The sequence below is a fragment of the Melanotaenia boesemani genome, chromosome 19, assembly GCF_017639745.1.
Source record: "Melanotaenia boesemani isolate fMelBoe1 chromosome 19, fMelBoe1.pri, whole genome shotgun sequence".
Classification (NCBI taxonomy): Eukaryota; Metazoa; Chordata; class Actinopteri; order Atheriniformes; family Melanotaeniidae; genus Melanotaenia; species Melanotaenia boesemani.
Window position 1 is genome coordinate 18925336 of NC_055700.1, and position 144179 is coordinate 19069514.

Below are 144179 nucleotides of genomic sequence, written 5' to 3' on the forward strand. Positions count from 1 at the left end.
CTTTCAAGTATCCTGGGAGGACAGCGGCCCTTCCAACGGAGCCAGCAGTTAACAGCCGGCTCATAAGAAAGTGTGATGGGAGGAAGGGTCAAGCAGGAGAACTGGCAATGTTTAAAGTTTACAACTCATCTATTTTATCTCTGCAAGGCTGAAGGAATGTTTTACTGTTTTATGCAAGAATGAATTATGTATAAGGAGACATCAAAGAAATAAAAAGCTAAGTTTTGGTTGTGGTTTTAGCCAACATGCAGCAGAAATGACCATGTTACATATTTGTTTGTGCCATCTCTCTTTTCACTGTTTCCTGTAAGTTTTTCACATATATAGAAGCTGTCTAAGTTGCACTTGAGAGGAAAATCAAAGCACAGTGTAGTTAAAAGTATAGACCCAGAGATGTTTTTTTTAAAGATAAGACATAGTGTTCTGTACTGTCAAATCCTCCATACGAATACAGCATTCCCTTAATTTCAGAACATTTTTTGAAGGTGCAAGCGAGTGGCTTGCTGCCTCTAGAAGAGCATTCTACTCTACTAAAGACTTGTTGAAACATTTCTCCTCTGCTTAAATCAACCTCAGGCTTGAAGATGGAATTTGCTCTGTTTCTGCCTGTGGCATGTGTCACCCCTGCAACTATGCAACAACATCTGCCTCTACTGCTCATTTTCCACCAGGAAGGGGAGAAGTTCATTACCAGTTTGAATGAATTACTGTCATTGATTTTGCTTGAGAGTTTAAGCACTATGAGATACCATTAAGCTGCGGGATACTATTAGTGGCAATTCTTCTGCACAACATTTGTTTTGCTTGCTCTAATGCATCAGCTTAGCTGCAGTAAAAATATCTTACAGGAAGTGTTGTGGTTTCAGCACACAAGTCTTAAAGCTGCAGCTGGCAGATACAGTGCATGGTGGTAGCTCACCGATGTGGCTGTGCATTTAGCTTACCACCTGGATACAGCTAAACTTTAAGTGTGTTATGCAAATTATAAGGTGCTCCAGTGAAAGATATTTGATTTCCAGGGAAAAGACTTAGTATGTTTGCATGAGTGGGAGGGTTAAACTCGGAAATGGTCCAGTACTCTGCGACTATGCCACAGGAATCTGATAACGGATCTGATTTGAAATGATAATTTATCTAAGCATGATGATAAATGGGCTGAATGAATCGGGAAGCTGTACCGTAATATTTAAAGAAGGAGGTTCCAAATCTAGGATAAGGTGACAGGCAGGTTAGGTAAAATAAAAGTTAAAGTTCTTGAAAACTCAGAAACTGACAAAAATAGCTGGTAATATAAACAAAAATAATACTAATAATAAAAAGATAAAATAAATAAATAAAAAACTGTCAGGGATTAACAGATGGACATATCTAATTTGTTTTTAACTTTATATACCCTTGACCCCTCCCCTTAACTCTTCTCTTTATGTTTTAGCCCCTCCCATCAGGGAAGTGAGCAAAATACATTAGAAGACAGGGGTCAAGATAACAAGCACCTATCCAATAATATGAATACAACTGAATTTGATCATTTTGTAAGATGAAGTAGAAAAATGATTTTTTTTACTCCAGTTTACAAAATAGGATTATTGTATCGTGCTCCCTTTAGACATAATTGATTCTAAAAAGGATTCTGTAATAGTTCATTTAGCAAGCCTCTTTTTTCCTGCTATTGCCTCTAGAATCTTTCTAAATACTGAATTAAGCTTGAGTTCTGGGTCATAGACAGAAGGCTGGAGTAGAAAATGGAATAAATCAAAACCAAACATGATGACCTGCATGTGAAGAACTTTAATCCTTCTATTAGCAAAGAAACGTAACACACAGTGATGATTTTCAGCACTGCACTCTGATTCAAAGAAAACCCCAAATGTTTAGAATCGGTGATGCTTCAGTGTAACTGATATTTGCCATCACTGCCACCTGCTGGATCATTTTAAAACATCAAAATGCTGTGACATAATAACCCATTTTAGAGGAAAACAACTCTTTTCGTATCCAATTTGTTCTGGTAATCAAAAATCCACATGCAATATGGCCATCCCTGAACTGTATTTTATATAGAAGTATAATAGAAAATGAGGTTAGATACATTATGGACTGCCACTTTATCCAAGGTGCACCTTGCATCATGTCCAATGGCAGCCGGGACAGGCTCCTGCTACCCACCAGGATCTCTGCAGTCAGTATTTAATCTTGGAGTTTAAAAGTATTCTACTCACATACAAAGCTCTTCATGATGAAACTAGTGTTTCTAAAAGTACAATAGGAGGCAGAACCTTCAGTTGTCAGACCCAAGTAGTGGCCAGAGATGTTTGACAGCGTTTGACAAGGACATTCCAATAAATACATACATAAAGGGAACATAAAATAAGCTTTACTGTTTTTTTTTTTTGTATATCAGATCAAAGAGAATATTCAGTGCAATCTGTTGGTGGCCTTGACTACACAATCCATTCATATTCTTAACTTATATGAACACAGTTGTCATAAATTAGACTAATGGATTTGTTTTAATTGGATTATAATAGCACTACAGGTAATTGCATTCATCTGAATTAATGCCTTGAAATGACTTTTTTGTAAGTTGACACTATGCAAATAAAGCTGAATTGAACTGAATTTTATATTTCTTAGTACTTTTAAAAATAATATGCAAACAGAATACACTACTTGCATAATTCTCTGGCTTGCAGAGTACATTTTCTTATACAAATAGGATACAATTGCTTTATTTTATCTAATATGATGAAGCAAAGTACTTCCTTTTAAGCTACTAAATGACATTTGATGTGGTTTTCTAGTGGAGTTAAATGACATTAGGATTGCTTTAATGCTACTTCTGAACCAGTCAGAAAGATAAAAGCATCAGTTTCTGCTAAATTTCATGCTCATTCCTTGAATCTTTGGCCAGAGACACATTCAGGTGTGCAAGGACTGAAGACTTCCTGTGATGGTGTTGTTCTGTTTGCATTACACTGAATTTAAAATGGTTGTTTTCATGATGTAAAGTTATGACTAATGAAACTTTTAAATTCAAGGGAAAGAGATTGTAATTAAGGGGAACAGCAGGTCATCCACTTGTAATTAGAAAATTGCCACTAATTATGGGAAATTAAAGGGGATTTGAAGAAAAGCATTGAGAAATATTAATGATATTATGAAAAACTATACCAGGAAGAAAGTGATAGCCGAGGGGAAAGAAGAGAGAGAGAGAGAGAGAGAGAGAGAGAGAGAGAGAGAGAGAGAGAGAGAGAGAGAGAGAGAGAGAGAGAGAGAGAGAGAGAGAAAATCCTTGTTGGAGTCTGCACAGACAGCCATAGATAAAAATAAAAAGGAAACTGAAAGGGAGATATTATGTAAAACAATCACTCATAAAACTGGATCAAAATATATATAAACAAAACAAAATACTGGAGTTAGTAAAATTATTTACTATTAATAAATGCAACTTTTTGATAGTTCAAAATTTGAACTCCCCTCAACCTTCTGAGCCAAAATAAGACACAGGGGGCAAAACTTTGGATCAAAAGCCCTCAGAAAGTCTTAGTAAGAAGCCAAAAGAAACCAGAGATAAAACCCTGCAGCTATCTGCAGTGCTCCACCTGGCTTAGAGGGAATCAGGAGTCCAGTGAAAGACTGGACAGGATTAAAGCCAGACAAATTGTGGACGAAAACCCTGATGCTGAATGCTGTATTCACTAGAGAAACAGTTTCATGTTTGATCTTGTAGTAGGTAGAAACACAAGATGATCTGAGTCTGTGCGCTTTTATTTATATTTATTTCACCAGCAGGGGGCAGCACAGCACAAACAGTGTGTTGAGAGACACGTTTGTTGTAGGTTTTACTTGCTTCATATTCATGTGAAGCCCTTCTTGCCAAATATTTATATGGAATATTTAGTTTTAAAACTTCCAGAAAGCTGTTGCACTTATTTATGTTACATTTCAAACTCATTCCCAGAATCTTTGGCCAGAGAGACAGCATTCACGGCATGTACAAGGACTGAAGATTTTCTTCTCAGTCTCAGTCATTGTCATTAATTGTATATTATTAAAATGTAAGTAAACCCATCCTGAACCAAAATGGGTTTACTTAAGAATCAAGAGGTTTTATATATATATATATATATATGTGTGTGTCTGTGTGTGTGGTTATATACATACATACATATACATTAACAGACCACACAGCACTTCTAGGTTTTGCAGGAATTTTCTCCACCAGTGAATATTTCAGCAACTATTTGGTCCACTTCAGACTGATCGATTGGCTCTGCCCACCCCACAGGAACTCTGTCAGGGAAAATAGGAGCAAAGGCCTTCGGGTGTCATTTCCAATTAAGCAAAAGGCTCCACAGACCGCCAGCTGTGCTCCACATATTTAAATATGTTTACATACTTACTATGCATTTAATTTATCAAAGGGTGTGAGAGAGTTAGATGTTAAGATTTCTAACTCATAAATATTTCATTTTAATTTATACCTGGATTAGATATGCTGAAAGTTAAAACCAGTTTGGATTCATCCTTCTACCCCACAACCCCATTACCTCACTCTGTCTGCAGTTACTCACATGTTGCCCTTTCTCAGGTGTTCACTGTGTTTTGTATTCCACACCTGCACCAGATCAGGGGTCCTGCTTCAAGCTTGTTGATGTGTGTGTATGTGCGTGAGTACACAAGGAAAGCTGAATGGACACTTACAACAATAGCTCCCATGATCAACACATGAAGGGAGGTTTCAAAACAGCCCAAATGGTTGATACACGCACACATATGTATATATATATATTTATATATATATATATATATATATATATATATATATATATATATATATCACAGTTGGGAAACAAATTTCTATTTAGGAAACTAGCAGGCCTCTCAGGCTCTTTTAATAGCAAATTTACTAGATTCGTAGCACCTGAAATCTTATATTATAGAAAAAAAGGCCACCATTAAATTGTTCTGCATAAAAACATACTGGAATATAGTATACTGTGCCCTCAAAAATCAGTAGTTAGCACGTAATTTAATTGGTGATTACCACAGTTGCTCAGAACCTACAACAGTAAGTTAAGGGATGCATGTATTGTGTATAATTGCTTTTTTAGCAATGACTTTCCTTAACTCTAACAACCCCTTTTTTTACAGTAGCAAGATATCATTATCTCTATGTAACTATGCTAGAAAAAATAAATTAATAAAAAATAGCCTGGCTGCTCTTAGCTTTCGTATAAGTCAACTCTGCACAGAGAACAATAATTGGAGGAATCAAGATGGTAAATAGAAGGGGTTCCTTTTTATTCTGATCCAAAATTGATTGCTTGTAGCAATTATATTATAAGACCATTTAATTTTCTCCTTTCCAAAGTCTGAAAACTGCCACAAAGCAACAACAGTTTGTGTAGAGAAAATTAAGATATATCAAACCATTGTATACTGGGATGGGAGAACCATCTTGTACGAGTTGTTCACCCATTTCACCCAATTTACAACCTTTGTTACCTGGTTAGATTTTATTTTGCTTGGCTAAAGAAAATGAAATCTGGTGGTGAAGAGGTGAGATGGAGTAAGAAAAAAAGAAAATAAAGAGATGGACCCTACCCAGAGTAACGAAGACGTCTGAATTCAAGACGTAATTAACAAACAGGTACTGTGTAGAAATCTGATCACTCACAAACCCGACCACATATTTTGAGTCATGCGTAGTGTGTTGACAAAAAAAAAAATGTTTTTTAACATATTGAAACTAATTAAAAAGTGATATTTTTAAAACATGCACTTTACAGATATGCTTTATATTTGGTAATGAGGATTGGAAATGGACTGAGATATGATTTTAGAGGTTTATCCTACAGTTTGAACATAGAAACACTATCCTGCAGTTAGAATTTGACGTCTTTGTGTACCAAAGACAGCCTTTTGGCTGATGCAAAGTTTGCATTCTCTATCAATTGTAGAACTTCACTGTTCTTCGAACTTTTCATCCGCCTCAGCTCAACAGCTCAGTGATGTGCAACCATTAAGCTAATGTTGCGTGCATTAGCTAACACTAGCAAATTGGTTCAAATTGGATTTGAGTAACAGTGCAATCCAAATTTTAGTTTATTTAGTTTATCTGGATACAGTGAGCCAAACAGGTTCATTAAAGATGCTAGCTTATGTTTTTCTTCTTTTCGCAGTTAAACTAAATGTTTGACTCCTGTTTAGCCAAAGTACTTGACCAGGAGTTGGGCCAAACATACTCAAAGGGTATATGACATTTTTTTCTGATTTGTTTGTGCCAATTACTGAGAATAATTGAGGAATTATTGATGCTAGATGTGAAAATACAATTTCCTGACTCTAAAGACTACACTATAGTAAATTTTCTTTGCAAACAGACTACAAAAAAACACAAATTTGCTCATTGAAACTGAGTAACAGGAATGCATTGCTCCAATTACTTCATTTCCTGATCACCCGTGCTGCTGAGCACTAAATTGTGTAGTTTGACGTAAGAAGACACCCTCACACACACATTTAATTTGAAGTCATACAGAAAGATGATGGATTTCACACTGCCCTTTTCTGCTTGACATAGGTCTAACATCTGGCATTTGCTGGAACAAAATAGCGTATGGGTTTACCACCACTCTTTAGGGTTTAGTTTAGAAACTGACATTTAAAGCATTATTGCATTATTTTGAACTTGGGTCTTATTTTCAATTATGGCAATGTCATTTTTTCTAATATCAAGGAAGGTAGCAGCATCACTCAGACAATGCTGGATACTCAAATTTACCATCTACATATTTTCTGGCTTTGATTTGATTTGGCTTGTAGAGTAATGAGTGATTATTACTGGAATTACTGGATTATTACTGTCATTTGAGGTTTCGTCTTCAAATCATTTGACTAATTTTCCTGTTTAAAGCCTGCGTGACTGTAAGAATGTTAGTCCAAGTTGTAATAAACAACTCTTCTTTCACAAACTGAGGGGACATAGTGTGGAAACTGTGCCTCATATACCTTATGGATTATATTACTCTTCATCTAAATTGTTTTCTTATCTTTGCCACCGTCTCTCCAGAGATGATGTTTCATTGCTTTCTTTTCCTACAGCATTATATATATTTTTTTTATTTTGTTCTGTGGATGCCAATTTTTAATGTTGCTGTTGTGTCAGAGTCTCTGGATCACAGAAACTTGTCATTTTCTCTCTTATCTATTTACTTATTTTCTACCATTTGCAATGCACTCCCTGGACCTTCCTGTAAGCTATTCCGTTCCAAATTTTCAGCTTTGCCAGCAGTTTCATCTAGTTTGGAATATTTTAGTTACAGAGTGATTGATTAGTTCTGCCTGGCTCATCTGAGCACTCAAGAAGTCATAGTGCCACGCATCCACCCTAGATTCTGCATTGATAAAAACTTTTGTTTAACATGATGTTTTATATTAATATTTTAGTAATAATAAATTAAACACGTGTAACTGGGCTGTTAATTGTTACCTTATTAGACACTACACCCACGTATGGAGCCTAATCGACCCTTGCTGCATTTGCCTGTGTGTGCAGGTGCTGTCCTGGTAGCTGCTGAGACACAGCAGTTAATTAATACCAATGGTGAATTTGGGGGAGGGGAGGGAAACATGCTGCTGTTGGCAGAAGAAGTGAATGAGTGGCTTGCTAATCTTTTACCTTGGAAGTTATGGGTCAGCTTTCTGTAGGTGAGGCTGCATCCGTAGCTCTAGGGTGAAATACAACAAACAGCCACAGAAACACAAACACAATCCAAGGCGTGGAAATTTTGTTTGTGCCTGTGCATGATCAAGACTTTAGAGAAATGTGTGATATAGAAGAAGGGGTGTTACTAACCACCTTCTGGTGCTCAATCTGTGACTTCTGTTTGAGTCTACCAAGACTAGACAGCCCCGACATCTTATTGACTTTGATCTCTAAGTTAGAAGTATCTAAGCGGGTGAATATTTTTGGATTAGGTGACATTTTGTCTCTGATACTCATAAAGAAAGATGAGCGGACTGTATAATCCTCTGCCAGCAGATTTTTTTTCTTCCACATAGCCACTCTGAGTAAGTGTGTGATGTGACTGACGATTTGCATTCCTGATAAGCAGCAGTAACCATTACAAGACAAAAACATGCCTAAGAACAGCAGAAAGATGGCGAGTAGCTCCCATTTGGTGTCTGCAAGCTGTCATGTTATTTTCATCTGCCTTAAAGCCTCGGCTCCCATTCAGAAACACAACATAATTACACACTCAGCCCACACAGCTGTAGGAGTAAGGAAACAACATAACTTTGTTGAAACAAACACATGTAATTAGCCAATGGAGTCACTTTTTAAAATGTTTTTATTTATTTTATTTTTCTACAAAAATATTTTACATAAAAAAACACAGCTTAAAATATACACGGTTCACTTGGTAATGCAATAATTGCAGAACTTTCAACTCAAATATATCAGTTTATAAGTAAATATATCTTTACATCAAGAATAAATCCAGGGCCCATGAGGATGGAGCTGGAGGTGATACCGGAAAATGCCCGTCATGAAAACAACTCCATGACCTGATCGAAGCAAAGCAGAATAAAACACTAACAGAACCTGCATTTGACAGCGAGGAGCATGAGCAGTTCTTCACTTTGGAGTCAACAGATTGGAAAGAAGGTAGCTGGTCCATTCACATACTCATCTGTTCAAGAGCAGGAATTCCATTCAAACGTTCATGCTCATTGCAAGCACTGAAGAGCACGCAGGTGGTTACACGTTTGTACATCCAAATAAAATAAATCAATTTATGTCTGGTGTTATCCTAATGCAGATGGTTTCCCTTTATTTTGAAGACAACAAAAGGTGTATGGAACTTGGTTGCAATGGTACAGACAGCATGGATTTGTTACTCTGAATTCAAATTCAGTTGTAGAGTCCCTGCTAATTTGGATTATTTCCAGGCCCTTTTTTTTGTAAACTATTATCATTACAAATACATATAAAAGAGAAACTCATCCCTAAGAGTTCTGATATGCATCTACTAGATATGCATCCAGTAGACCCTGATGTTATTTCTTAAATGAAATTGTCCAACAAAAACCTAACCACCTACATGGCTTAAAACTACATGTGTTACGTGTATAAATGTGAGTTTTGGTCATTTATCTTAGAAATTTTGAGCTAGTTTCTGTGAGCCAGTGTGTGTTGGCACATAGTTCACATTAACACCTGCCCCTCATCTTAGAGTGAACTTTACTCGTGTGTTTGTGAAGATTTGCTGCTGCAAACCTGCTGCATGTGGATACAAAGAAATCCCACTTCCTGTTCTTGGGATCATGAAAAAAAGGTCATGTTAAATAAATAACTGCAGAATCAGCAAAAAAGATACAAAATTGTATAATAATATCACCATTTTACAGTTGTTGGTTTGTCCACCGTACAGAACTAAGTCCCATGCTTTAGCATCATAGCAGTTCAGAACGGAGAGTCAGTAAGAGTGTCCAGAGAGGTGGCAAGAGCCAGATGGCAGGTGGGGAGGGGCGGGCCCCTAAAGGCGAGGCGGTGTCAGAGGTGCAGGAGCACACCTCATATCCGTTCTCTGCATGGTCTGGGTGGCGGTGCACGTTGACTCTCGTCTCAGTGCTTTTGGTCTCCGTGTCTGGAGAGTCCGACTGCATCTCGGTGCAGAGCAGCCAGTCCTTCGCAATGAGCTGGGGGTATCCAACCTCCACCTCCATGTCACCTCCCAGCACCCGCCAGTATTCCTTCCCCTTGAAGAAATAGGACGAACCTTTAGAGGCAGAGGGTAGAGGGTTAGGACTAGATCAGTGTTTCTCAATCCAGATCAGGACCTACTGCCCTGCATGTTTTAGAGGTAATCCTATTTTAACAAACTGAATTAAATAAATGGCTCGTTAACAGTCTTGTAAATAAAGTGATGAGGGAATTCATTCATCTAAATCAGGTGAGTTGGAGAAGGAACACATCTAAAACATGCAGGGAAGCTGGCCCTGAGGACCTGGACTGAGAAATACTGGACCAGATGATAAACTGTATTATCCACAACAAACAGGAAACTCTTTCCTCAAATCTGGAGTTCACAAGCAAAGAACACACACAGCATCAAGGGCCTTAATTTCATGAATCATTGGTCCAAAGTGTTTATGTAGAGTATTTTCATACTGTTACCCCACAAGACACCTGTCTGAGACGCAGTGGGAATAATTGGAGACAGAGTGAGATTACAGTGCAGAGATGCATGTCAGTGTGCAAAGACTTTTATCCATCATAAAATATATAATGTTTTCATATAAAATAACTGCTGCATCACCAATTTCCAGAGTTTAGAAAGTAGCCTCCACATCAGTTCACAGTCATGCATCCTAACACCCAAGGAACTGCATGTTTCCTTGAACTTAAATTTAATGCATGATTAACCTCTACTTCACGAGGTGTATTTTTCTCTGCCTCAAGTCTGAAATGACACACCCAAAATAAATGGGGTATATCTTCACAACGCTGCTACATGTGAGATTACTACAAAAGTGAGAGAATCAAGATGTGTTACAGTGTCAGAGGAAATTTACCTGGAACACAGTAGAAAATATAAATGGCCACATTAAACAATGCCCCATGACTCTTAATGAAAACCAGAAGATAGCAGCACAATTCAGCTAGGAATTAATAAAGTAATATCTGATGAGGAGCTATGCAAAGGTTGAAGGTAAAAAAATTAACAGATATTTTAAGGCAGGTGTTCTACAGGAATCCATCAACCAATGTTGATAATCAACACCTTTATCAATTGCAGTATCAAATTGAGAAATAGCCCTTAAATTCATCTTAAAAACACCATAGGATCCTAAAAGAAGTGAATATTTTACTATAAAACCCCTTCATCATGTAAACTAACATCACTTTCATGATCAGTAATGGGAATAATCAAGGAAAAATAAATGGAGTTAAAATAAATAGCGTTACTAACAGTGTTAGTTTTTTCAATACTTGGAGATCTAACCAACCATCCTTACAACGCTGTAATGTTACTGATGATAAAATGTGGTGTGTCTTCATTGGACCGGGGCTTAGGAGGAGGAACAACAGCCTAAGTGATAATGATTGACTGAGGAAGTGTTAGATGTCATGGTGGACTTGGATGAGTGTACGCAGCCGAGCACACACAAATGACCAAGACACGCACGCAGCAATGGTGAGTCCAGAGAAAACAAAGGAAGACTTTTTAAACTGAAATCACAGACATAACTTTTCCCTCACAGAGCTAAAAGACAAGAATGTTACGAGGAATGACCAGAAACAAAGAGTTTCTGCATGAGGACTCTATGCAGTTATAATTACTTGAAGCTCCTCTTCTAAGAAGGAGACGGAGCCTCCAAGCAGCGAAATATTAAAGTCCATGATTTTCTTTTAGTTTATTGTTAATTTTTCAGATCTAATATTCAGTGTTATTATGAAACATGAACATGCAAATGAATTTTCTGTCCCTTTAATAGGGAACATATTTCCCATAAAAAAGTAATAATTACTTTGCTGAATAATTAGTTACTTTTATAATGCTGTAACTCTGTTACTACCACAAATTATTTTTGGGGAGAAATAACTAGAAACTATAATTAATTCATTTTTAAAACATTGTTTATGATCGTTTCAAACAAAAGCACAGGAGTCACAGGGGAACCCAGTAGCAGATTTTTTTGAGCTGGAATAAAACTTTTGACCACAAAACAGCAAAAGTAAGACATGCTTTATGATTAGGTGTGTTTTTTTTTTTTTATTTTTGCTACTCTGGCTTCTAGCTTTCAGAGTTTTTGTCCCACAGTGATGAGATAGAATGTGTGGTTTGCTTGAAGTGGGAAAAATTAGCAGAAGCTTGAAAATGGACAATAACTGCTCAGGGTTTGAATTGAGTTTCATTAGGATGCCAACACTTCTTAGAGTTTTTAGCAGATTTTTTCCCATCGTTGTTGCTTGATGCATGTTACAATTGCTGCTTCCTAGTGTGCAGAAAGATCTCCTGTGCAGGGGGCATTGTGTGTTAAAGAAGTTATATATTAACATGCTTGTAAATTTGCAAATATTGCATGTCAATACTAAATGTATCAACAAGGTGTTCGCTGTGGTAAGGGAAATTTTTTATGAAAAACAGACACACTGTGTTTATTCACCCTTTCCTACCTCCTCGGGTTAACATCATCCAGACAGCGATTACATTTGTCAGTCACAGAATGGGAGGAACAATTTAGCAAACATGTGAATTTAGTAATATGTGCAGAGACAGGGCTGCACACTGCTGACACACAATCAATTATGGCTAAGCTGGCAAACCGGTGTTACACACAGTGTGTTGTCACAATCTTTTATTTCAGTATTGTTAGGTGGTGCTGTAGCTGGAGCATGGATAAATACTCAAATGTTAGGTTCTGAGCCTCTTTTTATTCTTGGATGTGGTGCAAAAGAGTTGAGGCAGCCAGTAACTTTGCTAGTAATAGCTGCAAGATTGAGCACCCAGAGTGTAAGACAGTGGATAATTGAGCACCAGTTTGGATGTGTACAAACAATCCTTAATTAGAAAGTGTAAGAAAAGCACACATGCATAACAAAATGTGAAAATATCCTAGCAGTTGTCCTGTTGTAGCATTAAAATACCATTTTCATGTATGTAGATCCTATTTGGAGAACAGCATTGCAGCATTACTTATAGAGAATGGATTTGAAAAGTATTTTCTGTGTCTACTAAGACAGAACAAAGCAAAGCCTTTTGGGAGTTTTTGCCCTCATAACTGCCCTGTGTCACTTGACCACTACTGATACATCTGTCAATCTGCCAGCCCTTTCACTACAGAGCATTTAAGTTAATTAAAGTCTCCGAAATACCAAACAGGCGTAGACCCTTTGTACCTCTGATGTAAATGCCACCTTGCTGTGTGCCAATATCACAAGTGATGATGTGAATATTGAAAGCAATCTTTGTAACATACGCTCTTTGCTCTTGTAGCAAGTCAAACATGAATTCTAACATAAAATATTTCACTCAAAGAAACAAATCCACAGAATTAAGCCACACAGTTGACAGTGAATGATGAATCCACTGAACTCTACATTAACTGAGTTTTGATGGTTTATGAGTTCATTCATTTTACTGCAGCTCTGAGATGGAATTTAAGTGGAAGGCAGCCTCGTTGTTCAAGGCCATCCAGCTGATTCCTTTTCATTTTCTTCATTAACTGCTGACAGAGACAAACAGGCGGAGAGAGAAGTAAACATGTGATAAAATTGTGGCTCATTAATAACAAGTAAGAGGTAAGAGATAAACAACAGAGCGCAACGTGAAGAATGCCCTCTCACTGATAATGGCTTGAGAGTCACATAGAAGTGCGTCAAGGCCCATAACTCTGCAGCTCTTGAATAAATAGTTTTTTCAGAGAGTAAGAGCTGATGTCCTTGATTTATATTTCTATGCTTTTTTTCTTGAAACTTACTGGAAAACACGTCAAACACAATTTCTGTCACAGTGAGAGCCAACATATAATTTAAAGGCATTTTTAAAAGCATTCAAGCTGCAGCTGAAACTTCTGCTCTTTGCATGGTTACATACTGTACATATATACCCTTTTTTCTACTATACTCACCCACTGCAGCGTTATTTAACAAATGCAGTGTACTCGTTCAACTCGGTCTGACAGCAAATTGTGAAATAGTCATAATTTAATCAACTGATTCATGTCAACAAGCCCGATTTTTGGTGTTTTCTTATGCAACTGCAAGGATAACAACATAATGTCCAAATATTATGTTGAAATAGTCACATACTGACTGCATCACATTGAACCCTTTAAGCCTTGAAGCTTGAAGACTGCACACCCGTAATGAAATGAGTATATCTCTACAACTACAAGATCTATTTGAGCCATATTAAAAGAGAATAGTTATATTTGTTAAGACATTAATGATCAGTATATGTTACTAGTTAAAATAAATAAAAATGGCACATAGCATAACTGAAAAAGATTTCAGACTAAAAGAATATGAATATTCCTTTGGAATCTTCTAAACTTCTGTCAAATAATAAAGTAATATGTGAACATGATCTCTGCAAAGGCCAAGTGCAAACATTTCAGATGAAGACTCCAAAATGGCCCTTGTGGTCATCTGTTCTCAACGTCCTCCAACTGAGGGACATCAGGCAAAGAGGTCAAGCTAAGTGGGAGGGAAGCATCAGTATGAGAACTAATGCATTCAAGAAATGACTTTTAAACATAATTTCTGCATTTCCTAACTACACATTATGTAGCACAACTACTTGGTTAGGATTAGGTATTTAAAATTAAATGAGTAATGTAAAGAAAACATCATGGGTTGCATGACTTTTTATGGCAAAAACAACATGAAGAAAATATTTTTAGCACATATAAGATTAAATAAATAAGTCCACTGACTGGCTGTCTGATGAAGGATGAAATCTAAGCTGCAGTCCACTATTAGCTGTAGTTACAAAAATGAGGAAAATAGCTCCTTCCTACAAGGTTGTTCACAGGTGTGGGTGTTTTTAATATGCATTTTGACCAAAAGCACCCAGAGTTTAAACAGTTTGGGGCTTTTTTTCTCCCTAAGAAGTCAAAGATTATTCAAGCTATTGGTCTGATGTGTTTTACTAAGGTCTAAGGTTCATGTTCGATAAGGCAAATGAAGTCCCTTAATAAAATGAACATGAAAATGTCAATGAGTGTGAATGTTGCTTCGATATTATAAAAACTGTTCTGTGGTACAACTAAGGAGTTAACTGATTTATGCTATGGTGGAGAGTATATATGGCCTTACTGAGAAAGAAGTGGAGCACAAGACCAGTCAAACTCTCTGTCAAAAATACTACTCAAAAATAGCACCTCTTTACGGGGGCTGTCTGGGGTGGTTAAATCTCTCCAATACTTTCTTAAGCTCCTGGTTCTTGCAATGGAACTTGGGGTCAAGAAAATGACCCTATTAAAATCCCTGCTCTCTGGGGAAAGCTCCAAAAGTTAAAAATGCATTGACTGTAATAAGATATATCATTTTATTCACTTCACCTCTTAATGGTGTGGTTTATTGCTCATACTCAAGCTGGGCTGCAGCATGTTGGAATAAAAATAAGGGCTTGGTGGAGCTCTAACACACATCTTTCTATATTTTCATTTCATTAATGTCATTCTCTAAGTCAAACTGATTTTTAAAACACTCGAGCAAACTCAGAAGAAATGAGGACTAAATATACAATAAACATGTTCATACTTTTTAATCTAAAACTAATTTCAGACCTAAAAACAATGAGTACTCTCACAAGGTCAACCTATTTAACCACCTGTCACCACTGTTTGAAATGCAGAAAGATAGGATTGAGTGACACTTTTATTTGTTCCCTTCAACCCATCGTTTTTCTTTTTTTAGAAAGCAAAAGTCCTCGAGCTGTCAAAGCCAGAGAACACATTCCAGACCATGCAAGTCTGCCTAAAATCTACACAGACACTTCTGAAAAAGTTGTGTCCTTCATGTTTGTGTTACAATTTGAATTATACGTTTCATAAGCTTTCACATTTAATAACACTCTGAAAGTAATTTCCAATCTTGTTCACATAATTTACTTATGCTAATTACACTATGTGCTAATGTCAGTTGCCAAAACAGACAGTAAGGTTCTCATTATGCTCATTAGAGTCTGTTTTTACAACTGATGTTGAAGGAATTTTTTTTCTCTCAGTAAATTTAGAACAAAAAGTAAGTAAATTTGAGTTTGGTCAGTTATTTAGCCCCTTTAATAATACCAATATGTGTTTCATCATACATGGTAGAAAGGCCTGATTAGTCATTTCTACAACAAGGTATAACCTGAAAGACTTGTGCTTCTGTGGAAGCTAAATGTGTTGGTGGTGCCCCCAAAATCTGCTGCAATATTCTACTATTGGTATTCACTCATGTTTTCAGTTGCTTGGTGGATTGGATGATTGCACTCTCCCACAGTAATAAGAAAAAAACTACACATACATGTTTACACGTCATTCATTTTACATTGTCAGAGACCTCGGTAGTGTGTGGAAAATCCATACACAGTTAGGACCCAGTTTCTTTAAATACAGGATCACCGTTGGCTCCAGAATATCATTTCAATATGTCTGTCAATCAAGTGTCAGTCATGCATCTGTGACTGACACACACCTGTCTACACTTGAAACTCAAAACAAGAGTAAATAACAGGTGAACATTGCAGGAGGAGGCACATATTTTGGGCGGTGCTGCTCGCACATTTGGTTAAGTTGCTCATTCCACAGAAGCATGATAATAATAAAAGTTGTACCTTATCAAGGTGATTAATCAGGCTTTTCAACACCTCACTTGGCATTATTAAACTCAATTTTAATTCATTTTTGTGCTAAGATTAAAAAAATGTGCTCTACAAAGGATGAGAATGGTGTAACCACAAACCAACAATGCATTATTCTTATCACTGAGTGACTCTTTAGTCTCCAAGCCTATTAATTCTTACACTAACAAATATACTGTGTAACACTGCTTTAAACTAAACAAGAGGTAGTAATGCATTATTTGGGACTGTTTTATTGCAGCTGATTAATGCATGAGTAACTCTCTCATGTATTGTGTCCTACATAACTAGTTTTCTCCTTTTTATTTCTATACATTATACTCTGTATACTGGTTGTTGACTTTATAATACACACATTTTGACTTTAAGACCTGAAAATATGGATGTCAAATATTATGGATATCTGCTAAATTAAATCTTTCCCTCTTTTAACTTTCCCCCCAGCTCAACTAACATACCTGATCTCGCAGGACTCTGAAATACATGACACAAGCAGAACCTTTTTAACACAACCTTACATGATGGATGCACTTAATGTGTTGAAACTGTGGCTCCACAGAAACAGTGTTAACACTGAAAATCAATTAGCAACATTGATGTGGTGGACGCAGAAACTCTTTTAGGCAACAGAGGTAGGATACTCATATTCAAAAAAGATGGGAAAGGTTGTCGAGCAGCACCTTTGTAAGACGTGCATTTTAGGCTGATGATACTTTCATTTACACTTGCTGTTTGGTTAGGTGCACAAAAACTAATTAGGTTAGGCTAAGCGCTCATTTATTAGTCAACATTAAATGCATACGTGCAGAGCCTTTGTCCATCCTCTGTGTTCACTTTTATGTGTGTTTTAGTACGTTTTCAGAGAGCTTGAGGATGCATTGCAAAATGGAACAAATGAAGCAGTACAACTGGAAATATTGGAGGCAGTGTTGAGCACTATAGCACATGTGCGACCAGCAAAAGGAACAAAGAAGAAACTGCAACTAATTTAAAAACTTATTTTAATAACACCACCAGCATTTACTTCAATGTCTCTTTCTGAGAAGGTGCATCATTGTGAACTCCTCCATCGTCACCATATTGCTGTAGATGAATCTGGCAGCTGTTTTGTGTGTTGTTCCATCTTGTGGCATCACCATTACTGCAGGTAGTTGACACATTTTGTTATCCCTTGTCTTTAGACTGCAGGACACTTGATTTGGTTGTGTTACTGACCAAATTATTTTCTATTCAGTGTTGTACATAAAAGAAACTACATAACAATTGACAATATATCCCAAATTAGTCATTTACTCCCAGTAACACAGCAGCCCCTTGTCTCTTTGTCCTTTAAGATTAACTAGTGTAACAAAAGTATGTTTCGCCATGTAAAACTTGACAGCAACATGGAATTTAGTGTTGGATTGACAACCGCTAACCTAAATTCACTGTGCTGATTTTGGGAATAAAATACAATGTTTCCTTTACTATTATTTTACCATTATTAATGGCAGAGGGTCTACTTCCTGTTTTTGCCCGGATTCGTCTATTGAACCTGATGTCCGAACACTAAACTCTGTACTGCTCTCTAGTGGATGTATTGCCCAACTACCATGCTGCTGTAAAACCTGCATGGGAGTATGTGGGCAGAAATGTTTGACAATGTTTGACTTTGACATTCTTATTTACACATGTAAAAGGAGCATAAATGAGCCCAAATGAGTAAATAGAGTTTAAGAATAGGTTAGGGTTTGGGGCTTAGTGATAGAAGTTAGATAAATATCAAATATGTGACTTTTTCCTAGGGGTGTGGGTCTAATTGCCTCTGCCTGGAGCAGGATTCATCAGCCTGATAACCACATCAATAGTAACATGGTGTTTTAACATGGTATTTGTTATTGAAATCAGGCTCAGTTCATATAATTCTGTGACACCAGATAAGGATAAACTATTCTAGGGCACCACTGCATTGTCAGCAGTTATAATTATTATCCTTATTACAGCTACATTAGTAGACCTTTTACCTTTATAATAACAGAATATGTTTAATTGCTTTTGCCTGTCTCTATCCTCAGAGTCAGCTCATCTCTCCTTGCATCTCTTCCTTTTTACCCATTGTGTTTTATTGTGTATTCATGCTCTTACTTATTTCTTGTCTGGATTTCCTTCTTCTTCCACGTTTCACACGTGCACCTCCGTCTTTATTCATCTTCATAACAAACTGTCATGGTAAATCACCTCTTTCTTTCCAGCTGCTGTAACGCTCTCTTCTGTCCCCTTGTCAGTCTCTATGTCTTTTATGTCTCTTTTCATTCCAGGCCAGTGAAACAAACATAGAATAGGCTTTGATGTGGCTCCAGTTTCCAGGCCCCATGGTCTGTCTATGTGCATTTGTGGTTGGTTTAACCTTTCAGGCTCTGCGGTGATAATGGCTGGGAGTGAGAACCGTGTGATTGACTGGTAAGTACACCCCCCCCCCCCCCCCACACACACACACTTTTCCACTAATCAAATAGCTTAGAGACCTTAGAGTCTAAGAACTTAGTACATAGAACAAAGACCACAAGGCACTGGGCAGGAAAAGAGTGTCCTTGTATGTATGCATATGCCCTACAAAGTGGGCTAGGGACAGCCTGGCTCCTAGTGAGCATTACCTAAAATTTTTGTACCAAGTGGCTGGTGTTTGAGGGGAGTCGGGGTGTTTAAGGTCCTCCTTGGGCAACATCCACATCCTTACATACTAACCTACAAGATTAGTTAAAAAAAACAAACAAAAAAAAAAAAAAGTATCCTTCCTTAATCAAAGAGTGTTAAGCCATTTAACTCTCATTTTCAGAAGTTAAATGGATGGAGGTGTCCACTGTCACCTTAAAACTCAGCTGGTGCAATGGGCCTCTACAGTATGACTACACTGGATGAGCTCCAAGGTTTAAATGTGTTTGACTCTGTAGATGTGAAGTAGAGTGCTGGCAATATGCTACATCCAAATAATGCATAAAGGTACAAAAAACAACTATATTGTCACACACACGCCACATATAACACTACAATGTCTCTAAAACAGAGAAAAAAACTGTAAATGTAACAAAAGTGAATAACAACCATATCTTAGATGCTAAGTTTTCAAAGTGTAATAAAAACTTTACTGGCTATTTAAAAGAAGCCAACTCTATTCTGAGTTGTCTTGTGCATAGTCAAATAGGAGCTATGCACAATCAGGAGCTGGCAGAACTAGAACGCATAAGAGGGAATACACCCTCCAACGTTACTCACCATCAGACCACCTCATGGCATCATCTAGTTGGGATGGAAGTCCTTTCCAGATGGTACTGTCTTTGGGGTATCCCAGGTCCATACGCCTTAGGTGGTCATCATATCGCCAGTAATGGTTGTCCTTGAAGAAGTATGTTTTCTCATTGTGTAGCCAAACAAAGGCTGCATCCACACCCTCCATGGGTAGGCCAAAGTCACTGATTGGACGGGGGTAACCCTCCTCCACGATATTGTCTTTGAATACCCAGTATTTCAAACCTAAAACAGGCAAATACAGAGATGAACACAAGCTTCATAAATGTCACACAGCAGAAAATTTGGTAAATAAAGTGGATTTGAGAAGAGATAGCAGCGAGCTGTGCAAAGAAACACAAATTTTGCATCCTATGTAAAACTTTCAAATCTTTTTTCTTTGCTTTTTGTTTATGCTACTGAAAAATGAACAGTTTTCACATAGGAACCACAAAACAAACTACAAAAAAGTTTATTTAGGGATCAACAAATATTGAACAGAAATTAACAATATTTAAAGAGGTAGTGCACCCTAAAATATGTTTTTTAGGTAGTAAAAAACCTTAGGTGACGTTCTGAAAACCAGCTACACTGTTGGAAAAAAGGCACTATGTAACTTTTTTTATAAGACTTGTTTGTTGGCATAGTGATATCCATCATGAGCATTTCTGGAGCTGACGCTGCCCAGCACCGTCTCGAGTCTAAGAAACCAAACCATACAACTTTTTCATCCTTGACACTGTAATGTTGTAATTTAAGGTCATAACACTGTAAGTCTGCAATATTATGTAGCCTGTATTTTATGAATGCTAATATTACAGTGCACTGGTTTATTGTCCTTAGATTTCTTTAGCTGTTCAGAGTATATACATTGACATTTAACATGTATTTGATATGAGCTAATTTTGCTCTCAGTACTAATTTTCAGACTGCAATATGAATTTACTTCACCGAATACAGAATATATGCAATATAGAATTTTGGAGGCAGCCTGTAAGTGCCTTTTGAATCTGTATCGCTCAGAACCCATTTGAAGAGTTAGTGGGGTATTGAAATAGACCGTACCTTTAAAAAACACTATTTTATGGTCTCCGGGCCTCTCGTACACCGCATCCACGCTGTCCAGATTAGTCGGGAGGCCCCTCCAGAAGCGATGAATCTGAGCAGGACGCAGAGACACCAGGTGCTTCTCTCTTGTGAGTCGCCAGAAGTACTTCCCTGAGGAACAAAACACAAGTATTGTGAAAGTGGCTCTATACTGGTACACAAATAGTAATGTAGCTGCATGTGTAATAATAAAACAGCTTGTGTTGTCATTGGTGCCTTTAGGAAGAAATAAGTTTAAATCTAACAGCACAAATCCTCTCTTCTCCAGTTTGTCTTTTGCCACCCATATTACCATCAGCAGAAATTACTCATGTGGCTCCAGAAGAGGTTGTGGGGTTAAATTTAAATTAGGGTTCACCTTCTTTGGAGAAATGTGGATTCTAGATAATGCCTGAAACTTCTCAGACGTGTCAGAAGGAGCAGTTCTGAGGTTGGAAGTGTGTGGCAAGAAGACACGACTGCTTATGTGATGAGCTAGTCTTGATCAGCATGTAGAACTTTATTTTCTGACATTACACATCACAAAAAAGAGCATTAAAACACAAAGTCAGTGTAGGAATGGTTCATAAAGTTTTAATGTCCTGTAAGTTAAATTAAATATTCAAAAGGTTTTAAAAGGTCAGTGTATAGAAATGTCAGCAAAAGTTCAGAACACTTCAAGAATAAGTCTGTTTCTTCTCTCTGTTGTCAGTAGGAAGTTTTGAGGTCATTCCTCCAGAGAACATGAAAGCCTGACGTAATTTTTTGGACTACAGTCTTTCAGCAGCTCATTTGTCTCATGCAGGTGTCTACAACTACCACCCACTTTCTCATTTTCAACATCTTTCCTTCATGCTTTCCTTTAATTTAGCTTTTTCTCCTCCCCTGCTTATTTAGTTTAGTCCTCGTTATTTTTTCCCTGGAACGGCTCTGCAGTTTTGCATCTGCCCGTCTCCCTTTGTGCTATAGTACCTTTGAAAAAGAAGGCTTCTCCTCGTATCTGGGCCACCGCATCAAAGTGACTGCTGCATCTGTCTGGGGCATCTCGTGCCAGCCTGAGGGAGATGAGAAGAAAGTAGGAGGAGGTAAAGTTATAAAAAGGGAGGGATTCATTGCCTCTTAAGTTAAACTGGACATTTATAAAGCATAAAATCTTTAGCCACCACTGATTGTGTTATTCCAGGGCTTTATCTGACATTGATGCTGATCCTTTTGAACATCGTTTCATACAGACAGAATTTGTTGAAGCATTTCCTGTCAAACATGGATGATGTATGCCTGTGAAAAAAATTAGCAACACCGGTTTAAACAAAAGAGGAGACCCTTATCAGACAGACATGGTGAGATCCCTGTTCACTTATTCCCGAGGATTTTAAGTGATTTAAAGCACTGACGTGGCCTGCCTGCCAATGATGAAGCTATTAGCGCCACAGGCCTGAGAGTGGGAGCCCGCCAGGCCTTATATTACCAACAAAGCTCTCTATTCAGAGCTCTATTAAAACTACATCACTGTCTAGTGGTTGGGTTGATGCTGCTGTCAGGACTAATCTAGTTTTCTTCTTCTTCGTGGGTTGAAAAAGTTAGCTGGAAATAATTAATGAAGCCACTGATGGTCTGAATCTGAGAAGCAAAAGTGCTTAAGTATTTAAGCAACTGTGTTTGTAGCTACTACTCAATGCTAGCTTGTTGTTGATGTTTCTAAATGAGATTGCATGTTTGGTTGCCTTGTGAGGCCAGTGGGCACTGCAAAACTTCAGAATAGGAAACAATATAGATTTTCTTTGTTGGATCTCTTGGGGGCAACGTTAAGGTTAGAGCATTGTGGTTTGGGTGTATGGTTGTGTGTATGGGCATCCAAAATGCATAAATGGGCAAAATTAAGTCTAATTATACTTGAAAAACACAAAAATTTACAGGCTGATAGCTGCCCAGCTGCCTTTAGGGACTTATTTAATTAGATGGGCAGGCTCCCAAGCTCATTCTTTTTCTCTTTGCTAATTTGCTTCGTTGGCACAACAGGACTTCATATCAAGCTCCAAAAGCTCCATTTTTTAGAATGAATCTTTGGTCTCCCTGTTATACTGTGCTGCTGCTAGAATAAAAGTAATGGCAATAAAAATAACACAACAATTACATTTGTCATGCTCCATGAACAGGAAACGATCAGAAAACACAACTCTTCTTGTAATGCCCTCCAGTAGAGTGCATTAAGTGAAATACAAATACCACCTGACTCGGCTAATGGGTTTCGCTTTTTGTATTAGGCTTGAGACACAGAGGCATAGTGAGCAATTAAAAAGCTTTGTAGGAATTTTCCATTTCACTTTTGCAAACTCAAATCAAAAGACAAACCAAACAATGGCAATTGTGATAATATATCACGTCCCTAACTGGCTGCAATGCTTGATGCCAAACTTGTACTGGGCCAACTGGCTTTTACTGACACTCCTCTTTGCTTCATTTCTCAGCCAGTGTCATGCCGAATATGGTTTGCTGACTGAATGATTTAAGGTTGAGAAACATTTGCTACAACCAACAAGACTAGTGATTCAGGTTCTTTGCATTTGATTAAAGAAGAGCTTTGACGATAAGGACTAAGGGATTTTTGAAGAGGCTCAAGTGGGTCTTCAAGGAGTAGAGTGCTGATTTATTTTTCTTGTATGGAGCATATCTCTTCTACTTACAGGACAGTGGATCTGTTTTCAGGAAGGTCCAGCAGGACAGGAGGCTCCGCTGTCTGAGAGGGGTTACCTGGTTGATTTGTGTGCGACACTGAGTCTCTGACACCTACAGGGTGAGACATATACACAGTTGGAAAAAAAAAAACTTTTGATGCGACATTCTGGTGGTTCTTATTTATTCTTTTCCTCATTTCTTAGTTTGCTCACATATTTAACTTCACTCCACTTTATGGAGATTCGGCCTGCATCTTATAAGCCTGCAGTACACCTGGAGTTTCTCTCAAACTGCCACTTCCCATACGCAATAAGATCACATGTCATAATACGGTCCAATTAACTCCATCCATGTTTTCATTAAATCAATATGAAACCTCTACAGAGCTCATAAGCTGCTGCTTCCTGCACAAGAAGGACTCTGTACCGATAAACTTGGGTTTTCACTACAACACTAAAAGAATATATAATGACATCTGGGGCTCATGAGTCGGCCAGATGAGGAGGATTCTACAAACATAAGGGTCGGAGAATAGCTAATTTAGTCAATATATACTCCAGCAGACATGTTCGCGCTCATGAGATAATATGAAGTTTATGACCAGTGGTTATAACAGAGGCTTACTGATGTGCAGAGAGGTGAGGAACTCCTAAATGAAATCAAGTCTTCCTTTAAACTGTACAGTGTTAAGGTACCCTTAACACTGTACAGCATTTTATTTTCTCCTATACTGAATGAAAAACAGAAATACTATTTTTCATGCGTGGGTGCTGTTTGTAACTCTGTGCCAGATTCAGTAATGGAAATATGATGGAAATGCAGCTTTTCCCTTTTCTCTCTTTCACACACACATACACACACACGCAGATGTAGTCAGTTGCCCATTAATTTTTCTTACCGTAAAGCTGCCAAACACGGACTTTGTCCTCGTAAGGTAGATCATATTTCAGAGGATCTCCGACAGGACCCTGGTAGTACGGTCTCATGATGGACTCCATGGCTGAGGTGTGGACCAGACCGATGGCATGACCGAACTCATGGACTGCAACCGCAAAGAGATCCATCCCGTGAGAGTCTGAAAGAGACACAGATAAATGAAATATAAGTTAAACATGGGAAAGGGGAAGGACGCCATTGTAGAATTAAAAACAAATAAACATCAAACATTTTATAAATCCTCTTAATGAGAATGAAATTTTTACTACTCAAAAATAACATCAATGCAAAAACAGCTTTTTCGAGTATTTCTTTAATTTACTGAAAACCAAGATGCAGAATAATCCAATTAAGCAAGTAGTGAAACCTTGTTATGACATTCAATTGAGATCTGGTCCATTTAACTTGTACCACTGGATTTTGAGAGAAGTAAATCATTGTTGGAGCTAATTAAGTCAACAATTTAATGAATCTAATTAAGTAAACAGAGCTGTCTATATGAGCTCTCACAACTGACTGTAACAGGGAAAGCATTGGGGAGGATTGGAAATACTACAGAACATACAGCAAATGCTACTACAGGTACAGTTAGGAACCACTAGACTTCCTGTATGTGCATGTAGAGCCAAACCAAGCTATCAGAGATTAAGTGCCTTGATCAGTACAGGTTAACCAATCAGGTCTTTTCTAGAAACTGTCCAGACAGGAACCACTCTAAAACACAAGGTAAATGACAACCCACTGGGAATTTGCCACAAAGAACCAAAAAAAATTCTTCAACAGATTAAACCATTCAGTAAGGCCAGTTCTGTACACAAAGCAATTCAAAATGCTTTTATAACAAATTAAAGAAAAATATCAAAAGTTCCTGCCTGGAAATGACATACTCATGATGAGTATATCTCTGCAACTGCAAGATCTATTAAAATACTTTTAGAGTTATAATACAGGAAATATTTGTGAGATTTGTTAAAATGTGTAAATATCAGTATATATGTTACTGAAGAAGAATAAATAAAGATGGCACACAGCACACTTTGGTAACATAAAAACACTTTTAGGACATGAATGGAATGATACAACTGTAGTTCTAAACCTCTGTCTAATCATAGTACAATATGTGAACATTACCTCTGTAGTACAGATGGTTCAGATGAGGTCACCTAAAACTGAAGACTAACATCTGGACAGGCACTGAGCTTAAATGTTTCAGCCAAAAAGAATGGAAAAAAAAAAAAACTTCCAAAGGAAAGTCTGTAAATCTTTCAAAGAAATTATTCCAGGAGACCTTTGAAATGTTTAAATACTCATATATATTGTACATTTGGTTGTCAGTAACTTTCCTGCTTCCACACTTGCAGGAATCGTTGCTTATCTTTATCTTAAAACTCTCTAAACAAACTTAACTGTTGTACTTTGTTCATTTATGCGATCAAATAATAGATGGATTATTCAAGAAGAAAGAAACAATGCTAAGATTCTGTTTGAAATTAACATTAATGTTTAAGAATGATATTTAAGAATAACAGCACGCTATGACTAACCTCATGACTTGAAGTTATATATATGAAAATGGTTGCAGGACTGAAAATCCGAACCATATCTAGTTATTTGTAAACTGTTGCTACAACCAATGGCCAGTTTTTTTATGTTAATCATTTGTATGTCTATTTCAATCATAGACTATGTTTGTATGTGATCATTCACTGAAACGCTTCTCAATAAACCCTTATGGGAAGATCCACAATAACAGTGACCTTTCTGGTATTACTGTTTTCTAAATTAACCCTGTTCAGGTACTTTCAATCCACCTGCTTATGGTGCAAATTAAGAGGCATGACAGGAAGCTCAGGAAGCTTTGAGTGCTGTTCAGTGTGTGGTGTAGTGAGATAACCACAGTAATGCTACCTGAGTCCCTGAGCCGCCAATGAAAATCTGAGTGCAGAAAGACACTTAAAGAGGCTGCAGGCTATTAAAGCCCCTTCCCTCCATGTTCACCCAAACCCTGACAAGAAAAAAAAAGTCTCCTAAATGCCTTGTCTGATTCTCTGAAGCAGGACAAAATCCTTAGCTGGGAGATTTAAGTTTGCAAATAAATGGAGAACGTGTCACACCAAGCTGGCTTGGAGTTCCTTGGTGGCTCAGCTCAAGTCAGCATTCAGTTAACCTTGAGTTAGCCTCAGCTTGGGACAAGCACTCGTGCTTAAAGTATTCACCTGGGGTATCCAGGAGACAAATGCCAAGCCTTATCTACAGGAGCACATGGTGCAGGTGAACAAAGGGAGAACAGAGAAAAAGAACAGAGGCTCAGAGCAGAGGATCTACCATGTCATCGTATTTATGGTCTATGTGAAGCTGACAGTAATCTGACTGTGGACAGATTCAGAGCAAAAATAATTGTGTGAATGAACCACTTTCATTTTGGAGGGCAGGGAAATATACACACAAAGTAGAGTTTTGTGTAGCTCTGGAGTTGAATTCTCAGGGGTTCAATCTTTGTTCTTCCAGATTCACCAGTGACCCTCTAGGCAGCTTTGTATAAACCCAAATGCTTCCACTGCACTGTGTGAAGAATAGAAAAATAGCTTCATTCACACAGCTACACCTTTCCTGGCTGCTACTCCTGCAGTCCTCAATGCACAATGCTTTGGTCTTAGTCAGGAGGACATATAAAAGAGTTATATCTGAAAAAGCATGGACAGCACAGACAAAAGTAAAAAGGAACTAGAAAAACCCCATATTTCCATTTATTGCCCTCTTCTCTTTATTTTAATGAATTTTGTTTTAATCCAAATTGTGAAAGTATTTTTTTTTTTCCATTTTTTCTGTTGGGATGACAGAAAATAAGAAGGTCTGAGCTGCAGAATCCCAGGCATTGTGTGAGGGGGGGATTGTGGATTTATTCCAGTTGATTGTATAGTTTTATAGTTTCTCAGATATTTTTGAGATGTTATTAATGACATAAAATGTTTCCTATACTAATCTTTTGGATTCTATAAATGTAATTAAATATCATCAGCATATAAACTAACTTTGTGTTGTGTATTATTAACAGATTCTCCATTGATTGTGCTATGTCTTATTGTTTATGCAGTGTAAGTGTAAATGTGTTTGAGGTGATTCCATTAATTGTGATGGTGGCTCTGGGAGTAGTGTAGTGTTTTATCCAATAAATAAACAACTCCCCAAAGCCTAACTTTTAATGAGTATGAAATAATAAAGTCCAGTTAACCTTCATCAAATGTTTTTTGGTGTCAATCATTTGATGACTGTGTCAATTTGTGATTGCTGAGAGGGACTGACGAGCAGACGAGGGTCTGCTGCGTTTCTTTTATTAATGAAGCCTGTATGATTGGGGTGGATGAGATGATGAAATGGGGGTCACTGTTTCTATTCTTGAGGCTGATTTTTAGATCTGTATTTATTAATGGAAGGGGTCTGTACTTGCTGGGATGAGATGAATCTTATTCTGGTTGTTAAACAGTAAATAAAGCTGTATTCATACGAGATGATATTTGGGATTGACCTGCGCACAAGTCTGATGAATAATGGTGAAAGTATATTCCAAAAATGTTTATAAAATTAATCAGGGAAAGCATCAGGTCCAGGTCATTTACTGTGATTTTTTTTTCTTATGAATATTGTTTTTTTGTTACCTTGCTTTTGAGTGCCCAGTAGTTTTTCCACAAGGTTTAATCACCTGATCTTACAGCAGCATGTTTTGTCTCATCTTGGTGGATCAAACAAGTTATAAATTTGTCATCCAGCCATTGGGTAAATGATCTTTTAACACTAAATTTCTTTATAGGTGCATGTTAATCAGCTACCTTTTGTACCGAATCCGTAAACTAATTCAATACAACGTTGGTGTCATTTATAGCATAAATTAAATCATCATCAATACATTTATTTTCGCTGAAATATTATCTAGGATCTATGCATTACAACCTCAGGCCCAGTCATATATATATATATATATATATATATATATATATATATATATATATCCTGGCATTGTAGGTACATTAATCATATGAGTTAGATTTCATATACTCGTTGTTAGAGGTAATCTTTCATTTAATGAGCAGTTTATATTAAACACTCCCAGTAAATATATTTCATTGTCTATGTCGGTTATTTTTTAGAGGCATAGTACAAATATAATTTGTATACTGTGTGGAAGAACTAGGAGGTCAATAGCAACACCCCACAATTATGGGTAATAAATGAATTTGGAGCCAGAGTATTTCTACAGAAGAGCTCATCAAGTCATTTCAGACTCTAACTGGGATGTGATTCTCTACATAAACTCCCACGTGGTTGTTTCTGTCATGTCTGTGACCAGGTATTCCCACCTCAGAATCCAGTTGTCTAAATGAGTTTCACATATTGCCATAATATTAAATTTATTATCATTTACAAAATGCTCTTGTATAACTTTTGCAAAGATCTTATGGTTTGTGTTACAATAAGCCGACTGAAAAAGTGATCCAAATGTTAAATACACACATTTCTTTGTTAAACAAGTCTTTTCTCTATTTCTGTGGGGCAGCAAAGAAAGTGACAAAAGACCTCAACAATACACCACTTTTCTCACAAATCCAACAGGTGCCCCTGTCAATGTCTAAAAGCTCTAATGCTACTAAATGTTAAAGTCATTTTCTTTTATTTTTTAATTATTATTATTTTCCTTTAGTCTTCAACAAATGGCATTTTCTTTTAACACAGTGAATATCTAAATTACTGCATATTTTTCTGTCCATATAACTCTTTTGCACGTTGATTTCTTGTTTATTTAAACATTATCAAACAATTTTATGTCAAACGTTATTACGCTAATACATTTTCTATGTATATTTTGCCTGCGATCAGTTTTCTATAAAGAAGGCATTATTTCATTTGCATTATTCCTAAAGAATTGTAATATACAAATATTTCTACTCTTATTTTAAGTCGAGCATTTGCTCTTGCAATGTTTTCTGTTATCAGTCTATGAATGTACAGTTTGCAACAAAACTTTTCACACACCTTGGAAAGTAAGAATTAAATGCATTGTTGTGGTGTAAAAACTAACAGGATGCAATAACAGGATAATCCCCTCTTAATCCTGTTTGCACTTAATCAGCTGTGACGGACCTCCCTGCAAACAGTTACTCAAATTAAGACAGCCACAACCAACCAAATGACTGTGTTGTGCTTTAGGCTACATTAACAAGTTGGCTGTTTTGTCATTAATGTGTTTAATCCTATTTTTCAGCAATACCTAATATTATATTAATAAGTAGTTGTGTATATTTCAACAAATAAACAGCTGCTTGGGCTTACATTTTAGAAGAAGCTATTCATTTCTGTTAATGTTTTACAGTATCTGCATGGTTTTGTCTATCAATCCACACATTTGCTACACTACCTTATTCTAATGCAGGGAGGCTTCCAGCAGCTATCAGGCCAGAGGCAGGGTACACCCCAGAGGGGTTGCCAGTGTAACTGGATTTAGAAAAAGTTCAGTAGATAAAGTTTCTTGAAAAACTCTTTCGTTCTTCTTTTTTTATATACAGCTTTAATAACTTTGGAGGTTTTTTTATTGTCTATGGATTCTGATCCAGTTGCTATTTTCTGAATCTGAATTGTTCTGCACTCAGTCTTTTTTTTTTCTATGCTTTCTTCCCTTTATTGAATAATTCTACTCCTCTACAGATGGCATCGGTCTGTAAAGACACATTGCAATACATAGATTGAGTTAAAGGTTTAAACCCATTTAAACAATACTGAATTACCCCTAAAAGCATGATGTAAGCTAATCAGACTGAAGCCTACCATTTCTCACATACAGTATATCAATGATTCTGCAATAATTCTTGTAATTTTCTGAAGCAAAACCAACATTTCCATTCAAAAATTCATCTAAACACCAGAAAAGGACTAAAGATGATCAGGTTAGACAAAGATGATCTTAAATATTCCCCAGCAAGACATTTAAAAAACATAATCTTTATAGATGCAATCTGAAAAAAAAACAACAAAAAAACAAAAACAAAAACAAACAAACACACAAACAAACAAAAAAGAAAGAAACTACATAACATCAATCCCTTGAACTCAGCAGAGATATTATGTTGCACATTTTAGAGATGGAAGCAAAACATGGAGCTTGTACAAAGTAAAAACTTTTGGGTCAACAAAGGTCTAATCTCATAAGATTTGTAAAGTTTCCAAAATGTCCTCACAGCCAAATGATTATTTATCTGTTTTATTGCCATGGCAGTTAACATTTAACAGGATATCCTGGACATAGTTTATCAATGTATCTGAATTTCTCTCAGTATCATGTTGGATATCAACAATATTGAATTCAGTACATGAATTAAATGAACATCAATGAGTCAAAGAAACCCAACATGAAGTGTGCATGCTTAAAAAAATCAGACGACTATTCTAGCCATTAAACTGGATCACTAAGAGACATGTGCAACATCCTATTTAAAAGTCAGGATTAATAAATTCAACCTGAGTGGGAGAATGAGAGTAAAAACAAGGAAACTCTGACCCATGCATAAGAACATTTTGTTAATGGGAAAGTGGCAATGCAGGCATTGAATATTAATGTAAAAGTTATGTTGCTAACAGATCCATTCTATCATAGACACTCAGTGTCATTTTTACTTGTTCCATAAACACATTTTACTTAAAAATGACTGAGACTAAAATCACAAGTTAATTTCCATAAATATCGAACCACCAAACTGCCATTTCAACTGAGAGAGGAGAGCTGGTCTGAAGCTGCTGACCCTTGTAGTCAGCTTTAAAGTGCTGTTGTAAGTTGTTGAATTACTAGTATGGTCACACACTGTGGCAAGATTCAAGGAAATCTGTCTTGTCTTTCCCGGATATTAAGCATTAGGCCTTTTCACCCCAGCTGTGTTACCTTTACTATCAAATAATAATATAATTATCATCTGATAAAATTCAACATAAAATGAAATGGCACCAATAGATGGAAGAACAGCGTGTCACCATTTTAATAAAATCTTGTAATACTTTACATATATCACAGGTACAGTTTACATGCAGCTTTTGAAAATTACAGCAATCAATCATTGTTATAGCTTCCTGGTAGCTGTTTTGCACTTTGCTCTCACCTTTACACAAAATGCAAGGACACATGCTTGTGTGCAGACCTTCACGCAGCCAACAGTTCGTTGACCCCGACTGATAATTCGCATAGGTCAAATGCTAATAGGTTGTATTAAATCCCTCTTCACTCAGCAGTTGTGCTATATCAGCAAAACATACAGTGGTTGAACACATTTCCATCTCCAACTCATCCCATTCTGACTTTGCATCAGTTTTCAGTACATTAAGCGCCTCTTTACCTTCATGTTATGATGCACAGGGAACTCCTCTACAGCTGTTACTATGTATGTGACAAAATGCCATTGTTTAGCACTGGCTTCTTAACATGGATGACACAGATCACATGTGGAGGTCAGAGGGGAAGAGGAAAAACACCTCACTTGGAGGCATGGGAATCATGTTTAAATTCAACATTGACACTATTTCCATTTATTTTTGCTTCTGGTTTTTATTGTTAATTCCTTATTTCTACTGTAAGGTTAGTACCTTACCACCTCTGCCAACCCTGCATGTCCAAAAGTGATGCTTTCAGGGTATTTTTTCATCCCCGTTTTTTGGTACATCAAGGATTGGGAGTGTGACGTCCTTTAACTGCTCCTGTGATTGTGATTTTTAAATCAGTTTGCTGTGAAATGCTGGATATGTGGAGAATTCTAAGGAAACCAGTGTTCATGTACCAAGAAAATGTGTGTCCTACAAACACCTTAATTTGTGAAACAGGAAGAAAAGAAATATATATTTGCAAAAACGGGTGTTTTTATTCCCTATAAAGAAAACAATATGAGCAGGTTTAATTCTGTTCATCATGATCTAGTGTGCATTGAAGAAATAAACATGGGTCTGTAAGGGTGGGATACTAAGCACACTTTACAACTCTAACGTGATGTATAAAGGGATCATAGCCTGAAGATGTGCATGCAAATGGTTTCATAAATCTGAATTCCTTTTGCTAGAAGCCTCTCTGCTCATGTTTGTTGACTTTTAGTTTATATGCACTATTTTACAAATGAGGGTTGAGATTTTTCTGCACCTAAACGTGTGTTTTCACCCCATCAACACACTCAGAAAAAATGTAATGAAAAAAAAAAAACAAAAACTCAAACACCTGCTTAATGATGCTTTTGTTTTAGTCAGGGTAATCATTTTGCAGAACAGATTGCAGGCTGAGTGATAATTAATAGCAGCAATCTGCTGCCTGTCAAAGCAAAACAACACTTCCAGACCTCGATCTCACTGAGATTCCACCTCACATGACTTCTAATGGATGCAAGAGCCATCAATCTACACAGCAGGGGTGAACTGTTCTACCAAATGTGGTGCTTAATTTCTACTATTCAGCATCATCGTACACATTAGGGGATGGCCTTAGCGGACCTGGATTTAGAGTCCCACTGAGAACAATGCACTAGGAAATGGGGGGAATGGAATTAGCAAAGGCAATTACTCAGCTATGGTTTTGTCTGATAAGTTTTTTTTTTCTAAGGATGATTAAATAGCCCCACAATCTGCTGAGGCTTTAACACTCAACTTTTACCTTCAGGGCTGACCTAACAAGGTTGCATTCTTTCAAGAGATTATCATACTTCTGAATAAGTTGCTAAGAACAACAATCTAGGAATCTGCGGTCGGAGAGCTTGTTGTACAAGTTCATGGATATGTAGAAGGAGTGATAATGCGTCAGCTAAGGAACGCCTCACAGAGAAGCGTATGACAAGGGAGGAGGATGCAAGATAGCAGCAAGGTGAGACTGGCAGAGTGTGACGTGAAGAAATTAGGAACTGTTTAATTAACTTTTTTTCCATGAGCCTCAAAGCATTAGTCTGGCAGTCTCAGAGTGGCAGAGAAAGCAAATTCAACATCTGAACAAAGCATTAAAATCTGGAGGCGAGTTTAACTTCACTCAAACAAACCTTACAGAACTCTGAAAGTCTCTGACTCCCACTAAATATGCAGTTAGAGACATTTAATCAAACTTTTCTCTTTTAAAGATTTAACATTAAAAAAATAGCCATTTTCTTGTTTTTACAGATAAAATACAATAAAAGGTTTGATTAAGTAGATAAGATGGGGGTGGTTAGGGGATTAATCACTGGAGAATTGTCCTCGAAAATTTACAATGGAATCCAAATTTCTCTTTTTTCCCCCACAGTGACAGTTCTAACATAACCATCCCTCAGTCGCTCTCAATTATTCATGGTGGTAAATTCTAAATCTTCTTCCAAATCTGCACTTGAAAATACATCAAAGGACAATTATTTTGCAGTAAATAAAGTTATCAGTGTAACTTAGTGGTTGTTAGAGCCTAAATACCCATTTCAGACACAACTATAATGTGCAAGAGTCTGATTATTGTAACAGAAGAAAAAAAAAAGACAGTCATGCAGTTGAGCTCACACCTTTGACCTTCTCTTCCTTCAATCTTCCCATCAATCAAACCTCCATCTACACAGCTGTTGCAGGCCCTGCCATCACTTCACACCCACACTCAGCCGTGCGCTAATGCTGCATACATTGCCTACTTGTCCTGCCTCTGCTGCAGCCTAGTAGGAGGTCTAATTGGAGCAGATTGAGCGGCTGTCCTGCAACATATGGTTCACAGCCCTGACAGTGAAAAAAAGAGGGAGATCAACACAGGTCCCAGCCCCATCACAGACTCACCAGCTGGGTCACGCTGTAAATGCACTTCTCAATCCCTCATGCTGGGGTCAAAATGCACCACGGGTTGCTGAATACTTTCTTTGTTGAGGATAGCAGTGAGTAGAATGGAAATATGTTAGCCAGGCATTGGGTTTCTATTAAACAAAGGAGTAACATATTAACATATTAACTAACATATTAAGGGTAATACTAAAGAAACCCAGTTATGACCAAAATGGCAAACTTTATGGGACTTTATATAGCCATCAAGAACTAATCTTAAAAATAATCTCTTCAGCATCCCCAACATTTTTTCATTAAAAAAGATTAGAGAATACAGTATGTTCTCTGGATCTGACCTTAACACACACTATGCAGTTTTTAAAATGTTTATCGGTATCATATATTATGCTACTGATCTACAAAAGATACCGTGCATGTAGCTTAGCTACATGCACGGTATCTTTTGTAGATCTTTTGTAAACTTCTTTTTACTTATTGAGTCCATGAATTAAAATTTTTAGTCAGTTATATTCAGATACAATTAAATAAACCATGAAACTGCAAAATCCAGTTCTTTGATGTTTAAATACCAGATAAATTTTAAATTAAAAGATGGAGTTACCAGTAATAGCTAGCCTTTCTAAAATTAAGCTAAAAGTTAGGTGTATAGTTTAAAAAAGCACAAATAAAACCAAATTTCCATACATAGGCATTTATATTTATAAAACAAAGCAAAAAAGAAGACCTCAGAAAAATATCTTTTTTTAGGATGAAGCAAGAAAAGTGCATAATGTATTGATGCATCATGCACATGCAGTGCATCTAAATTGATCTATACTGTTCCCTGCGCAAGATGAATGCAATCTTAAAACTAAACAGTATGCTGTCTTTGCTGCAAAATCACTCATGTTGTCAATGCAACTGCTTCATAAAATGCTGCTTGCTTACTGATTTATCAGTTTTGCCTCCAGCTTGAGAACAGAAAACTGTTGTCATGAAACCATCTTTAATCCAGAAAATGCTGTATTTCAGATGGCTGACGGTGCAAAAGTGTTACATTTCAAAGTTGTGTGGTTCTGTTTCTTATAAAAAGTATTAAAAAGAAGAAAGAAGTTCACTTAAATTAGAGGAATACTGGCCTCATCACAGATCACTTTTTTAACTCCCTCATGTACTGACATCAGGGCTTTTTAGCAGATGTATTTTTACAGGATGATGGTAACAATTATCCCCTCTCTGCTTGGGTACTATTATAATTTTAATGTAAGTAAAACTAAAAGACATATATCAATTAACCATAAGCAGTAGGTGTAATTATTCCAAATAAAAGTCAAATTTTCTTTATTTTCTTACATTTTAGAGATTAAAAATAAATCTAATTACTATTCGACAGCTTTGCTACTTGATCTGTTTATTCTGAAAACATCTACAGATCAGTGTTTTAGATGTCATGTTACCACAAGTGCTTACTGTAAAACTCATAGCGCCCGTGTGGATCAAACTTCCTGGAAATAAAAATGCTGGAACTTTTTCCTGTTGGAAATAAGGAAGCTTTGCCAAAAACAAGGGAAATTAGACAGGATCTCACTTTCTTAATCAATAGATCTTCTCTTCTTCTTCCCACAGCTACTTCTGTGTAATATTTGGTATTTCGGACCTGGAGAGCTGCAGTCCTGTAAGTTTCGGATGTTTCCCTGTTCCAACACACCAGGTTCAAATGAACGAGTCACTGAGCAGAACTTGATAAGCTGTTGGATCCATTTAATTTGAATCAGGTGTGTTAGAGCAGGGAAACGTCTAAAATCTGCAGGACTGCAGCACTCTAGGGCCGATCCTGCCTACCCTTGTCCCAGGGTATGCACCTTCTTTTCTATTTATTCTTATTATTCATGGTATAAAATTAAAATGGTTCATGAATGCATCCTTTGGGTGCCATGAAACAGCACATATGCTTGTGTATTGTAAATTTGTTTCTGTCACTGTGGAGGGCTTTGCATACAATCAGTTGCAAGTACTTTGTAGAAAAGTTGTAAGTTGTAACCACAGTGTCTCTCATCCAAAGACAAGTGAAATTTTAATTTGGGACTCTTTTGTTGAATTATGGTTTCTGATGTTAACAGTGATCATTAACTACAAACTTTTTTCAGGGCTTTTTTCTAACTGATTCATCAGATATTATCATATTTTAGCCCTATATTCATTCTATCATTTGTATCTCTCTGAAAACCATCAGTCCAATTATCTACTGTCCATCCACTGTTAAAAAAGAAGTAAGACATGGAGGCAGCGAACAGAGGAAAGACAAGGATCAGTGTAAGTTCAGTCATGTAGATAAAAGGAAGAATAAAGGAAGCTAGTCAGAGAAAAGAGGAGCTAATGATTAATGCTGTCAGTCGTGTGACCGTGTTGAGACAGTCTCTGCCTGGTGATGCATTCAGGACAATAGATCACCCCAGCCGTTTTTATTCATCCGGATGAGTGGACCCATGAAGCTCCCCCACCTTTTCCCACTTGCCTGCTTCTTTCAACTTGAATAAAAAAAAAACAACAAATAAAGTAAATAAAAAAAGAAAATGACAAAAATGTTTGGAGACAAGAAGATGATCCTGTTGTGCCATCAAATTTTCTTTTGCACCAGAGAACACACACAGAAGATGCTTGTGTAATTTATGCATAATAATAAGATATTAAGGTCACTTAGTGTTAATTAGAAGTGTAAAAAAAAGTGAGTCTGTAATGTGGATATATTGTCTATTGTATTGTTGAGTGAACATTAAATGATAAACATTAATGAACAAATGAATTATGAGTCTGTGCTTATATACGGCTCTAAGACCACAGCAATGCTGTTTCTCAGGGTTGTTTGTATGGGAATGACAGATCTTTCTAAAACAAGCTCATCTATTTTTGATTGGCAAATTTTGATTGAGTTCCATTTAGAGACGCTGTCACTGCATCCTCATTTCAGATCTGCATGTCTCCCTCGGCAGGTAATCAAGCTCTCTGAAAACTGGTTGATGAGTGAAATCTGGCCAGATCATTGAGGAGAATATTGCACAAACCAGTTTATTAGCCTGCATGGCCCAAAACAAAAACATGCTGAATAAATGTCTTTCACCGGCTCATCACTGTCTTTGTGCTCACGACTGTATCAACATAATTGAAAGACAATGCTACTTTATGGTAATCATAATCAATTGTAAGTTGTTTATGATCCATTTTCATGATGAGGAGGAGCTGTTCAAATTACTTAATAAAACATAAGATGTACCTGACAGTAAAATGTGAAAATAACCCACCAAATATTTTTATGTTTGTAAAGATTACTCTTTCTTTCGCCCAAATCCATTTGCATTATTAAATGATCAAAAACAGATGATGGCGTTGTAACAGGTCCGGCCCATATGTTCATAAACCCTCTCAGCTGCCTAATTTTCTTAATAGTGTACAATAATTGACTTTACAAATAACAGGAAGTTTATTCTTATCATATATGCCAAACTGAGCATCTTAAATTGCACATCGCAGGTTCTCTGCATTGTATGCAATAGGTTTTCATTGTACTATTACTGAACATGTAAGCAATTTCACCATTTGGCCAGCTACCTCATACCACTAAAGTTTCTCTATCTTACAGAAACTCTTTCGTTCAGTCAATATCTGCCAGTCAGAATTAGTGTCTTGACATTATCACCAAGTGTCAAAATGTCATTTTGTAATGTGATAAAGCATTCATTCCCATTCAGTTTGTGATTGTATATGGTAGAGGAAGCATGGGCTGCATTTATATGGGCTCTTATATGGCAAATTTATATCAAGAACCTAACAGCAAGTAAAGGGACCCCTGCTTGGTCTCTGTGCATCATTAGCATCTAGGTAAAAGAAAACAAAAAGAAAGAAAGCACTTGAACACACCAGAAGGACCACATGCCACACAAAGAGCACACTACAAAGACCACAGTATGCTCTATGCAAGGCACAAGACAAAAGGGGGTATTAGTCTGTTAATTTAAGTAAACTAGCAGACTCACTCATTCTCTGCACTGCTTAGTCCATTACAGGTAAGCTGGAGCCTATCCCAGCATTAACAGGTGAGAGGCAGGGTCCATTGCAGGGGCAACACAAATAGGGACAAACGACCATTCACACTCGCACTCACTCCTAGGGAGAATTTAGAGTAATCAATTAACCTCACATGCATGTCTTTGGACGGTGGGAGAAAGCAAGAGAACCCACGCATACACGAGGAGAACATGCAAACTCCACACAGAATGGCCCTCAAGGTTCAAACCTCCCCCCAGCCCAGCCAAAATTCGAACCAGTGACCTTCATGCTGTGAGGCTTCGGTGCTAACCACCACACCACCGTGCAACCCAACTAGCAGACTAATAAAACTAAAACTTTTGATCAACCCTGGGAGTTTGATGATATGGTAAGTAGATACTTGTAAATACAAAGCATGACATGACATGTTGAGGAAAGCAGAGACAAAAAATAATATGGAAAGACTGTGCTGGGGGTGCCATGGATTCTCTGGCTATGCTGAAAAACCAATCAAACTCATTTCTCTCAGTGAGAGAACTGAGGCCAGTTCAACCTGCTGAATCAGTTGACGATACTATTGATGGGGCCTGACAGTGCAATAAACTCAGAGAGAGAGACATTCATTCATCTTTAGACATTACTGATGGCTGATTGTTAGCTTGGTAATTGGCTTGGTAAAAAAATGCATATACTGACCGTTCCATCTATGTCAGTAGCCAAGGAGAGAATAAAATTATTTGAGATTGTTTTTACCTTAAAAAAAAAAAAAAAAAAAACAACTTTACAAAACTTTAGCTTCTCTTCTTCCTGCAAAAACAGCTTGGACAGAGACGTCTGATGGTCTCCTGGCACCAGAACTCTGGTCCCGTTGGTGTCGGGCTTGGCCTGGTACATCCTACCAATGCTATTATCTATAATTGGATTGTGATCAGGGGAGTTTGGAGGCTGGGTCAATACCTTGCACTCTTTGTTGTGTTTCTCAAGTGGTTTGTGAGTGGTTTAGGCTGTGTGCTGTGAAACATTGTGCTGCTGTGCTTTGTAGAGTGCTGTTGCCACGGGAAATCAGGTCCTTGGTCTGCAACAATGTTTAAGTGGGTGGTACATGTTAAAGTAACATGCACATGAACGTTAAGACCCAAAATCTCTGAGTAGTACACTGCATTATAACATGATGATCAATTTAATTCACTTTACCTTTTGTCGTTTAACAGTTTATGAATGATAAAGGCAATAAAAATTATTAGAAAGAATCTGACCAAGATAATCAACTTCAAATGAAGCTTTAAACTCATTCAATAACAGTGAACCAAATTCTCTTTTTGATCATACACTACCGTTCAAAAGTTTGGGGTCACTTTGCCATGGGATTTAATAGGGAAGTGACCCCAAACTTTTGAACGGTAGTGTATACACATTAGAAATTCTGTATTTCTTGCACCACATGCTTTAAAATACTTGAAAATTCTCCCAGAGACTCCACATAACTACAAAAGATTAAAGCCTAACTCACCTGGTGATCTGAAGGTCCAGGCTTCATCATCATCAAAGTGTGTATCCCCAGCTGTGAACCTCTCACCGGGGAAAAATGCATGAGCTACTGTTCCCCCAGGCCCGTCAAAGGGGTATCCATCATTGTGATCAGCCTTGGTGAAGTCGATTTGAATATCTGCATCGCTGCCGGCCACCTCGTGAAAGTTCAGAGGTGCGATGTCGCTCCAGACCTTCAATGCGTAGTACATGAGGGCTCGGACGGTGTCTCTGCCCAGTAGGGCCGAATCTTTGGGGAAGGTTCTCACCCTGAGAAAAGGAAGGAAGGGGAGAATATATTACATAGAAAATGAGGATACAACAGGATAAAATGCACAAATAGAAGGAAACTGGGGAATTTAGAAGAAAAAAAAGGAAGATGATCCGGCTGATGAGGATGAAGTGGATGGGAAACTTGACAGATGAATGAGGTAGCAGTGGAGAGAAGAGAGGGCAATAGTTGGAGTGCATGAGTTTGACACATCTGAAATTACCGTGAAGGATATTATTTTTGTGAAGGCGAGTGTGTCAAGACGGTGAAAGGTTCAGTCAGATGAAGCAGCAAAAATCAAGTTTAGTGGTATTCTGGCATAAAAATGTGTCTCCGGTTTTGCACTGAGAGCCACGTCTGTCTTTCTGGCATAACATCAGGCTGCAACTGTGGGAGTCTTACCTACAACAGCAATATAAATACTTAGAGAAAATGTGAAGCAGACACAGAATGATGCTGAAAATGTGAAATAAAGCTATTTAACTAATCACTCCCCAGCCACTAGATACATCTCAGTTTAGATAAAAGTAGAGTTTATTATGTTTTAAGCAGGAACAATTGCTGAGAGTATACAAGGATCTAATATTAAATATATAGTATATATTTCTTACAGAATCTGTTGTGTGTTGGTTTCTTTGTAGTTTCAGTCTACTGTAGCTCTGCAGCCGTCTGAAGACAGCAGGATCAAAAGGGTCCAAAGATGATGCTGTTTAATGTTTATTATGTAGCACATTGTTCTGTCACATGTAGAAGAAATTAAACCCAGATAGCCTGGATTAGATACAATCAGCTTTATCTGTGTGGTTTAATCAGCACTGTATGAGCTGAAAACCATCAAACCATCTGCCTTGAAGTAGAGCCCACAAATAGAGAAAGGACTATACAGTTTAGGAGAGAGGGTACAGAAAAAGTAGAAAAAGAAAGATGGAAGGAGTTGAAGCAGGGTTGGATTAGCTCTGAATTTAAAAAAGCACAAAGGCATAAAGGTCAACTACATGTCTGTCACTGGGAGAGACCTGCACAAAACATTCTGTTTGCATATTTTCTGTCTTTTCTTTGGTTTTTGTATTTCATGCTCAGGTGCTCTTGCTGCTTATACATGATATGACAAAAACAGAATGTGCCTTTGAAGAGATTATGGCAACAACTCATGAGTTTTTCAGTTTTTTTTTTTCCCAATTCTTTAAGTTTTCATCCCTCTTTCCATCATCTCTCAAGCCATCTCTTGCTGACAGCGACAGCGAAAATTGGACGTGAACACACTGAAAACCACTCGCACACTATGCTAAATCTATCTATATCTCCTTCTCCATTCTGTTACAGTCTTCCCCATCCCCGGTATTTTCTTTCCATCTGTCAGGCTTTGCATCCTCCTGCTTATTTGCATTCTGCATGATGCACTCACCTTCTTTCTGCTCACCAGTTCAGTATAAAAACAAGACACAATGTGGCTGTCGCAGGTCACTCTGGAAATGTAATCAGAGCGTGTATCAGAGGAGTGAACACCCCTTTAGTTAGCTTGTAGCCAGCTAGGAAACACTCAAAGTGAGAAAAGTGGTGAACTGGGAGATGCCCTTAAATGTAAAAATTGTACAAAGAAGAATTAGGCAACACAAAATGTTCCAGGTCAATGTATGCATGAAGCTTTTGCATAATAGAAAAGTTCTTTTCCCTCAAGTCGGCTTTAATTCCTTGGTATTTTGGATTTTTTATGCTTCATCACTTTTGTTGCTCCATGCTGTCTGTCATTGCTACTCTGGTCCAGCGGTCTTCTTGCTTTCTACTTTTCCAGCCCATCAAACTGATCCCTGTTCTTTAAACGCTCCTCTGTTCTGTCATGCTTCCTTAAGGCTGACTTTTCTATAACCTGTGTCCTCCCGATCTCCATATCTTCTTGATTCCTGAGAAGCCTCATTAGGAGTCTCTGCCACATCCTTACTCTGCTCATATACCGCAGCGTCTAAACTCCGGTGGGTTGTATTTATGCCACTGCCGTCATGTCACCAAGATGATTCATCACAGTCTAATCGCCAAAAAGATCTGCTTTGAATGTCTCTTTTGTACATCAATTTTCTTGACCATATAAAGGGATCATTTTGTGAACTGGAGAAGGGCACTTGTATAAAAACTACTGCATAATTTTTAAGTTTGGATCAAATATTATATTCAAAACTAGAAGCACTCAGAGAGCACAGACCACCTAGCCAAAGGGTCACTCATCTGATAAAAACCCCCAAAAGGCCAAAATTGATCTGGGTCAAACAATGTTGGATTATAAGACCTACCATGATGTCATCTTGAGGGTTTTTTTTCTTGCCAGTGTTTCTGGGGATTATCTGATGAGTTAGAGGCTTTAATGGCAAAATTAATAGTAAAGAATCCTTTAAAAAACATTCCTCGATCCAGTCGCAATAATATGCAATCACTGGTTCCTTTATTGCATTTCTGACAATTCCTGAAAATTTAATCAGAATCTATCTTTTTTGTGTTATGTCACTAGCAGACAAACAAATATGGTGAAAACATAATAAAAATAATTAATGTCTAAATCTCAGTTAACAGAAAAAAAAAATTATGTTCACACATGTTGACAAATGACACAACACTGAATTCGAGAAATGCCACCTTCAGCATAAAAGTGGCAATACCAATTGATAGTTTAAGCTCTTTGGGTGAATAATTGCACAGAAATGCAGGTCTGCTTGTGTCATCGATACCAGGAGAACTTTGCTGAACTAAGAAAAAGTAAGATAAATAACTATTTTTTCAGACTATTGTGTTTGTAGCATCATGAAAGGGTTTATTTTAAACCCAAACCATGCTCTTTGTTTGAACTTAACCAACCTGTAATAATTAAACAAAACAGCTGAAAGTAATGCTTCTACAAGGATTAAGACTCACACTATCCAGGAAAAAAAATTAGAGTCATAAAACCTGTAACACATAGGCTGTAGTTTACATTTCTCCAAGCTCACTTTAGCTCTGTGAAGTGTAAACTACATCACCTCTCATTTCATATCCCATTGTTGTTTTCCATTAAAACCATTCAACTGGCATATCATAGCAGTGGTTCATACTGTGAAGCAGTTACTGGAAATATAATGCATTATATTTCCAGAACCATAAGCTCTGACAGAAATCATAAAAATAAGACATGATCATATTGAACAGCATGTGTCCTAGGCAGCAGGTCAGTTTTTAAAATATTACTGGACATGGATTTTCCTAAGCCATATGCAGCACAGGTTATATGCAATCTTTTGGACGAGGAAGGAACAGAACTGTTGCATGTATGTCTTATGGGAAATACCAGTTTCTTAATACTCTTAATTAAATAACTAAACTTTAATTAAATTAAAGGAATATACCTAAAGTTTCCAACCTTTAAACTCAATGAGTCTGACTGGTTTTGACTGCACACTGACATTCATTATGTCCATTCCTGGCGCTGTCATTGCCCTGTAGCATCCAAAGGCTGAGAAACCACAGCTACAACCTGGAACATCACCTCACAGCTGCCTTTAGTTTAGGGCACCATGTCACATACACTACCAGTCAAAAGTATTGGATTTAATAGGAAAGCGTGTCCAAACTTTGGACTGGTACTGTACCAGGTACTGAATATCCATGTCCTGGTCATTTTGGATGTGTATTATGGCTGATTCTGCAAACAAACAAACAAACAAAATAACAACAACACAAACAAACAAAAAAATCATGAAATAATTGGAGGAAAGGAAGAAAAGAAAGAAAGAACATGGCAGAGCAAGAGATAAGATAAAAATCAGCGTTAGACTGACTTTTACTGTCCGGGTGAAACCTCAGAGAAGAGACAGATGCAAGACAAACACAGAATTAATTTTTGTTAGCGGCCACCAAGTTCAAGTTTTTTTTTTCCTTTTTGGTCTTTATTATTATATTTCCCACAAGATACAAACAGTTTAAAGTAGAGAGGAAACAAGCCTAGGATGTATGTCTTAGTATCTCAAGTAAAAATCAGTCAAGATTGGACATGTTAATACCGACAGCTTCTGTAATCACAAAAACAACTAGTACTAAAATTTATAATTCTCCTTTCCATGTAACTTTATATTGGTGCAAATACAAATGTGGTTCCACAACAAAAACCTCATTATTTTTGATCCTTCTAGACAAGCTGATCCAGTTATCAGACTGTCAAACTCTCACTGAAAAGTATGGTAAAATTGAGGTCACAAATAGGCTCAGAGACTTAAGTTCTGTCACTACAAACAATCTTTATAGAAGTTTTGTCTTTTTTTTTTTTTTACTTCTTTCACTGAATCTGACATCTAAAAGCAGAGTTTCTGTCAAACAAATCATCTCTTTGGCATTTGTTTGGTGTATAGTTGAATTCTTTATGATTAAGGACTTTATAATGAACAGTGCTGACACATATCTGACTGAAACTTCTTCCTCTTATTTTTTGTTTTTCTTGTTTTGCCATTTTACCAGACGAGGTTCCCTGGTTCAAACATGGGTTAATAGCAATATTTTCAAGAGTTCATTCATTATTTGTTTTTTCTTATATCTTGTTTAGTCTTTGTTGTGGTTGGAAAAACCTTGTTTGGGCAGTTCATCGCCCTATATCACTTGACTTTAAAATGATGCACTTTCCAGTGTAGACAATTTCCGTTATGATTCCTATTATTTATTCATCTATTTTTTACTGTTTAAATAACTATTAAAGCAAACTTAAAGTCTAAAGTGGCCTCAGCTTGGTGAACTATAAGACAGCAGGACAGGAGGAATTGCCTGTTCAGTATTTTCTGCCAGCTCCCAAAAAGGGTTTGATGGTTAGTGCTTACACTCTACAAACAACTTAAATTATTATTCAGCTGAGTGAAGCAGGATAGCAGTGTGTTTGTTAATGCGGTATAGGTGTCAGAAACAGACAATGCTGATGCCAGTTGCTATATGTGCCTCAAAACAAGAATCAGTTTTTCCTAAACGGCCTAAAAGTTCACATTTAATCCTTGTTTTCTAAATATGTTTTACCAGGTGATACAGGATGGATGTCTAATCTATAGACTAGAGGAGACATGATGAACCAGTGTTGTAGAAATGATGAAACAAACAAGACAATTGGAGTTAAAATGAATTAGAACATGCATAATCTGTTGGAGTAAGCGAAAGAGAAAGTAAGAAGCTGTGATTGCAAAGGTATTTCTGACAGCTCCCCCATGGTTTCATCTTCCATGCTTCTAGCTCGAGTCAGAATCTCTTCGCAGAGAGAAAAACGAGTTCCTTGTTTAAGCGTTTCTGTTTTTTCTCAGGCTACCACACTCAGAGGGATCAGTGATCACAGACACATTTCCATCTACGATAGGGTCTCCTTTTCCTAAGCTACTAAAAATGTTCTCTGTTAAACAAGCTTTTTATAAAGTGCTTCTATCACAGACAAGTTGGTACAAGGTGCATGAGAGAAACGGAGCAGGACAGATTTATGATTTAATACATGACACTTGTGCATGAAGAGAGAGGTGGGAAATTTGAAGCATGGAAATCTGAACTGAAAATTTAGCGATATTCATTTTCTTCAGTAGTCCACAGAGCCAGTTACAAAGCTGTGCAATACTCAGCCATCACTAATTTACCCCGAACAGGAAAGAAGTGCAGTGATTTATGAAATGTGCACAGATAAACTGTATATGAAGCAAAAACAGAGTTTGTACAGTTCTAACAAACTTGAAAGTCAATATTTGTTACGCCCACCTTTTTTCTTCAACGTGGCTTTAACTCTTTGTGACAACCCCAGAGCAGGCTGTATTTTGTTTGTTTCTGGGGGCTTTAACTTTTGCTTCCAGCTCTGCCTCCTCCTCTCTCCGCCTCTGTCCTCCCGTGCTACCTGGCGGGGGCGTGGCCTGCTTGGGATTAAATACCAGGCCTTTCACACCTGCGTTCGCTCTGCTCGTGCCAGCCCACTCACCTGCAGCACTCCTTTTCCTTTGTTTGTGCACTCATTTGTTTGTCCACTTTAGCTTTCACACACAACACCTTCCCACAACCAACACTCCCATACACTACTGATGCTACAGATTATACACATAGGATACACTGTTAATCTCCGTTCATTTAATTTGGTCACTTTCTTTAAATAAATTATACTTTAATTGGCATCCTTTGTTGTCTCGCTTCCTTCTTGTCAAACCCTCACGAGCCGGGCTTGACATCTTAGACAATCTATCCTGTAATTTCTTCACATATTCTTCAGGAATAGTTCTCCAGGCTACTTGAAAGACTTTACAAAGTTCTTCTTTGGATGGTTTCTGTTTTGTGTTTAGTTCTGGGTCAAGATGATCCCACACTGCTTCAATAATATTGAGGTCCAGGCTCTGGGAAGGAATCATTAAGATTTTACAAATTCTTGTTTTATTTGGCATATCTTGGCCTTTTCTCCCTGTTTTTGTTACTTAAGAATGGCTTCTTGACAGCCACCGTTCAGTGGTGACCATTTCTCATGCGGCTTTAGTGACCAGTAGATGGATCAACCAAAGGCCCGCTTTCTTCTTTCGGTCCTGTATCAAGTCTAAAGCAAAATCTGTTTCAGATAATGTCCACTTGCTTTAAATACTGTTATTTGTCCTGGATACGATGCTAAGATACACCAAGTTTTGGCTAATACTTCTTTTCAATCTATTCAGTTTTTGTTATGTTAAGCCTTGTTCACACAAGGAGATTTTAAACGTTGGTTTTCTATCACAAGTGAAGGCTATAGATCTTCAGGTGGTTCATTCAGCGGTTATCAGTAATTATCAGTTTGAAGGACATGATTTAAGAAGCTTGTGAAAATGTTCCGGACTCCAACTGAATAGCTAGCAAAGAAACCATGGTCTGTTCAGGAAACAAATATTAGCTAAATGTTCATAGGAGCAACAATGCTTTCCCAATTTCCCAGCAATGTACTGAAATAATCACTCTTGTATTAATTCTTTTGTTTGGTTACTGTTCAGTTGTGTCTATTTATTAAGAAACTTTGCCCTAATTCTATCCTGGATTTGAACTAATGAATAATCTGAAGGATTCATTCAGATTTAGCAATTTGAAGATGCAACCCACATAAATGATCAGCATATGTATTGGTATTTGATATACTGGCTCTATATTTATTTAACTACTATAAGCTCCAGCTGCACATCATGCAACCTGCTATGGCTTTAAAGGTCCTGAACACAGGAATATTGTCTTACAAAAAGTGAACGATGCAACACAAAAGCAAGCTTTTGAAAACCTTATAGTCTGACTCTGAAATTGGCTATAAGCCCTTTTCACATCTAGCTTAAGAAATAGGAACAAATCATGTGTCTTTAAAACAGACTGCTAATATAGTGAAGAGATAATCGGACTCCTTCGAAGTAAAATGTAAAGAAATGAGGAATACCATAAGACATTAGAACAGTACTGTATATCTGCTTGCAGCATGATGATGATACAGTGTTTTTAATTATAAAAGGTAGAGCAAACAAGACATTAGTAGTGCTATGGCTTTTTTTAATTAATGTCTTCGCCCAACCAAAAAGTAAATTAACACTGAGAACTGGAGCTGAAAGGTGTGCTCCCAAAATTATGCCAGAGGAGGACAAATTACCAGTATAGCCCAAACAAGCTCCAGTGATAACAAGGGCAGTCTGTGCTGAACATAAGTGCAGAAATGATAACCAGACAATGGATATTTTCATAAGAAAAACCAGTTATATTTTCATTAATGTGCCGCTTCAAATGTTGGTGAGCTGATTTATTACAATCAAACAAAAACACTAAACCACACCTGTCATTTCCACATAGTCTGATTACATGAGAATGCTTATAAAGTATATATTTGGCACAAGGGCTTCGTCAGTTTTCAAACCATTTCAGCATCATAGCGTCCCAACATAATTTTGATAATGTTTGACAGAAATTTAGAAAGTTTAGAAAATTTAGAAAGTTACTTCAAAAAATTTCTAGTAAAAAGTATAAAGCATGGTGGTGGGAGTATGGCGAGATGGGGCTGCAAGCACAAGCACAATAAGTGTTGCGTTAACTACGTTTACAGATGACCTTGAATGCACATGTATATACCAAAACTCTACTAGTCTCCAGACCTTTGGCATAGGTGAACTCTTCAAAACCGTTAACTGCCCCAAAAAAAAAAAAAAAAAAAAAAAAAAAGAAAATTTCAAGTCTGACAGTGGATTCCACCCCAGTAGAAAATAAATAAATAAATAAAAAAAAACTGTAAGAACATGGAGGATTGAGGCCTCGTAGAAGACCACAACATGATAGCAGAACGGACCAACTTTGGCTTACATGTTCTAATAATGTCAAGCTATGGGAAGTTTTACATTCTGGGTCATTAGGTTCCCATTGTGGAGAAACAGCTACTGAATGTTGGGTGAGGGGGCCAGATAAAAAACCATCTTGCTTACCCCAACACATACCAGGAAAAACTGATTAAAGAGACCTTAAAATTAGCTGGACAGGCAGAAGGCTGATTAAGCTTGACTTCATTTTCCTGACCTACTTAATTCCAAGACACGATTTCCACCTTCATTTGACAAATGAGTCAGAGCCAACTAGGCTTCGGTGGAGGTGAATGTGAAACTGCATGCATTCTCAATGTGTGTTAACTTTAGATGATGCAGAAAAGACACGGGCTTCCACATGCACGTACAGACACAATTTCCTATTACATTTCACCTGTTTGACTTTTAATTTCCCTGTACTTCCTCTAAACCTTTCCACATTCGTATGCAGTGATTACTCAGATGGAAAGAGGCATAGAAGATAGAATAGAGTGATGGCAGGAAACACAGAAAGGGAGAGAAAAACACGAAGAAACCTCTAAGACTCTTTTGCCGTCCCTTGCCTTCATCCCCTCAGCAGGCTCTTACCTCCTGTGGTTTCACTGCTCCACAGAGGCATGTTCTGACATCAAAAGCGATGCTAAAAAGAACATGCAAACACACCTAATATTCACTTCCTGTCCTTTGCTACCCTCCATGGACATTTGCTGATTTCCTTGCAAATTGAAAGCTCATATGACGATGGTGATTCATATGCTCATATGCATTTCTACATTCACACATGTAGTGAAACAAATAATGAAACACACACATACATAAAACTATGGCAGAAACTCATGCTGTTGAATTACCATAAATTGCTCATACTAGACTTGGAAACACACAGGCCATGTCAATCAGGCTGAAGATGAAAGACTCTAAATTAAAAGGCTGTGCATGAGTCTGTCCTCCCTCCAAAAAATCCTCCTGCCACTCTCTGTAGTTTCCGGCTGCATTTCTTCACTGTCTGTCTATCCAGTCTGTTGCTTAGCTTTGTGATGATGGTTTGAAATATGGTTAAAAAGTCCCTAATAAGATGACAGTATTATAGCATTTTTAAAGAATCTATCAAGCAATTTCCAAGATAAGGGGCTTGAAATGGTAACAGGCAGATGAATAATCATAAATTAAGGGGGAATAGGAGTAAAATCAACAAACTTCTAATGGGTTTTGGATCATGATAATACAGATCAATCACTGAAAAAGATTAAATAAATTGAAATTTGAGTCATAAGTGTGTAAAAGAAGGCTTTTGGCTTTTCATTACCAGCTCAGAAAATTACTACCAGACAATTAACTAAAATAATTCAAAATCCTATATTGTTATGTATAAAGATTTGATTATTTTTTAATATTAGATGCAGAATTCTAATATTTGAAGAGAGTTTTTATGTGTTCATTGTTTGAGATAAATCTGTTAATTTGCACAGCGGTATTTGATTATTTTATTCCTGTGTGATGTAAATGCCTCTAACATGGCTTATTACTTATTACATTTTCCTAATTAGATTGTAATCTCAGTTATTCATTTGGAGTCTTCTTTAATATAGCCTCACATTGATTTTGAGCAGCATGGTCCCATTTGGAGAAAACAAGCTTCATGAAAAAGAAAGCTATGCTTTATTGCATGGCTGCATCATGATTGATAACTCATGATAATATGACAGATTCTCAGTATTTCAGTAAAACGAGATAGTAATGATCAACATACTGAGCTAGAAGCTACAAACTAGTCAGCAACAAACTAATGGTTTATGTTACGTGGCTCTGTCATTTATATACAATCTAAGGCTCTATCAAAAATTGCTTTACTATTCAGTTCAGGCGGCTTTATTTATCCCCAGATAGTGATTTGGTTTGACTGTCTTTAAGAGCCACCATTAACAACATCATTACACAAATGGACAAGCAAACAAACTCTTAGTGAAGCAAAGCTGTGTGTGATACTTTAAACCTCACTCATGTTTCCTATTTATACACAAATGGTACATCTCTTTCAAATGTGATTAGTTACTGCCCACACACTTCCTTGCATGCTTCAGGTTGGCATCTTTGTAGGGCAAAACATCCACCAGATGGCAGTACAGAGTTCAGTGATCGCTTCTGAACTCTGTTCCAACAGCAATATAGCAAACATGGCTTTTATTTTATTTATTTATTTATTTTTGATGTCAGAGAGACATAAAAAGAGACAGTGCAGTAGATAGCAGAGGTTGGTGTGGATATTAAAGACAGTCTTCTTCTTCTTCTTCTTCTTTGTTCTTTTTGCTGGCTGCACATGAGCTAAACTGAGCAACACCACTCCCACAATTTCCACCAATAACGGATAATGGACACCAATAATCTTGGAACACATTTTAACAATGATGTTCAGGCTGTTTTTGTCTCTGACAGAAGAACCCTGAAACCAACGTTTCAGAATAATGAAAAGTACAAGTTTCTTCAGAAACATTAAAAGAATTCAGCATTTGAGTGGATTCTCTTGTCGCCATTCTTAATAATTACCTCTGTGTTTCTGTCAGACTTCAGGTATATATATATATATATATATATATATATATATATATATATCATTATGATCTCATGGACCTTGGCTCGAAAAGTTTTTCTCTAACTGGACCTCTTTAAATTTTAGTTGCATACCCCTGGTGTAGGGTGTAGGGCCGTTGCTGTGGAATTTTTAAAATAACACAGTAAAACAGCAACTTCTAAAGCACAATTTATTGCACTTGAACCATTTGAAACTTTGAGGATATGCAAGTGGTTCTAGTGATCCTGTGATTTGGGTTAGCAGCACTGAAGCTTTAACCCAATGCAGAGCATTGCACAACATGCAAAACATGAATCTACTCATTGTCTTTTTCCCCCTTCATTATTAACATGAGATTGTGAATGTGTAATTAGCATTTGTGGTTTCAAATTTTTGTAACTGTGAAGTATATCACTGGATACGGGATCCGGTGACCCTGTGGAATGATCCAGATTATAAAATTTACATTACACAACCTATGAATATATTTAGATCTTGTCATGTAGGTCAGATTGTCATGTTTTGTTTGTTGTCTGCGAACTGCAAACAGATTGAACCAAGTTTTATCACTTTATAGTCAACAGCAGATACTTATGATGCTATAGGAACAAAATGTAAAACCTGCTATCATGTCATGATATACCTGAACATTACATCTAGCAGCTTTGTATATTTACTGTTTAGACTTTTAAGGCTGAAACAGGGCCTTCGGTTACAGATGTTGTACGACTAAATGTTCATCGTGATTTAAGGGCGTTTTTCTGGTACTCTGATGAATTCCTGCTGCTGAGTTACGACTACGACTTAATGCTTCCATTACAGACCACCTTGAACTTTAAAATGTCTCTCGTGGTTTTTAAATGTCCCTCACTGGCTTTGCAGTGATGGTTTCCCAAAAAACAGGGAAAGTGAACACAATAACGAAACACTGCAAATAGTAGTGCTGTGGACCTACACCTGAGGATTTCCAAGGCTACTACACTCTGTTTATTTACGTGATTAAAAAGATAACAGTCCAAGTCTGTGGAGATGGATGAGTACACTTAAGTGTGCAATCCAGCATTTAGTAAGTAAAACTTTCATTAGTTTTTATAGACTTCAAAAGAAAAGATTCATGTTTGCTTCATTCTTTCTTTTTTAAATTCTCATCATTCTTCCAGTCTTTGTTCCCCCATGCTCAGCTTGCCTCACCTGTCTGTACGAGTTATCATTTGGGTTGCTAATGACTGCCAGGCTGTCTGCTGTGATAATGGACTAACAATATGAGGTAATGGGCTAACAGTGAGCCATTACACAACCAGGCTGTTAAAGTCTGGGACATACTTGGGCAAATGCAGAGTGCTGTATCACTGTTTGTGCAGGAGGAAAAAGGGAAAAGGCAAGCTGGAGTTAAATTGGGATTAAGGGCTCAGCCTTGGCCAAGACGATCATAGACAACATCACAAAAAAGAAGAAGAAAATAAAGAATGCTACTGAGGAAACAGACATTGCTTGAATCCAAGTCCCTACAATGAATAGCTACTCAGCCTAGCCACTTATTCTTTCTTCCTTTCTGTGGAATAACTGACACTCACCACTCAGCAAATAGTCAGAACATAATGATGTAAATGACATGTGTGAACAAGAAGGGCAAAGCATAAAGTGCCAGTCAGCCTCTTGTCAGTCATACAGTAGTGAGCTAAATCAGGAAGGACTGGTTGAATCTTTGCGTCTTACTGTAAGTAAATGTGATATTTCAATTATGCAGTCATAGATAATGGTTAAGACCTTAGCCTGATTAGGGATTCCCATAACGAATCCTATTTTACGGTAAGCGATAAGGATCATGGAAGCTCCTGTCTCTGTGGGAAACTAAATGAAAGTTATAGTTCTGTTTAAGTACTGAAAACGTCTAGAGATTGATCTGGAGTCCTCAACTGGAAGGACAAGCATAATGGTAGCCCGTGGAAACACAAGTTCTTTGTGTTCAATTACTCTACAGTAATTACTTTTTAGAGCTACTAACGCTGTTTGTGCTCTCTTACAGACCTGAATCTAACACATATTCTTTCAAAATTCCACTCTGACCAAAATTACCAGAAAGTACAATTTAAAAAAAGCAAGATTGATTAGTATTTGAGCTCTGTTATACTTGGCAATGCAGTCCAAACAAGATTTATAATTAATCTTATTAGTGTCAGTTGTCTATTCATTCTGTCAGTACTGATCACACTAAGGTTGTAGGTCATCAGCTATACTGTTGTATTATTAACCAAAAAGAAAGTTTAATAACGTGTTAAATAAATGTACAAACTGTGATGGTACATATTCAGTGCAGATTTTCTGCCTTTCAGTCTGTTCAGATGATAACACAAAGACGACCAAGTCAAATGTCATTAAATTTAGAAACACATGCTTTCTTTGAAATCAGGAATTAAGGTACTGAACTCCAGCCAAATAGCCCTACACACCAAGAACAAGCAGTATAATGATGATGATGTGAGAATCCATGCTGCTATGTGATGTATTTTTGCAAGCCAAGACTGTAAAAAAGCGCTGCATGCTCCAGCTGTGCCCAACATTAGATATCCTTGCAATTGTTGAAAGGACATAAGTAAAGCCGAGACTTTAGAGACCCCCATCAGTGCCATGGGCAGCTTGGCAGCATATTGCAGGTAATTTGAATTTGATTTTTTAAACTAATATTATGTTCACTGAATGTTTAATAATGGGGAGTTTACAGAGAAAAGGTGGTGGTTTTTTAAAAGATTAGTACTTTCTACACTATCAATAAGTTCACATAAAATAGATAGAAACAGCAACATAAAGTCAAAGAACATGATTTAACTTTACGTTCAATAAAAAATATTAATGATAAAGAAAACATTATGAGGCACAGCCAGCTGTCCATCTCTGTGGACCATAAAGGAAAAACATGTGACCCCATCTGTATTTAACTGGCTGTGAATTCTCCATCATTCATCATATTGCTCCAAAAGTGAACCCAATTACGTCATTTGCTGCCATCATTGTCGTTATAGCGGTGTTATGAAAGCCATCATTCACATAAATTGGTGCAACATCTATAAGCATCTTTGTGTACATTTTTATGAGTGTGCAGAAGTCTTGGACCAGCCCTCATTTATTCATATTTAGAATCTTGTAATCTTCTAAAGCTGTCTTGAGCAATACTTCTCTAGGCTATTCTAAAGGTCTTTCAAAAGTTTCTTTGGACAATTTATTCTTTTTTAATGAGACACAAAACACATGATGAACCAGTGCTATGTGCACATATAAACAGATTAGCAAAGAACCAATTTAGTATCTTTTTGCATTACTAGCAGCCTTTAACAAATACCCACGATTTGCTTCTATCGTTTTCATGCACATCTTTAAAAATGCCAAAGATAGAAATGTTTTATATAATTTAATACGTATAAATAACAAGGTGATTCTCAAAGAGGTATTAACCCTAAAGACTTGCAGCATATTCAAGAAACACCTCATCAGAAAAGGTCTCCATGGAGAGATGGCTGTCAAGTAGCCGTTCTTAAGGAAAAGAAACAGGGAGAAAAGGCTGAGGTATGCACAAAGACACGAGAACAGGACTGAAAATCAGTGGTACCAGGACTTATGGAGTGATGACTTCCCTACAGAGCTTTGACCTCAGCATTACTGAAGCAGCATGGGATCAACTTAACATAGAACTGAACAAAAGGCAGAAAAAATCCAAAGAAGAGTCCTTCAAGGAGTCTGTGAAACTATTCCTGAAGACCATGTAAAAAAATGGCAATAAAGTTATATAGTTATTGGTACAGATATTGTTATTGGCTTGGTCCTTAATAACATTAATGCATAAAATTAGGGTTTATCCTAATTTATTCTGCAATGTGTGCAGGGCTGATGACTGTTCTGCTCTATATGTGTGATTAATAAAACATTAATAATCTATTTTTTATGTAGAGTGGCTTTCCACGTGTCGATTAAAATTCATATTCTGCTACAATGTGTATGTTACAGTGTCATGAATAGTTATATTTTGTGTGATCTTGCTGATGTTGAATAGGCTTATCAGGTTACACCTGACTCATTAACATTGCTCCACTTTAATTTCTTTTCAGTCCGTTCTGTCAGCCTTGTTATATTCTGTTGAGGCAGAACACTGTTTAATATTACATTATAAAACTAAGTATTGAGAGGGTGACTGCGTAAGGGCTACAAAATCCACTGAAAACAGAAGAAAACCATCTGGAAAGAATGAAAATGAAGGCCAATCTAGGCAGAATATCAGAGCTTTGTCATGGTGATTTACTTAAAAATCTCTATGGATTTTAACCCAGTTCTTAAACCAAACCAGTTTGCACATTTGTACAAATCTGGGTGCTGTGAATACAAAAAGCATTTCACCGGACTGAAGACACAGCTGTCTTATTTTAGCCCAGAGTGAGCTGACAGGAGTGGAGTGTGACTGGCAGCAGCACAAAGAAGAAAATGAAAGTTAAAGCCCACCAGGAGGACAGCAGCTCATACGCATAGCTGAAAGAATACCTTCTTTTTGTGTGTGATGGTTTTGATTATTTCCCTATTCACATGTGTATTTCATAGTGTGTACGCACACATATTGGCCCACACAAGAGCCTAAGGCTGCTCAGTGTTATCAACCCTGATAATATGTTTAACCATCAAAAAATCAACCACATGTTTCATTTACCTTCTCCGCTTCTTCTCTCACCGTCTAATACTACCTTTGGTTCCCTAGATAGTCATCAGATTACCATTTTATCTGTCAAAGGCAATCTTTTTGATGAATGCTAATATAAATCTAGTTTCATGCAGTTACTAGCTATTGATTAGTTGTCAAACACCAAGTTTAATTTGAGCTGGTCAGAAGGCAGACATGGCAAATTAACGAGTAGGAGCAGAAGGAAAGACAGAAGAAGCTCCTTTGTGAGACTGCCTGGAAGGTCAACGATAACTCTTATCCCAGAAGGATACTGAAGCATTTTTTTTGTTTACCAATCAACACTTTCTAAACCCTGCTCCCTGCAGCTGCTCAAGTGAAGCTACACAATAATAGACAACCAGGCCTTGGCTACAGCTTAGCTCGGCCCACTGGGTTCAAGTTGTAGCTGGTTGTGAGGCTTCGTACTAAACAAATAATCTCTCAAATAATACATGTGTTTCTTTGGGTGCGGTGGCTTCCTCTCACAGTCCAAGGACATCCATGTTAGGTAAATTAGTTTTTATAAAATGGATGTAAGTGTGAATAAGAGAGTACATGGTGGTTAGTCTTTATGTTAGCGCTGTGATGTACTGCCAACCTGTCCAACAAGTAACCACTTCTTGCCCAGTTGTAGTCGCAACTAAACAACAAGAGGAAGCAAATGGATGCAGCTTTGCTAAGGCTGGATTCAAAGTGTTTCAAAACATCATTAGATATCTTTTAAATTACTCCCTGCAGTCACTATAAAAAAAAAGAGAAAGCATACACACTGCTTTTGGTCAACATGGTCTTTATGCATCTAACAGTTTTTCCCTTTAAATTTTACAAATGAACAGCTACAATAACTTCTTATGACTGGACTCTTTGACTTAGCTGTAAAGCATTTGGTTTGCAACCAAGTACTGTGATGACAACAGAGAACGGTTGTGCTGCAGTTTTAACTACAACTCTGGGTCATCCTTTGAATCCATAATAATTAAGAAATCAGTTTGAGATAAACCAGTATTAGATCCACACAAGTGTAGAATTCCTTTAGTTAAAGTAGATGTATGCTAAAGTCATTTAATTTTCTATCAATTAGTTTAATGAATGCATCTTAAATCTTTTCAAGGAACACTTCTTTTTAAAAATATTATGATGAATCCTGTGGGGAGATATCCGTACATCTAAGAAAAAGGCTTGCTTGCTGTTTACCACAGGTCTCTGTGGTCTGCCACAGATACAAAATGTATTTCCTCTGAGCCAGCACTGATGAAGAGAACGGAAGAGTTCTCTAATCAATCAAAAGATGAACCAATGAGGGGAAAATCTTCAGTTTTAACTTCTTATTGATGATGCATCATGCTGATGTGACACGCTGGACTGAATCTGGAAAAGGCTGGAGATGAAATTGTGTATATAACTCTAATTTTTAATTCTAATTCTTATGAACATATTACAGTTCATACAGTACATAGTACAGTTTTCTACCTCCAGGACAGATGTCTTTTATTCCATTTGCTCTGAGGAGTCAGGCTCCGTTTCCTGCGCCCCGCTGTCCCCTCCGCCTGAGTCACATCTGGCAGTGAACATCTGGGTGTTTTCATTAGGCCTAGAGTGGCTTGATCTAGAGAAAAGAAGAGATTTGATAAAAAAAAGAAGCATTTAGTAACCTTTTTAATGCATAACATCTTGTAATACCATTGATTACAGTCCAAAGAGACTACAAAGACTTTATCTTCCCCCAGTGCATATAGTAATCCTTGTGTGGCCCTAGTGGAAATGAAAATGTCCAGCTTGTCCATCATCTTCAACCTTGAAACATAATCTTTATATAAACACAACCAACAGATTCTGAATAACTTTTGTTAAACAGATGGAAAGTTCTGTAGAGGTTTATGAACATGCTTCTTTCTGACTGAATACTCAGGTCAAACACAAACAAGGTGAAAGAAAACCCCTCCCCTAGCCTGAGACACCAATCTGTTAATATGTCAAACATCCTTTCTAAGTTTGGACGCTGCACAACTACTAAATGTGGAAGAGTTTCAGATAGCTCACTAAAGAAACTATTTCCTGGCTGATTTAAATTAATGTGCTTTGTATTTGTTTATAGCTATGACACTGTGTATAATCCGTCACTGGAGGTCAGCTGCCTGTTTCTCAGTAGGTGGCTTGTACAAGGGTCACCAACATCTTCTCAGCCTGAGCCAAAAACCCTGTCTGATGCCTTTGAATCCTTAAAAAACAAGAACAAAAACAACAACAACAATAACAACAACAAAAAAAACAAAAACTGTTGGAGCAACAGGTGAGGTGTCCCAGCTTTATACAGTCTATTCCCCTCAAGTTAGATTTGTTGGAAACTAATAATAGGACACAGGAAAAGAGGTTCTTCAAATATCCACAGACCTGGAGTTACAATACGCTCTCTGTCAGTCTTCAGAATCTGTCAGGCTGCAAGGACAGAGGTATAAAATGCTGAAAGACCAGTCAAATCTTCCCCTTTCTGCTTTAACAGGCAGGCCTGTGCGAGAGAATCTTTGCTGTATCAAATCACCTCACACCATAATGATAAAAGATCCTCTGGACATCATTCTGGACAAATTGTCTTTTGCTACCAGTAAAATGAGTACAGATTTATGTATCTACTGTTTTCTGCTTCAGAAAAAGTCCAAGAAGTTATGTCTATGGATATTTCTGAGGTTATTGTCAGTGTTATTTTTCTTATTTTTTCTGGATTGTTTTTTATAATGATTTTTTTTAAACATATTTTCCCTCCATCTGTTAAGAAACAAACACAGTCACATACCTAAGACTCCAGTCTCCTTCAGCCCTCCAAACTTCTGCATGGCTTTGATGGCCTTGGTCAGAGCCTCCTTGGTCTGAAGCTGACCAGTCACCGGGTCAGGGGGCGGGAGGTAGCCAAACTTAGTCAGCCAGTCCTGGAGGAGAATCAGTAGACACAGAGTTCAACATGGTTCATTTCAGACATTTAACGGAGTCCAAATTTTCTAAAGCTGCAAAGAAGGTCTGACAGCTGTTCCTGTTTGCTCTCTATGGACACTGTGTCTCCATGTGCATGTACATTCATGTTGTTCCTTTTACTATGTATCTACGGTCACATATATTTTGCTGCAGAAAAAGTTATGGAATGGTTGGAGGGTCATGGAAATGGCCCTCTCTTTCCTTCTGTTTACTGTCCTTGCCATTTTCTTCTACTGCCGTTGCAGTTATATAAGAGCTGTACTTGTTCTAGGATGTTCTGACTGCAGGGTGATGATAGTGACTGAGTTTTATAACTAGAACTTGATAACAAATGTAACTGCCATGTCTAAAAGACATGTTTTTATTATATAACAACACGATCTGTATTGACATCATTGAAGTTCCTGCCAATCAAAGCTGACTGCATCAACTGGTTTTGTAATTTATATGATTAGACTGACTAAAGCATTCGAGCTACCCATCCCTTTTTGTCTGTCTCCCTTTCTTCTTTCAACTCGACTCGATCGCTTTGCTTTGTTTCCGTTTTCATTTTACTTCACTCTCCTACAGCCTCCTCCTCCTCCTTCCTAATTTGACGGCTAATAAGTGAAGGCAGATTTTAGATAGGTTTTTGATTAGCACTCATCAGAGGTGAGTGACGCAGATCGATAGCAAGGCAACCCTTCTGTACTGACAATGCCAGGAGAATCTCATTTACTGAATGACTTGAGCTTTAGTAAAGCACTATGCTGCCTGATTATTTGCCTCCCTTATGCTTAGCTTTCCTTCACCATCCATCTAGTGGGCTTATGAAAAAGTTACATAGGGACAAAACTGACCCTCAAGAACATCAGGGATGATGAGAAACAACAATTTTCTGAGAGATTGTGGTGCTAAGGGTAAGTAGGAGAGCTCAAACAATTTAAGAGTTTAAATTACTCTATAAATCATATGATAAGACATATGATAACAGAACTTGCTCCTTATTATAAAAAAACAACAGAAGAAGAAAAGCAACCCTGTTATTGTGGAAGCAGGTTATTATGGCTCATAGTGACCCAGGCATTTAAAAGGTAATCACAAACTTAGCTAATGTTGCAGGCTCTATAAAAGGTGCTCTACCATCTAAGCCAGGCAGAAATAAGACAAATAAGACAACTAAAGACATCTACTCCTTTCAATTAATCTGACAGTAACTAAGCTAAACTGTAGTTTAACACCAGCCACAAATGGTACTAAAGTAAAAGAGCATTAACACCTTACTACAGATTTAACCTCTTTGGCACCTGAGTTTTTAAAAGAAAATGTTTTGTAATGTTAAGGCATGCTGTATATGGTCGCTTTTCTGACCACATGCTGCTTCCACCACCTGCTTCAGCGCTATCTTTTCCACTCTTGCTCCTCGACTACATAAAGAAACTTTCAGAAATATTCCCTGAATTCTGCCACCCCAACCTCAGTTAGGTAACGACTGCTTCAGGTACATTATTGTTGTGGACAGAAGCACTGTGATTACTAACAGAAGCATCACTTTTTCTGTCACTAGATGACCAGTTGTCAAACCGAATAGGCAAATATTCCCAAAGTACTTATCAACAGTGAAAAACATTTCAATGTCTTACATGCTTTCGCTGTAAAGTGCTCTATATCACAGACAATGAGCATTTCCCTTCTCCGTGTCCTTGAGCTGGATCAACTCATTTTATACTATTTATGAAAAGTTGAGGTAACTTAGGTTATAAGTTGACTCAGCTTAGTTGTGCTCCAAAATCTGAAAAGTAGTCTCAAGTTTGTTCAACTTAACAATTCAATTTTGATTTATACTCCTATTGTAGGCTGACCCAACACAGTATTTTTGTTGTTGTTGTTGTTGAGCTTACTCAAAAAGTGCTTTGCAGCTGATTGCCTTAACTTTTTTAAGTCCATAAAACTTTTTTAACAACCTTTTTTTACAGTGTGGAGTCCTATTAAAATAATTTGAATGGAGTTATTAATAAACTTGCCTGTTATGGGCTCCAAATCCACACCCAATTTAAATAACTAACTAAATAAATAAATAAACACTGAGTCTTACTGTATTCAAAAATAACATGGTAAAATGAAGGACACACATATTTACTATGTAATGTGGACAGCATTCATAAAATAAATAAGGGACCTTGTTACAGCTGAAAAAAAAAAAAAAAAAAAAAAAAAAAACTCAACTACAACCTAAAACAACATTTCTGGTTCTAAATATCATGTCCAATTTAGTATTTTCTCACTGTTTTTCCAACATTTTTCCACCAGCACAGTGATTGGCTGCAGTTCTGAATGTGTCCTAAACTTTTAAGGTTCTCTAATAAGTATTAAAAAAAGATCTACCAGTATAAAGACTTCTAGCCGGTTTGGTAACAACAGGCTAAAGATCTATACATTACATTTATATGCAGACCAGTGTGCACCATTCTTTTGTTTTTTGTTTTTTTCAAGGCTGCAAACAAATATAAGTTCAAACAGAGAAACAAACACAAGAAATATAAGACAAGGGGATAACAAGATCTACACTCGTATTCCCATTAATAACAATTCAATGATAAAAACTACAACACAGCTGATAAAAAAAAAAAAAAAAAGAATGGAGGCATTTAAATTATTTAAACCCAACTCAAACCTAATAAACCAAAAACACTGAAGCTTCTTTAACCAAAAAGAGAAGAAAAACAAGAGCAATGAGGTAGATAAACAGAGAACTTGTCTAGAAATTCAGCTTCTTCAAAAGGACATACAGCTGGTTCTTTTATAAATCTCTAATTAAGAGACACAAACATGTACACATACAGAAAGAAAAAAAAAAACTGTCCAACTTCTTGTGTTATTGTATTGCATTCTAAAGGCTGTCATACTACTTGCCTCAACAAATACAGTGATGTTTTGTTTTGCTGTTACTTTTCTTATGTCAGGCTGTAAAATAGAAATAAAAAATATTGAGTTCAAGCCATTGTTCTAAAGAACAAAAACAGTAACTGTCATTGTAGTAATTTATTCAGGAAAATTTGAGTTTGCAGGTTGACAGAGCTGAAGAAACAAAGCAATTTGTGACTTTAAGGTCATTCTTAGAAAAACCTGCGTGGTAAAATTCTTTGTAAATTCAATGTGCACTTAGTGACACTTTTAACAAGACTTGTTCTTGAGTAATTTTTATGTGCCTAAAATCTAAAAAAAACTTTTAGATAGTTTAGTTTGCAGTTAAAGCCTGATTGGTGTCTGACTGAATAAGGACAACTTTAATGAATTAAATAAATATGAATTAAACACACAAACTCGCAATATGAAGCAATAGAAGGCTAAAATGTTGGCACAGGGAGCAAACAAGAGAAAACAATGACAATCTGACAGAGAACAAGAGAAACTTTATTTTATATACAAAGATTAAGACAAACGCAAGAAAAGGAACGGTCAAAAAATTAACCAAATTGCATAAAAAGAAAAAACGTCAGTCCCTTTACAGAGGCCACAACACAACTAAAACACAGAAACAAAGGACATAAAAGCCACAAACCATGACACACACACACACACACACACACACACACAGTAGCAATGACATGCTGTGTCTGTGACTGACAGCTAAGCAATTATTTTACTCATTTAATTAAAAGACAGACATCTCACCACTTCCACACAAGCTGCTTTTCTCTAACAAAAAAAATTGGCTGCTAATGTGATTGCATCATGTGACGAGTGGGTTGCTCGCAGGGTTGGTGATGTATGCAGCAAACTGCTGGAGATGTTCTTCTAGTCTGTGGGAGCCAGTGCCATCATGTATGCTGTGGTGTGTTGGGGGAGTTGCATCAGCTACAGGGATTTAACAAGGATTAATAAACTGATCACTCGACTGTCTGTCTGTCTGTCTGTCTGTCTATCTACCTATCTATCTATCTATCTATCTATCTATCTATCTATCTATCTATCTATCTATCTATCTATCTATCTATCTATCTATCTATCTATCTATCTGCTAGCTAACTATTTACTACTAGCTTAAGTAGCAACTAACTAGCAAGATGTCTATCTTCTAGTTGCAATTAGCTAGCTAGCTATCTAAACTTAACTGATGGGAATGCTTTCTTCCATTTGTGATGTTACTGAGAGCACAAAGTCCCAAACCCACAAACTTGCAGGAAAGCAGCACTGTCCTCGCTGTGCTGAAGAAGATATTCTGTGAATTCAGCAGGACAGATGCTTGACCCCATCTCATACCTCTGGCTCAAATGCTACTCAAATGACAATAAACTATGTTGCCTATTTTTATTCACATGAGATTTTTTTCCATCCTCATCTCTGTTTTACAATTGTAAAGCTGCAATAATTTTAGCACAAAGATTAAATATAGCTTTGCATAAAAGTAACAAAATGAACCTAAATCTAATTTACATGGTGTATCTCATTAATTCATGTGTACCAGCAGCCACCTCCACCATCTGCAGAATGTGTGAAGTTTACTGTTTGTGGAAAGCAGATTTTTCTCAGGCACATAACATTACTGACAACAAGCTCAGTTGACTTCACAGCACTATGCAACCTACATACACTAAGGTCTTGGAAAAATAACTGTCAGCTTCTCTTTGTGAGCTGTGGGGTCCTTCAGCTGTGACTGTTGTATTCTTAGTTGCTTTAACTTTTATGCTGCAGACATTTAATTAAAATTTAATGGTTTCAGTCTATACTCCGCACTACTGTTACAGTGATCTTCTGTAAAATATTCCACATTTAAAGCTATGTTTTGGAAAGTAATCGGATCAATTTCCTTTCCTCCTATAGAATACACTTTTAGTATCAGTAGTAGCACAAAGCAAAAAGTCTAAACTTCACCTCATTACTCCCAAAGATTACTAATTTTAAGTTGTTGTATGCTACTACAGCTGCAGTTTTTCTCTTTGCAGAAATACAATTAGCCCATATAATAAGCTAATTTAACTCATAATATTCCTCCTGTTAAAGAACTGTCAATCTCAGCATGAAACCAGACTGATTTGACTTTATCTTGATATATTATTTAAATGGTCATATTAGTCTCATCTACAGGTGTTAAATGTTAATTTGGTAGGTCGACAAGAAAAAGAAACAGGTCCTCATCCTTTCATGTTGAAGTTCCTATTGTTATTCTTTAAGTTTTACACTGCTAAAGCCCAATCCTGTCACTTTCTTTCTGAATTGCTCAGTTTTTTCTTTTTCTGTTTTATTAAAGTGTCCCTAATAAAAGGCCCTGGTGAAAACTGCTCAGTCACCAGCATTTCTCTAATTTGTGTGTCCCTGTCTCTTTCCACCAGAGAGGAGATGACTTTGACCTGGATATATATCCTAGCAAAATATATTAGAGCCTGTCTCTATTCCTAGAGTGCACCCTGAGGAGCGTGGAAAGATGAGGCTTGCTGGAAGTGCTACTGTACAAGTAAGGACATAATTGGTGTGTCTTTAGCTGAAGTGTTTTTGACATCTGCAAGCTCTAAAGGAGGCAAATCCTACAATACAAATTGAATTGAAAATAAATGTGTTTTCACAAACACTTTAAATGTTAATCTGGCAGAAATGACAAAAAAAAAAAGAAAGACAACAAGACGAAAAGGAGAAAACAAGTTTGAAAATACAGTTGTGTAACACCTAAAATTTAATTGCCGTTGCTTAACAATGACATTTCCAAAGCAATAAAATCTCAGTTTGTGAAATGTCACCTCGACTGTTTCTCTTCTTCTCTGGCATCACATTCTCGGCTCATGGGAGGGACAATGATGCGAGGGGATGAAATGGCAATGAGCAACTTAGGGCTTAATTTGAGATGTGCCAAACTAGGCACATCTGTTATACAGTGATGCAAATAAGTAAATGAGTTGAAATCCTTTTAAGCACTAATGAGCTTTTTCATATTACAGATGGCTTCAAGTCCAATGGATGGACCGGTGGTTCTTAACCTGGGGTCCAAAATCCCCCAAGGAAGTCCCCCAATGAGCACAGGGGTTCCCCGAGGCTTTGAACATTCAGAATCATTGTGACTAATTGTCCCTATTTCTAGAAAAAAAAATGAAGCTGTATGTTGTTAACTTTGACTTTATTAAAGGACGGGACTCAGCCAGAATACATTATTTATGGTGAGTATCTCACTTTTGAAAGCAAAAAACCCAGAATGGTTACAGCACAGGGTGGTACAGGGGATCCATAGCTTTTTGCATGAAAGATAATGGGTTGGAAACCACTGGGTTGGACAATATGATGCCTAAAATTCCCCTAAATGGAAATGTTACTGTACATATCAAGGCAGTCTTATATTATAATGGTATGCCCTTCCCTGATATTGCTAGTTTAAATAAGCAAATGGGCAGTTGAGTGGTTTACACATTTTCAAATATTGGATTATTTTCTTTCCCATTCATTTATTAAGGTTGGATTGTAACAAACAATACTTTTCAGCCATGCATGAGAACTTGTGAGAAACCTGTAGGGCACATGGCTTTATCTACAATTTTCAAACAGCAATTATTTGTAAAAATGTGGCAATGCTGTCATTTGCAATCAATGTTAGATTTCACATTTGAGAAACAGGCTCCAGGTAATGTTGAGATGGATTTTTGCAGTAATGTGATACAAAGTACTTTAACCTTGGGTATTCATTTTACCAGATTAACCAAAAAAGTAATTTACAATTCATATTTAACAACTTCTTAATTGACTTTCCAGGATATCTGCTGTATCACAGTATCAGTCTTCTCAAACTCAAATAATTTGGGGGACATTTAAACATTTTGGCAAAAGACTCATTAAACCAATCTTACTCATTTAAATGATTCCTTCAAGCACATTTCCCAGTGGGTGTTTCCACAGTCACGTCGCTGCACTTCTTGGCATGTCATGCAGTGTCAGTGGAAAACTGATAGTGTGACTAAACCGCCGCTTAAATTAGCAAAAATGCCAAAAACAAGATAAATTAATGACACATTTAATAATATTGTAACTTGCCGCTAATGAAAAAAGGGTGAAAAGCCTACAAAAATCTAAATCTTGGTAATATTCCCTAAGCATTTACTTCAGTGTGACAGGATGGAGTTCAGAGGGGCACACAAAAGCAGTCATGGGGTGCAGAGAGGTTAGAAAACAAAGGGCAAATCAAAGTTGTTTAAACAGTAGGTCTAAACTGCCAAAAACAAAGCAGGAAAAATCAAAACTGGGCAGAAACAAAGGAAATAAGGAATATATATGTCCACAGAATAACATGTAAAAACATGTGGGAAGCAATGAAAGAAACAGTACAGGCACAAAGCAACAAACACGGTGCAACAAATGGTGTAAAACATGAAGGAAGCTAACAAAGGTATGAGAGGACACAACTTATAAAATAAAAACACAAAAGACAGAGTTCATACAAACAATAAAATAACTATCAGTCAGATGACCATAAACCCAGCGAGAGCATCCAGGGCTAAAAATAAAGCAAAAACAAAAGTGCCATTGTCATTCTTTGCAGGCAGCAGGAAGTTGTTTCCATCTCAACTAAAAGTTAATATGCCCGATTTCCTCTCAGAAATACATTAATTTACAGCCTGGTAAAAAGAATTAGTTCTCCATTTGGCTAATTTGACTTTAAGTGTATGGATGAGAACTCTCTATAATTGATCTTATTAAACTGAATGAAGCACAGATATATTGCTGCAAAATTAACAAACAATGAAGCAAATGTAATATATGATCGAAATTAATATTATTTGTTTGGACAAAGGCAAAAATGCATTTCCAGTTTTGACGACATCCTTATGAAGCTGTCTTGTGGCCACTACAGTCCTATTATTTATTAAATTTTGTTAACTTATTATGTTACTCTAAATTATCCTGCCATATCTATACCCTGCACACCCATTCTGCGTGTCACTGCCTCACAACTGTGGACATGATAGAAGTTTGGAGTGGGTATTACAGTTTCTGACATCTGTGTAACAGGCTGTGTATGTAAGGGATAATTTGGTTCTGTAATCCTAAAACCTTGTGCTTGCAGTCTTTAAGAAACAGTGAGGTCTGGAGAGGAAAACGCAACAAATTTAAACATCCCAATACAAACCAAATGTACCCAGACAGAAACAGTCTATATACATTTATTTTATATTTAGAACAAGTGGATCTTCCTTCATGTCAATAAAGTACATGTATTTTATAGGAGGACCTGGTACTAAAAAGATATTATGGTATGGTGCATTTATAGTATTCGAATAGAGCTTGTTGCAGATGGGAGGTACTACTGTCTGGCACAGACATACCCTAATTAAATGGCTGCGAACAGTGAAACAAAGTAAGACAACTGCTCATTGTCTCCCTGCAACAGAGATGCTTGCTCATGTTGAGAATAAGATGGTGCTGAAATAGAAAATCAAGCCTGATGTGTGTGAGACGTTGATTAATGCAGGCACAGGAGTGAAGCTTTGCTGAACTGCTGATGCATCAGCTATGAGTGTGGTGTTTGAAACAGGAGGTGGTTGAGGCACAAAAGCAGTGGGTGGGCACGAGGAAAGAAAGGAAAACGAAAAGTTTGTAATTTAGGAGGGGGCTGTTTTTAATACCCTTGTCTATTTGGGTTAAATATGTCTCACGCTTGTAGGAATGAGGAGTCTGACAGCTCTGAAAATGTCATACTGTTTTAGACTTATTTCTTAAAAAGTGGATGGAGAACCTTTTCTACAGAAACCCCAAAACACAATGGTTTACATATGAGAGTGTTTGTAAAATCGCCCAGCTTGGTGTGGACATGGGGGTAGCTCCAAGGCATTTCACACAATCACCAGCCTCCACTAGCATTCACTCATTTCTCATTCACTGTAACTGAAACCCCAAGCAACTGCCTCCTGCTGCTGCTGGATCAAATAGACTAAAAATTCCTTTTTTCTAAACTTTGAGCTACTAAAAGAAGCTACATGCCATGCTAGTAAATCTCATCCAGTTTTTACCACTGTATATCAATCTAAAACTATACTAATCATGCCATTTTTTACCCTGTATCCACACATCCTTCTTTTAGAGTCTACATTGAAAAGCTGTCAGCTGACAAAGATGGACATAATAAGCTCTGTACCCATGGTATCACCACAACATCGCCTTTTCAAGCAGAGTCAGTTTTGCATCATCGTCTGATCTCTACTGTCTCACAATACCTCCCTGTTTAGCTCTAATGAACAGCTGTTTCTTACTTCTTTGCCATGCTGACAGGAAATGAGTCACTGGGAGACATTTAACCCTGTAACCCTGCTGACTCTCCAAGGGTCACAAAGTAGCACACTCCATTATAGTGTTTAAATTGTTGGTTAATACCTTGAGGATGAGATCAGATCTGTGGCCCACTTCTTGAACTTTGAAAAGGTTACAAAGCTATAAGTAGAAGAAAAGTTTGCTTTTCTTTTAAAAGTCAGTGTCATTAGTAAAAGTTTGAAGATAGCCCCTTTGTTAGTCCATTAATTAATGGCAATTAGGTACTTGGAATGACATCAAAATCTTAGAAGTGCTCCACTTCTTGCACAGAGGTCGTAGTAGCAGCCAGCTGAACTGACAGGAGAGATTTTCAACATAGACCGGCACAGTCTCTTGTGGATAGAAGTGCAAGTTATGATGTCTGGAACAACTCTGTGTTTTAAAGAAGAATACCCAAAAGAAAGCAAGAGAAATACATCAAAGCCAGAAAAAGCTCCAGGCAGGCTAAAAAAAAAAAAAGCCTGAATAGAAATGGAAACAAAACAGCTTAATTCACTTAATGGAAACAAGCTAACACTAATTTTTGTGCGTGCATCTGTTGTGACATTGGGTTACATAATCTACATAATCTGCCTGGAGACATAAAGTTAAAGATAAAAGTTTCTTTAATATTCCTGCTGAGACATTTTTACTCCATCCTCTGCAGTATCACTGCTAGTAAACAATTTTTGAGCCAGTTAAAAGACTGGTGTTGTGAGAGTCCTGGCCTTTCCTTTATGTACTGCTCTTTTAAAAACAATTAATCAAGCTTTGATAAAAGGTCTGGAGACTTTGATGGGAAAACCTCCTCCTTGCAGTCAGCAAGAGATTTTGAGGTGCATTTAAGACAATTATCCTGGTGTAGAAACATTTCAGCTGCAGCTTTTGTATAGACATTTTGTTTTTTCTTCAGTATTTGCTGATAATTAATTTAAGCTAATTTTCCCTCCTCTGCCAACTGCAACTCAAGTCCAACTTTTGATTGAGTCACACTTTGAATTGAGTTTCTCATGCTTTACCACTGATGGGGTGTTCACATTTAAATTTGCTTAGATACCTAGGCCATGTCCGCACAGTAGTGAGTTTAGGTGTATTTGCTTTTTTTGTAAGTTTTTTTTTTAGTGTTTAGACATTTTGCCCACGTGGAACAGGCATTCTGGGAACCTGATAACACTCATTTCTGGAAGTGAATCCCACAGTGAATAAACAGTTTACCTTCACTGTGTATAGCTCATTTGTATCCTTCCTGAACCGATGATGCCATAGTCCGTCCTTTTCCTTAACATGCCTCTGGAAACCCAGCCAGCAGCTACAACAATGGCAGATCATAGTGGTGCATTTGTGCTGCAGGAGCTACTGAGCATGATGACTTTTACAGCAAAATAAGTGGGGAAAAAAAAACAAAAAACAAAATCCACACAAATACCTAATTTTTTAGCTCAATTTCCACCTTCTTCTTTTTCGGTTTGTTTAAATCACACAACTTTATTCCCGTGCTCCATGTTATATTCTGTTTTTGGTGTGTTTCTGGGGCAGCGTTACAGCATTTTCATTTGTTTTGGTGGGCACATTTCTTGAAATGATTTTCTTTACGGGGGGAAAAAAAAGTTCCATGGACGTAGCCTTATTTCTGAGTTAATGGTGAATAGTTGTTGTTTTGTTCTAATGATTGTCAATGAGTAATAGTTATTTTCGTTCTTTGAAAACCACACAAAGAAAGTAAAAATCTGCAAGTCTTTGGAGATCATTTTATCTTATGCCCTTCCTTTTGCATGCCAATGTGAGTAGCTTTATTTGAACTGCTTGGCTAATAATCCGCAAATGACTACAATTACATCTAACTCATGCTCATTTGTCAACATGAGAGATGATCGATGTAAAATGCCTGGCAAAGAAGTACACTTTTGTATTTACAGGTGTATTTTTAGTATTTTTGTTTCCAGTCTCTGCAGTGCTGCAAAACATTACCTAACAGTTTCCACATACCAGAATAATATTCTGGTGTCCATATTGTCATTCCAAACATCATTACTGACCTGGCGAATCTAGTAAGAACCCCAACCTGACAGTTAAGATCTATAATGCAGATTAAAGTCAAAGTCACGTAATAAGAAATCAAAACCACCCTTGAATGATTTTAATTAAATACTGCTTTGGCCACACAGAGATCTCAATCTTTTCATTTATTTAAAAAAAAAAAAAACAACAACAGAAAATTCTACTAAAGACATACTGTATAAACCAATGAACACATCAGACAGATGTAAATGTGTTACATCAAGCAGTCATCTGCTTCTAAAATCGCTCTCAAATCTCCCAACAGAACATCCATGGGTTTTGCATCACACGCAGAGATGCTATCATCATTCAAAGCAGTTAAAAAAAGCTTCCTGTTTTATATCACCAACTTATCCCATGAGATGGTTTACTTAAAGTATTACACCGGGAAGATGTGGTATCCATTGAATGAACACACAAGTGTGTTTGATTGAGAAGCTCCCAGAACCATTCCAAACGCATGAGTGTAAACACAATTTACTGAAGAAGAGGAGGATTTAGGCTTATTTGGCAAACAGATAAGATCAAAGAAGAAGCGTATAGAAGCGAAAGAGAGCAAAATTGGGAGCGACATGCAAGCCTGAATGACACATTTAATTGAAGAGAAAATTGAGGTCGTATTACTAGGCAGTGAAAGAGTAAGAATCAATCCAAGCCTCGCCCTTTCAATATGTTTCCATGAATGTGAGTATGGGGTTAAAAGTTTGATTGAAGTCCTCTAAAAAGAGCATGAGTTTTTTAAAAAGCTATGAAGAAAAACTTCAAAAAGAATCAATTATCCTCTGTTTTCATGTGAAGAATAATAATCTAAAATGGATTTGCTATCATTTTATTAGTTTAAGTTGTATTGTTCAGTGTGTGAATTACTAACTGGATTTCAATAGTGCTAAAAATGAATGCCTAACCTGTTTATCAGTGGAAGAGAAAGAAAGAAGCTGCATTCGGGTCAACACGCAGACCACTGATACTGAATTAGTGAGTCAGGCATGAGATGAGCTTTGATGTGACGCAAGTGTCCGTTCATTTGGTGACCAGATTTTACTTTCAAAAGAAAAGTCAAATCTGCTTAAAAATTAAAGAAATAGGCTGGGCTCAGTATTTATCATCTCCAAAGTAACAAAACACCTTTACATTTTATGTAATTATCACAGAAGAACTTCTTTATCTGAACAAAAATTTAGGGAGAATATTGTTTAGGCCGAAAGAGGCAGTCTGTATGACCTTCAGTAGAATAAAAACTCACAGCAAATTTTTGAGTTTTTAAATCTGTCACGTTGGGCTGATTCTGACTTTGTTCCGTAGTTGACTTTTATGTTCTTTTGGGTTTTGGGTCTTGTCATGTTTTTGGTTTATGTATTTTGGTATTTAAGGTTATGTTCAGTTTCAGTGTTGCTCTTGGTTTCTGCTTGTTAGTGCACTTGATCTGATTATTCATTTAAGTCACCTGTGGAAACTGTCCCCGATGTCAATGCGATGCTGCAGAGGCATGTCAACCAAGACAGCCCTAAAGCATCCAAAGCCTTTAGGAACTCTTGTCAGACCACATTAACAAGCAGGGCCCTACCGCCGAGGAGCCTTTTAACCACCTCAGCGACTTTAGCCCCAGCAATAGGAGAACTAATGCCAGGGTCCCTCAATTCCTCTTTCTCATCGGAAGACGTGTTGGTGGGATTGAGGAGCTCTTCGAAGTATTCCCTCCACCGACTCACAACGTCGAGGTCTGCAGCCCCCCCATCCACCCTATACTCAGTATTAATCGAGCACTGCAGTGTTGATGGAGAACGTACAGGCGCCAAGTTGGGGGGCAATGAGTATGCCCACACCTGTTTTGTGGCTCTCACCAGGAGCAATTCCAGAATGGAAGGCGGTCCAGCACCTCTTGAGGACAGTGGTTCCAGAGCCTAAGCTGTGCATTGTGGTGAATCCAACTATATTTAGCCAGAACAGTTAACCTTGTGCACCAGCTCAGGCTCCTTCCCAGCCAGAAAGGTGACGTTCCACATCCCTAGAGCTAGCTTCTGCAGCTGAGGATCAGAGCGCCAGGGTCCCCGCCTTCGCCTGCCGCCCTGCTCACACTGCACCTGTACCCTTTGGCCCCTCCTGCAGGTGGTGAGCCCACGAGAGTGGGGGCCCATGTCACCCTTTCGAGCGGAGCCTGACCGGGCCCCATGGGCAAAGGCCCGGCCACCAGGCACTCGCCTCCATGCCCCACCTCCAGGCCTGGCTCCAGAGAGGGGCCCCGGTGACCCACATCTTGGCAAGGGAAATCTGGGTCCATAGTCCTTTGTTATCATAGAAGTCTATTAAGCCGCGCTTTGTCTGGTCCCTCCCCTAGAGACATGTTTGCCTACCAGGGGCATAAAGCCATGACAACATAGCTCCTAAGACAGGGGTGCCCAATACGTCTGCACCACAATGTTTGTCTTTTGATTGACATACAGGTTAGCTAATCTGACGTCTGATCACCTTCCTGTTGCCACCCTACGCATGCGCATTTAGCCGTGCTAATTTTAGCAAGCTACCGTGTTGCATAGCTAGCTTCAAGTTTATCTAAACAAAATTTAAGAAAAAGTATAAAAATAAGTGCTGTAGCCAGTCCAAATAAGAAACCCAAGACATACCACTTCCATACGGAATGGAAGGAGGATTGTTTTTTTTCATGATGTCATATTTGAAGTGCGTTTGCCTCATCTGTCAGTGTGCCATTGCTATTCCAAAGAAGGGAAATGTAGAGCAGCATTTTCGGACTGTCCACAAAAACTATGACATTGACTTTCCTCCGAAAAAGAGAGCTGAGAGAGAGAAAGGTGAAAGAACTAAAATCCCAGTTGTCTGGACAGCAGTCATTTTTCTCACATCTGACCTCAAAAGCGAAGGCAGCCATCGAAGCATCATTTCTGGTGAGCCACTTGATTTTTAAGCACAAGAAGTCCTTCCAGGATGGAGCTGATTCGTTGTTCCAAGATTTCAAAAACAAACAGGAAATATTATCTTCAATTAACTCTCCAGCTATCGAGGAATACAGTAACACGGCGCTCTGAAGCCATGGCCGAGGATTTAAGCCAGCAACTATGGAAGGATACTGCAGACTGTAAGTGTTTCTCAATGCAATTAGATGAGTCAACAGATGTGAGTGATACAGCCCAGTTATGCATTTTTATTTGGATGGTTTTTACCAACATGAATGCAAAAGAGGAGCTATTGACAGTACTGCCTATAAAAGAACACACGCAAGGAGAGGACATTTTCCAGTCTTTCAAAAACTTTATTGAGAAAACCCAGTTCCCTGTGTGCAAACTTGTGTCCATCACCACAGATGGAGCACCCGCGATGGTTGGCCGTTCGAATGGATTTATTGCCAAGTGTAAGGAGGATGATGCTTTCCTGGACGTGACATGGCTTAGTTGAGGAAAATTCCTGCAAAGATTTCAAGAGCTGTGTCCAGAAATTAGGGAGTTTTCACTCGTAGCTAAGCATGCAGAATACAGCCAACTAAATGATGACCAGTGGCTTCTAGATTTAGCTTCTTTAACCGATCTGATCAACATGTTGAAAAAGCTTATTGTAGAGCTGCAAGGAAAAGACAAAACTGTTATTGATATGATCAGCTCAGTTAACGCTTTCAAAAGAAAGATGCAACATCTGTCCTCAAAGTTGCAGCGCCATGATTTGGCGAACTTTCAGAATGTTGCGTCAGAGCTGGAGATGCAGGAGAAGACACATGAACAACTTGACAGTGCACGGTACACAGAGCACATTGAAAACTGCTTGTCAGAGTTTGACAGACGCTTTCAAGACTTTGCTTTACTGGAGCCAGTTGCTACATTCATGCCCTACCCTTTTCAGGAAGATGCTGATGTTGATTCACTTGCATCAAAAATTGCAACGTTGTTTCATCTGAACTTGCCTGGTGTGGAGGATGAGATTTTGACTCTACAAGCTGACATTGAGCTGAAGTCTAGGGCTCATGGACAGTTCTGTAATTTACTTGCAGAGAAAAGGTACCCCAACATGAGGAAATGTGCTATCTTTATTTGGTTCCACTTATTTATGCAAATCATCGTTTTCCCACATGAAGATTATTAAGTCCAAATACCGTTCTACCATGACTGATGATCATCTGACAATGTGCTTGAGGCTGGCTATTAGCAGCTACTGTCCGGACTATGCAGCCTTGGCTGATGCCATTCAATGCAAGTCATCAGAGTAAGGTAAGGAAAAAGAATGTACAGAGTTGAATTGCGCAATGTGAGTTAATGCAGTTATTCAAGAAACACCAATATGCTTTTATAGATGAAATTCAAATTCAATTAAAGAATTCTTTATCCTAAAAACACAAAAAGAATATGCAATTATAATAATTCAATTAAATACAATATAGAATAGATAAATATATGTTTGCATTTTTATTGTAGGTAGGTCATTTTGACTTGGTCATCTTATAAGTAGCTCGCAAGCTGAAAAAGTGTGGGCACCCCTGTCCTAGAATCATCAGGATGCGCAAACTCCTCCACCGCGGTAAGGTAGCGGCTCAGGAAGGAGATAATATATAATCATAATAATATATAATCACACACACACACACACATATATATGTATATATATATATATATATATAATCAATGCCACTGTGCCAAAAAAGGAGTCAGGAATGTGGAATTTTATGTTTTTGAAATTTACATAGTGCATCTTACAAACTGCTGTGTTCACTGACATAAACAAGAAAACATTAAAATCTTCTATCTTTTGGTTAATGAACCATTTGTGTATCAGTAGGAACATTTTTTTTAACTTAGAATGAAATCTAATTTAACCATATTCCACAGACTGAATGCAGCAAACAGGAATGACAGAAAATGGGGGTAAGAATGTCATACAATGGAAAGCAGATGGGACTTTTCTGCAGACATGATGTGCATTTAATGGGACAAAAGTCTGACTTGTTAGAATAATGTGGTACATTGTGATGGATGTGCTTATTCTGACACCCAGTTTCCATTCAGTTGCATGTGTGCATGCCGTTTCCTAGACACTTGGGAAGGAAATATGTCCTAATTTGCATGTTTGTATGTGTGAGAAAGTGACAGCAAGGATTAAAACTGTGTCTGTAAGTGGATCATTTCATTCTTGGCTTAGAAACAGCTGGTTTTACATAAAGGTGAGAGTTGGCTCCTGTCTGCTCCCAGAGGAAGCAACAAGGGAGGTGAAGAGAGAGAGTTGTCAAGGGAAAGAGGCAAAGAACAGGAGGATAGACAGCCTATTAGGGGCTAGACAACAAGGGGCCAGAGAAATAAGAGGCTGGGAGACCAAAAACCAGAGGAGAAACTTATGGAAGAAGCAAACCACAGAATGAAAGAGATCGAGAAGAGGAAAAACTTACTGCAAGAATTTAAAAAACTGAAATTTCACACTTGAGCCTCAGAGAATTCTGGAAACTACAACAATGTTAACTGATTCTCAGAGCTTGAATAAAGGGAACTAGACTTCTCTCATCCTCAAGAACCAAGGTTCTTCAGTAATTAGAACAGAAAAAACCTTCTAGAGGAGAGAAAAAAAACACATTCAAGAACCAAGAAAAAGGAAAAGAAAAAAAGAATAAAGTTGCCTTTATTCAAGCACTTAGAATTACCATGACCTGGATGACTTTGAAGCTACACCAACATAATGTTTGGCTAAACTGATCATTTTACATTTTAAAATCCAAGAAGTATGTCAACCTCTTTCCTGAGGCTGTTTGGTGTTGGCTTGACAAAGGATCTTGTTTGCAAAGAGAAAAATATACTTAATCCATGCCAGGAACCACACAATTCTTACAAGATGGAAGTATGCAGCATTACATTAATGGGCATTATCAACTCATATAAACTTTGCATTAAGAGCCCACTTCAAAGATAAACTGAATATTAATTTTACTGCATAATTATTGCAGTAAAAATGAAATTTTAACTTGCACCTCATACCAGGAGATACCAGTATGACCAGTAAGATGGTCGATGCATAGTAAATCCAACCAGCCAGGGAGAGAAGTTACATTTAGCCATGTTTTCAGTAGGGGTGGCAATCTCCAGGCAACCATAAAATGTAATTTAATCATGATTTAGGCTAAATACACATTAACACAACTATATCTGAGAAGGTTCAGTCTACCACTGTATCTTAGCTCCAAAAATCAAACTTAAGTTATTTTGAACATAAGGTTTTTACAATGACTGGATAAGGATGCAAATCCTTAACAATAAAGGTTGCAATAGAGTATATGATTTGCTTTCCCCTTTAGGATGAGACTTTGACCTCTCATGTTTAATAATGTCCTGATTAGCACTCATTCCAATGCTGGGAAGCCAATAGGGGATGGAGCCTATCCCAGCAGCTACTAGGTAAGGCAGAGTACACCTGACAAGGTCACCAGTCCACTGCAGGACCCATTGTATAATCATTGCTTCATTAAATGGTTTACAAAAAATCCATTTTTGATGTGTGTGTATAAGTTTTGGAACCTTTACATCTGCATCTCAGTACATCTAAGATTTGACTTTCCCGCAGCTCTGGTATTAAATGGTGTCTTCACAATGCTTTCATCCCACTTCCAAAAGTAGATCTACATGTATCACAGTTTCAGTGATATAAAACCGTTGCCAAACATTAATACTGTATGTCATAAGTGGGCATAGATCATGTGTTAATGATATATGGGTTGTGATCTCTGACAAAGCTCACTGATGGGAGACAAAGACACAGAAATGAACCCAAATAAAAAAAAAAAATAGCTGAAGTTTAAGATAAACACACTGATGGAGTCAATTAGAACAACCCACAGTAACTGGAGTTAATTTAACAGATTTAAAGTTTCAGTGGCTCCACTGAGGGGAAGAAGCCCCCAACCTTCTTTGAAGTTCTTCCATTTGTGGGTTGTAAAACAGCATGGCACTGAGAAAAAGCCCAGCAGACAAAAGGACTGATTAAAACTTGGCTAGTGTCCCTTGATGATGAGGATAAAAGAGAGATCTGTGAAATTAAAGAGATAAACAAATTAAATGAAATCTTAACTATCACACTGCCAAACCTGAACTTATTTGTTGTGGTTTGTGATCCCATACCTATCACTATCCAACTGTTGAGTTCATTTTCATATTTTAGATCAGAGGGCTTTCTCAGTTGTGCAATACAGGGTGTGCAGAATAATTAGGCAGGTTGTATTTTTTAGGATTAATTTTATTATTGAACAACAACTATGTTCACAATGAACACAAAAGACTCATAAATATCAAAGCTGAATATTTTTGGAAGTTGGAGTGGGGCTGTTTTAGTTTTAGTATCTTAGGAGGATATCTGTGTGTGCAGGTGACTATTACTGTGCATAATTATTAGGCAACTTAACAAAAACCAAATATATACCCATTTCACTTATTTATTTTCACCAGGGAAACCAATATTACAACTCAAAATTTACAAATATACATTTCTGGCATTCAAAAACAAAACAAAAAACAAATCAGTGACCAATATAACCACCTTTCTTAGCGAGGACACTCAAAAGCCTGCCATCCATAGATTCTGTCAGTGTCTTGATCTGTTCACGATCAACATTGCGTGCAGCAGCAACCACAGCCTCCCAGACACTGTTCAGAGAGGTGTACTGTTTTCCCTCCCTGTAGTTCTCACATTTGATGAGGGACCACAGGTTCTCTATGGGGTTAAGATCAGGTCAACAAGGAGGCCATGTCATTATTTTTTCTTCTTTTAGACCTTTTCTGGCCAGCCACGCAGCGCAGTACTTGGATGCGTGTGATGGAGCATTGTCCTGCATGAAAATCATGTTTTTCTTGAACGATGCTGACTTCTTCCTGTACCACAGCTTGAAGAAGGTGTCTTCCAGAAACTGGCAGTAGGACTGGGAGTTGAGCTTGACTCCATCCTCAACCCGAAAAGGTCCCACAAGCTCATCTTTGATGATACCAGCCCATACCAGTATCCCACCTCCACCTTGTTGGCGTCTGAGTCGGAGTGGAGCTCTCTGCCCTGTACTGATCCAGCCACGGGCCCATCCATCTGGCCCATCAAGACTCACTCTCATTTCATCAGTCCATAAAACCTTAGAAAAATCAGTCTTATGATATTTCTTGGCCCAGTCTTGACGTTTTATCTTGTGTGTCTTGTTCAGTGGTGGTCGTTTTTCAGCCTTCCTTACCTTGGCCATGTCCCTGAGTACTGCACACCTTGTGCTTCTTGGCACTCCAGTGATGTTGCAGCTCTGAAATATGGCAAAACTGGTGGCCAATGGCATCTTGGCAGCTTCACGCTTGATTTTCCTCAGTTCATGGGCAGTTATTTTGCGCCTTGTTTTTTCAACACACTTCTTGTGACCCTGTTGACTATTTTGAATGAAACTCTTGATTGTTCGATGATCACGCCTCAAAAGCTTGGCAATTGTAAGAGTGCTGCATCCCTCTGCAAGACATCTCACTATTTTTGACTTTTCAGAGTCCGTCAAATCTCTCTTCTGACCTATTTTGCCAAAGGAATGGAAGTCGCCTAATAATTATGCACACCTGATATAGGGTGTTGATGTCATTAGACCACACCCCTTCTCATTACAGAGATGCACATCACCTGATATGCTTAATTGGTAGTAGGCTTTCAAGCCTGTACCGGTTGGAGTAGAACAACATGCATAAAGAGGATGATGTGATCAAAATACTCATTTGCCTAATAATTCTGCACACACTGTAGTGATAATGTGAGTTTAAAATCTGATGGCAATGTTTTTTTTTTTTTTATTTATTTCATCGTGTCAGTCTTGAGAAATCTCACCCTCCATCCTTATTTTTTTCTCTTGTTTGTCAAAACTTTTAGGAAATCAGTCTCATGTGTAGATTACATTAGTTCGCCGTGATCTTTAAGAAATTATGAAATGGAAACCAGGATTGATAAAGAGCCTTTATCTGTATAAAAAGCATTTAATAGTAACAGATTACAACTTCTAAAGTTATGCCACCATGTTTTGATTTGACAAATGATCTATTGAACATTAGTTTGTCTCATTTTAGTTTATAAAAGTTTATTCATTGCCTGTTTTTAATATACAATGAAATAGAGAAAATGGATATTTTGATGCAGATCTCTGTGTCTCCTTTGATTAAGATATGGCAACAACTAAATAAAGGCTAATCCACAGTACACACATAGTTTTACTAATGCTAATAACGAAATATCGACTGATATGGAAACACAAAGAACAACTAAAACAATGCAAACTATGTTCACATGAAAGGAAAATAGGTTGAGTTACTTTGCTTGTCTGACTAAGACTTTCAAAGTACATACAATTATGTTAGTTTGACTATAACTGAACTGTTTCAGATTTTTCAAAGTGCAGCATATAATGAGGTAAAACTAGTCTTTTTGCTGCTTAACATTTTGTTTTCTTTTTTTGCTATGCTAACAGGCAAAAATAGCAAAACAAGCAAACCAATTCTAAAGCGTCCATAAAAAGTCTGTCAAAACAAGTTGTCACTCCATTATGGGTGAATGATAAGCAAGGTGGCTGATACCGGAATGAAGTTGTCTGAATGAATTAATCTTGTCTAGCAAAAGAAGCTAGTCCGCAGAATACACAGAAGAAGACAAAGATTAACTCCTTTGCCTTGTGTGTTAAAAAGTAAAGCATGCAGAGACTTTTAATATAAACACCTGTAAAGTTAAATTCACTGCTGAACTGGTACTAATTTGCTACCAGCTAGTCAACTGTCTTGGTCTGAGACATGACGAGTCAACTGGATAAAATGCCAACAAGCTGAAAGAAGACATATTGCTTTCTGTTGTTATGCAGTCATAATGTGTTCCCCTTCCTTGCTTTTTTACTTGGACAAAAATGGTAGTCCAATTGAATAGTCAAGTTGAACCTACTGTTCAGCTTGCATGTGAATGTACTGTTCCTAAAATCCTTGTCCGTCACACATGATCTTCCCCCCTGAGAACATAGAGCAAAAGCACAGACATTTGAAATAAAGTCCAGATGGTAAAAAAAAGAGAGACTTGCACAAGTTGTAAAAAATCTGAACATGAGTGTTTACACCTGGGACGTCACTGGTGATGATGACCTAATAAGACACTCCAAGGAGCATTTATCCTCACTTACAGACTTAGTTTTTTCTAGTACCTCCCCTCACAGCTGCCATTCCTTAATAAAGTCAGGAAGTAGCTGTACATTTATGTGCAAACATGTACTAAGTTCAGTTCCCAAATTACTACTGGACTAAGTTGGTCTGTATGTGCTGCTACACAAACCGGGGTGATAATGGTGCATGATATTAAACTAATTAGGTAATTGTACTCAATTTGGCTGGAGTTTCCACCATCCACGCCTCAATTCTGCAAACAAAGTTGAATGAGATTTCCAAAGTATTTGTTTTGTGTCACCAAAAACCGTTGATGTGTAAGCAATAGAATGAAACACATGGACAAGAAAAATTACTTCTCTTTGTGTAGGCATGCAAAGCCCACACATTGAAGAATACACAATATACTAGTTTATCATACTATTGTTAGCTGTAAAGATGTTATACCAGCAGTATAGTTTCAATCTTTGATGTAACATAATGTGATGTTAGTAACCTCAGACATTTAAAAGTAAAGTGATCCCACCCCATTCCCTAATATGTTTGTTCAGTGTGAAGAGATTAGAGAAGGAATCCATCTTTATAGTCGCCTTTCAAAGTTCACAGCGGTAACAGGGAATGCATACGGGATGTTATATTTACAGGCTTTCCTTATACACTTTTCATGCAGTCTTAAAAATAGCTGCTATGTGTTACTATAGTCATCCTTACAATGTCTCTCTGGCTTTAGCTAAGGAATGCTAGCAACTGGCAAGGCTATACAGTGAGTGTGCACATACAAAAATACACACCAGATATGTACACAGTTGCACAAGTGTGTCCATTTCTATGTGTGGTTGGCTCTATTTTAAACTAGAACCTAAAAGAACATAGAGCTATTCTTAAAATGAATCTACATTTAACATTAAGCTTAGTCCAGATAGTTAAATAAACACCACTCATGAGTGCCTCTTGCATTTCTGCAGACTGTTGGTGGCTTATTAAAATCACTTGAAGTTGACTATCGACCCTAGAATGGAGAAAGTAAGTCTAATTGCCAGTGATAGCTGGATGGAAACATAGCTTATCTCTGCCACCCACTCAATCTTTTTTGGTTTTCCTCCTGTAATTCTCTTCATTTCACTTGGACCATCAGAGAAATGGGATTGTGAGCATATAACTTAACCACGACTTGAAGTGGACTCCAAAGAAGATAAGCAATAATCCTCGTCCTTTCCCTTTTCCCTCTTTTCAATCATCTGCTCGACTTGCTGAAAGACTCATATTTAGAGACAAACTATGAGATCACAAGTGTGGCAGTGACCATCACTTACACACAAACGGGCAATCATGCGTACAGAAACACACAATCATGAAGAAACAACATGCAAACAAATAAAACCACACTTATTATAGCCCTGCCAATTTCTGCAAGTAATTTCAGAGTATCTTTGTTGTTGCTTTCGGGTTTTCTTGATCCAGCTATTAAAGTGGTCTATTGGCAGTTTGGTTGGCAGAGCTTTAGATTATTTCAGGCTTTAGCACATGAGCCAGCGCAGTGCAAGAAACCACTGTAATTACCAGACCTAGTCAGTCTTTTGAATAGCAATGGCAACCAGAGCCTTGATGTGGTCAAAGACAAGAAGGAAGGCGAGGCTCCCAAGTTAAAATAGAACTGTCCACATGGAGTTGATTTGAGGTTTTCTATATGGGGAGCCCTGAAGTAATGAAGTCAGTTCAAGCCGATGGAAAAAGACCATCCTGTGCAGCTCTTTTGCAGAAAACCGCCCACACTTGGCCAAAATATTAAATAAATCACTGCTATAAAGTCAAACAGAAATAGATGGGACAGAACTGCTGTTAAGACTACAGATAAAAGTTTAAGATATCTGCACATTTACATGAAAAGCAAATAAACAGATAGCATACAGTCTAGTCTTTTTCAGTCACAGCTGTCAGTTTTGTGCCACAAAGCATTTGCATCATTTTACTGTTACACACTGCAGAGAAGGAGTGAAATTTGCATTCAACCATAAAATGTGCATGCGACACATGAAAACCTTTTCCTGGAGCACAAGAGGCTGTTGTTGCAAAGATATTTCAAAATGCTCAGTACTATTGGGAAGTCAACATTGAACTTAAAGCAAAGACTTATTTATATAAATGCCTATTTTCTTGGATAAAAACAGCATAGGATCTGTTTCTGTTCAGATTTTTCCTATAAAATGCTCTTGTAAAAGTTATATTCGACCACTTTCCGCTCATGTAAACAGAGCTAAGTATTTTGATGTGGTGCACGGTCAACTGTTGTTTGAAGTTTGGAAATTCTTTTTTTTTTTTTTACAATGTTTCCTATTAACTGTTCCCAACAGAAATATCAACTATTGCTATTTTTGTAAAGCCTGTGTCTCAAAGATATTTATTTTTAGCTTTGATAGCAGATATGTCGGGCAGTATCTGACACTGCCACTATGTAATCTGGAACATTTATTTATGGACAAATGAGAAGCAACTTGGAGGGTTGGACGGTTGTTTTGCATATTACAGTTGTTTATTGTTGTCTAATTATTGATTTTGTAAAGGCAGCTAATTTAAGGTAAAGAGTGTTGTATTGTATTGTATCATTTGACATATTGTATTGTAACTTGTTAGGATGCTGCAGGCAGAAAGTGTAGAATCAGTGTTTCAAGACCAGTTGGGGACATGAATCTTCTTGCTTCCTTGTTTTCCACCTTCTTTTCCCTTGCCATTTATCTTTAATCCCTTTTTCAGTCACTGGTTTAGGCACAAACACTGCTTGAAAATACCCCTTTCGCTATGTTTACGTGTAGTCGACACTCCAAGCTTTCCTATGTGTTGACTGGTGGCAATAGAGCTCTGAACAAAATGACAATATTAAATCAATGTCAGTGTGAAAACGGGCTCCTCACACACTGAGACTTTTTCTATAAGGCAACCAATTCACATATTTAGTTTCTAAAATTGTAATACTTTCCTCTGTTGTAGAGCTACACATAGAGAATTGATCTTTCCTGTCTTTCCTGCTAACAACCCCAGCTTTTGTAACCTTTATTTAACCAGGTAAAAAATGTTTGAGAACCAGTTCTCATTTGCAAACATGACCTGGCCAAGAGGCCCCAGCAGGAATAAATAACGTACATACATACAAACATACAACGCTTTTCCTCACTGCGGACACACAACTTTACAAAAAAGGTCAGAATGAAATTATTTTACACTTAAATATAACTAAAAGCTTATTGCTAAGCCCTGAGTTGTAAATCTAAAAAGTATTACCTTGTATGAGCCATGTTAAAGTCTGTCTTTGTGAAATATTAGTCAGCCAGATTCAGGACCTCAAGGACAGGCAGGAATCTACCACTTTGAAAAGGTAAGACTAAAAATCTATGACCTGTTATTTAACAATTTCTCAGACTCATAATATTAATCATGAACAAAGAATACTTCTAAACATACCCAAATGAAATTGCAGACTGAAAACATGCAAAAGTGTTGGATCTGGCACCTTTTACTCCCACGCCGCCATGTAACATTGGCAGCCAATAAAGTGTCAGGACTCTTTAGAGCCTTATTCATTTGGCTTCTAAGGTTATTAAGAAATCTCACTTTCTCCTCAGAAACTAGTTAGTCTCAAGAGAAAATTCACACAAAGACAGACTGGGTATAAGTTTGAAGGAATGGTTGATTTCCACACCATCTAACTCTCCCTGAGAAGCTGAGAATGTTCTGCATATGAGATGCTGAACTACTATTATATTCAGTCATTATACTAGGATGTCTTCTAGCCTGATGTTGCGCAATCTCCAACTTCATGTACATAAAAATGAGCACCTTTGGACTGCAGGTGAGTCATTTGTAAATCTTCTTTCTTTTCTTAATTCTTCCTGGTTGGTCACTTGTTTCTTTAGCAGTCCTTTCGTAATATGTCACTTGACTGCCTCTCCAACTAAGTTTTCTCTTTGAGCCCCCCTCTGTCTATTCCTAGGCCTCCAGGTGTAATCAGAGGAGCCACGGTGTGCTGGTGAAAAGAACGTCACCAATCTGGTTTGTCAGGGGAAAACTAAGGAGACTGATGGGCTGAAAGGAATAGAGTATGATACTGATGATATTCATACTGTACATAGGCAAAGAAAGAGCTAACGAGGAGTGGTGGCAGTGGAGCTGAGCAGGCTAGTTGCATTAGAGTTCAGCATTATGAGGTCTAGTGGGAAGGGAAAAGATGAGGGAGTGGAGGTATAAGTGGGTGGAGGAGGGTGGTTTGGAATAGGCTTTACTTTTTTTTCCCCCCTTTTTTCCTGTTCAATGGACACAAGACCAGATGGTATTCTCATTGAGGAAATATGATGCAAAATGGGAATTAGAAGCAGCCTGGCAGGGAATGGCTGTCCCCTTAGGCATACAGCACCCAGACATTGTTTTTTTTTTTTTTTTTGTAGCACATGGGGTGTAAAAATCTAATCTTTTTCATAGAAATACATTTGATCCTACAAAGGCCTTTTTCAAGTTTCTACTACATCAAATATTTAAAGGTAACTGATCACCTTTTTCTCTTTTGAGACAGCTCTTTATATTTTTAGTTAGACATTGGGGAAGACTGGGGGAAAGGGTAAAAGGAGGCTAAATGAATCAAAAGATAAAGTCTTTTGATTTAGAAATCTGCCTTAATAACTAAATGCACATATAAAATATACACCTTGAGTTTGCAACCAACCAAATGACTTAAAAATTAGCTGATAATTCATGAAATTATAATGATTGGAGATATAGATAGGCCTCCTCCCTCCATGGACTTACATGTAATAGGAGGCGCAGCTGCTCCTTAGCTAATGAGCTAATGAAGTGAACAAAAAGAAGTCTGGTTGAACAATGGAGATAAAGAAAAATGTTTTATCCTTTGTATTTCTTGACCTGACTGTTCACCTTTTTGAATGTTTGTTTTCATGGGTTGAGTTTTAATTTGGGGGTTTAGATCCTTTTGTTTACCACTAAGCGAAGGGCAACTTTTTTTTGTCATAAAATATGACATCTTTAAACCTTTTATTTACTTTTTTCCTTTTCCATAAAGTGCCTTGCAACAATCTAACAACCTTCTGGATGAATTGTCTGTGTCAGTGAGGTCTCCTCTCCAGCCCAGGCATGCTTCCCTCTTTTTCTGATTTATTCACTTGGCATCAAAGGGCAGTGAGCTGCAGCCTCCATGAATGAGCTGTTGTTCTTGTAGTCTTTTACTCATATAAAGGATTCTGTTTGGGTCACTTTCTCCGAGTGACCATTTTACAAGCAGATACAAGTGACAGAACACCTTATGTCTATAACTTTATAATTTTATCAGATGGCAACAGTGTTGTGATTAAATCCTTCTCTCTCATCTGATTATGACTAATTATCCAGAGTAGCAAAAAGACATTTTGCTTTAACCTCTCTGGTTAATAAGAGCTACGTGACCTTTGTAATTTGCTTTACACCACTGTTTAGGAGAACAGAATGCAGTCATCATGGGTAAAATGGCACAATGAGTGGAACACACATGGTGCTGACAACATTGTAGCGGTTGTGTAGTAGTTCCCTCAAATGCTGAAATTGCAAATTGGTGCACAGCAGTGATGCACTGAGCTAGATAACAGCAAAAGCTGGAAACTGCATGCCCCAGAGCTGCGCTTGAGTTTGAAACACAGTTAATTACGGTCACTGTGTACAGTCGTTACAAAGACAGACAGATAAATTCAGCACTCAAGCTCGACTAAAAGCCTTGTCATGGCTTTGAAGTGAGATGGGACTGTGGAGCAGCAGAGCTGGATATCAGGACACGCTTCTTCAGATAGATGACTGTTTTTGCAGGCCGAGTCCCAAATGTATGGCAGTTATGAACACAAATGGGCTTAGATGCAAGAGGCCACTGAAACCCTCGACAACCAATTATCCACCTGTTCTCAACAGCTGAGAGCAATTTCATCGATGCGGGAGAAAGTCTTATTTAAAAGTCAATCAGCCAGTCACAGGGGAGAAGGGGCGCACATCTGTCAGTCTGCCCGTCCAGCTACCATCATCATAAACTCGCTAAACAAACAACTGGAGGGAAATCTGTCTCTGTCTTTGATGAGATAAACAGTGAACACAATCATACTATATGTTGTAACAGCTAGGTTTTAGTAGCATATCCATGAAGCTCCATTAATAATAAAGTAAATTAATTAATGTGGGGAAAAGTTTAACTGATAAAGGTTAATATAAAAAAACAAATCCATTGAGCTATATTGTTTATTTTTTACAGATTTATGTAATTGTAAATTACTGGGTGTCTGAGGAACAAAAGCATGAAAACTGAAGATATATATATATATATATATATATACATATATATATATATATAACATGTATAGAATACATGCAGGCATTGAATCCCACTGGATTCAATGGGAAAATTGTGTCCAAACTTTTGACTGGAGAATCTCATTCTGAAGTCTAAATTAACTGTGAATAAACACACACACAATTTAAAAATCAGTCATCTTTGAGGCTTCAATTACATTCAGATCTGCACAGAAAAATAATTAACCTAATTAATAATTAACTAATTAACCTTAAACCATTTTTCTAAAAAAAAAAAAAAAAAAAAAATTTAAAAATTTGCTTCAGCTGATATGGTTACAGTAAGGATTCAGCTCTCCACAGCTTTAAGCTGCTTTAAGCTCCCTGTTTTGGTTCATAGGTTTCTAAAAAAAAAAAAAAGTGCAGCTGTTCCCTGTACAGGGGCTCATATAAACCAGTTGCACAGCATTAAATGGTGGCGAGCCAATGTCAACACATCTGAAGAAAGGAGTTTAACATGAGGTAGGTAATGAGTCCAGATAGTTTTCTCAACCAAGCTGCACTGAATATCGGGCATACCGTAAGCAATGAGCACATAGATCTGTTCCTGCTTGACGTTAAGGAGGGCATATGTTTGCTTACACACTCAAACAACCAAACAATATGCAAACCAGCCTAAAATCAACCTTTTTTATGAGAAATGTAATGTGCACATCATAACCACTACCTTGGTAACATGATTAAATGCTTCTCTCTGCAACACCAGAAGAATGTATTCCTCAAACCCATGAAACTGAGGTCATGTCTGAAGGTTTGTAAATCTGAAGAAGACGAATGGCCGTCTTAATGCAGCACTTCCACTGGGAATATGCCAGGATCGCTGTCAGAAATACCCCTAGAAAATTTCTGAAACAGAACTCATTGTGCACCCACTCTAAAAAAAGCAAGACAAACACAGCAGCTGATGACAGACTCATGCGAGAAGAGGCAGGATGAGCAGCAGAAAACATGGATCCATCAGAGCTTGGAGGAGAAAATGTGTACTGGAAGACTAATTATAGCACTATATAGGCTCCAATAATGTCAAAGTTTTCTGCAGAGTTCTCATTAATGTAAACAATTAATGAGGTGTTGTCTCAAGAGTTGGTAATGGACATTTACTTGTTTTATCTGCAAGTCTTTAGCTCATTAAATTCCAAATAACTCCAAATAAAGAGTAGAGGGATGATAGGTCTAATCTACTGGAGAAAGTAGTTAATAGCCATCATTTGCTCACATACAGTTCAATGAGGGTTCTATTAAGGATTCAACTCGGGATCAATTAGATTTCAAAATCTAATATTTATATGATTTGATACAAATTTTGCCTGCAGTTACCATTAATCACAAAACTAATAGTTAATCCCAGCTTACACGACGTTAAAATTAAAAAACAATACTCTTTGTAGACTAAATTAATCACTTAGCCTAATTGATGCAGCAGTGAAGCTGCTCTCCACCACATATCTTAAACAGTCTTATTTGAACTGTTCAGAGGGAAGACGTGTTTTTAGAGGCAAGACAGAGAAAATGAAAAGAAAAAAAAAAAAAACGCCTTTCTTTCACCTAGGTTGTAGTGCTGGAAGTGAGCCCCGTTTTTCAACTCATCAGTTCTGGATATACACTGTCAGCATGCTGTGGAGGAGGTCGATATTCCACCAAGGCAAATATATTTACATTTATTTATTGCAAGCCATTGCAAGAGCCCTGATTTCAGGTTTAGAGAAGTGTACTTGTTTTTTTATTTATTTATTTATTTCTCATCACAACCAGTCTGCAAGGCAAATCGTCCCCGAGGCATTGGATTGCGAGGTGTTAGATCAAATAGAGAGAACGGGACAAGACGAACAGCCTCACATAAAGTAAGGTAAACTACCGCCACAAGATGCACACTGGTGGCAACCAAACTTCTCCCCACAATACTAAAAGCGGTCACGTAGTAAAACTTTCTACCCCTGTGTGGTAGAAAAAAAAGAAATAAATAAAAAAAAATAAAAAAGACGAAAAACTTACCACCCCCATGTCTAGCTGTTCGGTGGTCTGAGAGGGAGCCCCTCCAGTCAGGGGGAGAAGCCACAATATCGGCAACAACAGCAGCATCTCAGGGGGAATATTCCTCATCCACTTGTGGAAAACCAGAGAAATCATGATGCCCTATGACAGGCTGATCCTGCAGGGCTCAAACATCGACTCCGACGGCCGCATCCACGGGATGAATCGCACGCCAACACTGTCAGATGTAGTAGGTTCTACCTCACTGTTGAGCGCAACCACATAAAACACATGAAAACCGGTGGCGGTAGGAACGGTCAGGATTTACAAGTTGGATCTAAACAAGACGGTACTTGTAATGATCAACTATGATTTCATGATCAGTGGAAAGAAACTGCACTCTTGGCTTATATAAAGTCCATTTGAGGTAAATTTCCCAGCAGCAAGACGCGCGCGCTCCGCTCCGGACCGTTTCAGTATCGAGCACTGAGAAAGCGAAGCAGCCGCGTGCAGTTTTGTCCCGAGCAGAGACTGTTCGTCACAGCACACAGTCAGGAGCCGTTGGCCCAAAAGATCCAAGGAGAGTGAGGAAGGGAGGAGGGGAGTTCGTCGCCTTTCTCAGCCCCCGTGCAGACTGGTGAATTCATGACGTGCGCCCTGCGTAACTTGAGTCTTTAGGTGAGGGGGTGGGGGCGATGGGTTATGGTTAAAACTTGAGCCACCGTTTGTCAGTGCTACTCTGTCACGTTATGTGTGAAATTGTCAGTGTTAAGTGGGCAAAACATGCTTTGAAGGGAAATCCTTTTCAAAGCAGAAGACTGCTGAAGTTTCATTTTGAACTTTTTTCTAAAAAGCTACACAAACATGATCTAAATTCATAATGTTTTCCCAACACAAGATGAGGGCTTGTTACTGTTTCCACACGTTTTGTGTGGTTATGTCTCTCTGACTTGGGCAAAGGAGCTTAAATCTAGCACAGTCTTGTGCATGAGGAGTTGCTTGGCAGTGGAGCTATTTGAAGATGTGAGTCAACCAGGCATTGCCATCTTCAGGGACTCCTGGAGTAAAAACCACTTGTGGGTGGGCCCATTTAATACCCTGCATAAATCAACACATCATCCTCATCTGTGCGCTGTATAAGACAAGCATATAGTCAGGAATATGCACCATGTGCTCAGTAAGCATGAAATAAATTAGGAATATTTTTTACAGGGTTGTTATTGGTTTTGCCCACAAAAATTCATATAAACTACAGAGCATTTCTGTTCTGATCTCAGTTTCTAGAAGACAAAAAAATGATTTCAAATATTCCAGGACAATCCTACACTATAAAAAAAGAAAAAAACAAATATGTGAAGGAAAGGCAAGTTTATTTGCGGGTGCAGTAGATGCATTAATAAGTATATAAGAGAACATAAAGAGATATAAAATCATATGCAAGGTTCGAGTGACAGGGGAGCTAAGGGGAGCTTGACTTCTCTGAAAGGCAGACAAGCTCCGCTAAAGACGTTCAGCTACTTTAAGGGGGAGCCCTAAAGATAGTCAACTTTCAGGTTACATTTAGCCTATTTTTAATGAGGTTCCTGTTGTTTCTTGAAAAGAATAGCATTAACTTGTCAGTGTTTTGTGTTTATTTATTTATTTAATTAATTAAATCTTCCAAACGACGCTGATGATGCGTCGTTTCCTTCAGCACCGTGGACAGCAGCATTGTTTGTTTGCTCACATGCTTCCTTTTGTGGTTGTTAAAAGAACTTTCTGTCCCTGTTTCTGATTAAACAAGCTGCTACAGTAATAGCAGAGGGTTTGTTCTTTTTTTTTTTTTTTTTTGGCTAGTAACCATATTTTTTACCATGTTACAAGCACCAATACATATGCACATGCAATTGACTTTCAAAGTCGCAGTGCATGAGCAAAAATAAGGTTCCTTCGAAAGTTCTCATGTAATCAAGCCCTGATCATATGAATGCATAATTAAAACGGTCCAAACTGTTTACTTGGGACGTTCTGTTGGTTTAGTTCTGTTGCATTTAGGACCTGTGTGAATTCAAATCTTAAGGCAAATTTACACTTCGTGTGGCACCTGTGTCACCGCCATAGTCGCTGTGTAGCTCTGCAGAAGCCCGACACGTACCTCTTCCAGACCTGATGTGGACACATGCTATGCAGACAGTTATGAGGAAGTACTCCCTTATGATTGGTCAGTTTGGGATTATGAGTTTCCAGATTTCTTGATCTTCTCGCTGAATTTGTGTAGTAACTGCCATTTTTTAAAAAAAAAAAACACCCAATAGATCAAGCTGACGAGAGGCTGATTGAATTGTTTATTTGTTTTCTCAATAAAGACATTGAACCATACTGGACGCCATTGTTGTTTAAGAACAGAAAATACGTACCAGAATTGAAGTGAACCATCAAAAGAATTCTGACCTGGTGAGTTTACTGGCCGATACCACCCCTGCTGCCACCTTCAGATTAGGAGGAGAACTGCAACACAATACCAAAATTAGGCACACCCCTTACGCTCGAGTGCAAGAGCAAACTCAACAGCATCAGCTACGCCGTAACTGACCGCATGCAGACGCCGCGCAAGTATAAATCTGCCTTTGGTCCATTTGGTTGGAAAGTCCGCTTCATTTAGGGTACTGTGAGTGGGCAAATGAATTCTGATTTGATTCAAAGAAGCATAGGCTTTGCAGCAGCCTGCCTATAAATGCAGGAAGCAGACTACAAAACCAAGTGCATTACTGGTTCAGCACACGGCATTGTTGGTAAACACAACCATAACATAAGCAGTGTGGGAAGATAGGCAGCTCTGGGCTGGAGAAATAGCTCTTGGTCAGAGATGGAAGTCCTTGGGAAAGTTGTGATATAAATCTAATCAAGTAAAAACATTATTTAAAAGGTCTGATTAGTTTGAGCAGTGCAGCATGAATGCAATCTCAGTCTAGAAAAATATTGCACCCCCCCAACTGAACCGAATCCCCAATCGGACCAAGTCTAGTGGACGAGCCTGGTGTGAATGCACCCTTAAAGTTGCTGATGGTTTTAAGGCTTAATAGTTGAGAACAGTTTAGATTTACCTACTGGGAACCATGACTGAGAGTTCTGTGAGAGATTATCACAGCCCATCTATGTGTGTGTGTGTGTGTGTGTGTGAGTGTGAAAGCAGGGAGAGGAAATGAGAGGGGACATAGCAATTTTTCTAATTTATGATTTGCTTTAAAGGTTTGAAATAAATTGATGCAGGGTTGCAGCATGTGACAGACTGCTGTCAGTCATCTGTTTAAGTTACTTCTGTATTAACATCTTTATCAACAGAACTTGAAAAAAGTAGCATATGTAGCATATATTTATTTCCCTTTTACAAGCGACTAGGTTTTATATAATGAAAATAATATTATGATCACTTGATATTGACAGAAAGCTTGATATTTGTAGCCATTTTAAACTATATCTGTGGGGAGTTTTATTTTAACGTGAACAAACATTCTTCATCAAGTACTGAATTAAAAAAAAAACAAAAAGAAAAAAACAATGGTCGTTAATAAAATTAAAGTTTATAACCATCTTTGCATTTGATGATTTTTTTTTTCTATTTTCTCTTATTCCATTGTATTTTTCTGGCACCTCATCAACTGGAACAAACAAGTTTTCATGCTATAGAAACTGTGCAGGGTTTGGTATGATCTGTAAAACTTTGATGATTCTCTTAATTTTTCTATAAGATGAGTTAAAGAGTCAAGAAAGGACTCACTGATCTTCGATGATGTTCCATGTCATCAAATCTCTCAGAGATTTACATCACAAAGATCCTGATGTCAGAGGTTCTTTGTTCTGTGAAATTTCAAGGTTTCTTCTGTGCATCCTCAGCATTTTCAAAGCAGCCTTGATCCATATTCATACTGACAGAAGATGGATCAGCACTCCATTTTCATTTAAAATGCTTTGGTTTTCTGTTACCACAAGTTGTTCACATAACATGTTCCATCAAAGAACAGTGAAGCAAAAACTGCCAGAATAAATGGCTGTTAGGTAGTCAACACCTAGCTTCTGGTTCAGCCTATATATCAATATGTCTTTCAACCATCCATTGTAGAGTGTGATAAAAGGTGAGACCATTGCTGTGCCGTATCTGCACCTGATAGCTTCGTTTCAGTATATGTTTTTCAGATGCAAGGACTCTTACCTAGCCTAATGCCCAGTTTACACCACAACACAGAGACAGTAAAAAGCTAATGTTTGGTTGTGTTCTAGCTTCTTGTTTACATGGTAACAGAAATTTTGGTGCATAAAACCACAAAGGTTTCACACTGGCCTCCAGAGTGAAATTTGGCATACTGAAATCTTTTGGTGACAATGACGCCTTCTTTTACTTGTGCACTCAGACCCTACTTAATCCACGAAAAGCATAAAAACAGCAATGGCCGACCTCTGTGTCTATTTGTGCCACTACATCTTAATTTGTTTAGTCTGTTGAAGCAAAACCTGTTTCTGGTATGGCATCAGAGAAGATGCAGAGGTTCCACATGCCAGATAGCATGCAAGGTTCAACACTTCTTTTGTAGTGTTGTGTTTTTGCTGTCTAATGAGGATGCAGCGCACACCTGGGTGTGTTGTCGCAAAGTTTTACTGCCCACTAGAGACCTGGCATGCACACTACATTGTTTCTGGTCCTCTTTGCACGTCCCCTGCACAGAGATACTTCTCATTCCACTGTTGTGTAAATGCATCTTTATTCAAATATGCAAATGATGAAGTTTTGTGTTTTCCCTGGAAATGTTGTGGTGTAGACAAGGCCTAAGAAGGATGCAACTTAGACCCATCCTACCATGAAATTGACAAGTTTCAGGTAAAGTTTCAGTTTTCCAATTATTCTGCCATTTTACTTTTTGTTTGCCACATTGGACTTTATAAGATAGATTTTTTGGCACACAAGCTAAGCTGTGAAAGATATCAGCTAGTTATGTTAACAGTTAATGAATGCAACCATCATACTGTATTCTACTAAAGAGTTAAACTGACTTTTTTTTTACAGGATACTTGTTTTCCTTCACTCTTTAAAAAGAATGGTGTCTCCCTTATCCAAGTTTAATTTGAACACTATGCCTATCTAAAAATATTTGCTTTGTTTTCTATCAGTGCCCAGAGCTGTGCTTTTAACTTAATTAGATCCTGTCGCTAGGGCAACCCCTGAACTAATAGCCCCTTTGTCTCTGATGCACTTAGATTTTAAATTTTCCATTACCTTTGCTATTTTCTACACATAAATATAAAACGGAGGCATTCTAAAGTGAGAAAGTGCATCCTTAATGCTTGAATAGTTAGCTTTAATATATCCTGGTCCAATTTCAGATGAGGTTTTAAGCATAAAATCCAAACGTGAAATCAATGAACAGCTATGAAAACAGAGGAATTTGGTAAGTTTTTATGATGAACAAAACTTTTAATGCAGCTTCAAGTCGACTGATTGCTTTGATTGCTCTTCCATGCCTTCATCAGGGAGAAGATTCAGATTAGATCACTGCCAAAGGTCAGCCAGTTTTTATTTTCACACCTCAGTTAATCAGCACTATGCATATAGCCTGTTGGCTGTCATCCTTGTGGCCTTTAAATACACACAAAGACGTCAGATGAATCAATTTTTAAAAAAAGTTAGGACAAACACCACGACTAATGATACAGCACCATGTAAAAATATGTTTTATGTAAATGTGGGCTTTTTCAAAGACTTAAACTACACAAATAAATACACATAACAGTGGAAGCTAGGTCAGTGAAGTAGAAAACTGCAAATGTCTCTGAAATGCAAAGATGTTTTATTTTGTATCCCTCATTACTCCTCTATTTTCACCATATTTGAGTAAACATCAGAGGAAAAAGAAAACAATTTGCTGAGCTGCAGAGATAATTACTACAAGAAAAAGTGGTATCCGGCAGCTTCTTTCTTCTTACCAGAAAATGCAAATAGACTTTTTTTATTTCTTTTTTTGTTGTATGATGGCACCACCAGGTAATGAAGACACGTACTATAACAATTAGCAATGACTAAGAGCTACACGCCTCTCTAGTATATTTTAGCTATTAAGTAGGCAGAGTGATCAGTTGATGTAATAAAAATAAAGGAAAGAATTAGAATTAAATAGAAACCTGAGTGGAGAGAGTTATTATTGTTTTAAATATTGACACACAGGAACAGAAACACATGCAAACAGTTATTTGGATCCTTAGCAAAAGTCTTTTGTCACCTGATGAAGAAGTCTTAAAAGAACACATTTTTCCAGTCACATTAAGCTTTTCATGTTTCTGTGTTGCTCCCAGTCTCAGTTTGACTGGTCATGCAGCCTTAACATCACAATTATTGTTGCATCTGAATATTGAGTCTCACAGCATGCCTGCTGGCACAAAGAAGCTTCAGTCATTTTCTTTTACATTAAGAGAAGGTTAAAACACGCATTTGCTCATCTCATCCTGCTGTGCACATTTTACCTGAAGTGTTTCACCATCTTCATACTATTTCCCTTGAAAATGTCACCCATTTTCTTGGTCAGATTATATAATTATAGGAAAACCCTTTAGCTAGTGTGGACGTGGGCTGCATTAAGAACGCTGGATGCTATTGTAACTCTTTGAATTCTTATATTTGTTGCAGCAGCTTATGCCAAGCTGATGACAGGCATCCTGAGTTATATTGCAAATGACAAATGAATGTTGTCATTTATTCTTTGCTATTGCATCATGTCGCGTTATATCATCAAGAATTTACATAAATTCCTCTTTATGGCTTTGTTTGATCATGGGGTGGAAATTTGATCATTCTAAGTTACATATTTAATTCATAAAGCAGTAATTATTGCACAGCATTAATCATTTATTTGCCTTTTAATCTTTGTCTTTGAATGTATGTGTGTATGTGGGGGGTGGGTGGGGGTAGCTAGTGTGCAGAATTATTGTGGAATTTCTTTTGACAGTCAAAAAGTGTTTCCAACAAGTATCCACAGGCGATACTTGATACACACTTGCAGGCTATTTCTGTGGTGTTGGAGAGCTTACTTAACCATAACCAAAACATTTATGCAAGCAGAAACCTTTGTCATGTACATACATTTTTAATAAGTGAAAAAAAATCTTCATTCAATACCAAAATCCACCATACTGGCTTGGATCTTTGAACAAGCAAAAGCACTTCAGGGCAGAAAAATGAGGTGAATACAGAATTTAACACTTCCCCAAATGGCCACTGAAGGCTAGGTATAAAGGAACTTTTCTTTTCTTTCATCTTCTTTTTCTTCATTGTGAGTTCAGATTGGGATTGAATCCTGCAGGACACAACACAATATTTGTGGGCTGCTTTCAAAATCACTGCATTGATCAGAAAATAAGCCGCAGGCCTCAGAGTGACAGCAGCTAGCAGCTAGGTGTTGTTCTAGCTTGAACCACTCTGATAGAATTAACAAATGGTGTGCTTTTTAAATGTAAAATTACATGTAGAACTTCAGCTCTGAAATTATACAAAATGAATGTATCAATAGAAAATAACAGCATAAAGTCCAACCAAAGAAAAAAAAAAAAAAAACCCTCCAGAATCTTTATCTAACAGTACCAAGCCCTTTCTCATCTCCATGTCATTCTTTCAGGTTTTGACTTTTGGGAGAAGAAAAAAATATTGGCATTGAAACATTCAAACACTCTTTACATATTTACACTTCTTCCTCCAGGTGTTTTCTGCTATTTACCTACAATCCTCACAGAACCAACTCTAAATTAAGCAAATTTTTGCCACCACCATGTGTAAAAAAAACCATTTTCTTCACTTTATTCCAGCCATAGATTATATTATTACATTTACATTATCTTTGTTCTTTTTAGACAAACATAACTTTGTTGTTGCTTGTTGATTTTCCCTGGTCCTGATTGGACATCATTGTCAAAGGTTTGACAGGAAGTGGTTTCAATTTCTTGGTTAAAATAGAGATCTCTGAGGAACAATGGAGTGATAGTGATCTTTTATTGTTACAGAAACATGATCAATTGTTAATTGTTATTACTGATCACTCATTGTGGATTTACTATATAGAGTCTCTGAATAAACACTAGTTTGTGGCTGGATTGTGAACCTTGTGACAGACAGAACAACAGCTAATTGTATGTTTTCGCTCATTTAGCTATTTGTTACAAATCTGCTTTTTTAGTATTCATACATCTGGGTTTTTTATGTCCTTGTGTGCCTGTGAAACGTCATTAGTTACTGTCCAAGTATTCCAATCAGGATGAAATGGTTCAAAAATGTACTTGCTTCACTTAATTTACCAGCCATGCACCAGGGCTGCGCAGTTTTTCCAGAATGCATTTAACAAAAAACAGTGGCAGTGAGTGGAATTCAGAACTGTCAGCTGCAATATTTTCAACTATTGTTAGACCTCAAATTATAATCTTTCATTTTTTAGGTGAGAAAATCTCACATTTATTATAATGAAGTCTATTTGAAAATTAGTTTTTTTTTTGTTTATTAGTGTGGACGGACAACAAGCTGATACTGAAGTTGCTTTACCTTTTAGATTGGAGTGTCTCACATTTACAGAACTTAATAATTTGTCTTGTGCTGATATGAATTCATATGTCTCATGTTAGGTGTTTTTTTTCCGGCATGTTTTTTTACTGACTGCTGTTTATTGCATGTAATTCAGAAAGCTAAAAAATAGCTTTGTAATGCTGTAAAAAATGGATTCAATAAGAATCAGGTCTGTTGCACCTGCTATAAAGCTTGATTTGTATTCAATAGCAAAAAAAAATCCCCCATTCTAAGAAAATGGTTTTTATTTATGTAGCACTTCACTGTACCTGGAATGATACCCAAAGCGCTTTACATCATACATTACATTCACACAGTGATGGCTGAAGCTGCCATGCAAGGTGCTAACTACAACCCATCAGGAGCAATTAGGGGTTCAGTGTCTTGCCCAAGGACACCTCGACATAAAATCAACTTGGGTGAGGTTCAAACTGGCAACCCTCAGGCTACAAGAGAACCGCCCTTCCGTGCTGAGCCACGCCGCCCCTTATAGCTATTAGCTTAGCTCACCTATCAGAAGAACTCCATGTTTTTAAACATAAAGCATGCTGGCAGGTGAGCTAATGCAGGTTTGTTTGGGAAAAATTATTTAAAGTGACTTGGTCACAAAAAAAATTAACCAATATTTTTATAGCAAAATAATTGTTAAAAGCAAAATCAGCTTTATAAATTAGCAACAAAGTCTGCATCAGGAGGCAGGAGGAATAATTTAGGTTTTAAGTCTCAGTACATTTGTTGCACAGCAAGACTTTTATGCACTGGTAGAGAAAGCAGACTCAAATTTTTATAAGTCACAAGTTCAAACCGTATTACAGTTTGTGAACTTGAATAGTTCAATTACTGGTTTAGTTCTCTAACACTGTTGGTTCTGTGCTGCTCTGTCATCCTCTCCAAGCCAATAAAAATAATGCAAGTTGTGTCCTTTTGTGACTTTTAAAACTTTTTTATGTGGTAAATAACAGTTTTTTTCCCTCCATGGGTTTACTGCACTGCATAAACAGTATACAAACTTCAATGCAAATACTCACCCCTGGGAAGGTTGAATTTTGTAAACCTCATTAAGCAGTTTTTACCAGTGTGCATAAAAGTTTTACAGTAAATAATGTTTCTGGTGGCATTTTTATAGCTAGAGGGGCTCATCAATATCAAAAAGATATGTCAATTATTGTTAATGATTGCTGAAAAAATGTATTAATTTCCCACAATGGATGAGTGACTACTTCTAAAACATCTTTACTTGTTTACATCTCAGTCGCCTCATTACTCCACCTCATATTCTCTCTTGCATGAACTTGCTGTTACATATTCACAGATTTAAAAGTACATTTGTCACGTCTATAAGTGCTCAGGGCTTTTCACCATTAAACCTAGAGTGAAAAATACACAAGAGCTCTACACAATTGTTCTCGGCCCTTTACTGAGCAGATTTTGCTTCAGGAGATAATCCATACTTCACATGATTGTTTTTTAAAATGAGGATAGAAGAAGATGCAGAGAAGGGTCTAAAATGAAAACATAAATACAAAACATATAAAGTTCTGGCTTAAACACAGATTAACTGTGGACACAGCCCAGTCCAGTTGCTTGTGGTTTGCTGTTTTGCCTACTGAAAATGTTTTCCTCACTATGACAGTGGTCCAGCCATCAAACACTGGCATGAAATTTTTCACAGATGTCCACTGACTTTGGTTAAAGCCCTGTTGTTTTGGGACTTGACTCATAGGATTGATCTCAAAGTCAGAACAAGTCATGTGACTGTAGACCTTTTTTTTTTTTTTTTAAATGATTCAGTGAATATAATTCTTTGTAAACAAATCAACAACCCTTGAAAACTAATTATAACATGTGAGATATTCAGATGATAGTCAGATGTGATGGCAAATGCTGACTCCTTGTCTGTTAGCTAACCTGAGTGGGAGCCAACTGTTGACTGCACATGCAGTGACATCATGTGTGTATACTCACTATACTGATGTTTTGGCTCAAGGCTATTTCAACAGAATAACACCAACACCTTATGAACAACAAGGGTGGTGAATACGCTGTCATGTGTGGAATGAGTGCCCAGGCTGCAGTCGTGGCTTACAGTGCTACATATAAATTAATTTCATTTTAAGTAATGAAAACACTGAGGGCATCAAACACAAGCCCAAATCTCAAAGTGGCTGCCTTGGTGTCAGAAAAAAAGTTTGTGAAATTAAAACATAGCTGATTTTCATTTATTCATTACTTCTGGCAGCAAGGTACTTTCTTTCTGGAGTACATTTACCTCCAGTTTGGAAGTGGAATAATAAGGAAACCAGCATGATTTCACAGGAAAAAACTGTGTAAGTTATTTGTACAGTATATGAAAGGGTGAATATGGCTTGTTGTCTAAAGGCACGTGAGTGGCTAATAACACTAAAAAAGTGCAACATAATTACACTCCATTTACCATTAAAAACCACAGTTTGTAATATCTAAGGCAAAGCCAGTAGCTCAATATTAAAATGACATTTCAAGGTGAAGTTATCTGAAGCAACAGTGTCTGGACGGGACCGATGTAACGTCCAGGCAGAGATTGGACTGATTTTGTTTGCAGTTTTGCTGACACAGTAACGCTGTCACAGAAATACTGCAAAAACAGAGAATCAGACATGGAGCATGCACAAAAACTTGTGTAATGTCAACAAACATACAAAGAAGACGATAGCTGAGAATCAAGCTAAATAAAAGATGTTTGCAGATTTTGTAATTTTGAAACACAAAAAAGAAACAAGTCTGGTACAATGATGGTTTCAGACTTCCTCTTCATTTTATGCTCTTTAGACTTGCTGCAATTTTTAGTTGCTGACTCCAGATTTCAGCTGCTGTTTGTTTAGGTTTGGGCAACAAAGCAAAACAATGAGCCTGTTTACATGACTGTCAAATTCTAAAAACAGGAAGTAATCAGATTACTGTAATCAGATAACTGACGTGTCTACATATACTTATGAAATGCGATATTTGAATTTAGTTCATAGGAATAGTAGTGACGTAACGTCCTGTTATTTTCAAAATACAGTCATTGTTGAACAAATAGGTGCTTATGGTCTTAGCATTAGTTGCTAAATCTGGGAGCTAATAGGTCATTTTTACTTAATCTATACTATGACTTCCCAGTGCTGCACAACATCATGTTCTTCTTTTGTGTTCTGCTCATGTTGTGGCGGCGTCACTTCTGTCTTTTTAACAAAGATGATGAAAAAAAAGGAAACTACAAAATTTTTTGCACTTGCACAGAAAAAAAAAAAAAAATCTGAAATACAGGTCAACATGCACAAAGACATTGGCATATTAGGGAAAAATCTAAGTTTGTTATTCCACTTTCTCATAATCAGATAAATTCCATTATCTAATAACAAAAAAAAAAAAAAAAAAAAAAAATCTGATTATGCTGTCTTAATGATCACTGAAGTGGCTCCAGAAGGCAGGTACTGATCAGATTTTTGGTGTGCATGTTAACAGGCACAATGATTTTGGAACACAAGTCTTGTTTTTCTTGTGTGTATTATCTCTGAAATAGATTGTAAAACCTAAACAGACTGTTTCACTGTCCAGAAGTTCAAGATGGTAACACTGTTTAGTGGACAGAAATTAAATATAGAAATACATCTGAGCAGCTGTAACAAGGAAGTAGTTAAATGACATAAAAAAAAAAATAAATTAATTACTTTTTTAGGATGCAGTATGTCTGTAATGTTAGAGAGCAGTGAGGCTGAGTTAATGTACTTTAGCCTCACTTAAATATTTCTTTGCAGTGAGACTTCTCATCACTCCTTGAACTTCTCTTTTAATATTATTTGAAGTTTATTTAACTACATACTCTCAGTTTGTTCTGAAACTGTCTCCTGGCTTTGACCACAAGTGTCACCTGTCACTTGTTATGATACCACTCAACATTTTAAGTAGGTTGATGGTACTCCACTGTAGACCAAAACCCCAGCATGATAGCACTTGAACCTTTTTTTTAAGCAGATTTTAGTCATCTTTGCACCTTTGCTGTACTTTCTTTATCTCCAGTATTCTCATTTCACATCTGCACTAATATTATTTTCAGCTGAGTGTATGAGAGATAGTGGGGATATAGCTGGAGAAGCCAATCTGGAGCTTTTGGAGGATTCCCAGTGGGCCACTTAACAGATGGCTCAGTGTTACAGTCAGAAAAAAAGGCTAGTACACCAATTCATCTACTTGACATGTACACGTTTTACTTTCTACACTTGTGACTTGGAGCCTCAGGATTGCAATAGATCGGACAGATGCTACCACCTGATGCAATTCCCACTTCTGTCTTGTGGTGATCTGTCTCCAGCTTTACAAGTTGCTTGAAATCATCTATTAATGTAGTGATATGAGAAAGAGAAGTAAATAACAGCGTGGATACTGTGTGAAGATGCTATGGTGAAAAGTTCAAGTGTGAATAATAAAGATAGTTGGAGGGTGAAACAGCCAAATAAATACAACTCAAAATATAATAACTACAACGTGTCTTTAGTTTTTATAAGAACAAATGAGACGTAACTCAGATGTTCAAGGTAAAAAAACAAAAGATGAGGTCATTTATTTTATATTTCAGCATGTTGCCGATAGAAACTGTCATGTTTGATTATGTTCTGTTGATCAGTCAGTTTCAGTTGTATCTTTCACATAAATCCAGTGTACATCATTACATTACTGCACTGCAACTTTACTTGTAAGTAATATGTAAAAAATGTCCACTCAGTAGTTTGAAAACTAACTCAAATTATCAGTGTCAGAAGAAGAGACAAAGAGCTTGCTGTCTCAGAACCAGTGGCCATTGTGTCAATTTGTATTGAAAAGGAGATCTTAATATGTGGCCAGAATTGGGCAGAAACCAGCACACAATTTCATTTATAGCCAAATAAGTCCTCATGCAAACAGAAAATAATAATAAAGGAAAAACATGAAAGTACAAAAACATGAGAGGTTAGTAAGATCTTAACTGTTGTCCAACTCAATCAATTTCCTCCAAATTCCACAAATATTAATATAATAATTAGTGCTATGAAGTGATAAAAATTTTAAATTAATAGCAATTTAGTCATGAGCTTATTACCTTTTGTAGTCCTGTCTAGTTGAAGGTAATGGTTTTGAGCTTGGTTTTGGGCATCCTTGTTCAAGGAACTGAACCTTACACTGCCTCCAGAGTGTGCATTGGTGGTGTTAAAGCCGTCTGAGTGGTCAAATAAGACTAGAAAAGTGCCACATAAATATAGCCATTTACCTGCTTTAGGAATATGTATGCAGCTGAGGAATGAGACCATCTGATTACTCATAATGATCCATAAAGCCTTGAGATGGGTCAGATTGATACAAAGCTGCAACAGCATCTCACCCTCCCTCCTTATCACTACAGAGTTGGTGAAAAGTAATCAGCTAATGTGATAACATGAAAACGTAATGTGCTAAGGAGCTGTGGTTTTTGGAAAAAATTAAGATGCATAACATGAACAGGTAACCAGAACCTAACTGTTTTTATGCTACAAGTTGCACATGGCAACAGCAGCTTGCTCAAACAGCTTCAGCTTGCAGTGGCAACAGGGCTGTATGTGGCTGCTGTTACAATCTTTGTTTTAGATTTGCACTTGTGTTTTGTTCTTGATATTATCAGCTATATGTATTCCAGCGAAAACAAAACTCACTGAGTCGAAGAGGATACAATGGTTTCTAATGTAATTTCTGCTGCAGCCAGAATAGAAATCAGTGGTCCACTTTCAGCATCTATAAAAAGCCCTTTAGAAGTTAAACTATACATTCATATATTTGTTAAAAACAAATTATTAAAACATGTTTTTTAAAATGCATTTGCATTTTTCTGTTTTTATAATCACATTTAGGATGCTGCAAGGTTTACCTACTTTATGTTGCAAAGTATAGCAAATACACTAATTAGTAATAAACAAGTAATTAAGGGCAATATTTTACTCTTAAGTTTAAAAGTTAAAAGCAGCATTAAAGTGTCACTAAAAGCTGTACATTCAAGTTTTTTTTATTTTTATTTTTTCTATCACCACAGGTAATGGTAGGGAATTGCATTTATGAGTATTTCATGAGTGGAGAAATTGTTCTTAGTATTGTTGTGAAAGTGACAGCTGATTTAAATGCACTCAAAAGAAGATTTAGATGCTAAGTCAAACTTTAACTGTCAAAATGTAATTTCACTTTTTTGCAAGGACGAGAGCTGAGTCGGGGGTATGCGTTTGGTGCTTTTAGCTTCCCTGTCAGTTCGTCTGTCAGCAGGATAACATAAAAACTATTTTGCTGAATTTTAGGAAACTTTGTGGAGAGGAGGATAAAGGACCAAAGACAGAATTTATTACAGTTTGGTGTGGATCAGCTCTCCAAGATTATAAGATAGGATTTTAATTTATGCAGCAGTTCTTCAAACTTGATATTAACATTAGAGGCTGGGGTGTTCCCTGAATCACTCCCCTCCTTAATTAATGGCCAGATTAATCCAATTAGAGCATATTTATTAGCACTGCAATGCATTATACATTACAGGTAACATTTGTCATTGAAGAATGTGGGAGGTTTCTGTTGTATTTCTGTGATATTCATGTTTAATTCATGAAGAAGTCCAGCTGCTTGATTTTCCACAACGTGCAACACTCTGCAGTGCTTTCTGCCGAGAGATTCTGCATGTGTGAAATGCATATTGATCTCAAGATGTATTAGTGATTAGTGGCAATAGGAAGATTAGACCCTTGATTAAATCTGTAACAAGCAAACTGGAGCACAGCATAATGAAATCGGATCATCGCCGCTGTGAGAGGGCTGCATGCAGACAAACTACATGATGGCTGTAAAACATATGAATGCCGAGTTCAGTATGGATTGTTTCCTTCTGTTTGTGTATTCAAGTGTAGAAACAAAAGCTTATATCAAGTAGGGAAATAAAAGAGGCCAAGAGGCTTTCCATGTATTACAGTTGCACCTTTACAGTCGTCTGTCCATGTTAAAGAGAATGAAGAGTAATCCTGATGGTCCCTCCTGCCCAGAGGCTTTTAGAGTTGTCCTACATTTGGAAGTGGTTCATTGAAACTCTGCCTGGGGCTTATTCACACCTGCCCTGCGGTCTTTTTTCTCTTTCTCCTTTTCTTCGTCATGTTTGTCCATCTGCACCAAAAGGACACAGAGCTAGTTAAAATTTATTCAGAAGTGAATATTTACATTTGTCTGTTTTTCAAAGCAGGACCCTCATTTGTGTATTGAGCTCTAAAGGATGGGATACACTGCATCAGTCATGTTCATTTCTGGTTGTATGAGGCATGCATGGTGGGCTACTGAATGCTTTTCTCCATAGTGATAAGTGTCAGTACAGGAAGGGTTGTTAGTGTTGGCTAGTCTACTGCAGTTCAGCTGTAAAGAGCCACACCACAGGGGATGAATCCAGGTAATGCACTGTAGCAGCAATGTTCTGCAGTCATTCTTCTCTATGTCATTCATGTTCTCCTCACAGATCATGCACGGAAGACACCTGACAGACTGTGTGTCTGCATTTGTCATTGCAGTAAGCAGTCACTGTGGTGGTCGCTACCATAGACCACCAGGGAAATACATAACTTCAAGTCTTTACAGAAAGTTGTGGCCTCTTCTGAAAGAGAACATTCATCATTGCAGTTTTCAGTAAACAGGCTCTTTTTGCAGAAAACGTTTTTTGGATGCCAAGAAATTAGAGAATATATGAGCTGCTGATTATTCACAAACCTTTCTTAGGAACCAATACAAAATGTGAGGAATGTTTAGGTTCTAGTGCTCTAAATATTTCACAGAATATTTGCTTTTCTTGTGCTTTTAGCTGATATGAATATTCATAATACATACATTATCAATGCACAGATTTTGATTTGATGAATAAAACCTGGAAATAATGAGCATAGGTATAAACTAAAGGCACTCATGTCTGCTCATGAAGGATTTTGCAGTAAAGATGGCAGAAAGATTCAATTTTAAATGACTTTTATGGTTTAATTATAACAACAATCCCCATGGTGTTCTTATCTCATGCCTTACAGAAGAGCAAATTTAGTGAGCAGACAGCATCTCTAACAAAGAATAAAAAAAAACCTTCCATTTTCACTCAGATGATTTTATCTTTATTTTATCAAAATTTGAGGCCTTGTCATCTATGGCTGTGCTTCATATCAAACAGGCAGAATCAGACCCATGATCACCATTAAAGTCACTGATTGAAACAAGTTCATGTAAAATGCAGCTATTAGACTGCCAGCTATTAGACCGCAGCCTTCTGTTAATCCAGTTAGAGCTCATATAGCTCAGCAACACCCTAAAACACCCGACACTCTGCCAAGTATGACATCATCTCTTGAAATATTATATTTCCTGTCTGGACACATTCATAGTGCATGTCCAGAGGCCATGTTGAGAGGGCAATGCATGTAAAACAAAATTCACCATGAATGAAAAGCCTTTCAAAACATTGCTTCTACTAAGAGCAGTGTGTCTGAAATATATGTATAAAGCCACAGTGTGTTGATCTTGAACACAATAGCTATATTTTTCACCTTAAACAAGAGGTTTTAAAGTTAAAACTCTGATTTTATAAGAAATGCTAAACTATAGTGAGATGTGACATTTTGGGGGCATATTCTTAGGGCAGGACTTCCTTGAAACCTTGGAACATGAAAACATAATAACAGTGCTTTGGAACATGTGAGCAATGTTGTTAAAGACTATGTTTAAACCTAAATGATTATAGTTTTTATATTTAAACAAGTAGCTTAAACCCAAACAGAAATTTTAAACAGAAGCGAGTCTAAAAATAAAAATACAAAATAAATCGAAAAGAATAAAGAAAGATAAAGAATTCTGAAAATGAAACCCAGACTTAGGATGGCACAAAAGAGGACACAACCCCTTCAGGAAATCTCCTGATTAAGTCTAACAGTTAATTTCTTCCACCATCTTGTAATTAGTTTCATGATGTGATAAAGGATGTACGGCGGTAGAAAAGATTCAACAACCCCTGTGCAATTTCAAAGTCTTTATTCTGAAACAAATACAATTTTGCTTGATATACTAAAGTCATTATTACTCATTGTCATGAGTCTGGGTTGTGCAGACCCAGCGGGAAACTCCACTTGAACTTCACATTTGTGGCAACGTCTTTGCCTGCACTTAACATGACCAATCTTTAGTTGGCATAATTTGGCAGCTCCTTCGGTGACACACAGCTCTGGGAAAAAAAAAACATCTCACAGATAATGTGAAAATGACTATTTTGTTCATAAATACAAACAAAATAATGTCAAATCCTAATATGATTGAACATTTGACATTTTCTCCATTCCAAAATGAAAATATCCACATTATTCTAAGATTTAAGAGAACTCAGAAAAACACATGTACAAATGGTTTATGAAATACTGAAGCCAAGTAAACACAGATATAAACTGATGCAGGATACTGAAGATTAGAGGCATGAGCAAGCACTGACCTTCACATATGTGAATATAAAATAAATGGCAGCTAGTGGGTCATTCTTTAGTTATCCTGTGATAGTTTTAACTTCCAACAAGTCATTGGAGATTATAATAGATCCAGGAGATGTTAAGAACTGGAGTGTACACCCGGCCACCCAGGCTGAGTTTAGACATTAACTGGGTGCAAACATCAGGAACTGGAGACGCACAGAGAGCCCAGACTATAACAATTATCACAGCTGTAGCTGTTTTAACAGCAGAACATGGTTGTGTTTTTTTCTACCTTTAAAGCTCACATCTGTCTCCATATTATGGCCAGTTATTCACTCTTTGTTCAACCAAAGATTTGAACTTATTCTCATTTGATTCTTGTAAAAAAATAAATAGAAATAAATATAAGATGCATAAACCTTGGTCTAATTTCTTTTTAGTAAATCACATACTGAATGTCAACACAGTTTATTAGTGATTTAATCAAACTCACCCCCTTTGGCTTCATAAAGTAAATAGAGGAAACTCATTGCATGACTCCATTAATAGTCAGATTTAACCTTTTGCATGATTACTTATTAATTCAAAGATATTCCTGATTAACATGATCTCATTTAGATTTTCAAATATTCAGTTTCCCCCTCTGATATCAGTAAAATTCTCTTGTTCATGGAATGATGGAAGTGCAAGTAAACAAACTTCACAGCCTTTCTCGGCAGCTTGAGAACGAGGCACAGACACTGTACGTTTATTTATTTATTTTTTAACCTTTTTTATTTAGTCCAGATAGTGGCTGATTTTTTTCATCTGAAAGATAACATTAAAAGTAATTAGTGATTATTTTTAAGGAGCAAAATTACAAGAAAAACAAACCTCATTATTAATAGTGCATCCTTGCCTGCCTGCATATTAATGAGCAAATCAACATGATATCTTACTCATAGAAAAATTAAAAGTTCTCATTTGACAGTTGGTCATTGATATGTTTGATAATAATTTCCACAGTTTTCATGAAAATTTCCCGGCGGAGGCGTTAAGTTGTGTCAATCATCTCAGCAAAGGCCTGTTTCCAGGAAGACAGAGGAGTGATGGGCGGAGCCAGCAGCTGCTCCCCCTCTCCACAGCTCCGCCCATTTAGTCCATGCTTAGTGAGAGGAGCAGCTTCAGCAGGGTGAGAGAGAAGCTGCTGCACTTAAACTAAATGATTACTTGACCTTAGCGGGGCGCCGAGATTTCATTGAGATATCACAGAATTGTTTCTATGCAGGAATTAAATAGATAATATGTCTCCTTTAAGTTAAAATTTGTACAACAACCACGTCTTAGGGATTAATTTCCTTACACAAAGACAGCTTAGATCTACCAATGTGATGTTCACCTTTTTACTTATGGAATGACATTAACCTTTAGTGACTCACAATGTCTTTACAACACTGACATTTGACATCTAGCTACACAATCATTTAAATGCATAGCAGTCTTCACTTGGCCATAAATGCTTATATGGAAAATGGAGGGTTGGGTGGAGGAGTTTTTTCAATGTTTTAAAGCCGAGGTTGAAACCTGTCTGATACATGTTTTACACAGCTTTTTTTTAATGTCTCCATGTCATGTTCACTTGTAAATAACTAGATTTACAAGACAGAAATACATTGGTAAGGATTGGACATTTTACTCAGCACAGGTCACTATTTGTTGGTAGGTCACTCTTGGAAATGAGAGCCCATATCTTAATAAGCTAAACCTGTATAAATAAATGTAAAAATCCAATATACAGTTAATGAACACTGACCCATTATTAGCAATGTGGATGTTGCCCTAGGTTTTGCAGTTAAGGAATCACACACATAAATACCCTTTACAACCTTTCAAGTGGACATTCCTCTATTTGTTTTAATGCAACATATTTATAATAATGTTTGAATATAAACACTTCTTAAATTAGTGCAAGCATGAACTTGGCTAAAGCATTAGGTGCAAACATTTCTCTAAATTCTTTCATTTTCTTCTAAATCTATTCAAGCTGCAAAAATTTTGGCATCAAGATATTTATATTGATAAGTTACTGAGAAATTGAATCATGTGACACGTCATTGCAACTGTGGGTCATGTTTTCTTTAAACTTTTCTTTCAACATAGAGAAATACAGCAAAGTGCCCACATGATGTGTTATTTGGGCAGCAGCAGATTTTATGATAATAAACACTTTTGGGAAAAAAATGTATACTATAGCATTTCTGCATACATAGAATAAAAATAAGCACATAAAGTGGTCTGTGTGTGGCATGTAAACACATTTTAGCATCCCACATCATGTGGAATAAACATATGTCAGAAAATGTTAACACCTCTAAGAATCTTGGGTAGAAAAAAAATAAATAACAAAACAAAAGAAAAATAATCTGAGTAATTTCACTCCTCTGATGAGGTTAGTTGTAGGGACATAGGTCTCTCCAGAGACTACGATTAAAAATGTTTTGGACCTGCCAGTTTTAAAATTTTGACTTGACTCAGCTCATAACTTTGCATGTTTGCCTTTGTGCTGAGTTTGACCTCTGTGCACGCCATGTTTATTTTTACAGCTGAATGCCCTCTCTAAGTGACTGTGAGCTAGCTCACAACACTACTGAGCATGAGGTCTAAATTTGAGCAATACAAGTAAAGAAAGAGTATAATTTATTTTTGCTCCTATACATGACAGATCCAGCCTATGGCTCTTAAAATACAGTGGGGTTTGGTTTGAGAGGCTACCGTCCTGCTTATTGTTCAGAGAACCATCAGTGAAAAATGTTCCACATCAAGTGTCAAAAGATCTTTTAAAGCGTCAGTGGTGCCTTTTATCTGCTTCCTTGTTTGATGTGGTTCAGCATTCCTCCACTTCCTTCACTGGCTTGGTAAAGCCTCTCTCCATTCTTAGGAATAGAAAACTCCTGAGAACTTCTGCTAATCTAATTGTGTGCTTTTTTATTTATTTTTTGCCAAGTATTTTCAGCTAAGACTACCACTTTCTCTGATACCTTCATTTTTTAGTTCTTTTTATTTATTTATTTAATATTTTATTTATTTATTTTTTTCCCAGTATGGTACCATTATACTCTGTCCTGTGGGCCTTTTCACTGAGTCCATGTAATTAAGTTTTATGTGTTTGCACCCCTTGAACATCCTATTTGTAGTAAATGTTAGTCAGACAAACCAGACTTGACATCAGACCAGCAGTAATTAATAATTTGTAGCTGTTCACCTTCTTGGTTCTACAGTTCAATTGTTAATTTAATTCCCAACCATACTTCAGTCTTGATTATGCAGTCCATAAAGAGCATTCATTGTTAATAATAAGAGATGCTTGAATAAATTAAACCTCTGGCACAGTCTGTCTGTATGTGCCTCTCAGAATTCACAGGACTCTGTTTTATCTTATTTTATCTCTACAAAAAATTATATTCAATGTGGATATATAGATTACTTTCCAACCTAGCATTTCCAAGTGGTTAAACTATCAGCACTGATGTTGCAAAGACAAGATCACTTTTTATTTTTCCCAGAGCCTTGAAAATACTAAAAACCACATGACACAAAATCATCAGCACTCCTTTGGAAATAAGACAAATAATGAAATTGTTATCATTGTACATGGAGTGATAATTTGAGCACTGAGCAGCAGAAGTAGGGGGTGAGAAGGCAGAAATGTTAGGAGCAAATGCATGAGCCAATTCATAATCATATAGTCTACAATGAACACATGGAAGTAGACAAATTCTATATTCTAGGGAAATCAAAGTGGGATTCTTTCATGGTATTTTGCATTTATAGTAAGAGAAGATCCTTGTTTATGTGAAAATCAATTTGCAGAACTGATGCTATTAAGTTTGCTTCCTGAGCATGTACCTCCTTGTCGCTGTGGCTCTTGTTCCCAGGGGATTTTGATTTTACAGCTAAAGCAACCCTTATGGGGAACCAATTGAAGTGCAGATGGTATCATAATGGTATTTGGCATAATATCACACTGTGAAGTCAACATTTACATTTTAATAAGTAAAAGTAAATGACTTGCCTTGTTATGTTATGAACATCAACCTTGAACTTATTATTGTACCATCTTTTAGATCTAATTTCCACAGAGTGTTTCAGGGTCTTTGGAATTGGTAATTATGAGGTCAAAGCATACCATCCAATCACTGTATTAGAAAAGCTGTGTCTTCACTTAGTGTTTATCACAGTCAAGTTGTGATGAATTATATCAGATAATACACACTTCTTTAAGATTCTGCTCCATGTTGACATATAATTTCTGGATATGTATCAACTGCTAAATTCCCTTGTGAACCATTAGTCATCTAATGGATTCAAACCTGTTTGCTAGAAAGGTCAGTAAAATGCACCAAACTCATTTTTATGTTGATGAAACTTGTTTTGAACAACGTTTGCTTTGTGAGACTTCAGGCTTGTAGCATTCCAACTATGACTGGTTGGTATTAGTGAGTCCAACATGTCCCAAATGCACATCTCCCACATCATTACAGCAACACCAACATGGAGTGTAAAGACAGCAGGTTGGGTGCATGGATCCATACAGAAAATGCCAAACCTACCATCTGTATTCCTTAGAATAAATCAAGCTTAATCCCTCCAGTTTTGGTGTGTTCCCACTGTAGCCTCAGATTTCCAGTTTTGGCTGAGAGGAGTGGGACCCAACGTGATGTCCTGCTGCTGGACATGTGCATTCTGAAATTCTTTTACAATTACCAGAAAGAGTTACTAACAAGACAAGTCTATATGTTTTCCCTCTGACCTCATTCATCAAAAAAGCATTTCTGTCCTATAAACTGCAAATGCATTAGAAATTCTTGATACCGCTAAAGTCATTGAAGCAACAGCCTTTTCCCAGTCTGATCTTTGTAAAGCAAAGATCCTAACCTGATTTTAAAGAAGTAGTTTAATTGCACCACTTCCACATGATTGTACCAACTTTTAGAGACACGTTTGTTTTTCACACAATATTCCAATGAGCCAAATATAAACATATGAAACAAATCATATATTTATCTCTGCAAAACAGATGCCAAGTGCTAAGGACAAAGGGAGATATTGGATTGGGAAATAGATTGTTACGCACTTGTTTGTGTCTGATGTCTAGATATCTATATTAGTAATATCTTGCAAAAAATCCATATGAAAAGAGTGGGTGGGTTTATCATTCATAGATATTAATAATTAGAAACCTCCCTGTTAGGATGGTACAAAGGAGGGGGAGTTGAGTGTTTAGATCCTTTTCCCTCCTGTTGCCTTGAGTCTGGACAGAATTCTGCATTAAGTTATTGACTAGCGGGCCAGCTGGCAGACCTTTTCAAGCCTTTTTCAAGTGCTTGAGGCTGCTGTCTAAGTCACAGAAAAAAAAAATTAAAATTCAGCCTGCAGGAGAATCTCTGTGGGTTTGGTCTATCAGTAAGGCTTGTGTGCCCTCTGCGTAATGTTTATGGTTGCATTCAGGGCCATTAACTCAGTCCAAGAATTGATTTGGTGCCTATAAAGAAATTCTGTTTTTTGTCTCCCACATGATATCATTGTAATTTAAATCTCAAAATTAACTTAATGTTTTTGTGGTGATTTTTAAAGCAACACTTTTTCCTTGTTCATTTATTTTTAAATTATTTCAGATCCATGATTCATTCAAATGCATTTGCTTGAGGAAGAAGGCAAAACAAGATAATAAAAAACAACTTATTGAACTGACGTATTGCTTTGTGGTTGGGAAAGTCTATTATAGCATAACTAAAGGGCAAAGAGAAAATTAATATTAGTATCAGTAATATACTCATAGAAAACAAAGTATTTTCAGGGAATGGTGGAAATAAACAAATACACCGAAAAAAACATCCTCTCACTTGCTTTTCCTAAAGTTTCATCAATAAAAAAATTATTTTTTGCTCTTCTCCATCACTTTCTCTGCAGTTTGGCTGACATATTCAGATGTAAAAGACATGCAAACAATGAATTTATATTTATTTCTTATTTTAGGAGCCATGTTAACATTTATTTGAAGAAGAATGAGAATTGTGCGCCTCTGGTAGGGCTATGTGTGTAAATATTTATGTTATTCTTAAGAGCAGCCATTTACTTTTATTTGAGCTTTTTTAAGCACAAATGTCACATCTCCCAGTCTGTGGCCGGGTTCTGTGTTAATGCAAATCCACCTGTGTGATTGCACCTCTGCGATTGGCTGTGGATCTGAAAGACCTCCCTGCTCTTCCAACTCCCTGATTGGATGACTGCCATCCAGCCAAACCAACCAGTGGAACACCTGGCCTTTAAAGGGAGGAAGCACCAACATTCGGGGCAGCTGGTCACTAGGCCCTCAGCTTGCCATCTAGGATTGTTAGTGAAGCGTTGGTTGGTTGGTTGGTTGGTTGGTTGGTAGGTTGGTTGGTTGGTTGGTAGGTTGGTTGGTTGGTTGGTAGGTTGGTAGGTTGGTAGGTTGGTTGGTTGGTAGGTTGGTAGGTAGAGCATTTAGTTTTCCCAATAGTTACATGATTGTGTTTGAATTAAGATAAATTGAGATTGTTCGCTCTCATTGTTTGTGAGTAGCTTTTTGTTTTTGGTAAGTTTTGTAGCTGTATTTGGTTTGTAGTTTATATAGCTTTCTGATTTATTTTGTGGTGTTGATTTTGGTTTGTTTTTCAAAAGAAGCTTGAAGTATGTTTAATAAGATTTTGGTTTCTATAATGGTTTAAGATTGTATAGATTGTTAAAGTTAGTAAGTAAAGAGAACTTTTTATTTTGTATTTGTTGATTGTTACCTTATTTGAGGACACCTTTAGTTAATTGGTTTTCATTTTTCCTTTAACCGGACTAGATATTCCATACCTTGGACACCTCTGGTTGTTTTGTTTTTGTGTTTGAATTGGAACCTGGGTTTGTAATAAAACAGTGTATATATCTTTAAGTTTGGTCCGGCTTGTTTTTGTTGTCGACCCCTTGATCCCCTGGATTTCGAGGTGGGGTCGTAACACAAAAATCCTTTTAAATGATTCTATAGGGCCTTTTCCGATAAATTTCTGACATTGTTGGACATTCTACTGCTCACTTCCATGCATTTCAAAATTTTCAGTAAAATATGCACAATACTCCACACAGGATTTTGTTGTTATCAGACCATTCTAAAGATGTCATCAGTCGCATTATGATCTGTCCCAGTACCAATGATGGTCATCTTATGGTTGGAAACTGGTGATTTGACTTCTACTCTGGCTACATGTCTTCGATTTGGTGTTCATTTTCTGAATAAGAAAAGGTGAATGACTCAGAAAAACGGAGTCCACTAATGCACAGACATATTCTCAGTTGAGGGGGATTTTATTTGCTTTTAAGAAGACTTGGTGCACACTAGGGAAAACTGAAAATTCTTCATGAATCTGGCCTAGGGAAGATTAAAATTACACTACTTGCCAGCTGTTTCCGGTCGAAGCTGCAAAACAAGATTGTATGATTGACTGGAGTTTCCCCAGATATGATGTAATATCCAGATGATCGTTTTCTCAGAAATGACCATTGTTTATGCCATAAAACACTCCACGAACATGCTGTGAAGCACTGATTCCTGGATTTTTATATTGATAAGAGAACAAATATAAAAGTTTCTCTTAATTGCTTTTTCTTTTTTGATAAAAACAAACAAAAAAGAAAACATAATATCTGCAGAAATGTAGAAAATCATGACAGGTGCATAAAAATGACTACACAGTTGTTGCAACCATTAACACAAAGGGACATTTCATTCTAAGATACAACGTCCGTTGATACTGTTTGAGGCATTTTGAAACAAATCGTTAGATCTGCATTGTCCTTTTTGGAATTAAGAGTTTTAACTTTCTTTTGCATACTTGGCCCACAAGCTCTTGGGAAACCATCAGCCTTTTTCCTCTTCTCAGGTCTTGGCTCTGCTGGTATTACTGTGACTCACCTGGTTTTCTTGTTGCTATCACCACTGAGCACTGATCAGCCTTTGCTTTTCAGGCTTTCTGCATTTATTATAATTGGGATGCATTTACTAAATGTGCATGCATAGTCTTGCACTGTGCCATGTGCACTTTCCCGTTAAATAAAGGCACTCTGGTTAATTGACAACAGTCAGTGATTTGTGTTTGGTGTTGAGCATTTTCCTTCAGGGGCTGTTAGCATGAGATAGGAGCATCCTCTTGGCTAGAGAGAGTAAATCCTGCATCTCAATCAAAATTTCAACAACATCAGCAAACGACAGCAAGGCCCCACTTCTATCAAGGGCTACATCATGTTGTTCCACAAATAACAATGAGATAGTGTCAGCTGGCATCACTGCATCAAAAGCACACAAACGTCCCTAGGACACTCAAAATGGTCACATTGCTTACTTGGTACTACATCTAAAACTATGGCCTCGAGTGGGAATCAATATTAAAGGAGTTGTAGCTGTCGTAAACATCAGGACACTTGTTCACTGTCGCTTTTTCCTTTAATTCTTTGATCCTTTCAGTCCATTTAAGCAGGCTTGTAGAAACTGTTGAAGTAATTCAGATAAAACTGCAAAACAGCTTTAAAAATATTGATTGCAACATAACAAGATCCTATGGGGCTAAGGGCATCTCTGACAGTTAGACATCTGTCTGAAAGGAGATACAAAACTTTTCCTTTATTAATGCAAATCAGACATCCTCAAAGGAAAAAATGGTCAGATGGAAAAAGAGTCAGTTACAAATTGTTAAGAACTTTTTTTTATGTTGAGAGAATGAACACATCAATCCCTTAGTTACACACATTTTATCCTGTTGAAGATTATAGTTGGTTGGAGTCTCTAACATGGGTAAGAAGCTGGACCAACCAATAACACTCATATTTACATCTATCAGTTTATAATCTCCAAGCTACATACCTTGCTACTGAGGAAAAATGCTGAAAAGTCTGCAAGAATATCAGGGTGCTCGAGCTACACCAGAGCAGGTCCAAGTATGAAACAACAGGGGCTCAAACGGAGAGCACAGGTCAAGTGTCCAGTGAGATAAAACTACTTCAGCCAGGAACCAGACGACAATGCTGATGATCTCTGAGCCACACCTGAACTGCACCTGAGTTGACCCGGCACCAGGGAATTAAGCAAGTAAACCCCTCTTCATGTCTTCTTATTCATCCATCAAGGAAAGAGAGGATTAAAAGGTCTAGAGCAGGAGATAACACAACATAGACACAGTTCAGTGATGACCTCAACAGCATCCTGGAAGCCACTGCATCAGGTCCAGCTTAAAGGTAGATCAGAGGGTTCCACAATTATTACATACAGCCATCCAAAGAAAAAACAAAACAAAACAAAAAAACAAAAAAAAAACACCATGGTAACCAAACGGGAAAAAAAGGGAGAGATGCCTCACTTGAGGAAGTAAATAAAAGCGCTCAACAAACAGTGTAAAACACTAAGAAGAAGAAAAGTATACAGGACCTGACAAGGAAGCTGTGGAAACAACTATGTAAGCCTCAGGGCAAGTATTTGAAACAGGAATGAAAAAGGAAAGGAAAGTAAGTATCACAAGGACTCTTCTTGGCCCGCCAAAGTCAAAGATATTAACCGATACGAGGCCAGAAAGGAGAGGAGAGGCTCAAAGCAAAATTCAACCAAACACACGTTTCCTTACTTTTTGTGTTATTTCCTGTGACATGCATAGTTATTTCTTTTGAACTGAAGATTTATTTTTAGTCTAAGCAAAGCAAAAATCAGATGCTCTATATTATATGATGGTACATAGTTCAGCTATGCATCTCTTTATACAGGATGAGTAGGAGATTTTGAAATCAGTAAACACAGATATTTTATTTCACATTGTTTCACAGGCTGAACAATGTGCTGAACAATTTTAATGGGTGCGATGCACCTGGTAAGTTTCTATTTTTATGGAGAACGTCACTTTCACTTGACAACACAATGGGACTAATGGGTTTCGCCTTTCTTCTTTACACATCGCGCTAGTTGCAGTTGGAGTTCTTCTTTGAACATTATCACTCACTGTTAAATAATTTACAGAGGAACAACAACAAAGGCTAAGATTTTTCCACACATTTCACCACTGACCAGTGAAAATGAAAGCCTGCGCCACAACTGACGAGTATCTACACTTAAACTCTTCCAAAATCCCCAAATATATGAGAGAACTAAAAGCCTAATTTTTTTGGCACCATTTACTTTACTTTCCATCTGTGAATGCCTTGTGTTGATACAGTATGACACATTGATTAAAAATAAATAAATAAATAAATAAAAAGTCTGCTGTTCTCTTAGCTAAATCTGTAAATGTGTGTCCATTGAGTTTCATTTGATTATTGTTGCTTTTTATCTGCTGCTACAGCTGTGCTGCTTTGATAAAGCAAAGACGTGAGGCTTTTCAGTGTGTAATTGTCCACTGCCACTTAGGAATAGATAACTTTGAGTCAAATGGAGTGAAGTAGCTTTTTCACAATGAGCCCATATCCCTTTATTATTGAGGCAGACATTCTTATATTCCCTCAAAGAGAGTGGGAAGATTGCACCACATTCATCTCTTTTGGTCAGTATCCGAGATATCAAAAGTAGAGGGGAAAAAGTCAGTGTTGCAGCAAGTGGCACAACTTTAAAGGAACAGGATATAAAACCCAGGCAGAAGCTATAAAAACAGGATTTATTTACACTTTCCTTAACCAAATTTCTTTCTACCACCATCTTTTCTGCCATTACTTCATTTAATAAGTTCTGATTGCATAGTTATTGATATTGGTATGGACACCCATTCAGCCAAACTGACATAGGGATATAGCAGGTTTATCCTGTTTACATTTTGTCATCATTTCTACCTGCATTTACTTTTTTTTTAATCATAGTGGGCCTTTGAACTTCATGGGTAAAGGACCCTGAAATGTGAAATGAAGAAATTTAGTTACTGAATATAAGTGCATAAAGGAATATGGTATATGAAATGCTTTTATACAAGTAATTCAGGGCATTGAATATATATATATATATATATATATATATATATATATATGTGTGTGTGTGTGTGTGTGTGTGTGTGTGTGTGTGTGTATGTACTAAAGACAGCATAAAGTTACAGATATTCCAATTATTAGCTGACACAACTTATTTGTTAACAGCACATTAGTAAAATCAATGGTGTATGAATCAACCTGATCTGAAGAATCTAACTGCAGGATGCACCATCGGTAATTAGATAGCACCTGCTAAGTTTAGAGTTCAGGACAGCTGCATTCTTTTCAATGAGTTGAGCAGTCCAGAGATTGGTGCTATATCATGTACAGTGCACATGCAGCGAGCCCCATGAGCTTTGGATGTACCACAGGCAAGTTCAAACTAGTTAAGCTTTGATCACAACATGTTATAACACATACACCAACAGATTTGAGGCATCCTTAAACATAGAAGGCAAAATTAAAGAATAGGTGATATTGTTTGTGTCTAAACACGGGCGGAGCAGTATTATCAAAGAGCATATCTTTACTTTTGATTTCTTTTAGTACATTAATCACTTTTTTTAAATGGCAGGTTTCATGCAAGTGTATGTTTTTTTTTGAGCCAGGGCAACATGCAATACATGCAAACCAAAAGTTGTCTACGTGCGTCCTCCATTCATTGATGCAAAGCTTCCCAAACACCTAAATTTCCCTCTACATGTGGACTAATCTGACCAATGCATTTAATCCATTTGTCAAGGGTCAAATAAGGTCCAACTGCAGTTCCCAAGGGACTTTATAGCGCATATTGATAGAACTCAAATTATTGTAGTTAGTGAATTGATTTTTAGAAGAATCAAGTTGAAACACAGTAGCACAGCTTTGCGCAGTGGCAGTATCGTAGCCTATGAGGTTTATCCAAGGCACGATTATTGCTAGTTGAAAACTTTACCCAGTAGCACAGATACTGGAGGGTGATTGATGTATGCTGGGAACTTGTAACTGGAGTTGTGTTATGCTTTATGGACTGTTTCTTCTGCACAACTAGTAGCCCCAGAGAGCTGAAGATCACCACTAACACCTATCTCTGGAGTGTTCTTTTTTTTTTTTTTTTTTTTTTTTTAATAGTTTAACCAAAAGCAGCTAGGATTAACTGATAGACTGGGCTTACTTGTGAATGTGGTCAAACCCTTCTCATCCTCCTCTACCTCCAGCAATTGATGTTCCATGTCCAGGAGGTGACTGCTCACAATTTTGGGTGTTGAGTTTAGAGTCACATAGGTTATAAGTTATTATACTGTACATGTCATAATAACAACCAGTCATGAAGACTTTAGACATATATCCTGTATTTAGGTTTAAGCATTAGTGTTGTGTTAGGGAAGAATGAAGGTTTGCATCATACATCTAATGCATGGCAATAATTGTCTGTAGTTACAAGGTAACAAGTCCTACTCCATATGCAAAACACAAACTTGGCATGTAACATACTTCTAAAGTCATGCTAGGTGTTGTGTTATTTCACATTTCTAACACAAGACCAGGCTGCTGAAACACCTCTGACCAAGATGTAGAGTGAATCTTTCCATGTGATTTCTAGAAATGCTTTTTGGTCAGCTTTAAAAAAAAAAAAAAAAACTTAATCAAGAAGGAAAACACATTTCTAGTTACAAACTTACCCCAAGGTTCAGATCAGAACGAACATACTAAAAATGTGAAGGAAACCCTGGCTCAGTGAGATGTCTACTATGATTATGTGCTGCACAGTACCAACACTACACACTTCATGTTGAGCAGTACATCTTTGTTATTACTTTGCCCAATCTTAACGGGATTAACTTGAGACTAAATAGGGAATTAGGAACAAAATAAATGGTGAATAAAGAGTCACAGATGATAAGACACTGATGAGTCTTTGATTTATGAATTTTGCCGTCAGCATTTTGATTTGACCTATGCTGGGATCCAGGAGTGACAATAATAAAGAAAAGAGTCTCCCTCAATGTCTCATGGTGTACATAATGTACATATACATATACTTAGATTTTTTTTAAGTTGCTTTTAGGCAATTTGCCAAATTCCTGAATTGTAAATCTTACAGTAGAGTAGCAAGGCCTAATGTACATAGTTCAGTGCTGCTTTCAGGGGAAAAATAAAGCGGGGGACACCCTGACACTCAGTTAAGTTGACTAATTACAGAGAAATACTTTCCCCGACATTTCTCCTTTTTGTTCCTGGTTAGTCTCTTGTGTATTCTGCAGTTAAAAAATATCAGAGTGCCTTCAAGTGTATGCTTCAATTGTTTCACTTCTCTTGGTGGAACTACACAGTGGGAACATGTCATTTCTGGTGCTGTTCAAACCACTTAACAGCTTTTGCAGCTTTTGTTTATGCAATATGGATTACTGAGCCATTAGTTTCACCATTCATATGATGTTTTCACAGCTCTCACATGAAGCATTTGCCATAATCATGCTTATCTTTATATCTTTTTATTCTGCTTCCCATGTGTGCCTCTTTATCTTCCAATCTCTGTTTCTGCTCTGGATTGTTTTACTGTATTTCTTTTCTTTTTTTCCTCCCCCATTTTTGTTGTTTTTCATTATGAATGTTTCCCTTTAGAAACAAAATAGCAGTAGGGGCTGATTATGATAGTACAGAGGCAGGGAAAACAGAAATATTGCCATATAATGACTTAGCCAGAGAACGAGAAATAGATAAAGAGTAATCATCTCAGTTGAAGTGAGCATTCTGCTGTATGTTTACTGGGTGGCTGTGGTTTTTGTATAGGAGAGCATTTTCCCTTTAAGGTCTCAGCTGGATGCTTCGTGGTGCATGAAAAAATGCCAACTGACCAATCAAACTATGACAGAGCATAGCAGGAGAGCTTTGCTTGTTTATTTATTTATTTATTTATTTATTGCCTCAGTCAATGGACAGCCTCCAACTCCCAATCTATCCCATCCTTTCTCTCCTGGTGTCTGTTCACTCCCATAAAAATAAAGCAGCCACTGTCCTTTAAAAAACATGAGCTCCTTCACATTCATTCTGTTATGCTGTTAGGCAGAGCTCATGACAAAGTTGCCTCTGAAAAAGTGTTGCATTAAAAATACAGACAGTTCCACTGCAACTGGAAAGACCTCTAATGATTGTGGCTGAGTGCCGGATCACTGACCACCAAAGACTGGAGCCTCTCTCTGAGGGGCTTGGATGGGATAAAGTTAGGTAGGATGCATTTAGCACTCTGCATTGTGTAATTTCCTTCACTGTACATCAGAATTTTATAGATGCAACAGACTGGAATATATTCAATTGTCTCACCATTTTTCAGTCTGATGTTTACCTGGACACCAGACAGAATTAGAAATAAAAGATGGCTGCCTGCAAAAAGGGACAGAACAGTATTCACTTTCTGAGGAAGCATAGGTGCTTCAGTATTTGCACCAAGATGTTTAATATCTTCATAAGTCTGTGGTGTAGTGCCATCTGCTTTGCGTGATGCTACTGCCCATCAGTCTGTGACTCTAGGAAACTAAGTAAACTAATAAAGGATAGCTTTGTGCAGGGGACTGCTCTGAATGAAAAGAGTAATGTTGCAAAAACTGCTCAATGTGGGCAACATTGCATACCCTCTACTGTGAGTATATCACAAAATGTGTTCATTCAGAGGCTTCATCAGCTACTTTTGCAATAAAGTACAATATGTGAATATACTCCTGCCTACTACTATAATTGTATGCAACTTTTTAATAATGACTCATGACTAATAAATGATAATAATGCCTTATTTTTATGATAAAAAAATCCTTTTGGAATCAGTAAAGGATTATTCTCTTAAATTAATTCACAGGTGAGTTTAATAAACTTTCCCCAAAGTGGTCTTTCAGTAAATGCAATGTGGGTACATAACAATCCAATCCACTTTATTTATTAAGCACATTTAACAGATGCATGATGGTCTTGATGATGGATAAAAGAAAAATAAAACTGAAAAATATGAAGACCAATGCCATTTAGTAGTGGTTCAGTTCTGTACATAATTATTTGGATGATTGCAGATGAACTGGGGGATTCTTATCTGGTGTCATGACCTGAATCCTTAAAGATAGTGCTTTAATATTTCACCAACCATATATATTATATAATCAGTATTCTATATATGATATATAATCAGTTATATAATCAATATTCCAACAATATTTCCTCAACTATTTTATCAGAAAATCTCCCTTCAGTCCCAGTTCACTATTTGGTAGCCACATTCCTATAATGTTCTCTTGCTTGCTTTCATATTGAACACCAGCTACACCTTTCTCAACAAAGAGAGGTCGCAACCTGTCTGAGCTTCATTCTGACTGGCAGGCATAATAGCTCTGCTGGGCTTCCCTTGCCAGGGTTTTTTCTTAATTTAATCTGGGTTTGATGAGGCAGAATGGGCTTTAAGCAATTTCTAACCTGAACAAGAGTGACAAAAGACAGAGAAGCAATAACCAAACCATGACACAGATCCCTCAGTGTTTTAATGAAAACAAAATGTGTGCTTTTTCAAAGTATTGTCAGTTGTGTTGATCTCTGGAGTGTTAAACTCTATTTAGTTATCCCTTTCACATATATCCTATTACAGCAGGAGCTATTTGTTTAAGCATGAAACTGTGCAAGGTCAACAAATCTTTTTATTGAGAAATATTTCTAAATAAGAGAAACTGGAGTTGTTTACAGACCACTTTATTAAACTGATTGTGAATTTAAAGTTAAAAATTGAGTTTGACTGCAATCTGTTAAATGTTATATTTATGCTGTTCCTGCTATGCTACTCCATTGGACCATTGTGTAAAATAGAAATATACAGAAATGCATTGTATATGTCTTAATGAAATTAAATTGTAAAATGTTATTATGACATGTACTATACAATAACTTATAACTTATGTGACTATAACCTCAACACCCAAAATAATAATAACTCTCTGGTGGACATCTCCTGGACATGTTGCTGGAGGTAGAGGAGGATAAGAAGGGTACTCAGACTGGCCATATTCATAAGTAACCACAGTTAATCAGTTAGTTCCTTCTCCAAGCCGGCCCTTCTGATAATATGTTGACAAATAAGTTCTACAGGTATTGAGGAATGAGGAATTAAGGTGTCCACAGAGAAAATGACACAAGCAGGAGGTTGAGGTGGATTGATGGGTCAACTAACTAATTTCCTTCTATCTTAAAAGAAAAAAAAAAACTCTGCTTCTGTCTCATTGTGATGGCAGACTGACATTCCTTATACACATTTTTATGGTCGTCATTACTTAGGAGTGTCCTGGGGCTGAGAAACTGGACCTCAGCGATTTGTTTTGCATTACAGCACCACTTGACACTAACCATTTTGGATGTGCATAATGGCTGGTTCAGCAAAGAAACAGAAGAGGGTGTTAGAGGTGGAAAAGAAAATTAAAGAATGACAGAGCAAGCGATAAGAAAAGCATTATCATCAGTCTGACTTTTACTGGCTGGATAGAGTTCAGAGAAGAAACAAGATGTAAAAAGCATGCCGAGCTAGCCTTCATTAGCAGACTTTGAAGTGCTAAAATCTGTTCAGCCGGGTTGTTTAAACTAATGGGAAGAAATCAGTGTAAATAAATTTTTTTATTGTCAGCCTACTACCTGTTGACTATTATAAGCATGTTTTAACAGCATTACAAACTTCTAGGTATTGAGAATTTTATGCCCGCAATAAACCACTTGAAAATTTGCCATCAAATCAAGAACCAGAGCCAATTGTTAAATAATAAAAATAAGTCACTTTGAGAAGTCAACCTTCTCTTTTCGATCAACTCATACCAGGTACACTAAAGTCACAAAAACAAAGGAACAATTCAGCTTACAGTCTATTCTCTCTTTCTTTTATCAGTGCTTACATTTTAGTTTTCTTTTAATTACAGTTTTCTTAATCTCAATGTTACTTTGTCATGTACTTTGCTAGTCTGTTTTTAATAATTCATTCAGTTATTTTCCCATCATTTTAACTTTTTTAGTTTTTTAAGGATGACATATAATGACTTCCATTTGCCAGTGCCTGCTAATAAAAATGAGACTCTGGCTAAATTAGAAAGATTTACATGAAAGACTGTTTTGTTTAGTAGACACTAGAGATTCAAAGGAAATATATGAGGTAAAATAAGCAATTACAGCCAGTTTATTTCTTTGAATTTGTGTTTGTGTCATACGTATTCTGCGAATAGTTGTCAACAGTTATGCTTTGCACGTCCCGCTGGCTCCAACTGATGTGTTGTATTTTGTTTTCTTATGAACTGTGTGAAGCCATGACAACCATGGTTTGGCATTTGCTTGTCTCCATCAGCTCTTCCTTTCATTTCCCCATTTCTGCTTCCTATAATTATTATAAATAATACAGCCAGATTAAACAATCATTTCATTATTTAAAAAAAAAGCCTCCTGTTAGTTCAATCCTTTTTTTTTTAAATCAATATTCATTAGGATCCATTACATTTCATTGTAGTGAGGTCTCACAGCTGGTGCTGAAAGAGCCATCGCGACTGTGTATGCTCTCCTTCAGTGATTGATTTAAACATGTCAGAACTATGCAGACACACCTCTACATCATTATTCTCTTTAGACAGAACTTTGTAAAACATTTGCAAACATCGTGATTTATTACAGTGTTGCTTACAATCACTCAAACACCCAAACACAAACAGAGAAGCTCGGAAAGGAAGAAACCAACCACTGCCATCTCTATAACATAACTGGTTACAGATTCAATGTCTTTAGTGGCAACTAAATAATTTAGTTTTCAATTTCCGTGCACTGAACTTGCTGAACAAGGAGAGCTTTCTTGTGACAGCTGGGCATACAGGAGAATTTATTTTGCCATCCAAATGCTTTATGAGCCTTATATTTGTCTCAGACATCCAGCTGAGACCTTCATAACTCATAAATACTACTGCAAAGATCAGCTTTCCTGTACAGGATGTCTACACAAACAAACACAGAAGGAGGCAGTGAAGACTCGCATGAACACTCATATGCTCTAACCGCTGTTCATCGTCTCTCAATTCCCAGTGACGCTCCATTTAGCTGTTCCACCAAACAGAAGAGGACCAGTAAAAACCTCTGATGTATTCATAACGGAGCATCACTGGGGAACAGTTTAAAACCTACTCTGAGCAATACTTTTTTTTTAAATAGTTTGTAGTCAGTCAGCATAGTACAGATATATTTTAAATCCCTTCTCCTCCTTGCTTGGTCAGGTTTAAGCACTTAAACTAATCAATAGGTTTTAAAGCAAAACTACTTGTTTGGATTTGGATAAAGAGTGTGGTCGGATTCAGGATATGTCAAAAGACTTCATGATGCTGATTAAAAATGTTGGCTGATTGTGGTTTCCTTTTTTACACTCCCATCCTCCCATTCACAATTTGGCCCCCAGACCCACCCCTCTCACCACTTTTTTTTTTTATCTTCTTTACTTTGCTGCCCCTTCCTCCATTCCCCATCTTTCCATCTTCATCCACTCTCCAAAATTAATCTGGTTAATGGATCAAGTCTTTGTGCAGCTGGGTGGAACAAGGCTCAGTAAAACACCCAAGTGTGTAACAACAGAAAAAGGAGAACAGGGAAGTGAAATACTCAAGTCCATGCATGTAAAGATGCACTTAAAGAAACACTGCAAAGTGAAGCAAATAATCCACACTTACATCCAACACACACTCACACAACTGTGTATACATGTGAAAGCTTATTCAGTAAAAGAAAATCTGATTTGTGTGTCCTGTGGATGACCTGAGTAACCCCGTCACAGCATTTCCTTAATTAGCAACTGGATCAGAGTGAGTGGCAGTGCGGGGCATTATGAGATTGGATAGTTGGGAGTATTGAGGTTTTCCCCTCTGTTCATCTTGTATCTGGGGAAAAACACAAAGGAGAATGATGCAGTGGTGCTCACATGTTTTAAATTCAGAAAAATTTCATCCTGAATATTCTCCTTATTTGTGCTGCTCATCTTGTGTGCATCTTTTCTTCAGAAAATGCTGCATATTCTTGCATAAAGGGGCACCGACTGTACTTATTTCTGTCTTCTAATCTTTATTCCTTCATCTCCATCTTTATATCCTGTCAAGTCATTTCAAACATCCTTGATCTTCACAAAAAGTATGTAAGGGTTAGATCATATCAGTCATTGTATCATCAGTCAAACCATGATCCGTCTAATGAGCCTGGAAACAGCTGCTCACACATGCTTTTCTGAATAATAGATGTGATGGGTCGGTGCTTCCTCCACTCATCATCTTGTAGGTTTCTTCAGTACCCAGATGGAATTGGTTGGAGAGAAGAAGGAAAAAGTCTTAATTCAAAAGCCTGGTGGTGAATCCATGATAATCTCTTTATTGTGTCATGATCTGAGTTTTTGGTTTTTATGGTCTTGTCATGTTTAGATCTGTTGTCCTTGTCTTATTTTGTAGGCTTTTCCTTGTGTTATGTTTTGCTTTCTACTTCCTGTCATTAGTGCATCTGGTTTGATTTGTTCTATTACCTCACCTGTTCCTCATTAGTCCTTAAGTGTATTTAATTCCTATTGGTTTCAGTTCCTCCTTGCCAGTTCATTGGACATATTGGTCTTGGTGTGCCTTGAAAAGGCAACGTAGGTCAGAAGCATATTTACAGGGGGATAACTATCAGTACATGAATTACTACAGCAAAATGAAAGCAGAATAAAGACATCAAATTCATATAATCTAGCTAATAGTCTTAAGTGTGATATAAAAAGTTGTTTTTTGGTATTTTGGCTCAGACGGTGATTGGGGCCATTGGATGTAAATGAAAATTTAAATTTCACTTTTCACGCCATTGTCACAACAGACTTTGTTTCCATCTCCATCTTCAAGACAAATTAAATCAAATGAAAACAAAAGAAAAATACTTTATTAATTCCTGAGGGGGGATTTAGTGAGCAGTTGGATGGCTGCTTCATGGTTACGTGAGGATACTATGATTCTGTAAAGAACAACATTTTGCTTTGACATTTGATTCCACCAATACTGTCAAGAAGTCTGCAACTAAACTAAACTCTGCAGTAAACTGTGACTCAATTCATATACAAAAAAAAAAAAAAAAAGCAGGGGAATGCCTGCGATAAAGCTTACTGCTGTGTAACCCCCCACCACACACTTTTTTTCCGATTAGCCTCACTCATAAGTGGTTTTCTTATGACTACACAGCTGTTCTGTCCCAATCCCTTGAGTAAACATAGAGATGATTTCCACTGTTGTTTTCTTTTTTTTTAATATGATTTCACCAAGTGTTTAAGTGCTTGCTGATCAGTCAACATGTTTCTTCCTTGAAGGTGATGGTTCCCCACCATCCTTAGAGTTTTTAATAATGTGTAGGAAAGTTCTTAACCTAATTTTTTAAATCCGTCATGATTTCTCACTGTTATACGAAATAACACTTAAGTTATTGAGGGAGAATAAAATGCAATAGATGTCTCATGTCACCTTCAAAGACACAAGCAGCTGTTGCACTCGGATCGAGAGGTCATTGGTGTCACATTAGTTTAACAAAGACTCCCACCTACATCAAGTTCTTACTGCAAAGCAGGTGAAAGAACGATTAATTGATTGGGGTAATTAATCTAAGTAAGGTGAACTTGAAATCTTCTGAGATCTGAGATTTTGTGAAACCTTTGGTTTACCTGGATTTGGTCACATCAAGTTTCAGCACGTACTTCCTCATGTACTTACCATACTCAGATTTACGGAGCTATTTTAAATGTGTTCTGTGTTAGTCCTTCATACTGTTTTAAGTTCCAACAAACTATTCCAACAAAATACAGGATCCTGTTCAGGTCCAGCAGCATCATTTCTTTTCAAATTTCCTTTCTGTCCCTGTCTTACTATTACAAAATCTACAGGATCAAGTCTACAATAAATTGTTGATTTTAAGCTTAATAAGATGAAATTGATAAAACTGAACCCTAACCTTCCACAATGCAATCCACCGGAAAAAAAGCTATGATTGCCATTTCTCTTCATGGATAGCTTCCACAAGAAAATGGTTCATAAGTTAGTTACAAATCAGAAACACATAGAAAAACTGTAGAACAGTAGCAGAGTCACACAGGGTGAAATATAAAAACAACTGAGGTGTTGCAGAGAAAAAGGCCAGGAGAGGAAATGAGAAAAAAACAAAGTAAAAAACAAAACAATAGCTTTGAGAAATGAAAGTTAAAAAAAATGTAGAATGAAAAACACATATATTCAGTCCTTAATAGAAAGATACAATACAGCCACGTGACAGCTTCACAATTAGTCAATTCTGCAAAGAATACCTTTATTACTTAAGTGAAAGTGAAATATTTTTTCTTAAACAGGATGCAAGACTCCATGGTGTATGAATTATTTACCCTACTTAAAATTCCTTGCACCAAAACACATGTCAGCCTCACAGCAGATGATCTCTTTTATCACTAAGGTATGAAACCAAGCTTTTGTGCATAAGGTGAGCTTCCTTGGTTCTCCCTTAAAATTCTCCCTAAGACATAATGTACCAATAATGAAACTGCAGAGCCTCCAGATGGAATAGATCTACTGTAATAGGGGAACCCACTAAGCAAGATTAATTTAAAAAGAGGCAGGAGAATGATGCAGAGGGTTAGCTTATCATTTTCTGCCACATTTGCACTATTTTAGATTTGATAGTGATAACTACAGGGTCTCTGAGTAATGTCCTCAGAGAAATTTGGTCAGGGAGCCCCATGTAGATTTATCACACTGATGATATGTTCCTAGAAGTAAATACGTTGTTACAAACTACCTTTTTAGTATATGGGACATTCAGATATGTTGTATTATCATCCATGCAATATATTTTCAAGTCAGCTCCCACTGATTACACTAAATCATGAACCCAGAAATTACTGCAAAAACCAGATCCTTAAGAAGATAACAAGATAATGCAAATCTCAATCCCTCTGAATCCCTGCATATATTTATTTTACTAGATGTTATCTTTATGTGAAATAAAAAACAAAAGTTTTTAGTGTATTATATAAAAAAATAGAAAAAAATTAAAAAGAGAGAGAAAAAAAAGAAAACAGTTTCTGCTCTTCTTTTTGTCTACAACATGGAAGACCACATAGTAAGAACCAATTTTACTTCAATTTTAATTATAGTTTTAAAGCAGCAGCTCAACACTAGCATACTACTTCACTTTTGTCAGCTGAAGAAGGGAGGTAAAGTACCATACTGTCATCGCGGCGGAACAAGGATGCGCAAAATAACTGGATTTTATTTAAAGCAGAATAAACATATACATTATTCAATTCACATTAAAACCAGAATAACCCAGCTGCTTACTTCAGATTTAAGTTTAATTCAGAATGCTCATTTTAATTCTGAATGAGGTGTGAACAAGGTCATTTAGGAGGATTTAATTTTACTTAAAGGAGAATTAAAACCCATGTAAACCTGACCAGGGACTCATTTGAGTCCAATGTGTTGGAGCAGGATACAATGAAAACCTGCAGGATCGTAGTTCTAGGCAGGACACCCCTGCCCTTAACCTCTTTAGATTACTATGCACAGTATATGTTTAAAGACCAAACATTTTTTTGTTAATTTAGCTTTGAAAAACAATTTTCTTAACTGAAATTAGGTAGACTAATGGAGTTTAGGATGTAGTAGTAAAAAAACTACTGCCCACTCTTTGAGTTTGCTGTTGGCTTTAATTATGAGTTTGTTGACTGAAGATGGTAAGCGAAGATCCTGAAAGTTATTTTCTTTGTTCTTGCCTGTAAGGCTCATGAACTATACTGAAGATTTACAATTTTGCATTTAACTTGTCCTAACCTTTCTGGGTATTGTTAGTATTGTTTGTATTTCGATTTTTCAATTACCCATTCATAGAAATCTGGTATAGCTGGAAATACTGAAGATTTAGATATTTTATTTGTTTTAATTAACAGGTAAACCCATTTCAAGTTGAATTTTTAGTCTTGGATCATGGAAACATTCTGTTATAAACCTCAACCATTTGATGGCATTGATGTAGATATATTGTTGTAGTAGCCAAATTAAATACTATAAGTACAGATACCCAAACTGTTCCCATGCCTTACTGGATGCAGCAAAACAGAAGCGTGATAAGTGAAATGGAGATAATGTAAATCCTGTTTGAGCACGTCTTTGTTGCTAAAATGGTTTAGTTATGGCTTTTAGTAATTACAGATATTGTTGGCGAGTTGCCTAATGATTTTTACCCAGTTGGGAAATTATTATTTAAATTCCATGTTGCTCAAAGGGGAAAAGAGGTGGTGAAATCCCACTAGACAAAACAGCTTTTTAACTTCAAGAAACGATATGAATGCTGGTTTCATGAGGAATTTATTGTTTACTATTCCAACAGGTCAAAGATGTTTCTTAGTTATAATGATTCCATCAGACTGTAGGCAACTATATATTTAAAACTTAATGACACAGCTTTGATCAAAGTTCAATGCATCAACAATTAATAATTATAGTAAGAATCAAATCAAACTTTATTTATATAGCACCTTTCATACATAAAAATAGCAACTCAAGGTGCTTTACAGAGAGTTAAATCCCACAGAACCCCAACCCAAGAGCAGCAAGCCCACACCCCACCCCTTCCCACCAAACACACACACAACACAGAAGGTAACAGCAAGTTAAAAGGACCAAGGAAACGCTGTACCCTGGGTATAAAAGTAATATTGCTAAGACCCATAAAATAAGAGAACCCGTGAAATAAGAGAATACAAAATGATAAAACAAATACATAAATGATAAATAAATAGAAGCTGAATACAGCCTGTGTGTTAAGAATAAATAAATGAATAAATACAATAGTAATAATAAAAGTAATGATTGAAATGCTAAACTAAAAAGGTGGGTCTTGAGTCTGTTTTTAAAAATATCCACACTAGGTGCTCCCCTCACGTCCTCAGGCAGGCTGTTCCACATATGAGGGCCATAGAAATAAAAGGAGGACTCGCTGTGGGTTTTTGTTTTTACTCTAGGAACAGTTAAAACGCCAGTACCAGAGGACCTGAGGGGTCTAGTGGGCTCATAAGATAAAAGCAAATCAGATAAATAAGGTGGGCTAAGACCATTAAGAGACTTAAAAACCAAAAAAAGAATCTTAAAATCAATTAACCAGCACTCTTATACAAGGAGTGGATTGAATGATCATATCAATTCATAGAAAGAGCAAAGGTGACTAAACTGATCGTAGTACTATGCTAAATAAACATTTGGTCAGTGTGAGCCATCATTATGGTCGTAAGGGTTGTGGTTATGGTTCTCAGGGAATGAGTCTGTCTTTCACCCAAATATGACGTCATGGGTTGTTTGCCCTGTCATCTGTTTGGTCATGACAGCAATACAAAGTGATGTAAGGACATAAACAAATTACCTGCTCATTTTGATTAGAGCACTTGTTAAAGAGAAAGAGTTATCTAAATGTTTAACAGTGTTAAAAAAAAAGTAGAAAAAAAAAAAAATCTCCACTCTCTTATACCTAGAGCTGAACAGCAGAGCTGAGCTCCATTCACAGCCACACACCTCAATCAGGCCCAGAAGCCACCAGCAGCTACAAGGCTGGTAGCTATTAGGCCCAGAAGCAGCAACCTAGCTACTAGGTCCAGCCCAGGCACCACTAGGAGCAGAAGTAGCAGCCCAGAAAACAGTCTGAGCCTAGGCCCAGTGATTAGAGAACAATGAGGCCCAAAAGGATTGAAAGTAAACATGAAGATGAGCAAGTCTCTCTGGAGCAGGTAAGTGATCTACTTTCTAAGCAGAAGGAAATGTTCACAGTTAATGTTTTGTTAAAATGATCCTGGACTCAACTCCAGACTTGACTCATTAGCAAGAGAAGTGCAGGAGATTAAAATTAGTCTTCAGTTCACCCAGAAGGAGATAGACGCCATGAAAAGGAGCAATTCAAATCTAGCAGATCACAGCAAGGCCCTCCAAGCTGACATAATGAAAATCTGAGACAGTCTTCTAGTATTCACAGATAAATTAGAGGACCTAGAAGGGCAATCAAGAAGAAACAACCTGGTATTAGATGGCATTGTAGAGACAACACGATAAACTTGGAAGGACTCTGAGAAGATCTTTTTCACTTTCTCCTCAGAGAATCTGCAGTTACAGAGAGACATTAAAGCAGAGAGAGCACATCGTACTGGGAAATCGGCGATCGGAGAACAACCCAGATCCATTGTGGTAAAATTTCTAAGACACAAAAACAGATCTACAGTACTTCAGAAAGTAAAAAACCTCAAGGGAACTACCATTTTCATTAATGAGGACTTCATAGATTCAGTTAGGCAAAAAAAAAAAAAAAGGTAAAAAATAACTTATGCTGAAGTTACGAGCAGGACGAGAGAGAGGAGACATTGCATTCCTCAGCTGTGATAAACTGGTCATCCAGATAAAAAAAGATAAAAAAAAAAATCTGTTTTTTTCGTACTGTGTGTGGTGTGCTCCGAAAATGTAAACACAGAACAACACACACATAACAATGCTGTCCCGCAACTTATCTACAATCTAGTCCTCCATACTGGGCAAATGTTGAAATGTAGAAGAAGAAACATAGCTATAACTTGCAAAAAACAAATAAGAAGAAACATAACAAAAACTGGAAAACACAACACACAGCATGGAAGAGGATATATAGGATGGAGGAATGATGGTGGTCTTGGGACTATTGTTAACAGACAAAAACAGAAATGAAAACAATAACAGACTGGAGACGGCGTGAACACAGACTTTATTTACTTCCTTGTTCCCCAGCCAGCTCGCTCTCTGATTGGCTACATTCCATACCACGTCACCATCCATCAGAATGCACGAGTCGTGGGCGTTCCACAGAAATCGGCTCTGAAATATTAAACATGTTCAATATTCCCAATTGTCGGCTACGACCCATTATTGGGACAAATCAGCTCGTAACACACCACAGATCACATGATAATTGGACAGGGAAATCTCACAATGATCAGGTGTTGCCACCTGAGGTTGGGAAGAGGCAAAATCAAGACCAAAACAGTCCAAAAATCATTATGTGTGTACCAGGCTTTAGGACACTTAATGACATGTCTGATCAGTGTTACTCACCCAGATCTCCTTCTCACACCCTATGGCTGAAACTTCTACAAAAAAACACAAATTACAGAATAAAGGACAAAAAATTGTGCATGTAAACATAAGTAGCATCAGGAATAATTTGCATGAAATAAGTGAAATTCTCTATAATGAAAATACAAATATTAGCAATATCTGAAACACACTTAAACTCCACATTTGAAGACAGCGCTTTAAACATCAAAGGATACAACATATATAGGAGGGATAGAAATGCATTTGGTGGTGGGGTTGCTTCTTTTATTCAAGAATGCATACTTACAAAAATTAGAGAAGATTTGATGGACTTTGAAATTGAAATCCTTTGGCTACAAATACATCTGCCTCATCTAAATCGGATATTAGTGAGTAGCTGTTACAGACTGCCTAGTGCCAGTATTATGTACTTAGATAAAATATGTCAGATGGTAGACTATATCAGTGTTATTGGTAAGGAGTTAGATTTAACTTTAATATTGATTGGTTAGACCAAAACTGTTTTCTTCACCAGCTCATAAATATACCCACTAGGGCAAGTCTTAGAAGTAATGGCTCCAAGAGCTAATCATGTATTGACCATATTTTCACAAAAGTTCCTGAACAATGCCCCTCTCAGAAACTTTACAGTCAGAAGTACTCGTAGACCCTGGTAAGATCAAGAAACCAAAAAGCACATGAAACAAAAAGATCAAGCAAAGAAAATTGGAATACTATCGGGATACGAGTCAGACTGGATTATATATTGTAAATTAAGAAACTGTGTTACTAAATTAAATAGAATAAAAATAATATATATCAAGAAAACAGGATTTGGGATATTAAAAATGATAACAAAAAGTATGGAAAACATTAAATAAACTAATGGGCAAAAAATCCTACCAAACACCATCATTTTTAGAAGTGGATGGCAGTTTCCTCACTTGACTACTGGTCTTTCAACATGCATATCACAGGAGTCACTCCACAACATCAGCTCTAACTCAAATGACAGATGACTGGCTAAGGGAAATGGATAAAAAAGAAAGTAGTTGGTGCTGTTATGTTGGATTTTTCTGCAGCATTTGATTTAATTTACCACGATTTATTTTTTTGGATAAACTTGAATGTTATGGGTTTGAGATGTCTGCATTGTCCTTTCTTAGGAGCTATCCAGAGAAATGGCAACACAAAGAGTTTTCTTTAATGTTTGTTTTGCTGTGTCTTGAGGAGTACCACAGGTGAGTTGTTTGGGACCTTTATTGTTTACTATTTTTACTAATGACCAACCACTTGTTCTGAGAAAGACAAACATAGGAATGTATGCTGATGACTTAACCTTATATGCATCTGCACTCATTATCGATGAGTTAAATTCAGTTTTAAAGGAAGATGTAAAAGCAGTTTTAAACTGAGTAAAACACAACAAACTTGTTTTGAATGCATCTAAAACTAACTGTACGGTAATTGGTTCTCATCACGACATCAGTAAAAACCCTCAGTTAAATCTGAAAATCGAGAAGGTATGTGTCAATCAAGTGCAAGAGATCAAGCTGCTGGGAGTTGTCATAGATGACAAACTTTCATGGAAAAAACATAAATAAAATTGTTAATAACATGGGAAGTGGCATCTCTGTCATTAGAAGATGCAGGGTATATTTGACTAAAATCAGTTAAACTAATAATACAAGCTTTAATCTAGTCAAATCTTGACTCCTGCCCAGTTGTCTGGTCTATCGCCAAAGCAGACATAATCAATAAACTTTAAAGAGTGCAAAATAGAGCAGCTTGCATTGTCCTTGGTTGTGATTTTAGAGCAAATGTATTTAAAATGCATAGAAATCTCAGATGGTTAATGGTAAAATGTAGATTACTTTATTCATTACTGATATTTATAAGAAATGTATCCACACCAAAACCCCTGCACGTTCTATACAAAAAACTATGTTACAATTCAGAAAATTACAGCTATAGCACAAGACATGCTGTCAGAGGTAATTTTACAAAGATAAATGCAAACTATTGTTAAAAAAAACAAACAAACAAACAAACAAAAAAAACAAACAAACAAGAAAACGGTGATCTACAGAGCTATGTTGGCATTGAACTTACTTCCCAAATCCTTTTAGCAAACTATTAGCATAGAAGAATTTAAATTGTTAGTAAATAAACATCTCTTAAATGGATACATATAACATTTAGTTAATTATTATTAAATAAATTATATAAATGATATAATATAAATAAATAAATATATTTTTTTAAATTGGTCATTGGCTAAAACTGTAGCTATACATTGAATTTGTTGCTGCTATGTTATAGAATGTATGAATATGCATTGTTTTGATTTATAATTGAGTGCTTAATGGGATTACCTTTTATTTTGTTTTTAATTTTTTTCTTTTTCTATGCTACATCTTTATGTTTGATTATAATTATTGAAAATGTCCTTCATTTTATGTGTCGGACCCCAGGCAGAATAGCTGCGGTTTTGCTGCAGCTAATGGGGATGCAAATAAAACAATACACAATAAACAATTCTCTCCACCTTGGTCCTTTCCTTTAATCAATGTTTCACACCTTTCCCTTTCTTTTGAAGTTCTTGGCTCTAGGTATATTTATTGGTAAGTACAGCTGAGAAGTTATTTAAAGTGTCCCTGAAAAGGTTATTGCTCCTGAAAAGTATGTCAGAGATTAAATTCAGCTGTTCCCAACACACCCTGTGGTCATGGTTGAGGTGGAACTATCAGAGGTGGAAACTGCTTATTGCATCTTATTGCTTATTGGAACTTATTGAAAATGTTTTTATCTTTGAGCCTTAAGCTTCCTTACATTGTTTTTAGACCTCAGATCTTGGCTAAGCCCGGCTGCTAGCACCATAGGGCCAATAATGGATTGAAATACATTTGTCATGTCTTCTTTTCAACATCGTGGTGTGCCTCCTGCTAAGATCAAGCATGTCTAATTGAGTTTTACTTGATGTTTAAATTAGAAGATATAGGTTGGTCTTTGCCATCTGAAAAAGAAGTGCCACAAAAGAAATATCACAGAACTAGACATGTTAACACCCCTTTGAATGTTTACTGTGGTCCAGCATTCTGTCACAACTATTTTTGCAATGACTGACTGCAAGTCTATCCAATTTTACCTAGAGGCATTTTGTTCGGCTCCAATTGATTAACCCCATTAGTAAGCAAGGGCTTCAAGTTTATTTGTATTCGCCTGCCAGATTCAGGCCAATTCCTCCAGCCAATTGAAAATAATACAGCCACATTAAACTTACCAAATGGTGTCTTTTTTCATCAGAAGAGTAACATTCCATAACTATAATTGTAGAGTACTGTTTTTATATTTCATTCCCCTATTTCGAATATAATTTGTGACCATTCAAGTGTCAACTTTAAATTCTTTTGGACACCATTTTTCAAATGGAGAGAACTTCATTACTTTTACACAAATATCCACTCATACTTAATAATAAACATTTCATGTTGGAGTAAAGGTCACAATGTCCACAGTTTTTTGGTCATTACTCAAGAATTAATGAGCTAATTATGACAATTTCATGCAGATGCCACCTAGGACAAAATAAAGTGGTGACTTTATAACCTAAGAGCCAAAGGTCAAACTTAATCTGACATTGCAATGTCTTTCAGAAACACTTAACTGGTAGTTTTTCAACATCATAACACAGGATCATACAAGGAAGAAAGGAAAATATTTTACATTTGGTCATGAAATGAAATGACATGATGACACCAGTGTCAGAAAATGGTGACACTATCTATTGTGTCGATAGGGCTGATGATGGGACCAAATGTTTAAATTTGGACTTGGGGATTTTCTGCAATGGCAGGTTGACACATCATCCTGTCCAATGGCTAGAATTTTACATTTAGTTTTCCATTTACTTCATTCATTAAAGTTACTCCCTGGTGGTGCTGATTTCAAGTTTTGATATACTTTTGCATCATTTTCTTGATTTACCTGTCCTCCTAGACAATGGGTGGGGCCTCTGCCTTTGAGGGCTTTATTGTTTCCTTACAGGTGTAGTAGCTAGTCTTTTTTTTCTTATTTAGATCAAACAGCTGATACTGAAAAAGCTGTAAAAGTTTGGAAACCATGGATCTATATGTAAGCAATGCATCTTCTCTGATGGTATAAATGTTGCACAAAAAAGTCTCTTTCTTTAAGAGACCAAAATAACTTGAAATGGTTCAGCAGCACAAACAGAACATGGAGGTACATTGTTGTTGTTGTCATGCTGTCCGCTGGTGTAAACAGGGCCAGATTGTAAAAAATTCAAGATGACATGACCAATGTCATTGTCACCAAAAGATTCCAGCTTGTGTTTACATGGGCAGGCTTCGCCCTGTGTTTAAAGAAAATTATATTCTTAGACTAGTCTCCAACCTTTTTGGTTTTGTTCACCCAAAATTCTGTAACCGGATGAACGAGACCTCTCGTTCTTTCACACTTGTCTTGCCATCTTATTGGGGGTTCAGTAGCTTCTATGGATCCTGTACATAATCAGTAGCATCTGTACCTCTCTTGATATCATGCACCTTGTTTGGCTACCACCGTCAACATATGTACATACTTGATCACCTGTACAGTATATATGTACATAGGCCATCTTCTTTATCTTCCGTTGCCTCTATTTAATTTTAAATTAGTCTAGGTATGCTTAAGTACTAACCCCTAATGTCAAGTACTAACCTTTGATGTATGTATATGCTACTGGATGCTTGAATTTTCCTCGGGATCAATAAAGTATCTATCTATCTATCTATCTATCTCTATCTCTATCTATCTTATACCAGGATTTAATGAAATCTTTCTCTGTTGTCTCTTCTATTTCCTCATCTATGTCTTTTCTGTGGAAGCCTCTGAGTTTTGGTTGATGGGCAGTTTTCATTAGATTATAAAATCTAAATACTGCACTCCATTAGATTCTTGAGTAAACTAGCAGATCTCCTGTATAGTAGTAACAGTCGTTAAGCAATATTTTTGCTGTGCCCCTCTTATGCAGTCTTTTACCTGTATCTTTCCAAAAATCTTTTGTAGTAATTTTATATTTAGTGATCTTAGATCTGATCGGTTATTTTCCAAGTTTCCCTCTTGAAAGCTAGCAATGGGTTCCTGAATGGAGTTTCCCCAGTTGTTTGTGATACAGAGTCTTATCTTTGAAAGGTGGCTAAGAGAGAAAGCATAATGGTACCATCCACTTTACGCAGACCAAGACCACCATCCCCATTAGCAGCATGTAGTTTGGTTTTATTGAAAAGTTTTTTTTTTATTTATTTTTTTTTTTACTTTCATTAAAAAGGAGTCCATTGCTTTGTTGAACCTAGCTTAATAACAACAAGAGGTAGACTCAGGAGTAAAAGAAATGTCACATAATTCATTTGGGGAATTTTTATCATTTATAGAATATTTATTTTATATTTAAAATTGGATTTTTTTCTTTCTTTTTAAAGTTTGCTCTTAATGCACTTTTTATTGCCTCCCTGCACCCCGCTGTATTGCTTCTAATGTTTTATGTAAAACACTATGAATTGTCTTGTACATAAAATGCGCTCTACAAGTAAACCTGCCTTTTTTTAATTTAGTCCAAATATGTAAATTTATATGGGGAGGAAAATTCTCAGACATTATATCTTTCAGTCCTGGGATAATATTAATGCCCAAGTATACCAGACCTGAGGGAAGCCATTCAAACTGCTGATTGTCTTTAATACCTGGTGGGCAGAATCCTGGTAGGGACATTGCCTCTAATTTAAGTTTATTTCATAAACTGACATACAAAAGAAATAATAATCAGTGCTAATACACTGCCTGGCCAAAAAAAAAAAAAAAAAAAATGAGCCTCCTGTTGGATAATTATTGTATGGGTGGTTATCTTTCAGCTGGCAATAAGTTATTCAACCTATACTGATGTAATGAGTAGCTTCTCATTTCTTAAACAACCATGTGGAAAGACATATCCCACAGTTGTGGAAAAGATGTTAGTCTGTTTAAGAAGGGTCAAATCATTGGCATCAAGCAGAGAAAACATCTGAGGAGATTGCATAAACTACTGAAATTGAGTAAAGAACTGTCCAACTCATTATTAAAACTGGAAGGAAGATGGACCATCATCTTCGAGGAAGAAATGTGGTTGGAAAAAAATCTTTGAAATCAAATCAAAGCAAAACACCAGCAGAACTCAAGGCTATGTTTTATAGTGATAATATAAACATTTGCACACACACAATGCAAAGGTAACTCAAGAAATTGGGGTGGAACAACTGTGTAGTCATGAGAAAACCACTAATCTGTAAAGCAAACTGGAGAAAAAGGCTTCAATTTGCTAGGGAGCATAAAGATTGGAAAAAGGTCACACGGTCTGAAGAGAGGCAGATGCAGTGATGCAGCCATCATGTTTAGTGCCTACTGTACAAACCTGTGGGGGCAGTCTATGAAAGAATGAGGTCAGCTGATATCTGGATACATTGAAAGACCAGGTTATTCCATCAATTGATTTTTTCTTCCCTGATGGCATGGGCATATTTCAAGATGACAATGCCAAGATTCATCAGGTTAAAATAGTGAAATAGTGGTTCAGGGAGACATCAGGGAGCATGAGACATCATTTTCACCCAGGGATTGCCCACCACAGACCTGAGTCCAGATCTGAAGCCCAATGAGAATCTTTGGGAAGTGCTGGAGAAGGCTTTGCACATTGTTTGAACTCTCCCATCATCAATACAAGATCTTGGTGAAAAATTATTGCAACACTGGATAGAAATAAATGTTGGGACATTACAGAACCTTATTCAGACAGTGCTGTAGAAAATGCTGCTGTCATCAAAGGGAAATATTAGATTGTGTGACCTCTCTTTTCTTTCTTTGGTAGTGACTTTTTTTTGGTCTTTTATTTTGGACTTGTAATCATGTTTTGTTTTTTTTTTAAACATGATCTCCATTGATTAATCTGATCCTTACAAAGATATGCACTGAAAACTTGATGCACAAAAAAAAAAAAAAAAAAAAAAAAAATGGAAAAAGAAGCACAATCTTCTCTCCACTGTGAATGACGTTGTATTTGGCATGCTTCCATGTGGTCTTTCCGTAACTTACAAACAAACAGAGACAAGCTTCTTTGACCGTGAAATTACTGTGTGGTTGGGTGTGAAGGATTCAGTCTTTCAAAAAAACACAGTACCATAACAAAGAGAATTATAAAATTAAAAAAAAAAGTAAGAAAAAAACTTTCCAGTATATCTACCTACAACAGAAGTTTGCAAACAGATTTTGTATACTTTTTGTGAGCCCATGAAAATTGGAAAGAAATGCCATTCACTTTGGCATTAATCATACACTTGACCAAAAGCAACAATTTTAAATTGCTAAGCTACTAACATGTATATCGACATTTGTCCTTCAGCTTTAGAGAGCAAAAAGATGTGAACATAAGATGGAGATGAGCAGTTGCAGGAAAAGGATGCAACCTGGTGTGAGTTCTATCTTTTGTCAGAATGTGCAGTAAACTTCTGAAAAAGTCTAAAAAACTTAGAAAGTGGCAGCACAGCTACAGGAACATAGGTGACACATGTTTAAAGGAGAGTGGCATGGATAAAAGGAAGACTGCTCTACTTGTGAGTGGCGGGAAATGGAAAGCTGCCTTCATGTAACCACTGGCAATTTAATCAAAGCTGAGAGAAAGGCTAGAGAGCAGCAGCGAGTTAAATGAATGGAAAGGTGCAGACACAGATACAAAAGTGTGGGTATGTGACCACATACACACATCTATATACAGTATGAAAGTGTTTCTCATCCTGTGGCTCCTAGCTAAAGAAGAATATCCTGAGAATTTCATCTTGTACACAGAAAGCTGTTCCTGTGTTCACATAATGGTTGGTGCGAGAGCCTGCTGGGCCCAAAATCAGACTTCACATTCACACTCTGGTGACCTCCATCAGCTGGAGTGCCAACGGTTTTTGGACTTGTACCTACAATGCAGGGCGTTTGTATTCAGACTGCACTTCAGCTGTATTGCATGTGTATAAAACTTTCACTCATCACTATGCTGTGGTGAATTAGGAGGATCTATTGTTTCAGATACATTTAGCTGACATTTTTGGCATGGAAATGTCTCAGCTGCGAGAAGTTGTCACCTAATAACCGATTACCATCATATTTTTCTGTCTAACATCACTGAACTTAGTTGAACTTAAACTGAGTAGATGATTGTCATGCTGTATGACTCTAAGGAGACATCAGCAAAATATAAATCAAGTGTACGTTGTTTCATAATACTCTTACCAAAAAGATAAAACCACAAGACTAACATAATCAATCCAAGTAAGATAATTCAGTTTGACTGGCTGAATGTCTGCACATACCAATAAGAACATGTTAATACATGATTCATAAGCCAGCTGGATTTAGATAAGTAAAAATAAATAGATTGACAGAATAACTGAATAATTAAGCAAGTCTAAATAGTTAGATTTGTTGCTCCATCAATCAAAACATAGATTATACTGTCATATTCAGAAAAAAAAAAGCACAGGTCTCATGCACCAGGCTTTTCTTTTTCTCTTCTTCTGAAGAGATTTTCTATTTTCTGCTGCAATTACACTCAGAATCAGAGAGACTCTGGAAATAGTTGAATTCTGGCAACTCACCACCATGGTCAGAGGGGTCGAGCTAGTCGAACTCAAATTCCTCAAACACATATGAAGGCTAGGTCATTATTTTGGTCTGCCTTGCTGCAGTTTTAGTAAGTAGAAGTGCGCTGCCAGCTTTGCTCACTTGGAACATGCAGGGTGCAACGTGTAGTCACGTCTCGCACTGAGCCAAAATCCAGGAAAGCCGCCGGCCAAAACATCCTCATTAGAGCAGAGAATATACAAACTGATCCAAAATGATTGGGCCTCTTTCGGAAGCACTGGAATAAGACAAGCAGTGACACAATGAGCATTATTAGAACAGTACAAGCTAATTTCACATTGTCAACAATGAGATCCAGTCTGTCTAGAAAAAAAAACAGCTTTTTGCAAAGCTGCCATACCATGGCAATGTTTACCAATGCAAAATATCTTTTCCTCCAAAATGTGAGTAAAAAAAAGAACATTTAAACATATATGATTTATTGTAAATTAATATGTGAGGGTAATCACAACAGGACATCAACATGTGATTTTCTTGTCACAATGGAGAAGCTCGTACTACAAAGCTGCAAAGCCTTTGGCAGCTTGATGCCTCAGAAAGCAATTTCTAAAGCTGACATGGAGAATATGAAAGAATGTAAGATTAAACGTATTTACAATGCAAGAACAAGAGTGAGTCAGATTCAATTCAAGTTTCAATCCGTTGTTGCAGATGCATTTTAGCAATTTATTCCAGACGCAAAGCTGCAGTTTAGCTTTGTAGCCATCGGTGAGCGTGAGTGGAAGCACCAATATGACTAGAGGGTAACTCTGTGGGGAAGATCAACAAAAGAAAACAAATCATTCTACCTGACAAACACCCAACACTACTTGAGTTCACATACATCTAATTAAGTCACATCACCGCTAAACTGATGTTCATTTCTTTATTCAGCAGGATAGACACAATCATTTACAACAGAGCACCAAAAAAAAACAAAAACAAAACAAACAAAAAAAATAAGAACAAATGAATTTGATGGTATCAACTTATACCAGTTGGGACACAGCCGTGTTTACCACTTGTAGCTTTTTATTTTGTGTGTCACGATGCACCAAATGTTTTTAATTGATAAAAGCTCTGGACTACAAGCAAACCAGTTCAGCACCTAAGCAAATATAAAACACAGTACAGCCATCCACCTGCAATTCAATGTGGTTTAGAGTTGTTTTGCTTAGGTATGAACAGTCTGAAAAAGGATAGAAGTATATGTTGCTTAAAGATCTGTACATACCATTTGGTACTGATGGTGGAATACAATGCTTCAAGAGATGTTTCTAGATTCTCTGAATCTTTTGTTATGTACTTTAAATGATGGCATGTGCAATGTTTCAACATGTTTCTGTCAGAGTTTTTGTTGTTTGAACCACAAGCTTTTCCAAATTCTGATGCCATGACAAACTTTTTCAGACACATAACTTTCATCTTATTGGATATTTTCCAAGCCATAGTAGCATTATGTATGTAAATAATAAAATATTGGTTTATGACATTTTTAAATCGTTGTGTTCTGTATTAACTAACATTTACCCAAAGTCACAACTTTTTTGGAATTAGGGTTGTAGCAGCAGCCCAACATAAAATGTCCCAGTAAGATAGAGTACCTTGCAAAGAGTCTGTTGAATGAATATTTGCTCACATTAAACTTAATATTCTATACATTTTCATATGCTTTAGCCCATAACTGACTTATCCCCAAGACACACCTCGAATGAAACACTCCTGCTTCCAATTATAAATATATAGATATCAATTCAAATGTTCAAATCATCTAAAACACCCCCAGATCATAACTAAATTAACATAATAAAAAGCCCTGAGTTAGAAATAAAAATCCCCCCTGTTTTAAGGCAAAGATAAAAACCAGATTTATCCACATGAGTCAAACTATCTCACACAAGTAGCTGGATAAATTGGAAATAAAAGGAAGTAGTGCATTTTCTTTTCATTTTATCATTGGGTCTTTATTCATTCCACAGTTGTATATTTTTATGATTGATATTTTGTCCTAGCAAGCACACTTGTGGAAGTCCAGCAATTATTCTTATTTTTATTTATTTTTCATTTTATTTATTTATTTAACTTCAGCATCGTAGCAAGCAGACTGATCGTCTGACTGCTGTGTTGTGTCAGACAAATTTGCTTTGCCAGGGGGTGCTTTATTAGTACAAAGCTCCACTTGATAACCAGATTTCTTTTTTAAATCTTATTTAATTATTTTTAATTATGGAATTTATGTAATCTTGCTGGACCTGACCTGAAGGGACAGAAAAACATTATAATAGTAAAAAAGAATAAAAAGAACAGTAGCAAAAAGAAAGAGGAGACAAAGATACGATAGAAGGCAATGACCCTTCAATTCATACTAACATCAACTAGTAGAGAAACACAACAGAGAATTTCCTACAGCTCTTAAAGGTAAACAGAAAAGACAATCATCAGGAGTTCCTAAGAAAATATGCAAGACAGTAACAACAAAATAAAAATAAAAAAAAAATAATAGAAATAATAATAATGAAAAAAAAAACACAAAATAAAAAAACAAACACGTATCAGCAGCAACCAAAGTATCAGAAAAACACAGAGAAAACCTAAAATACTTAAAAATCAGCATTTTAAGTATAAACCCTCTGGATAATTCAGTGACTGTGTTGAGGAGCGATCAGAGATGATTGTGATTGTCTAAATGTGACCATGCCTCTCCGGAGGTTAGAGGCAGACTAGGGCAGCCCAGAGACCGGGGCAATCAGCAGCAATCCTGGAGCACGAACCCAAGCCACCCCACCACGAAGACCACCCCGAACCCACCCCGAGGGCAGCAGAGGAAGGCCCCAGCCAGATCCCCCTGCCGCCATGGTGCACAGGCCCCGGCAAGCCAAGATCATCCAGGGCGGCCAAACCGCAGGGCCCAGGGCCCCAAAAGCCCAAAAGTGACTTACCATGTTAATGTAACCCAAGGTCCCCCCCCCCCCAAAAAAAAACAAACATTTAATCATACATTTCAGACCTGGTCAGTTGTTGCAGTGTTAATGTTTCATGAGGGTCTTCAAGCAAAACAACAGAAAAGTGAATAGTGTTTAATATTATTAAATATTC

The 144179-nt window shown here is 37.1% G+C and overlaps 1 protein-coding gene and 1 pseudogene across 2 annotated transcripts; one reads left to right on the plus strand and one right to left on the minus strand.

Annotated features, from left to right (window-relative positions):
* Nucleotides 1-8406: 8406 nt before the first annotated feature.
* On the minus strand, nt 8407-88839 carry LOC121629519 (matrix metalloproteinase-17-like). 2 transcript variants are annotated; one of them, XM_041969133.1, is made up of 10 exons: nt 88267-88839; nt 58311-58443; nt 56990-57125; nt 39658-39944; nt 24292-24468; nt 23402-23504; nt 21690-21772; nt 20697-20849; nt 19620-19877; nt 8407-9788 (listed from the first exon to the last, which is right to left on the minus strand). In XM_041969133.1, exons 1-10 carry the CDS (start codon nt 88399-88401, stop codon nt 9463-9465), a joined length of 1791 nt encoding a protein of 596 aa, XP_041825067.1. In that variant the 5' UTR covers nt 88402-88839; the 3' UTR covers nt 8407-9462. The 2 variants fall into 2 exon arrangements, with proteins under 2 accessions (XP_041825067.1, XP_041825068.1); XM_041969134.1 differs by lacking the exon at nt 8407-9788 and adding an exon at nt 13155-13239.
* Nucleotides 88840-118133: 29294 nt separating this feature from the next.
* On the plus strand, nt 118134-118298 carry LOC121630633 (annotated as a pseudogene).
* Nucleotides 118299-144179: the final 25881 nt, after the last annotated feature.

Excerpts from the sequence above, each read along its gene's own strand:
- LOC121629519 (XM_041969133.1), bottom strand. The coding sequence starts at position 88,401 with ATGATTTCTCTGGTTTTCCACAAGTGGATGAGGAATATTCCCCCTGAG. Across the intron at positions 21,773-23,401 it reads GAAAACAGATCCACTGTCCT|GCTGGCACGAGATGCCCCAG; the intron begins GTAAGTAGAAGA and ends CATCTCCCTCAG. Across the intron at positions 9,789-19,619 it reads TGCCATGAGGTGGTCTGATG|GTTCGTCCTATTTCTTCAAG; the intron begins GTGAGTAACGTT and ends CTGCCTCTAAAG.